This window comes from Falco punctatus (assembly GCF_963210335.1).
Source record: "Falco punctatus genome assembly, chromosome: 3".
Lineage (NCBI taxonomy): Eukaryota > Metazoa > Chordata > Aves > Falconiformes > Falconidae > Falco > Falco punctatus.
The window spans coordinates 83606046-83750224 of record NC_137582.1 but is presented as its reverse complement, the minus strand read 5'-3'; the positions used below and the strand labels follow the sequence as shown (position 1 = coordinate 83750224).

The 144179-nt window shown below is 40.8% G+C and overlaps 1 protein-coding gene across 1 annotated transcript; it reads left to right on the top strand.

The window, feature by feature from the left end:
* Positions 1 to 84172: 84172 nt before the first annotated feature.
* On the top strand, positions 84173 to 141082 carry DAP (death associated protein). The gene is made up of 4 exons (XM_080382060.1): positions 84173 to 84369; positions 91034 to 91130; positions 135675 to 135717; positions 138263 to 141082. Exons 1-4 carry the CDS (start codon positions 84315 to 84317, stop codon positions 138380 to 138382), a joined length of 315 nt encoding a protein of 104 aa, XP_080238186.1. The 5' UTR covers positions 84173 to 84314; the 3' UTR covers positions 138383 to 141082.
* The last annotated feature ends 3097 nt before the right edge of the window (positions 141083 to 144179 follow it).

The following is a 144179-nucleotide window of genomic DNA, read 5'->3' as shown; positions in this document are numbered from 1 at the left end:
TTCTCCCTTTCAGTAAAATATTTTGAGGCAATGAGAGAAATTTAGCTTATTGAATGCAAACGTTTTCAGCTTAATTTTTTTCACATGCATCTGAAGGGTGCTGAAGCTAGTGTTTCATTAGCAACCTCCCTTTTTTGTACCCACTGCTCCTATTACTGGCAACCAAGTCCTTTGCAGACTGGGCCAGCTATGTACCTGGGTCAATACACAAAGTAAGAAATGCTGCCACCAGGAACTGAAGTTAACTCAGGCTCAATGAAGTCAAACCAGTTTGACATAATGGAAGAGACTTGCAAGGCAAAGGTCCTGAGAGCATTTAAAGTGCTCTTCGGAAAGACAGCTCCCCTAATCACAGAAAGGGATGAAAGGCAGCATGCCTACAGGAGAGGCAGAGTCTGTCAGGTCTTTGCACAGCTCTGTACAGCCACCTGCTCAGCTGGACGTGCAGGTCTCTTCATGGTTTTGGTGCCTTTGCTCAGGATGGGGGGCACCAGCCACTCTTTCTGCCCTGGAGGCGACGGGACTGACAAGGGCTTTGTATCAGTTTGTCCTCTGGTGCGGTCCCAGTGAGTGGCCACATCTGGGTGGTGGCAGGACAGAAACATGTCCCATCGTGCAAGTGGGTGGCCCTGGCAGAGGCAAAAGACCTAAAGAGAGCTGTGGGGGAACCAAGGCTTCACTGAGCTCAGACACCAGGACAGAGACAGGCCAAGGTCAGCAAGGCTGACTAGGAATAATAATAATAATAATAACAACAACAACAACTGAAATTACGCATTTGTATCAATCGTAAGTTTTCAGCTTTATAACAATAACAGAATGTATTAAGTGTCAGGCCTTGTCTGGATTTGTCTGTTCTTGAACCTATTTTAGCAATATTTGCAAAAATCATCCTAGAAACTATTGTAACAGCAGCTCTGTTACCTATCTCTTCGGCCATCTTAATATTTATATGTCTTAGCTGAGGTTTTGCTTAGCCTTGCACATTCGTGTGGTGTCAGCAGTCAGCACAAGCAAAAATATTCATCCAGATATGTGATGGATAAACTATAACAAATTACACAGTTGTGGATTAAGGCATGAACACCATGTGATAAGCGAAGAAGGGAGGGCATGACCTGCCTCCAAGGCCAAGCTGACAGGCATTACAGAGCATGGATGCACCCGCAGCCCCATCAGCCTGAGGGGACTAACAGGGACTGCATGTTAACCTGGTTAACAGCAGATATGTCAGGGGGATACGGTTTTTTCCTCCACTGGAGGGATGCCCTGGACAGAAGCAGCTCCTGTCCAACATTTCTCAGGCCTGGCAAGCTCAGAGAAGGAAAATTAGCTTAGCTCTCAACGTGTGTCTGTTCCTCATATGTGTAAGATCTTGCTAAATTTATGTCAGGAATTGTCAAGTGGTTGTTGTGCAGCACAGACAGTACCCAACACCTGTAAAACAGCAGAGCATCTGTGCCCATCCCAGCATGAAACCTCACCAGAAGGGGACCTGTTTCCCCCAGTACACCGGTGGCTGTGTGCTTATAGGTAAGGACCTCAAAGATTATTTTAATAAGATATTGTTTCAGTCAGTTCTCAGCTGCCAGAGCCACAGAGCTGCTCAGCTTTGTTTTCGGCTTACTTTGCTGGAAATCAAAAATTCCTTGGGCACATCCAATAATGCAGGGTCAAACTTCATTAAAATCCAAAGCTTTCAGGAGACGAAAATGCCACAAGGCATTCCTTCATGCTGGAATATGATTGGAAAGGACTCAGCACCCTGTGGAGCAGAAGCCCTGTTGAAGGCTCTGTCTAGATGAGGGCATCTCCGCAAGACAATTGAAGGTATCGTATCTGATCAGGTGGAGATTTTGCTATATTCAGCCCTTCTTCTTGACCTTAGTCTTCTAAAAGCAGAGTAAGAGGACCCTTTGCCTATGCCTTGCTGAAGCTGACTCTGATTAGGACAGATGCTTTAAAATTTAGACAGAATTCAGTGTTGATAGATGAGACCAAATACTATTTTTCTTCTTTGTGCTCTTTATGCTGTTGTTACTGTCACCTGAAAGGATGATGAATGTTATTTTTATGTGTTTGATAACTGATTTGCATTATTTATTTACTTGATTTCCTTAATGTTGATAGAGCTAAGTAGTACGATACAAATTGTATTGACCTTTCAGGAAACAAAATATTTATCTGCATTTTCTATTAATTCACTGAAGACATTTATGCCTTACAGTGATAATCAAATAATGCATAACTGGCTTTTTATTGCTTTCGGGAAGCATCAAGGTTGAAGCATGATCAGTTCATAAAGTTCAATAAACACTGGAGCTCTGTTCTTTCTAAAACTGTCTTAATTGTCTTTATAAAAGTGAAAATGAGATCCTAACACTGGATTTACATCAGAGGGTGTTTAGAGCTCTTCATTCCTGGTTAAAGCTTGGTTCCAGTATTCACTTGCTCATCCAATCAATCACAGTCAATAAACATTTTGTGTTGCAGGGAGCATCTCTTGTTTTGAACTCCCCAGACGTGATGTGGGCTGGAAGAATAGGGTCTGAATTAGGACGAACATCCATTTTAATTGAGTGTTTCAGCTAGGTATGTGCTTTTTGAAAAGGACATGCACAAGGACTTGTTAAAGAGAGTTTGTATAAATTTCAGTAAGTCAATATTGCTCTTCAGTCCTGAAGAGAAACCACACTCAGAAAAATCTTCCTTGCCTGGCTCTGCATCTCAGAGTATGAAGATCCTGTATAGCAGTATCCTAGGTCAGGCTTCAAAGCTTACGGTCCACAATCCCTTTATAGCAATGTAAATGAAGTAAATTGTATCCACTGATTCTACCTCCTGTTAGCAAGGAAGACTTCTTTAGTCAAGGTATTTTCCAGATGGATTCCTGCAATGGGTCTATGAAGACAGGTTGTTTTACTATGTTGACTAAAGTTTGAATGTGCAATTTGTCCAACAAAGTAAGAAAGATAAGGCTGCATCATTATTTTTCAAAATTACAGTTAGTTCAGTTTCTGCATATCAACCCTCCTACTAATTTAGCTCCCAGTTTTTGTAAATATCTTCCACAAGAATTTATTTTTTTTTCATGAAGAAATGATCTTCCCCCTTATCTGTTCTAAAGAGTTAAGTAGCTTTTTCATCGCACTTAGGAACAGAACTGTAACCTTGAGTTTTTCATAAAAGCCTTTCTTTCCTTCAGGGGCATGCTGACTAAATTCATCCAATGTTGCTGCTCTGATTTGCATATTAAAGAATTGTTTCTTCTTCCAGAAAAAACATGTGAGCAAAATCCATGGCTTTTGATGATAACTGTAAGCTAGATTAATGTTAGAGAAAATAATTGCAGAAACCAAAATAATATATAACTTACTAGAGACTAACAAGGCAGTAGCTAGTCACAGGGTTAACAGCTTGAAGAGGGAGTTCTGTTTGAAAGGCTTTTATCTTCCAACAGATGTCTGTAAAAGAAAATCACCAAGAGAATACCTAACACTTAAATACCATGCTGTATCTCTAGAGCTGAGCTGGGAGGGCATAGATTACACACACACAAAACCACATCACAAAGAAATGAGCATCCCAAAGCCACTATTTGGTGGCAGTATGCAGGATGAGTCAAGGATTCCGTAAATGCTGTGGACTCCACATTTGGAAAGTCCAGCTTTTACACCCAGCTTTCAGCCCCCTTTGCCTAGCAGCAGAAGTGCTAAAGTGGACAATATGACACCCTTTACAAAGGCTTTAACATGCAGCCTGACGGAGGGTCATAATCAGATTGCTGTGGTGGTAAACTTGACCGTTGAAGGTGTTGGAACAAAGCTGTTTGGCTGCTGCCAAAGGTTGGTGTGAAAACCAAAGAGAAGCTGTACTGTCTGTCTATACATAGGCTTTGCATATGTACAGACTGTGTTTTTCCTATAAAAAAGATGAGGAAACTGAACACATCTATAATACAGGTTATTTGCCTGTGTTTGAGAAGCCAGATAATTTTCTCCTGTGTTTTGTATTCCTGAAGGGTACAGTAATTTTTTGATAATGACAGGCATTTTAGAGAAGAGGTAAAAATCATGAAAGTTCTTCTGTCATACAGTTTTCCTTAGTTGGAGTTAGCAACATTTGCAGGTTTCTTTACCATGTCTGTAGCCAGCTATCTCCTACAAATTTACTTGCAGCTAAATCCTGTCTGAAGGTGAGGGCTGTGGCCTCTCCCACAATTGTCTCTTCCACTGTTGTTTTAGGACTATCCTATTAATACAGCCCTGAGGTGCATATATGCCACCCAAAGTTCAGACTGGGTTTTTTCCTTCCTTTTGCTTTTCACTGGAACAACCTGAACAAAAGCCCCTATCCCTTCCTTTTTTTTCTTTCACAGAGCAGCCAACCATCTGATCAACTAAATAGCATCATTTTCAGAAACTGAACCATACTGATTTCACATGCTGAGACTATCTTTAAGGAATAGAGTCAATCTGAGCTGTACTTACACCTCAGTAAGTCTTACCAACCATCAGCCTAACTCATGCCCACATAAAATGTTGCCATCAATAACCTTTAGCTAATATGCCATCACAAGCTTTTGCACCTGATTAAGTAACAGCATGTTCTGTGGTAGCTGTCTGCATATTTTCTCACTTTTGAGCACCTTTATCGGCAGAGGTGGCACATACAAAGTTCTCCAAACCAACTTGCTTGTTCTCATGACATAAGCGTGTGCCTTTTCCATTTCTACAAAGGCCATTCCTGTAGCTTTGGGGGCTTTTTTCCTCTAAGTTTCCAAGAAAATACATACAGCAAGTTTTTCACTCTTTCCTACCATGAAACCGTCTAACACATCTAAACATCTGTCTCTCTACAGATGCTTCCAGTAATCTATGCCAAGGCTTCATATTCTGCAACACCATTTCACTTGGATTATTTATGCTGGTCCTAATACTTCTTCACATTTAAGCATATACTCTGCAAAGCTTTTACAACATTGGTTTAGTACTTCCTCAGACTTAGGAAAGCAATCAAACATGCCTTCCATAACAAGTCACTTCTTCAAGAGTCTTTCCTCACTTTCATATTGCTACCTGCTTTTATGACTTGCTCCTTTAAATACAGCCAATCTCATCCCAGTTGGATTTACATGATTTAATTCCTCTCTTGCATTCTCTTCATGTGGTACTCTTGCAAAATAATCACTTCAAGCACTGCTAATTAATTCAGCATTCATTTCCAATATACCTTATTCACCTCTAACATAAGCAAGTGTGTGTTCATATTCCTTATAATTTGTCTCTTGCCTGGATAAGCTTGCAAATGGGTTTTTTTTCCTGTGTCTTGAGTCTTCCCCTCCTTGAAGAGCTATAAAATTCACTGCAAACTCCACTTTTAGCTGACACTGCTTCTTTGGCTTCCTCTTTCGCTTGTCATATTTTCACTGTTCAATTGATTGTCCCTGTATTTTCAACTCAACAGACTTTTTTACTTGAGTTTTTCATAAACAAGTCTACTTTATTATCCAATTCAGCTCCTGTATTAGTATGGGGGGCTTTTTGCAGAAAACTTACATATAGTACCTAGCCTATCCCATTTACATTTAATAGATCACAGATCTCAGAGGTGGTGTTAGTATCAACTGGAAAATGAAGGTTACATCTATGCAATAGGATATGTTCTTGCCCACCCAGTGGGTTTGTCTTCATGGTTTTATTGAGGTTGTGCTGGTACTCTAGACAGCAATGAATTCCTTTACCCCAGACGTCTGTAAGCAGCAAAACACTATTACATGGATGAAGAATCAAGGCAATGCAAAGCAAAAAGGTAAACCTAACAATTATAAAATGCTTATCACTTTAAAGCTTCAAATATAATTTTCATGGGCAGATTTTTTTCTCAGATCTCATTAGCAAACATGAGTTCCTTTTTAAAAATTTGCCCCTGATCTTTTTTCATGAAATACATCTTCTACCAAGCAGCTGATGGCTGCACAGTATGTTTGTAGTAAAGCCAGAGAAACTGGGCAACATATCCTGACTCACTATATTGTGTTTTTACTACCCAAAATCCTTTGACTGTGCAACCCTTGTTTTTCTGGCTACTGTGCACAAAATTCACCAAGAAAGCAGAGGAAAAAAAATGGCTTTCTGCAGAAGAGGAAAGATTAATCATCTTTGCAATGTCTCATGTTGCAATGGAAAATAATTTCAGTGGGGCAGCAGAAAGCATGTGTGCAATGGCCACTTGCAGCCAAGAACAGAGAAACTGGATAACCTCTAACCAGGACATCTAAAGCTCTGTCATTTCACTTGAGTGTTAATTTAATTCTTTGACAAGGTTACCTTAATTAGTTGGCAGATGATAGAAAGAAACCTGACAGGTAAGCATAACCTGACAGGTCTTGAATCACTGCTGTCCCCTCTGCCTTTTCATTTTGAGGTGAAATTCAGGCTAAATTATGCATTGCCATGAGGCTAAATGTTGGCATGGATGTTCCTGCACCAGATGTTAGTTTCACTTTTAGGAGATTTTGGAGGCATCCTTAGAATATTTTAACAACAACAGAAATGCGTAAGAACTTAATTTTTAAAGGAACAAAGTCAAGGCTGACCTTTTCCAGCTTTAGTCAGCAAATAGGAACTGCCCAGGCCTTCCCAACTGAGAACACTTATTTCTCTCCAAAAGGGTGAGGTGGCCTGGTGAAATATGAAAATGAAATAGCTTTCAGGGTCAGTGAGGAAAAAATGAAAGAAGACGCATTTCAGAGAGAAAAAAAAAAAAAACAACCATGTAAATATGTTTTTATTTTTCTTATGATTTAAATATTTTTACAGTGACTAAGAGCACAATTCACTGTATAAGGACAGCAGGCTTGCTCACTTTCAGCCTGCCTTCTGGTGGTTAGAATGAGGCCTGAGAAATGGGATTATGGATGCCACATCTGAGACTGCCACTGATCACTGATCCTGCAGGTATTTCTGCCTGTGAGTACCACTGCCCACCTGAAGAGACCCATGGCCCAGTGGGACCGTTTGTAGGTGTTAAGCTGCACAGGGCTGTATGCTCTTTCTAGGTTCAGAGTCCTAACTTCTGGCTTGGCTTTTGAGATGCAAAATGTGCCTCTGTACCCTGAAGGTGAACACAGCCCACAGTTTCCTTTCCTCCATCACTTCCAGGAAAATCAGTGGAATTTCTGCTTAAAACTATTTTTTCCCCCTTAAGTTGATCTGATTATATTCACTCCCTGGAGCCCAAATGCCAGGCATGATATTTAAAGCCTCGAGAACCTTTGCATGACATTCCTGTTTCACAATGTTGTTCCAACTGCCAGCGAACATGAGGTGAGATGGCAACGGAAACCTGGCGTGGGACAACCTAGACGCTGCAGCTCAGCTGGGTGTGTGTCAGGGTGGTGGGGTTGTCCTGTGTTGCTTTTATGTTACTTCGTTTGTAATATTAGACACTGCTCAGTAAAGCAGCTTGTAATTTCTCCATGGGACTTTCATAGCTCTCAGGCCTACCAAGCAGTCCTTTCTCTGACATCCTCTTGGTGCAAGTAGTTCTCATTTGACATTTCAAGCATCTCACACATTTGACCACAGGATGAGAATATTTTATGCTGAGCTTAAGAAAATATTTCACTTCAAATTATTCACTGTGTCTAGTCTAGTCTGGGCCAAGGGACATTCCTGTTTTCTGCGTCTTACAGAGACGACCTTGCTCAGGTAAGGGTCTGCTGACTTTTCCAAGAGAGCCCACCACGCTTAGAGATCAGCACCTCTGACATAAAACATCTGATAAGGCGAGCAATGTCTTCTCATGGAGGATACTATTTCAGTATGGAAACATTGCATTGTAGACTGGTCTCCATTTCCAGCTTTTCTTTTTCTCTTTTTGATAATCAAAAGGCGTCGAGAGAGCCGTGCAATGCATCCTGCTAAGACCTCCATTTCCAGGGAAGTGGTCCCTTCTGGGTCTAGCAACTGTCACTGTTTTCAGGCTATCAGGAGAGGTCCATCTGACTGAACCTTCACTTTTTGTTCCATCACCGAGGAGATATGTTGCACCTACACACTGCCCGTCCCCATCTCCTACAGATGATGTGCTTTGCTTAGGTCTGACCTTTGGTCCACCTGTTATGAGTGACAGCCAAAATCAGAAGTACCTTCAGTTCTGAAAACACTTGCAGAGAAGTCACAGACACATTAAACAGGGACATGGTGAATGTTGCTTTTGCTGGCTAGGACAGGAAAAAAATTTCTCTCCCAACTGAAAACCAGAAAACTTGGCAACAACCTGAACCAAAGCCATAAGGAACTTGCAGGAAAGGAAACTGATTCTCCCCAGCCACCCAAAGATGGTTGTTTCCTGGTAAGATTTGGGTAAGTGTTGTATAGCACCACTCAACGTGTTCCATTACAGGAATCTCTGCCTCAGCAGAGAGGTTGTGGTCTGGTCTCTTGTGCAGCCTGAGGGTTCATTGCATCTTGACGCCTGACTGGGTGACACTTAACCATTTCAGAGTTTTATAAGGGATAAATGATGACTTAAACCTGATGCTTTTTGGTTATAATATGAACACAAACACATGAATTTCTGACTTTCAGTTATTAGGCTTTTACATTTCAAACCAATAGGCAAGTTCCTCATAATGTCAGTCCTAAACTTGGCTATACGACCAACATACAGATGTACAACTTTGTTTACTGTTCCTCACAAAAAAACCACCCCACTTTCAAATATTTAAAAGACTTATTTTCTAGTTCTGAGAACAGTTCATGCTTTCTCAAATTTTATTTCCATTTTCTATCATATCACCTTGATGTTTATTTACAGCATCTGGCTTGGAATCTGCAAATAATAACATCACTTTCAAAGCAAAGTTTTCTTTCTAATGAAAAAAAACAACCCCAAATCAAAACAGACCCAACTCTTAACATTACAACAAAGTCACAGGTTTTTTGAAATAAGCAAAGCCAAAACATTGAAAGCCAAAGCTAAAGCTGACATTCAGACATAAAGGGAAAATAAAATTAAGAATAGAACTTTTAAAAGTGCTATTACATTGTTTTAATTGTCATTCATATTGTTACATTATATGTATTCATAATTTGTGTGTGCTTGTATGCATATTGGGTACATAAATATTTATTTCAGCAGCTGGCTTAGCACGCTTCTGATGTTGTTAATGATTTAATCCAATTAGATCTTAATGCGTATTATCTACAGATTCATAATAACATCACAGACAGAAATTTGGATCATCAAGATTGCAAAGATCAATACTAGAATGAGAAAACGATTGTCACGGCACTCAGTCTAACCTGCCAACCCTGTGGTATGCCCCAGTCCAGCTCCCCAGGGTCACATCCCTGTTTAACAGCAGGAAGATGCTTCAGCATCCTGGTGCCCTTCCAAAACAAGAACCATACACAAAGGCAGGGGAAATCCACAATGAGTTGCTGAACAACCCATGTGGGGAGCAATAAGAAGAGTTGGGAAGCAAGGCACATCAGGAAATGCCTTTGCCTGACAAGGTACCCAGCCTCGGTTTCTCTTGCTCGGTTACGCTCCACAATTTAAAAATCCTGATTATGGCAAGGTATCACACTCAAACCACAGCAATTACCATCTGTAGTTTCAACCCTACACTCAAAACTGTTCAAACACTTCTTGACAGTAAATAAGTCAATGAAGTTCTGGAGAATCTGGGATCATTGTGAGAAGATAGAGCCCTCAGCTATCTTTTGTAGTTAAATATTTTTCAGCACATTGCAAAAGTCTCATATGATTTGCACAGAAATAGATCTCACTAACCCCTCCGAGTTTTGAAGAATTAACTACTATGTAAAAGAGAACAATTTGTATTTGCAGAAAAAAACAACTGTGGTTTGTAATTGACATACCCATCTGAGCTGGCTGTCAGCTTCCTGCCTTTTTTGGTACAATCATGTGGGAGAGCTGGGAGAAGTCACTTGCTGACCACCCTGAGTGAATTGCCTCTGGCCTCTTCAAATGGATGGGGTTTTTCGTTTTATCTTTGAAGGGAAGAATTTGGGCATTGCTACTGCTCCATACACAAGCCCAGATGTTGTTGGCTAAATTAAGTTCAGCAATGCAGTTGTGCTTTTCGTTATTGAGCTTGCACCTGTCAGTAGAGAAGTGGGAGGCCACAGGTTTTACAATCAATTTCTCCAAGACATATTTCTTCCACATACAACAATACATTAAATATTGTCCAAATGTTCACTAATGCTGTTGCAAAGCAGACAAAATATTTCCCTCCAAGGCATTTTCTTTATTGGAAGGAGCAGCATTGATGGGATTTCTAGCAAAGCTAATTAACTAGAAGATTATATTGCAAGTACCATGCTAATTGCACAGGTCAAAATAATGCTTTTGAGATGCTATCCTAAGGCCAATTGCCCTGTTGCAAAATATTAAATACATATTGCTACACAAGTGGCTTTATAATAGCGCCATACAGATATGACAGTGATATACTGGCAGTACAATAACTATGAGAAATCCAAGCCCTTACAAGCTATTTTTCAAATCAACTACTGAGCTTCTTGGGAATTGGAGAGTCCAAGTCTGAGGAGGGCATGATTTGAAGTCTGTGTACACATTGCTAGAAGGCAGGTCCAATTGCACCTCTCCATCATTGCTCTTAATAAATACCTAACTTAGTTTTATGAATTGACTCTGTGAGTACATCATTAACCAGCAAAGGGTCAATTCATCATGGTGCTCAAGATAAACTTAGAGAGATCCACCACAGGGAAGAGAATGTGACTAATGGAGGTGGAGAGTGGAGAAGAATTTAAAACTACAAAGCAGCTGCAGTACAGGGTGTTGAGCTGCCAGGAGTGCTGTTATTTCCAGAAGGGAAAAAAAAATAAAAAATCAGTTCAGAGGAGACAGCTGTCAGAGCCCTATGATTTTGGAGAAGGAGATGGAGACGCTTCTTTGAGAAAAACCATGAAATGGAAAATAAAGAAGAGAAATTGTGTTTTGTCTGGCAAGATAATGTGATTGGGAGAGGTTCAGATGGGAAATCGCTTGCTTATTTTCAAAACAAAAAAACCCACATGGAAATATTAGTGAAATCAGAGAAAACTCTTAAGCAGACTGTTAATTTTGAAGATCTAGAATATACATGCATATTTGTTTCTACATGCGTGTGCACACAGATACATGCATATATGCATACATATTTGTATATGTATGTGTGCATGTTTATATATGCAATATTTAGACACAAACACACACATTCATTTCCACACATAGCAGATGTCTGATTGTCATTTCCAGACCCATTGCATACTTTGAGCACCTGCTTTCAGAATAAAGTGGGATACTGAGCAGGAGATTAAGCAATATGCTCCATTAATCCAAGTAAAAGGTGAATCATGTTAAACAGGTAGTCAAGCCATGCTTATTGCCCCTTTTTATCTGCAGAGTATAACAATGAACATGGCCATAAGGCTTAATGATTTTTCCTTTTACCAAATGGTCAACAAAGTGAACCAAAGATATATAAAACAGTAATTGTAATGCATTTGTTTCAGATCCAAAATGATCTGGTTTAGAAATACCTTATCACACATGGAACATTTATGAAAATAGAAAATTGTTATTCCAGTTGCATGATAAATTTCTCAGTCTGTCAAACATTGAATATAACCCAAGGTGAAAAAGTTTTACTGTTCCTTATATTTTTATTTGGTTCCCAGGTTTTATTCTACTGAAACAATTGTGGGAACTGTAAACTGGAAAATAGTTCTAGAATGAACCACAATATACTGTCTGAAAATTTTATCAAAGAAATGCTTGAAACCAAGTAGCCCCCTACTGTATCTGTGGATCACTTTTACTATCTTTTTATCAAGACTATTTTCAGATAGAAAATCTTCTTGAAAAGCCTACCATGAGACTCAGTCTCTTTGTGTCATTATTAGTTCAAAGTCAGAAGAAAAGCCTCACCATTACCTTAGGATTACATTGTGGGCTTGGGAGACATAAAAAAAAAAATTGTGAAGGTAGCAGAAAAAGTATTACACACAAGTGTACTTTAAGTTCATTTTTCCCTTGTTTAAAATACATAACGAAATATGTAAGTATAGTAAGAAAATAGCAGGCAATGGAAAACTGAAAAGTTCTTGTTTCTGAAATGCATTTCCATTTGAAAATCCATTTTAATTTTTGGTTTTTTCTATCATTAAATCAAAATCATTAGCATTAAATACAATCAACACATAATCCTCATTATGCTATATTATCTTGAAATCCCCTTGCCAACCTTGCCTTTAAGAGCTTTAGTTAAAAACTTGCATCTTGCATAAGCATGTAAGATTTAACACAGCTATGCCTATAGGCAACACAAGATGGTTTACCAAATCTTAAATTATGTATAGCATAGGTTATTCAGTCTATGAATAAATTATTAAATCAGTAGTTCAAACTTCAGCAGCTATGCAAAGCTGTGAGTGAAGTCTGTGCCGTAGCACTGAGGGGCAAGCTGAGGATAATGGTTTCGTGAAGATTTATCAAAACCCAAACATCAAATGCACTAACACAAATATTTTTGAGAGTGTCTGGATGAAAAACTTTCTCAGTGCTGCAATGTTCTTGGTAGACTTCAGACCAAAGATGTATTTAAAAATTACATGTATTCAATGAATTATTTGCTTATATGATTGTTGCCAAATAAGTAGAGATAATATCATTGCAAATCTGAATGAATATTCATATGGTGAAAATAAACAATTAATACTCATCATGGCAAGCTGACAAAAATTATGCTAAAATTATGTTGAAATTGGTTTTGGAACAAATTCAAAATTCATAGCCTGTTGGCAAATAACTTGCTGAAAGGGAAAGAGCTACAATTGTCATAAAATCATTTGCATACTTCACTTGTTGCGCTGAGTTATTTTATTTAGCCATAAGGACTCTAAGACTTTCAAGTCTGAAATGAATTCCTATGTGAAATAAACAGGTTTTAGAAGATAAGCTGATAAATTGCCTTTGCCTCCCACCATTAACCCTCTTATCAACCCAGACGAACAAGTCTAGTCTACAGACTCTTGTATTTAAACACCATTATATATCCTTGGATATCATTACTGGAAATTAAAACATATTAATTTTGAATTCCTGTTCCCATACCGAACCCAGCTGATCTCTCATTGTCTTCCTTTCCGCATCAGCTGATGTTTAAGGTGGAAGTTAAGCAGGTGGCCATCCCTATCCTGGCCTGACTTTTCCGTGCCTTTTTGTTCAAAAGTCACTTTGATCGCTGGAGCCCATTAACACCTGGTACACCGCTCAGCCAGACTTCAACTCGCTCCACGCTTTTTTGGCTCTCCCATCAGCTGGCTTTTATTGCAAACATATCCACCTTTTCTTTTGTTCTCACTGTACCACTTCCAGCACCAGTTTATTACCTACACCATCAAAGCATTTTGCTTTAAACAGCCTATGCAGACAGCTGCATTGACAGATGCCTAATTTGCCTGGGAGGGATTTCTCTTTCAGAGATTGCACTTCTCATAGAAGCTGAAGACATTGTTTCTAAAGACCTTTAAGTCTGTGCTTTTATTAATAACACTGAATTTTATAGTTTTGAAATTCACAACTTACGTCACCTTGTCTGAATCACTACTGAATAGAATAGAGAAGGCAGATCCTTTTAAAAAAAAACACTAAAGGCAGATTTGAACTCACAAAAAGTGATAACAATATGCAAATGCATGAGTATAGCCACAGCTGGGGCCTAATAACTAAATTGATGACAGCATGTGCTTTATCATGCAAGCTCAATGGTACCTACTTGTCACCATATCCCTGGACTTCCTACTCACGATGTCACTGTGCTCCTTAAATAAGGGACTGTGCTGGACACTTGACTAGGGAAATAACTTGGAGAAAATTTTTCAAGTATCTACAGCCATCACATATTCAAAATCTGTTTCTTTTATCAAGCCAGTAATTGTGCAAATAAAAGCAAGAGGCTGAAACACTAAGCTCTATTATTATGACTTCACTCATAAGATTTCCACAAAATCAGCAAAGCTCCAACTAATTACCACAGTCTTACAATGTGGAAATGAAGGCTGCTTAGAGGAAGTTCTCTTTAGAAAGGCAGTATGGCAGGAAGGGAGGAGTTGAAAACCAGCCATGAAGCCAACATTTTGAGCTTAATTAAAACAAGAAACTTTTCTCTTAAAAAAAAAAAAAAAATTAAAAATCAACCCTACTATTGAGACATTGAGAAGTAGTTGGGGGAATATTTCCAACTCGATTTAATGACAGTTAATGAAATCTTATAGGTGCTTGAAAAAAACAACACAAATTTGTTTGAATGCTCACTGTTCCTGATGGATCTTTACTTTTCTCTACCTCCTTGGCTCCACCCTTTCTGGTGCTGCACCCCATCAGCACCTTTATGCTGTCGCCATCGACAGACGTCAGCAGTGGAGTTTTGTATTGTAATGAGCCTGGGCTTTTCTGAGTTTAAAAGCTGCTTGGGGAATTCACTGCAGGAAAAGGTCCAGGCAAATCCTCTTCACATTTGTACACCATCTGGAGCCCTGTCACATACGGTTCTGAGCATAAGGTGGGAAATGCTGAAGGGCCTTTGTCCTATTAGACTTCAATTTACATGTCCTTGCTGTCTAAGTGTCTCTGATCAGCACTGCTTCCAAGAAACATATCTGGTGGTCTCCAGCCTTTCTTCTGTGCACATTCAGCCCATCCTCCACCCCCGCCCTTGTGCTGTCATTGAAGGGTAACTAAGGAGTGCGCTAGCTCTCTTTCACAGCATTGCACTCAGATCGTGAGCATCTCCAGAACTCAGTGACCTATTCCAACTGGCTCATGACAAAACCTTCTCCTTTTGTCTCAGAAACAAATCCAGTCACAGCAGTTAAGAATAAAAAATTGTCACACTGTAAAATAAAAATCCTTACATAGTTTGCATTACCTGGAGCTGGATGACCAATCCGTGCAGTCACCTCTTGTGAACTGCATGGTCTCTGCTCTGACATCAGTGGGTCCTGGACTTCTAATTTCAAAACTGCAGCTGTTGCTAAGATCTCATCAAGGCAAAACCAGCCACCTTTGCTCCCCTTTTCTGGAATTTGGAGGTGACATTGCTTGTGACTTTGCAGAATGGATTTGTCTGACTTGACTCTCTCATCTGCATGTGGGCTGAACCCCTAACCACCTATGCTACCAGTATGATCTCTTGCTTTTCTTGGGTGATGACAGTAACTAGGATGCCAAGATAAACTTCTTTTTTTGCTGTTTGGTTTTATCGCCAACATTGCAGAATATGTTCCTCATCCTTAAGTCAGTCACAAATTATTTTGTTTTTACTGTCTTCGGTGCTCCCTGTAAACACAGACAATACCATTCACATATCTGTAGTATAGATTTGCAGTTAATGGAAAACTAGTAAAAACATCAAAATTAAAAATTTAAGGCACCTTCTATGTCATCCATGTTGGCACCTGCTGTCTGCAGACAAGGGTCTGCTTTCAGTCTCACAGGTGTCCTCCAGGCTTCTGGAGAGATCCAGCTTTCCTGGAGATTTAAAGTGCTTCTTTATGTTTTCCAGGCTGTTTCTCTAGATGGGCTTTTTGCCATGGGTTACCCCCGCCAGCTGTGCACCAGGTTCAGTAATCACTGGAGAGATTTGACAGAGAAGAGCTGTGACAGAACTGCCTGAAGTGTTTCAGTTGTACCAATTACACAGAGGAGTGACCCACCACTACCAGGGCCAGATGTGTTTAGCACTTGCTCCTGTGCTGCTGGGGCCACTACTATCACTGCTACGTAATTTTTTTTTGCTGCTGCAAATATACAGAAGGACTTGCAGGAAAGTTTCCTGTCTCTTTATTTTAAAAACATGAGATTTTTATTTAGTTTTTGTCCCTTTTTATTTCCCAGCAGGACAAACTTTTGCAGTATGTCACAAATAAAAATGCTGCACTGCTGCACCCCTCCCAGAGAAACCCCATTTGTTGCCATTTAAAAAAAAGGTGCTACAGCTGCTCTTCTCTACATTTGCAGCTACAGTCCCCTTTCTTGTCAAAGCAGATGGATTCTGTGGTAGCACGGGATCTTGAAGTGGCTGATGCCTAAAAAAGTAGAACAGCCTCTCCTCTTGACATCTGATGGAGAGAAGAGATTAAAAAAGCAGATACATTAAAATTAGACATGCTCCATGGATCTATCTGTGGGCATATTTTTCCTATCCTTCCTTTATGCTGTGTTCTTTTTTTTTTTTATGCCAGTTAATTCATTTGTCACAAGTGAGGAAGATTAGGTAGGTCATTGAGGAACTGCTGGTTTAATTTCATTTCCCCGGTTTCTGGATAGGAATGCAAACCAATGTTTTATTAGTGACTTCTGAAATTTGAACTGGGCCCTTACTCCTGTCAGCCAGGTCCTGCAAAGGGGATGCACGCTGACATGACGCCACAAAACAAGTGTTGCAGACTTAGTATATCCTGTAATCTAAAGTACCTTCATTTATAAAAAGCCAGAAGGAGGTTCAGACTGTCTTCTTCCATTATCTACATATTAACTGATACAAAACCATGTCAGATTGCCCAGGAATTTTGAGTGTTGACTATGGTAGGAAAGTAGGATTGTAACATAAAGTTCCAGTAAAACATTTCTTATCATTGTGACTTCACATGGAAGTAATACTGTAGGTGAGTTTTCAGTCATTTGTTTTTAGATATTCAGCACTAGGAGTGGCTCTTGGCAACTAAAGCCCCACATCAAGAGCCTCTCATAATATAATATCCATGTTTAATAAGAGGGTCATGGAGTGGAGGAAAATCAGAACAGCAAAACATGTCTAAATCTTCAAAACTTTATTAAACTAGAAACTGAAAGTTTAAAAGAAAAAGTCTCTTTAATGTAGTGGTTAGAAATGTCATCTTAGAACTTACTTTATCTTGTTAAATATGAGAGTAGATGCAACCTAGAATCAGAGAGGAAATAGCAATAACCCTCTATAACTTCTATTATTTTCACTGTCAAAAGCCTGGGGTTTCCTTCGGGGTAAAAAGTTGTAAAAATTAGTGTATTCATATAAAACCATGCACATTTTCACAACCTGGGGTTTCAATCATGTTTTGCAATTATAAAATGTTTTCCAACCATTAGACTGAGAACTTCTCTTGTGCCACTGGAGATTTTACTGATCATGGCTCATTTTCTCTCAGTAGCATGGAGCCCAGCTCTGGCAGTATGAGTCCTCAAGCTGCTCTAACATAAACGCAAAAGAAAACCAACTCCATACAGTGGCAGACAATAACAAGAAAGAACGAAAGTTGGCAGACATGACCATTGCCAAGATATAGATTCAAGAGAACATTTATATGAAGGAAGCTTAAAAACATACCTGCTTAATGAATTCCATCAGCTTTCTTTTGTGAGCCAAATTCTGTGTATTGAAGGAACTGAACACAGCAACTTTTCCTGAATTCATAATTGCCACAGTTAAGGAAGCAGAAGTAAATACATTTGCATTTATGGAAGTTACCTTCCACCACCTGCCCTTTAAAGTCGTTGCCCTTGTAGAAAGTGGCAGCAATACACTGTGAATTAATTCCCTTCTTCCACATGGGCAAGAGAACAACTGTGCCAGAAAACAAACAGACCAACCCAAGTCATACTGTGATTAACAAATAAAATTATACACAGAAAGAATCCCTGTCTTCAGGGATTAGCTGACAAATACTCCTCTTGATGTTACCCTAATCGGTGGATAGGCTCATGTCTGGGCTGGATGACCTTCTTAACTCCATATCATTCACAATGATTTCCATGAATTTGGAATATGCAAAACAATCTCTATTTTTTTTTAAATTTCGCTGATTATGGAATAAATAAAGTGTCCACTTGCCTATACTTTTTAGGCTGCTGGTAATGAGATGTCCCAATTACCCTTTTACTATATTTTGTATTAACGATGTATGAAATGCCTGATGGGTTCAGAATAACAGTCTACTTAGAGGTATCATGACTGCTACTGTCTGCAGCCTACCCTCCTCACACTCCTCCAGCATTTGGGACTCTGTAAGAGATCTTAGAGGGTACACAGCCTTGCATGTTCCCTTTAACACATGTGGGTGGACCTGCAGACTCTGAATTTGACTGTTCTCCTCTTCCCTTTGGACCTGCTGACAGTGTCTGCCTCCACAACATCCCACAGCAGCAAACCCCAGATGTTCACCACCCACAGCCCAGAGAGGTGCTTTCGTTTCTCTGTTTTAAACCAACATCCTACTAGTTTCTTTGAGCATCCCCAGCACCAGCACTTCATGGGATCTGGTTAACAACCCAGTTCTGCACTTGCTTCATCTGCTGCCTTTCTGATTTTGTAAACCCCAGTTGTATTCCCCATCTGTCTCCTCCTCTACTCACTGAAGAGCCACAGCCTCTTTAGTCACCCCTTATGAAGCAACCCCTGCATCCTTTTGATAGCTGCAGTTTCTCTTCTCAGTATCTTCTCTTGTATCACCATGTTCTTGAAATGTGGTGTTCCCAATGATGCCCAGAGCCTCATCGGCTTTTCTGGCTGATGTTGCACAGCAGGTCAGTTATTTTGGAAAACAGTCACCAATGGCTCCAAGATCTCTTTCCTCATGTGTAGCTGTCTGTTCTGAGTTGCAACAATATATTATGATCCCTTACCATATCTTCTGCTAATAATCTTTCCAGTAATAACCAGGTCATTTGCAGTTCCCTTCACACAGTAGCAGCTCCAGCATTCTGACCTCCTGTTGCCCTTCTCAAGCCAACTGCTTCTGTTTTACTTCTGTTCCTTTTGAAGCAAAGTAATAAAGTCTGATTGGGCTGCTCAAGGTAAGGAGAGCAAGACATGTGGCATTTCAGAAATATTTTTTATATTGCACTCTTGATTTTTCTTTGTATAGTCTAACTTCCCAATCAGAAATTTAATTTGGTACAGAAACTACGTGGTTTGACATACCAAGTATGCCTTAAGTAGCTTCTTCATTTTATAGTTCAAAATTATTCCCAGTCTTTGAAGAAACTTCAGCATATCCAGAAAAAATGGAGTATTGTATTCTTTGGGTGTTACCAAATGACATTTCTTTGTAGAGTTTGAAGTTCTTCACAAGCATTTCTAAAACATGGAACAATATACTGTACTGTCTTACTCATTTCCATTTCTCTTCCAAACAAATCAAGACCTCGACCAGGTCTCTGGGGACCAGCTGCATACATGTCCATGTATTTCTACCTTGTTCTTTGTCCAGAGAAGTGTTTTTGTACATGCTAGATCTTCTTACAAACACTGTGCCACTTATCACAGCACTTACCGTTTCAAACACTCAGGTGCTGGAACAGATGCATGAAGACTATGAGTATGTTTCAATAAATATTGCCCCAAAGAAGCTCCTGCCTGTCCCAGCTATACTGTGTATATCAAGAGAGAATAGGACTATGCAAGAGTGACTCAAAAAAATAATAAAAAGTGTGCCTAGCAACAATTTTTTATCTAAACAAGTGAGAAACATTGTGAAGGCCTAAAGAGTCACAGCCATTTTTGGAAGATCGAAGTGAAAAGGCATTACAAGAGGACAGAGAATATTGTCCGGAGAAAGGAAGAATTCATTTCAGTCTTAGCAATCATGATCTGCAGTGAACTTTAATTATTGTTTTCCAAAGAAGGTTGAAAGCACTGAAAGCACTGATAAAAGATTACCTGAAAAGCAAATCAAAGGTGTCTGGGTTTTTTGTTCTTCTGTAAAGCTTTTTAATTCCATATATATATATATATATATATAAAATCACATATGTGTATTACATATTGTATATTACATATCTACATGAATATTACTTGGCATTCATATATATAGTATTGTCTAACTATATATTAATGATATACATCTTATAAAATATTAAAAAATATATGCAAAGTTTTCTTTTCGATTACAATCTTGCAATAGGTGCTGAGCAAGAGATATTTTCCGTCTACCTCCGTAGAAAAAGCTGTGAGGAGGGCAGTTCAGCCAGGTACACAGATGAAGAGACCAAAGGCTGTTTTATTCAAGAGGATTAGGTTCATGCCCCACACATCATATTTAGCCAAATACAGTCCTGAAGATATCTGGACAATGGTCGAACTTCATCTTTTTGCAGGCTCCCTGACATCCATTTCTTGCTAATACTGAAACAGCATCCAGAATATCAACACAACTTTCTGTTTTGAGTCATCTTACAAACTCTAGTGAGGAAAAGCCTTTCTCTGATAGTGTCTCTACATCACAAGATTTTTTCCAAAACTTTATTTCCTTTTATCAGCTGCTCTTTTTCACAGATTCTCTAAGTGGAGGCAAAACTGATAGCCTTGCTCCCCCTAAACAGCAACTGCCAAAAACCAGCCCTCTAAAAATGAGTTACCAGCTTGACTTTTCTTTTGATTTGGGGCTGCTCTTTGATTAGGAGTTGGTCTTCCTTCCCCAGCTTGCCTGTGGCACCTTTAAATACCTGTTGCATTAAAGGGGTCACATCATGGAGCATACTGAGGATTGGCCTTAAGCCCCACTATTTCTTAAAGAAGAAAGGCTGCCTGCCCTATTACAGGGACAAAAGGTGTGCTCATTGATACTTTAGACGATTTTAGGAAGCTGGGGTTTTTTTGTGGTTTAATCAGTTTTCTGGGGAAGAAGCAAAACATGATCTGTATCTGAGTCAAGGACAGGCCTCCCAGCCATAGACCAAACAGACGCACAAACCAGCAGCTCTGTGGAGGCATGTAACCACATCTCTCCTATTTGCTTCCAAGGAAGTTACTCTTCTAGACTTTCATTCAGTACCATGAAAAAGCAAGGAAATGGCACTGCTGTGTCTCAGTGCTCTTCTGCACATTTATCAATTTTCATTCTTAGAGAATAAACCAAGGCATTGCATATGATGATTGTTGACAGTACAACAGCTCCTGTACCATTAGATAACAGAACCATAGAATGGTTTGGGTTGGAAAACACCTTAAAGATCATCTAGTTCCACCCCCCCTGCCATAGGCAGGGACACCTTCCACTAGACCAGGTTGCTCAAAGCCCCGTCCAGCCTGGTCTTGAACACTTCCAGGGATGGGGCATCCACAGCTTCTCTGGGCAAACTGTTTCAGTGCCTCACCACCCTCATAGTGAAAAATTTCTTCCTTGTATATAATCTAAATCTACCCTCTTTCAGATTAAAGCCCTTACCCTATTGCTACATGCCCTTGTAAAAAGTCCCTCTCCAGCTTTCTAATAGATTGCCTAGGCTAGATACTGGGCTGTGTACCTTCCATCACCTGTCTGGTAACGGCCTGGCTGTAGAGGAATGAAGGCCGTGGGTTGATCAGCACTGATAACATGCAGCTGTGGCCTTGCTGCGAAGGCAGTGGGTTGATTGACATGGATGATGTGCAGCTGTAGCTCATTCCTGCTAAGTGGTTAAATAGCCCTGAGGATTGTAGGAGAGGTGGTTGGGTGGAGTGGTGTGGTCTGACTTCTAGAGGAAGGAGAAACAGCACAGACAGCAGAATCTGGCTGATGGTAAAAGCCTTGTTGCGGCCTACTAGTTTGTTTGTGCTGCAACAATTGGTGCCCTGTGTGAGACTGGCTGAGTTGGACTCTGACTACAACAACTGGTGCCTGTTGTAGCTGAGACAAGTGGGAGAACCTGTGACCCATAATGGACACTGTGAGAGGTGAGCTGTTGCAACTAATTGATATGGGTTTATTGCAGTATTTGTTGTCCATCTTGACTCAAATTGCAACTTTTGGTACCCAATGTAGATGGGACTAATTGATATGGGTATGGAAGAAAAAAATTCCACTTTAACAATGCTTATAGATCTATTTGAAAAAAGAAGTGTAAAGTATAACAAGAAGGCAATAAGAACTTTGCTAGGATGGTGCAAAGTAAATAATGTGCTAGTTATGCTGAAAAATGTCCCCAGTGTTCAGATGTGGCAAAATGCTTGAAAATTTCTTTTTGAGGCTGCCTTGAGGGGTGATAAAATTGTAATAACATCACTAACAACATGGAGATTAGTCTTTAGACCTACTAGAACAATTAAATGTGGACAGGGAGGTAAATTCTATATTTGCAATGCTTATGGATATATTTGAAAAAAGGTGTAAAATATGACAAAATGGCAGTAAGAATTCTACTAGTGTGGTGTAAAAAGTATGATTTGCCAGTTACAGTGAAAAAGGTTTTCAGTGTTCAGACATGGCAAAGCATTGGAAAGGTACTCTTTGAGGCTGCCTCAGAGAGACAAAATTGCCACAGCTTCATTAACAGCATGGACATTGTTCTAGCAAATCTATGATCAATCAGATGTGGACAGAGAAATAAACCCTATATTAACAATGCTAATCAACCCACTGCCTTCATTCCTCTACAACTGGCTTCAAGGGAAGGCTTGCAATTTGTAAGACCTTGGACTACCACTCCACATTTTCCTGTCAGCCAAAGTAGCTGAATAACTCTGGTAAGCAGGTTTTGGATGTCACCTATGGGGAATGCAGTTGCAAGTGTTTCAGGAGGCAGAGCCCAGCCCCAGGTGTGATGGATGTCTCTGAGCACAAAATATGTTGCTGTCTCTTGAAGCACTTCTTTGCTGCACATTTGGACATATGGAGCAACAGATTGGTAGACAGGGAAACTAGTTAAGTTAGTCTGTAAGTTTACTGACATTAAGTCTAATCAGTCTTCCTGAATAGTGATTAACATATTTGCAGTTGAAAGGGTACAGCTTCAGATATACTTTCAAGTGAAGTGTCATTGTTTTGTGGTCTCTGGACAGATTGCTTATATGGGAATGTTTGTGCAGGGTACTAGTAACCTAATGTCATTACTGTTAAGAATTCTGCATGGGTGACATTTAGCATATTTTCTCTTTAAAGTTCTCTGTGGTTGCAGGCCTACTTGTTAGAAAGACATCACCTTTCTCTGCTCCTGAGAAAAACAAATGAATAAAAAATAAAAAAAGGCTTTCAGCAGTGCACATAATATTTAGCCCCGTAATGCTGTGAAGGAGACCAAAGCCAAGAACAAGATTTGGCAATGTAGATTCAAGATGTGACTAATATGGCTCTCAAGCGTATTCCCTTTTGCTTGTTAATGTTTGAGTTATGCCTATACTGTTCTTCATACTAAATCTCAGGCCTGTCTATCAAGCAGTAAACATCCAGCTATAATAGTGTCAAACATGCAGTTAAACCAAATGAATAATGCTTTCTGAATAACTTCGGTTTTGCAAGAAAATACCTATCTCTTATCACTAATGCAAAGTAGAAAAGAACAGAACACAGGTAGTCATTAAGAAAAAAAAACCAACCTAGTCCCACCCCTTGGGTTTCCTTTTATATACTTTTGGGGTTTTGGTCTTCCATATCTGCTTGTAGCATGATTATCTTGTTTGGAAATTGAATTTCAAAATTATAACCACATACTGGTCTGTAGCTTCAGTGACCAAGCAAATAACCTGGCTAGTGAGAAAGGGAAATTAGACATAATCTAGAAGATGCTGTAATGTACTGTCATGTGCATATATATCTGTGCCATGGACCCACAGTAAGTTCTGTACTGCTGTAAATGTAAAGGTTATTCCCCTTACGTCCAGGTGAGAGTCCCGTGCATCTGCAAAAGAGGACCTGTATGTCTCCCACTGCTGCTGTCAAGTGGCTCTTACATGCAGTGGCAGCAGTCAGAAGCTGTGCATGTTTATACATTTACAACTCCAGTGTCATGCTGGGCTGGTGAATGCCAAATGATGCATAGACCTTTTCTGATTAGAATGATTTACTAGGAGCTGTGTACAAACAGTACACTCGAAGTGTACTTTGAAAGGAGTAGGGAGAAAAGCAAATAAATGTTTTTATGTATTCACATATTTAAGTAACTTGGTGTGTGATTTCTGTCATGCAAGAGGGACAAGGGTATACTGTGCACCTCTACTACAGTAGACAGAATACAAATTGCCTAGTAGGTTTATAAAATTGCCCTACAGTAGGGGTTTTCTTTCATATCAAATCATGAGTCCTGACTCTTTAAAGATCAAGAATCTGGGCTCTCACTCAAAAATTAAAAGCTGTCATTCAATACAGTACATCGGAAAACAGAGCAGTGTGAGGTTACAATTTTTTCCCAACATGACTGGGTGTTTGAAGTTGTTTATGAAACACATTCGCAGATGCAGAAGATAACTGCAGGGTTTTGGAAACAATCTAATTCTTCAAAATAATGATCAAAGGAATGAGATAGACATATCTGAATAACATCCAGAGGTACAGAAATCTTTGTTACCTGGTTGATTACACTTGTATGTATGAAGTAACCTACCCAGGTCCTGGATGGATCTCCTGAGAGCTGGTAAGCAGGAGGACTTCCCTCTGAACACAGAGCAGCTCAAACATCTGAAGACTTGATTCTCTGAATACAGCCTACAAGCAGCTGACAGAGACCTTCTTAAACTGTACAGGAGAGGAAAGAAGTGCCTGGAGTCAGGATTTCTCCATTGAGCCACAAAACAGAGAATGTGGACAGCATAATATGCCACAGCAACCAGAAAATCTATTTTAATGATGAGAAACTACCTATAAGCTGCTGTTGGAATAACGTGCTTCAAATTTGAAACTGCCTGATTAGGTTAAGAATAGACCCCATGTGGCATGCCATTTGATTACTTTATATATGATTTACAAAAATGAAGGAGTTGGGCTTGGAAAGATTATGCTGCACTTTGAGTAGTTTACCTTTCAGTAGATGTTACAGAAAATTTGCGAAGCCCACAGAGACTGCATATTACCAAGTGCTTAAGACAAAGCAATGGATACCATTTAAAACATTGAAGGAAAGTGTAGAGAGCTGATCTGAAAATAACAGGAATTTATCTTGCTTTAACACTACCTATTCCAAATGGCAGAAGAGGGAAGAAGCAAAGTGAAAATTTTGAGGAATTAAATGAGTGATGTGTGAGCTGAAAAAGACTAAATGCTCTGTAAAATTAAAATCTCAGTATTACTTGTAAGCCTCTGGTGTGCTAACCTGTAGTCTTGCGTGAAGACAGAGAAGAGAGCAAATTTACGTATTAACACCACTTCAATGCCACTAGTAGTCCTGGGAAGGGAAATACATTTTGTTGGTATTAGCAGGACTGACTTCAGAGACGGGAGACACCAGAAGATGGAAAGATTCCTCTTCTCTGAGTGGGGGACAATGTGGCGTGTGGCCTGCCTGCAGGGAGCCTGTGCAGGGCTGTCCTTCCAGGTACCCTGACATCAGAGCTGTAGCACAGAGCAGTAAGACCATGGTGGCCTTTCACAGCAAGCATGGTTTTCAGATAACCTCTCTAGAGTATTTGAGAGGATTCAGGCTGACATGCCCAAGAGCCAGGTGGGAAGCATATTGAGGGTTCCTTCTTATTTTGCTGAACATCTGGGTCTTCTGCTGAGGGTCCTGGAGAAAGCTTTGTGAAAAACAATAGCCAAATGCAGCCTCTTCAGTTTTGTTCCCAGAAGTGACTGCTTTCCTCAGCAGTCAAGACACGTACATTTAAATGTACAAGCCAGGTACATTTAAAACGGATCATTGAACTCAGGGAACAAACGATGCTTTTTTGTGTCCTGCTTTTTTAGTGCTTCCTCAAGGAAGCTTCACAGGCTGCTGGCAAGTGTAGTCACTTCTAGGAACTGAGGCTGCTTCTTTGGATGTAAAGCCTAGCTTTCAGACCCAAGTTTTAATCACAAGCACTAAATCCTTCCTGGCAGCAGTTGCAATCAAATCCTTCTACATCTCCAGTGCCATTGCAAGCTGTGGCAACTAAATAAAGTGGAGGTTTTTGGGATAACCTTCACATCTGCTTTACTGGGTTTCATCATGAATTACCTAAGAGCACATAAAGAGAACTTTCTCTCTTAGATTTACCTCCTCCAGCAAAAGGCATTGATAGTTGCAGGCAACCAGTAGCCAATGACAAAGACAATTTCCAGAAAATAGGAAGTTGGTCTGGGACAGACTGGAGGATTTACCACATTGGTGTGGGGCAGCTATGTGCTTGCTGGCTTGATAGCCTTGCCTCACTTCCAGCAGCAATCCTGGCTTGAATAGTCAGTTATTGTTGTCTACATACAGAAAGGAGTTGAATATCTACTTGAAGTTACTGTCAACTTGCACTTCTACCCAAGGCTGTGGGTGAAAGAGCTAAGCTGGGACATTGAGTGGCCCCTTGCAAAGTGGTTGCAGTCTGAAAAGAACAAATGGGATATTCTGCAGCTGCATGCTGCAGTTCTGGAGAAAAATGATAGGACCACTTGGATATCAGCTATAAATAGGAAATCAGCTTGAAGAACTTTGTCCCATGCACTGAGGTGTTGACAATATAGCCATTTATGACCAAAGAATGCTAAAAAAATTCTTCAATTAAAAACCTGCCTCAAAATAGGGAAGCTTCAAGCTAAAAAATTTCTAGCCCACTGATGTTACTGGTGGTTCACTGGCAGGGCTACTCATATGTTTGTTTCTAGTTTAAAAACTACAGGCAGTTGTGCACAGAATGCATTCACAGGAAGGGTGTCATTGCAGCTGCAAGGTCGTGCCAGTCACAGCCAACAAGAGCCAGAATGCCCTGACACCTTAGCTTGTGCCACTGTGTCGACCTGTTTATCTACATGTGCATCTGCCTAGGAACCCAATTTTCCACCATGTGAGGAAATTTTATACATCATTTTACAAAAAAAGTGTCTTCTGCACTGGGCAGAAAACAACAACAAAAGTTGGTCTCCCTGGAATAGAGGAGAAGTTATGCTTATCTGATCAGAATGAAGGGAGCTTTCTGTACTGTACATGGGTTTGTTTTCTGGATCTTCATATCTGTAATCTGGGTTGTGACACCCTACCTTGAAAGCTATGCTCATGGTGCCTGCGATGGAAAGAGACAAAAAGAATTAAAAAAGGGGGCCGGGGAACAGGAGCTGTGCTAGGTTGAAACTCGGTAGATCCTCCATTCTTTAGGAAGCGGGACTGTCAGTTAACACCTTGCCATTAAAAAGCCAAAGTGAAAAGCTAGAGAGCTGTAGTAAATAGTGCTTCTGCTGTTCACATTAACAATCAGAGCATGTAGCTGCACTCCTTTCCTTGCCAGAGACTAGGCAATAAATGAAATTTCAAGGGTCTGATGAGCAAAAATTCCAAGGTCACTCAACCTGAGTAGGATAAATGGTAATAAGCTTTGCTATAAATAGCAATTCAGCGACCTGTTGTTGCAATTCTGGATGAGTTTTCAGTGACAAATTTTCAAGTATTCCCCATTAAGAATATTATGCACCACATTGAATTTCAGTCTGTGGAGGCTGCAGCTCTTTTTTCTTCCTCAGACACAAGGGTGAGACACATCCCATCAAACTGTAGCCATTTAAGAGGCATCTAGTTTAAGCTAGTTATTTAGGCTTCCTCTGTAATAGAGGGATTCATTTTAGTATTGGATTAACTGACTTCTGGAGGTGCCTATTTTCTTTTCTGTTAACTATGAAGGGAGCTGTCCTTAAAGGATCTGTCTTTTAGGCCAATAAAGTATAAATTGCTTTACTATGTTCAGTAATATCCAGTGTCAGTATAGTCGTTAATAATGACCTTCCATCTCACCCTATGGAGTTAATAAAATAAAGGACAATACTTATGCTAGATATAGACATTTAAAACCCAAAATTGCTAAATTCACATAGGAAGAAAAGGACAAATTTATGGCAAACACCTGACAAAGAAGGCATCCAAATGAGCTTGGAAAGCACCACTGAGTGGAGGCAGATGTGTGAGCTGGTTCTCCTTTCCTCCATCAGGAAGGGTCAAGAGGTTGTTTGTCTGGGTCATTGTTTATAGTGTCAGCTACAAACATGTCACACAACAGGCAACCCTTGATGTCCAGCAGTCTCCAAGACTTTTAAACTTCTCTTAAAAAAAAAAAAAAAAGGTAAAACCTCAGTATAGTCTCATGATTCCAGGAGCTGAGGCTTTAAAACTAAGATTGGGGGGGGGGGGGGGGGGAGCAAGAAAAAAACCATGACAGATGACAGTCTTAACTGCTGTGTCTCATTAACCTCATGAATGTCAAGGTCTGACCCTTCTCTCATGATAATATACATCAATGTAATTTCACTGTAGTAATCTTCTTTCTGCAAAAAAGAATGAGGGGACAGTTTACATTACCAGGTGTATGTGCCTCCTTCTGTTGATTACAAGTTTTGCACCTCAGCAGCCAAAATGAATTCAGAGTAAATATTCCAAACTTTTTTAAAGTACAAGCCAGATGAAACTAATAAACATGATCGTTTATTCTTTGTCAGTCAAAGTATTTAAGGAAGGCATATTCTCTATTGGGTTCTTGGTGGTACTGACTGAACCTGAATTTGCATTGTTTAATATCAATTTACTGCTAAACAAAGCCTCTTCTGACTACAGTGTGACTCATGAATAGCAAATTAATCAAATTTGGAGCTGTTTGTTTGGTCTTTAAAATAATTTAATCAGGCATATCTCATTTAGAAAGTAATTTAATAACAAAGGTAAAGTAACAGTTAACACTGAAAGAGTTATGCTTCAGCGTGAAGCAGATTGTTTAGATCAATTGGTTTATGAAGCCAACATGCAGTATATAAAACTGCAGACCTATCACCCTACCCTTTTTTTAGATCAAATAGCTTCAACAAGTTCCTAATAACATGTTCCGAAAAAGCATATTCTAAAAAAGCATTCAGACTGAAGTTTCTTATTTTGATTTGTGAAAATAAATGTTTGGATTCAACACACAATTTTAATACACAATGTATCAAAAAGTCAGTATGGGTCAGATTAATACTGATTTACAAAATTTGAATCACTGATGTCACCGGAGCTACTCCAGTTCATTCCCATGATGGAGTATCCCTGGACATGTGTGTGGATGCATTGTAGAATAGGAAAAGTGCAATGTGAAAATCATGCTCTATGGAGAAAAGACTTGATAAGAAAAGTTATGAATAGTAACTGCTCAGTGCCCTAACTTCAGAAGGAAAGGATTGCACTTGTTTAAGGAGCAGGTCAAAGGCATTCTGCCACAACCGTAGCATCGTCATAGGAAGAGAAAGGAGACAGATGTTAAGAAGATTTGAGTTTCCCAACAAGCATTGTCATCACCTTCTAAAATGTGTACTTTAAAAGTGCACTACAATTAGTACAGGAAAGATGAAAATAATGAAGAAAAGCCATCACCTTTATGTCCACATTGAAATGCTTTATGCTGCTATATAAAACCTAGGCTTCAGTAGGTGCAAAAGGATGACTCTGGATACAGTGTAACCTATTTTTTCAGGTTATAAATTTCATAGCTTGTTTAGAGTTTGCATTTATAGCTTCAGCTGAGAGAGGTAAACTGTTGGGTATCCAAACAGGATCTCTATGATAAGTCAATCAGGCATACATGAATGACTTTACTAAAATCTGTAGTGGATTTCCTCTTGATATGGTTACATGAGGAATCATTACCATCTCAGCAATTCCATATTCCCTATCCAGTGCTCCTGTGCTAACCTCACCCTCCTTGGCCTCTTATCACATGTTCAGCATCATATCATGCTCCTACTCCTTGCCCTGTCACAAAACGCCTTCAGCTCTGCAAACTCTCACACATCTCACTAATATTGTCCTTCTTCCTTCAGATCCACTACTAGCATTTGTTTTGTCAGACCCTCAGACAAAAGGAAGCAGAAACCAGAATTCTTCCCTGTTAAAGATGTGAGGTTTATGCGGTTGTTTTATATGTACAGAAACCCAAGAGGCACTGGCATCATGTATAGCTGACAGGACACTGGCTCTTGGCTCCATCTGTATTTAGAGAGATGTAAAGAGGACTGCCTTGGGTCACTTGCCTAGTCCCGAATCCTTAGTTCAGCAGCTGCCAAGAACAAATGTACATAGTCTATAAAGTGAGGTAACATCCAACAAGGGCAATATTCTCTTAGTTTTCTCCTCACTCTAGCCCTGTAAATACAATCTTTGGCAATAACAAGTAAAAGATCACACACTTCAGCTGTGGCAGCAATTACCTTGTGGCCACGTGCCTGTTGAACCTTTGCATGTTCTTTGCTCTGGGAGTGCCCAGAGCAGGAGGCTGGCATCTCCATGTAGTCACTGTAGGACAAACAGCCCCTCCAGGGTATGGGAGCCATACACCTCCCAAACTTTGCCTGGGAAGCAGGGAGAAAGAGGTAGGCCGTGATAAAAGGTTATATAAAAATGTCCCCAAAGAGACTCATAGCTGAGGAGAATGGGACCTCTGCCATAGTCACCACACTGCCCACAGGGAAGACCTTGGGACACCGATGACTTGTTGCCACGCCACTCCTTTTTTCACAAGGGAGACTTAGGTCCTTGACCTTAGCACTGAGAAGGACCTTGGAAGGTCCTTCAAAGCATCACAGAAAAGGAGGAGATATCAATAAATCTTGTAAAACAATTTTAACTATTACTAATGAGGTTTCTCTGTTTTGATTCAGAGTGCATGTTACTGTAAATGCAGTAGTAATTTGGATTATTAGACTGCTAAAACATTAATAGGGCTCCTGCTAAATTCTGTTCCCTTTTGCCAATAACAAGATTCTGAGTGTAAATAGCTTCCAGTAAATTGCCATCCCTCTAGGGACTTCCTGAACCAGAACTGGTATCTCTATAGCTAGTAGCTGTGAACAGGCTGTTTCTACCATGATTTCGTCCAGTCACTTTTGAAACCCCCCCTAGATCACTCCTCTTGCAAGGTTAGGCATACATTGTATGTTATCTCACAGGAATTAATGAGCTCAACAAGGGCTTTGGGGCACATGCATTTTATAAACCTGCTCTGCTTCACATTACAGAAAAACAGAAATTCCCATACTCTCATTAAGCTTTCCAGAAACTTCTCTGTAACTCTGAAGATGTGAGAACATATGATTCTGCATATTATTACAGTATCCACACCAACATCTTCCTACTTTCCAAAAAGCTTTGGCTATGCTGTTTTCCAGCTGTGTGGAATGGTTGGTTTTGTTTTTGTAATGTACCTGCTACTGGTAGCTGAAGTGCACTTACTTAAGTGCCTTGTAGGCAGCACTTCATCTTGATATGCAGAAGCAGAGGTGGGCTTTGAACAGAATCTGGAATTCCTAAAGAAGGAAATAATATTTGAGATGTCTTGCCTTGGTGTTCACCCTTGGCTTACAGAAACTACAGAACAGCACAAGAAAAATCTGTCAGATCAGCCAAACCCAAGAAACAAACCAGCTCAGGACTCACTGGGGACTCTTTCCTGAGTTTGTACACTTGCAAGCCATAGCTTTACATCCATAAGTTTGTTTGCTGGTGATATTGTTTCTCCCTCCCTTATGAATGAGTCAGGCATGACTCTGCTGTTAGAATACACAAACATGAATTGTGACTTCAGTAACTTGCCACTGAGTTGTGCCTCTGCCTTGGGCAATATGTATATACTCTCAAAGTCAGTGAATGAAATAAAATTATCACAAAAACTTGCCTCCAGTTTTTTCTGAAACAATCTGTTAGAACTTCTCTGCCTGTGCAGCAAGCAGCAGGGGCAGACACCCAGGATACTTCATCAAAAGCATTATGAAAGTGTCTGTTTTCCCTAGGAGCCTGAAGAATATGATTTTTCTGAAAACTCCACTCTATTCATTATTGGGAGAAAAAAACCCCACCATTTTTAACAGTTATTTTGTGGTAGTACTGAGCTAGACCTTAGGAGAATAGCATTTATTTAATGGCTCATCTTTCCCCATCCTAAGCAATGTTTGGTGAATCACAACACATCTCCCTATCTGTTTTCCCCTATATATACTCCCTTTCTTCTATTCTTTGGCTGCCCACTCATTACAGCAATGACTCACTCTTACTATGGGTAGCAACAGATACAGTAGTGAAAGATGTTTTTTTTGGCACTGCTGAATGTTATCATTATGCAAAAAAAAACCAGTGTTTAGGCAATCTTGTTCAATATAACAACAATCCTCAGGAGGCCTATATTAACTTTTCTGTTTGGGGAATGCAGAAATGTTGCTGTGTACATACTTATTTCAGGAAAGTACCCTTATTTTGGAGATCCTGTGCCTAAAGCACATAAAGTAGAAGGTAAAATTGAAAAGTTAACTGCTTGAGCTGTTCCTCATCAGGAAAAATGTAATACAGTTCTTCTGGGAAATTAATATTGTCATTATAGCTCATGTGGTTAGATGATCTGGAATGGCTTTGTGATTGCTGATGGTACCAAAACTCTCATTAGTACTGCAAGCTTGTGAGCAGATTAAAGAATCATAGTCATGCTGGTGGGAAATGACCACTAAAGGCTATCTAGTCCAACAAGCCACTCAAAGAAAAAGTATCACCAGTACAATATCAGGTCAGCCACAGCTTTGGCAGGCCAGTTCTTGAAAACCTTCAACATTTTCCATGTTCCCAGGTAAGCTGCTCCTGTGCTGCACCGACCTCTTAATAAAGAAGCTTTTCCTCAAGTCCCACCTGAACCTCCCAAGACACAGCTGGTGTCCTTTGCACATCACTGTATCATCTGCAAATGTTATGCACAGTTTGGCTCCTCTGCCTTCGTGACTTCCCCTGAAGTTGGCAGATATTGCATGACCCCTCACTTTCCTCCCTTCCAGACTACATAAGCCCAACTCACTCTAACTGAAGGCCCCTGACCATCCTGGATAGTGAAAGGCTGTCAGCACCACGGCTTTATTTGATTCTCCTAAATTAATGAAAAGACTTCCTAGTGAAACCTAAGTAGGAAAAACTAAACAAACCCAACCAACCAGAAAACAACTTGAGTGATTTCTTTTTAGCTTTTGTGGAATAATCTCTTCTACACAAAATCAGGATTATTTTTTTTCATATGAAAGCCACATTATGTTGAATTTTAACCTTTTTAGCAAACTGCACAATCAAGCACTTTCACAGTACTGTCTCCTGTAATAACTGAAACCACAGTTTGCATTTTAATGGTTTTTGGTAGTATTAAACAGTGCACCCATTGCTATTTGCATGTTAATTGCAACAAGCAAATATCTGCCTAGCACAGCAGTACAATTATGCATTATACAGGATTCAGGATCTACATAGCATGTATCAAAAGACATATTTGCATGCAGGCAACCAACCACATAATATAGGTTAAAAAAGTGAAAAACTCCAAAAGTACTGTGGGATAATGGATTCAAATACATACAGAAATGACTGAGTCAATTCCAACATTAGTTTAGTGATCTGGAGCCACCCTGACATACCTTAACAGTACACCTCCTTCCATCTGTAGCAGCCTAGTCCTGCTCAGCACAAGCACATCTACTGCAGTAACTTCATGTACTCCAGGTTGGACTCTGCAGCAAATCTGAGCACAGCATCTGCTGTTTCCGCAGTATTTCCAGGGGTTTTTGCCAGACGTTGCAGTAAATGAAGATGTACTGCAGTTGTAAAACTATTTTTTGGGTGTGTTTTAGATTTGCTGTCTTTCAGCTCCACATGTATTACCTTTGCAAATTTTCACAGGTTGCCCTCTGACCTGTGTTTGCCGCTGTTTTTATTCCAAGATATTCTTGTCACATGGCATCTACTCTGTTTCCAGACAGGCACATGATGATCAGTTCCCTGAAAAAATCTGCGCTGTGTTCTTTTGACTGACTGATCTTTGCCTGGGGTGGCCAAAGGTATTCAATTAGGTAGACCATTTGGGTTAGATCTTTAACACCATGGGGTCAATGTGCCATTTTTCTTCCCTAAAGAGAAGCATGCAGAGTGCAAGCTGCTCCAAGGCAGTACATAAGTAATGCATACCTTCATGCTTCAGAAAGCTCTTTGTCATCAACTGCAAGTATATAATTTCAAACATCCTGATCCAGTCACAGGAACTGCAGGCCCCAGTGTGCACCGCACAGATGGTGAAGCCAGACTGAGGGCACATCCTTGTCACCAGCTTGTATTATACCCGGGAGAAATGAAGGAGTGGAGTCCTTGGAAGCTGTCTACCCAGGAAAGATGAGCTATTAGATAAATGCTATTCTCCTAAGGTCTAGCTCAGTACTACCACAAACGACAGTACAGCACCCGAGGTCACCGTGTCCATCCCCTGTTTTTCTCTTCACGTTGGCACATAGAAGCACTGCACTCTTATCCAGTACCAATCCTGCAATACTGCACAGCTTCCCATCTTTAAATAGCTAGGTATGCAGGGTCGCTCGCTTTAGCTACCCTTGCAAGAATATTGTGCCTGATGGACTGTTATTTCAAATGTATTCCTCCATGAACAGTCTTCTCAATAAAAACCTGATTAAATGAAAAGTAGTGTGCTGGGGGATTTCAAAAGCTGCTTTTTCTAGCTATGGCAATGATCCTTGAGTAGCTTGGTTTCCTCCAGTTGTGAAACATGGTTCTCCGTTTCTGAGAAGGATGGAAAACTAGCTTTCTTTTTAAGGATTGCTAAATTTGTATAAAGTAAACACAACCATCACTAAGACAACAAGAAAGAAGAAAAAACAGTGTTAGGTAGTCTTTCTGTTAATGAAGACACTGTTGAAACCAAGATACATTTTGTTCTCCTGTCTGTCCAGTTTCTGACATGGAGGAAATACCCTGGGACATCTAACAAATGATTTCCAGTGCTTTCATCTTTTTTCAAAAATTCCCACTGAAAAAGTGGAGGAAGACTGAGAGCTGAGATTTCATGATCCCTGTGTCAGAAAATCTTATGAAGCAGTGTATTTTCGCTAGCAGGGAAAAGAAAGGGGAGAGAACCTGTTAAATGAAGTGAAAGCAGGAGGGTAGATTTGTATTGTAAGACTTCTTAATTTTGTTTTCAAATGCAGAACTTTATCTACAGTTCAAAAGAAGAAAACAATTTCCTCTGGTCTTGGAGAAATCCAGAAATGATGCCAACCTGCTGCCTGCTGCTGCTTTACTTCAATAGTAGCTTCTAACAGCAACTCCCTTTCAGGAAAGCTGTCTTTAATCTCTGAGGCAGGGGAGAAAATAAGCTCATTAGCACATCTTTGTACACTAAGAATGCTCTACTGTGTCAGTCCAGGATGTGAAGAGAGGCACTGTATGGTTACTGGGACTTCAGGGTTGTCCAGTTTCATTTTTCCTTCCCTTGTGATTAGGAAGTAGTCTTAAAAGTGACGATACAACGGGCCAAGAAGGGCAGAATGACAGAAGCTCTGTGTTCAGCTTCTGACAGCGTTATTGCATACAAGATTTGGAGACTATTTGTTTGCTATTAGTTTGACCTTTTTACTTTGCTTTGCTTGTGGTCATGACTTTCTCTTCAGCCTGACAGATCTTGATGTCCATTACCAGGATCTTTTTCTCTGAATTTTGCTACCAAGGTAAACAACCTGTACTGAAAAAGTATACTCATGTTAATGATCATACAGCTAGAAAACATTCCCTAAAGGCAAAAAAAGGCATGAGGAACAGGGCTTCATAAAACCTGTATTTTTTATGTATACATTTTTTCCTGATAGTGAAAAAAAGTTGGCTTATAGTAACATTCTCCCACTCTCAATAACCTTAGCAGGTCTGGACTCGTGACTTCTTGAAATTGGTGTCACAGTCATCTTACCCCTTTCCTTGGCAATAAAGCACCAGAGTGCTTGGTTCCTTTTCTCATGGAAGGATTTGCTGGGGCCTCTTTCTAACTCCATAAAGTTCCTCTAGTCTCTCTGTAATTTAATGAATTATTGGTGAGGGGAAAATTATTGAAGCTCATCATGACAACACTGTTCATCACATTAAACAGTGTTGCTGAGGAGGGGAAAAGTTTTACTTCCAAGACAATGCACCTGCAGAGAATTAGCTGATCAATGAGTAGCAGACATGTGCCTGAAAACATTAATGGGGAAACATATTTTTAAGAGCTTGGGGTTTTTTGCAATAAACTCTAAATGTCTCCTCTGTGTGATCTCAGCAGTTAAAATATTTGGCAGTCCAAAGATGCAACACTACACTTTGTACCATGGGAAGCAAATTGCTCAGACATTTTTCCCTCTTGCATGCTGTTTGATTGTTCTCATCCCTGTCATTTTGCCACTGACAATAGCATTGCACAAATAAATCATCATGGTTGGTGATTCTCTTCTGTTCCCACAGAAAAAGTGGGAGCATGTAACTACCTGTGCAAAAGGGGCTACCATCTCTGTGCTATTTATATAGATTCTTGCTTCAAGAGTTAACTGTACTCTGCCAGTTTATGGTTATTATTTTGTATTCATACTACCGTAGCAGTAAAAGATAACAGCATGTTACTGCCAGACCCTCAGAAGTATTATTTGGCTGTCCAGCTCCTAATTGCTATGCAGTGCCCAAAGCAAGAGGAGAAGGTGGTGTGTAGGTGGGATGCATCAAACTGCACTGTTTCCTATAGTATCCTTGATTCCCCTGTTGAAGCTTTTGGGAAGTATGGGATGAGTAAAGACAGAGCCTGCAGGAATAAAAAGAAGGGATGAGCCAGTGGAACAATGCCATGGAGAAACGTACTTTATCCCCTAACTTCCTGCTGGAGAATTCCTATATGATGCTCATTATTAAACTTCCCAGAGTAATTAGTATATTGGTACTAAAATCTAAGTACAGGAAAAGCTGGGTTTGCCAAAGTGTTGATCTCTGAGAACAGTGACTGAGTAATCTTGGGGCTGTGCAGCGAACTGCTGTGAGAAAACAAGGAAGAAGATGCCAGTTGGTTTCACGGTCATTTCCTGAACACAGAACCATGCAGAGAACTTTGTGGAAGTGTCTGGAAAGCAGTGTGGTCTGGAAACATCTGGAAGGCAATAAATCTTTCTAACCATCTTTCTGTCTATACCCTAGACTTCTAAAGGGGTCCAACTAGGACTGGATCTTCCAGGACAGGTCCTCTCTTTCTCACCCCCATCCTCACCTTTTTATCTTCCAGGTGCGTCCTTACTTTCCTGTCACCACTTTAATTTATTCCCCACTGCTTCCTCTTACCTACTGCCTCCTACTTCTTCTCTTTAATCTTTCTTCTGCAATGTCATTTACACTGTACTCCAAAACCTTTTGGCTCTCCACATCACAACTTGTATTATTTCCTCCATTTCTTTCATTCCCTGGCATCATTAGAGTAGCATCAAATTCAGTAATTGTCAGGAAAGTTTTGATCATTCCCTGAGTCCCCATTATGTGCAGTCCCCTTGCTGAGATAAATCACCCTCAATTGACTTAAATTTTCTTCTTTCTGTGGGAACATGTAGTATGTCTGATATCCAGATGTCTAACCTGAATCTTTCCTCCTGACTTTAAACCTATTACTTTATCCCCTGCCTATTACGGACACAGAGAAGAGCTTATTCACTTGCTTTTAGAAGCGACATCTTTACACATCTGAAGACTGTTATTACACCTCTCCTTGACATTTTCCTCTCTAGATTAAATAACCTCAACTGACTTAACTTTTCCCTGTAGGTGGTGTTTTATAGTGCTCTCATTGTTTTGTTTGCAATGCTTTTTTGCACACCCTTTTTAAAACATGTCACCAAAAGTGGGCATACTCCTCCTGCTGAGACCCTGGCAATGCTGACTGCAGTGGAATTTAGTCTTTTAAGCTATAATCCCTTATTTCTCTACCTATATATAGATATATATAAAATAGAAAATATCTTTCAGTATAGTGGCTTTAGTGCTATTTTTTTTTTTTTTTTTTTTTTTTTTTTAGCAATAACATGACACTGCTGAGTTAGGTTCTTCACTACAAAATCTAACTTTTTTCCCTGCAGAATGTTTTCTTGCTGCTCATCTCTTTACATAAAGGACTGTTCCTGCCTAAGTGTGTTACTCATCATTACTGATTGGTAATCTGTCTTTTTTCCAAATTATTCCTTCAATTCATCAAAAGTATCTGGAATCCTAAGCTTGCTCTCTGAAGTCCTTCCCAGTTTGACACTTACCTGCAGAATCAGTAGTCATACTTTCTCTTCCATTGCTTCCACTGTCCCGCTTTCTGTTCCCAAACTTCCTGATCCAGATTATTCATTAAAATGTTATAAAAACACCGTATGCAGATCACCCCTTAGTGGGTTGCTGCTTGACATATCTCCCATTTTAACAGCGAATTGTTGTTACAACAGTGTCTCATTTTCTAGTCAGTGTTTCCCCTATATCAAATCAATTCATATAGCAGTCCATGTTTCTTTAACTTTCTTAGAGACTGTAAAGGAAGGCAATGTCTTTCTAAAGTCAAGGTATATGAAATTTGATGCTTTCTACATGTACACAAGACCAGTAAATCTGGCAAAAACAGATTGGGAAGTCCATGTTGGATGTGCCACCTCACCTCAGTATCTTCTAGGTGCTCATGTACAGTTTGCTTGTTTATTTGTTACACGATTGTTCTGTGAGTGAAGTCTCCATAGCTTTTTTTTGTAGAACCAGTATTTCTAACAGACACTGTGATTATTAATGTGTGCTGTTTCTTGCACACAGACCCACAAAAACAATGGAGAGATGACAACTGAAAGAAGTAAGTAGCTTTGGCAGTTGACTCCTGCTGTGTTTGTGGTTTACTATGTAACGCAGATTATCTTATCCCACAGCTTTGTCCCAGCTGTGCAATCTTGAGTTAGGAGAAACCTGTGGATGGAGCAGAAGACTGTTTTCCCTGGGAGCCACTAAGCGAGGCCAAGGGAAGCATCAGTGATCAGGATGGGCCCAGTTGAAGGGAGGCAGGGAGCAGGCAGCAAGGAGCCTGCAGAACAGCCAAGGAAACTGCTGAGAAAAGCAAGCAGCAGGTGGACAGGTAACAGCAAGAGGATGTTTGCTACAGAGCCAGAGGAGATGGCATTGGTCTTGTTACAACTAGAAGTTAGCAAGTAGTAAGCCTGTAAGAAGGGACTTGCCATGCAACAGCATGGTGGTATAACAAAAATTTGTTAAAAAGTCCTTTTAGTTCTGTTCATTCTCATCCTGAATTTTCGATGTTTGGTCTTTTAGTTTATGGTACAACCTGACTTCAGCTTTTAACTGTCCTTTTGATGTCCTGACCACAAGGAGAGGTCCAACAGTGCCATCTCTGTGCTCTGTGTGATATAAGGTGTCATTGTAGTAGTCATGACACCTCAACTCCTATATTTTCATCACCCCATACCAACCAATCCCCTTTAAGTATTTTGGGCAACACTCTACTTTCCAATGTCCCCTGTCTGATTTCTCCATTTCACAACGCTACTGCTGGTGATGGCTGGCATATGAGTATGAATTGCAGGGAGGTTGGTTGATGAAGCTCTGGAAGGCTCACAACCCTCAGCAAGCTGAAGTTCCCTCCAGAAAACTCTGATCATGAGGATATACACCTCTGTAGTTGAAGGGGATTATGGCATGCACCACAGGTGACATAAATTTCCTTTGAGCTTGTTTCAGGCAATCTGAAATACTTCATAGAGAAGCATTACTTGATCTGTATAGCTGATATTTTATTTATGAATTAGATATCTTCTGAATTCTAAATGATCTGTATCATCACGCTCCAGCTGTGACGTGCATAAGCAAAGCTGGCTCAAGGCACAGGAAATTTATGCAAAATCAAAATTTTCTCACCCAAGGATGACAGACCAACACCAATCCCTTGTCATTAAAAAAAAAAAAGTCCTGCAGAGCTGAACTTGCTACTCATAGGGCTGCCTGGGAGCGGGAAGCAGGGATGTTGCAACCACGACTGCTGGGAGGAGCCAGGGTCCCCATCTCATGGAGAGCCTGCTATCCCTGGCATGGCAGCAGCAACCAGCATGGCATTTTAGGGCTAAGCATAGGCAAAATAGGCAGCCTTCTCCTCCCCTCCCAGTCCAGTGACCGTTCTGCTTCCCCACAGCTTCAACCAGAAGGCAGATGACTGCCTAGGGCCATACACACCATGGGACTTTATCTAATTAAGGCTGATTTTACAGCATCTTTACGGAACCTGTCATACCCCAAAAGGGTGTGTTAGGAACATGGGTGCGATATACTTGCATATCTTCTGTGCTGTTGATTTTTGAGAAGTTAGGAGAAGAGAGGGGTTAGGAAGATGGAAAACCACATGTAAATCTTTTTTTGTGCTTGACAGCTTGACACACACACAAAAAGGGGGAGGTGGGAGTTTAGTCGCAGAAGAGTTTTTAAAATTTCCTTTGTTTTCACAGGGTTTTTCTAATTTCATGATCCTCACATTCTCTTAGGTTTATTTATTTTTTTACTTTTAAGCTACTTTGAGATCTTTAGCTATGGATGTATACTAAATAAAGCCGTAGCCACAAGGACATGAAGTCACTGTTAAATTGCAACAAGACAGCTTTTTGCTGGGCAGGGTTTTTCTCCAAGAGGACTCCCAGGAGCCTGTGAGCAAAGATTTGTGCAGCAAGGCAAAATCCAGGCAGCTCAGTGATTGTCTAAAAATGTGGCCCCTAAGCAATGAGCACAAGATTAAAACTTCAGTACCTTAGCACAGCACACCAGATCTTTCTGATACTATTTGCACAGCTGTTCAAATCTTTCCCTTCAGTGGTAGCTCAGAAAAGCTTCAGTCCTGCAGACTGATATGCTTAGAAGACCCTGTGCTGTGCACAGCCTCCTCAGATACTGCAGTTTCTGCAACAGCAAGACAAATCTTCAATTATGATCAGGTAGAATTTACTCTTTAAGAAGACATTTTTAAATGGGAATTTCCATTTTGAAACCTCTGAAAACTACAGCAAATAGACCAACAAACTCAATGGCAAATTATTTCTTTCTAAGCCTTACATTTAAGAAGACCTGCTCACTGGTACCCTTGAATATATTACTTTTTAGGGTCATAGAATCTGAGGCCATCTGTCACTATCACTTACAGCCGTGATGATTACTGCATTATAGAGGCTTTAGAGTTTCAAAAGGGAGGATTTAATTCTTTCAAGAGGAAACATGGATAATACCCCTCCAAGCAGAAAGTTCAGCAAGTCACTAAGTTCTCATTACAGGGATTTTCTGTAGGAGAGAATTTTGCACATTGGCCTGAAGCTGCCTCAGATGTGCACTTCTGGTCCCTGGCACTCTCTATCAGAAACAGGGCAGCTGAGAGCGAAGATGATGATCACATTCTGGTTGCAGATTAGCTTGAAACAAGATTTCACTAAGTCATGGGTGCTAGAGGGTTTCTCTGGGTTATTGTAGTCACGACTTGTGTGTGTGCTGCAGGATGGAGATTGTTCTACACAGGCTCCCAGGCATTAGTGAGGCTATGGAAAGTAATCTTTTTGGCAGCAGCAGCAGCCTTTGTTGATTGCAAAAATTTTAAATGCCAGGGGCTACTCCAGCCAAATAACATCTTTCGTCCTTTGGAGTCCTGAGAGCACAGGCAGGCTTGGTCAGGCCTCAGTGACTTATTTCATCTCAAATAAGGCAAGCAGAGTCAGCACCAGTGCTGTTGAACTGGCCGTTATCTCCTATGTCAAACTATTGACACAGAAGAATTCTTACCAGAAAAGTTTGTCACTATAAAATAATACTCTTTTAAGGTATGACTTTAGGTATAAAATAAATTCCTCTAGATTACAGAGCACTTCAACTTCACCCTTTTATGATTTTGATGCATGGGAATGATTCTGGAAACTTTTAATATCTGATTTCTTCTTCTGGTGTAAATGTGTCTTTGCCTTCAACCTCATGCATGTACGCTGTATTAAATATCTAAACTAATGATATGTCACAAAATAATATAATTTACGTATTAATGAATTAAAAAACATCTACTTAGATTTTCTTAATAATCAAGCAGGGCTGAAAACAAAAAAAACATTTAGATGCTGGGGACAAAACTTTTTAGTAATTATTCTGTAGTTCCTTCTCTGGTAAGACACTTTTTGGGTGGTTTTTTTGCACTAGTCATGGATGTTACTAGGACGTTGTGTATTTAGTGTAAGGATTTAGTTATATCATGTGCATTGCTACCCTATGTAAACCACACCAGTCTATGCTATTATTTTTGGTTTTCAGGCCTAGCCTGAGACTACTATGTCTAGTAAACAAGGAAATAATAGATGCTTCAAACTCATGGAATGCTTTAGCAGATTTGTTTAACACATTAACACATTGAGCTTTCTCCCTACATTTCACAAACTGCAGTTTATATTAATAGAATAATTACTGATTAACTAAAAATATGCCATCATACTAGCTCTGCCAAATGGCTAATGGAACAGACTGGGAAGTCATTACCTGTCATTAGATCAATGGAGGAAAAGAAGGATTTCACAACTGTTCTGTTCCATTCACTCACCTTTCATCTGCTCTTTCTTAGCCTGGCTAATTCAGGAGCCTGTTTCATGGATTGAGCCTTCAGCACAAATGGAGCTGTTCCTTGAAATCACACACTCGCTCAGAGAGAAGAGTAGGACAGAAGGTCAAATCACTGCAAACCCAGAATAATTATTTCCCAGTCCTTGCAGCATTAATAAGTGGGATGTCATTAGTGTGTCAGCCTTTGCACGTCAGGGGAAATCACACTACACTACTGGCAGCCTACACCTGTCACGGGACAGAAGTGAATTGACTTCCCAGATATAAAAACCAGATCATGCAGCAAGGACTAAGACCCGAGTACAATCATATGCAGAAGGTGAGGGAGATTCTGAGGGAGCTGTCACTTTACAAAATACTTGTTGAAGTCTACTGAGTGACCACATACACCTTCCACTGCTAAGATGATCAGCATTTGGCAGGTCCATCTCAAAAGGGTCTACTTACCCGGGAGCGTCTGTCTCAGTCTGTGTATTCGTACCCCGTTTACCTTCATGGCAGAAATTGGCACACTTCAAAAGCCATTAACTGTATCATAAATAAACTAAAAGTTAAACTTGCTTCTTTTTAGAAGCCTGGATTTGTTGTTAGATCTGACATCAGTGAATCTAATGATGGCATGTGGTAATTATACAAACAGTAGAACAGCTCTCAAATTCACCAGCTTGACTTGGACAGTAAAACCAGAATTAATTCTGCTCTTATTTATCATCTTCTCTGTTCTTTACTACATATATACACAGCAGCCTTTAAGTTGAAATTTCACCCATATTAAAAGATTTTATATTTTTGTTCATCAGATTGCCTCATTTAAACACCTCTGACACTGTTGGGTTTTGTACAACTAGCTTTATCCTAAGTGAGAACTGGAAATTCAAATCAAATTGCTTGGCGCTCCCTTGCCCAAGACATTCAGATTGACTTAGAATACTGGGAACACTTCCCTATAACAAGGACTTCAAACCTTAAGAATTTAGGGTATCTGTATTTTGAAATCTAGCTGGGACATCTTGTCTGAAAGAGAGGCTGTGACTTTCAAATAATTCCCCCAAACCTTTTTCAAAGCCTGATTCATAGTTCTTTCCTCTTTTTTCTTTGTGTGCCTAAAAGCTGCCAGGCCTCCACACTGTATCATTCTGTGCTTCTCTTCTGTACCCCTTTATCATCCTCTGATTTCAGCACTGAAAGATAAGCTTTACTGAGACTTGCATGCCTGGAGTTAAGTCTTTAAATAAGAAGCTTGATTTTCAAAGGCACTGGATGCTTCCCAGTTCCACTGGAGTCGGTGGAGTTGCTTGGGAATTAACTTCACCGGCGTTTTGTGAGAAGAGTGTGGTGGCATGCACCCGGAACGCCAACTTTACCATGGTGGAAAGTAAAAGATCAAATCAGCTCAAATGTTGGTGACATACAGCAGAATGATCTTACCTGCTAATGATTCTACATGATGATTCAAAAAAAGAAAAAGAAAAAAGAAAAAACACCTCTTGATTTCAGTTTATTAGCACAAATACACTGCTTGGATTGGAATTATGTGTTATTTCACAACAAAATAAGGAATAGGGCAAAATCAGTCTGGTCCTGCGACTGTGATGGGAGTATTTAACATGGGTCTACATCCTGTAAAAGATTCTGGGAAACAACGGTTGAATTTCTGTGGGACAGGCCAAGTTTTGAACAAAGTTAACTTGAGCCTCAGCTAATCTCAGGCTGATGCTCAGGCAAATCCTGGCTGATGCAGAAATTCTTTTCATGGCACAGAAGACTCAGCAAGGGCTCTCTCTCTTTCTGCAGACAATACCAAGCATGTCCTTCCATTTCTTTGGGAAGTCTTCACTCCTGTTGGCCCAAAGCAGCGACCTAGACTGCTTGGGAAAAGCTCCCTGAACCTACATGGGGTCTTTCCCCACATGAGAAAAGGTTAAACCCCCAGACATGACCTGCTTAATGAAACACCTATCGGTTTCTGGCAAGATGCAACAAACATCTGGATGGTCAGAGAGCAAAACAGCAACAGAGAGGAAGATTCAGGAGAGAGTTCCTCAAATGTGACAGGAGAATAAGGGACAGAATATAAAATTACCTGTAAATCTTCTTTGCTTCACTATCTCACAGCTCACTAACTCCAGCTCTTGCTCAGTTTGCAAAGCTTATAGAGTCTCCTCCTGTTTGGAGGAACCTGCAGGTCCAGGGTTAAACTGGCCATGAGCAAGTTCTGCATGCAAGATCTGCAACATCTTCCCTCACAAAACAGTGTTTAGTGTCTTGTGTTCAGGATCACCTCTAACACAGTGCAGCAACAAAACCTTGCATTATTCATCTATGAAAACAGCTATGCTGTGAGAAGCCTTGTCTGGAGCCTGCACCCTGTGCTCAGGACCTGTATTTCAGTTTAGGCCCTTGCTCCTTGCCTGAGCTACACGGTAGGTGTGCCTGTGCCCAGCTATGTATCCTGCTGATCCTGATCTTACCTTGCTGATGTGACCTCAGATTTGCTTCACCACTGCCAACATTTGATGATCACTGTCAGCTAAGCCTGGTTACTGCTCTGCTCTTCTTGCTCAGGTGCATTGCTCTACCCCCCTGATCCTTGAGGATGCTTCCCCTGCTTGCCCCACCATCATCCTCAGCCCTCACTCACCTTCCCTTGTGGAGCAGCCTGCTCTTGCTGCTCCCTGACAGGAAATCTAATTCAGATTAAATTTAGCCTCATCCCCTGGCCCAAGTGCTTTTAATATATATGTTGTTCAAAACTTTGTAAAGAAAAAATGTTATGCTGGAAAATTGGATGCATCCCACCCAGTAGTTCAGAACTTAATGCCCCATTTAAATGTTAAAGTGATTTTTGAAGAAGAGTTTTGAGAAGAGTTTGAGTTTTCTTCAAGTAGATATAGTTTCTATACATACTGAGAAATTACCAAAAGCTGATAAATGGAAATGGGATTTGCTTCAAAATTGCACCAAACCGTTCTCTTAGTCAGCCTTTGTGATCCAAAATGCAGGGGTTAAACACATTGACTAAGAAAGATGTTGATTTCCACATGAGGCTCCACAAAGGAGAAAGGTTTCCTTCCAGTGTCCTGTGAGCCTTTTCCTGAATACTTCAAGATTTTAATGAGATAAAAAATGCCTACTTTCCCCCCAAAATACTAGAACCTAATTTATTGTAACTCTGTCATTAGTGCATAGAAATAAGGCACATATGTCTGACCATAGCAAAAAAAGGTTACTACAGATTTGGCAATTAAGCAACAGTGCACAAGAGGAGCCAGACATGAGGCTGTGCTCTGAAATGCTGAAGTAAAATTTTGTGTTGTACATTTGTGAAGCCTCAATTGTAATAACACTAAGAACATCAACTCATGGGAAAACAAAATTCAAATTAGGCAATGTTCTCCTTTTCCTAGAAACCACTTGTAAAACCCATGCCCAGTTCTAATTCAGAGAGTTGTCTGTGTAAAGGTGCAGACTGAAGGGTACACTTGCAGCTACAAACAGCCAATGTGCTAAAAGAATCCAACGTTCGGAAGATGGGCTTATCCGTAAGGACAAAATTGGAACATCCAGTGGTTTTAAGCATGTTTATGACAGTAAGAATCAAACACATGTGAAATATGACATAATAAAATCCTTTGTGTTTAATTTGTGATGCAGTCTTGCACATCTCGGCATAACAAATTACTTCCTGTTTGTGTTTGTATGTAGCCAGGCCTTTATTACTTTTGCCTGCAGCTTGGCTGTTCACTGGTATTTTTTCAGTCGAATCCTAAAAACTGGGAGGGAAAATAATCTATTAATTAACTCCAGCCCTTGTAGAGTAGTGTCAGTCTCTGAACGCAGTCTAGATGAGGGGCAGTGGTTGGAAAGAGGTTACATCAGGTCAGTCATTTGGGCTTTTTGCTCAAAGTGTTGGGCTAAACAGCTGTTCATGGGATTACTCACAAACAAGACTGTAAAAAGAAGACATTCAAAAGGTAATCTGCATACTATTTTAGGAACAAAACTAAATCCCCCAATTTTGAATAATCTGTAGCACTCATGCTGCCTTTGCTCTGGCAACAGTCTCAAAGTTAATTACCTTTTTTTATTTCAGTTTTTCACACATCATTTAAACTACAGTTTTAGTAATTTTACCTTTGATGCTCTTTTCAGCTGCTCACCAGTTCCAGTAGCCATCTTCTGGGAATTCTGAGATCTAGCTGCAAATTACAATGCTACAGGCAGGCTACTCAGAAAGCAAGCATGGTCAAGGAGTGCAGCATAGATTATATTCTTGACAGGGGTTTTTCAATAGGTTTTGACTTAGATTGAGCTAAACATTTCACTTTCTTTCCTTGACTGCAGACAACATTCTTATGATTAGATGCCTTAAGGAACTGTGCTACACTGGGGGGGGGGGGGGGGGGGGGGGGGAAGCAGCATGGTTCTTTGATGCACAGAATAAAAAGAAAAAACTGTCATGTTGGCTGAGACTCATTAACAGTTCTAGTTTTCAATTTTTTATAACTTTGCTGTGTGTTTTGGGAAAATGGGACATGAGGAAAAAAGCATCAAGGCAAAGCTAGTGGCACTGTCTTCAGTGTCTGCTTTTTAGACTAACAAGTTTGTTGTGACAAAACAATGAAAAGCTTATACTGAGATCAGAAGATCTTGGCCTTTAGTCATCTGAACTCTGGTGCGCTAAAAATCATGCATTGAATTTACAGGGTATGTATATATGTATGAAAGTATAAGATAGTTTGTAAAAGAGAATGAAGATGTGTTCTGTACAACATCAACTGGACTGCAAGGTTTCTAGCTAGATTTATGTAAGCAAGAACCTCCATTAAACCAAAGTAGTCTTACAGGATCTCTACCATCAGCATCCAGAAATTTTTAAACTAGCCTACACTCTTTGACAACTGACGACTTTCCAGTAGAGCATGAAGCAATTTGACTAACATCTGTCACAACTTTGTTTCCTCATACTCTTAATTTGGTGTCATGAAGTCACCAATGAAGTAGAATACAGAAGTTTCTTCAGGCTTAGGTTCTCCGTATAATCCATGGAGACAGAGGGATACATGCCTAAGGGATCCACACAAGCCAGCTGGCTGACTCTGCCAGGCAGCTAGCTTACCTAACCAAAAAGGAAAAAATAGCTGAGATGTCTGTCTTACATTTTGCCCTCTTTAGAGCCTGGATGCCTTACCCTAATGAAAAGGAAGGTGCCTGGCTCCCTTCAGGCTCCTGCATCCTCTCCCAGGGTCAGGTGTCAAAGGCAGCATCTCACAGAAAAAAAGAGGACTGACATATATTGCATGTGACAGCTCAGTTACTGAAGTGGGAGCTTCTGGTTCAGCTCTCTCTTGATACAACTCCTACGAAGGAAAATGTTTTGACCATCTGGCTCCAGAAATCCCAAAAGTGCAAGCCTTACCAAAGCAAAGTGTGTTGTATTGCATTGGAGATGAAGTCTCTGTAAAAGGATATATTTTGCTACAGCAACCTTTTCCCACCTTGTTCTTGGGAAGAAGCTGGAGCATTCATATATTGGGGATTGCAATAATTTGGAAGACACCAGGCTGCAGCATTCTGGTGTAAAGGACTCTGGGGCACACTCCATTTCTTCTCTTACTTCCACTTCATGTGAAACTATGACAGAGAGAATAAACATGCCTCTAACCTACTGATTTTGCTACCTGCTTGGGTAGAGAGAAACTGCAGGTCAATATCCACATGTCAATGGGGATGCACTTGAAGCCGAGTCTTTTGAATCCTGGTTGAGTGCTCCAGTGAATACCTCTCCTATGTGTCCTGTAATTTAAATAGTTCTTCCCGCCTGGTATCATATCCTGCACCTGATGATTTTTAGGCAACATCCACACTCTTTTTCCTAAAAAGGCTCTTTGAATAGTCTTCTGTATGTTAACCTCTCTTTGTCATTTTAATAGACCTGCTTTCCAGCATCAGTTCCAGCTTGAATTCATTTTTCTCTAACATAGGTAAGCAGAATTGAGGCATTATCAACACAGTCTTCTTCTCCTGCTGGAATTGTTCTGGGTTTATTTTATTTTGGGTTTTTTAACAATTGAGAATCTGGACGTCGTTTATTTCAAGCTAGACTACATCAAGTAATGGAGCATGCTGCATTTATTGAATTGGACGTTGTTTAGCTGGGGCATCTCCAACGTTGTCTGTTTTGCAAAATGTCTCCTGAAAGAGTAAAGCTTCAGTGTGCTTGTGATTTTCTTCGTGTGTCTGTCAAGACCCTAGAAACTAAAAGTATGAATTATGTTAGAGGAAGGCCAAGTATTTGTAGCAACTTTTGATGAAACCCATAACAGAAATATGCCTTCCATTAGTAATTTTTTATTTCTGCTAGTTGTAACATTTTCCATAGGTTTCATCTGGTACTTTTCAATTAAACTAAAACAAAAAAGCAACCATCTCACTTCTCACAGATGTTTTCTCTTACCGCATGCTTATATTTTTGTACTGCCTGTCTTCCCCAATCTCTATTGATCTTTATGCTTATTCTTGGCTCTTACCTTAGTTTGGTTCGGTCCTTCAAGCACTCCATGTGCTTGACATTAGGACCCTGTCAAGTAGAAACATAAATCCCAATGTGGCTGGAGCATTGGGCTAGAAATATTTTTAGTATATAGGATGTACTTCTGCTTCATAAGCCTTCCCACAAAGTAAAGCCTCACTCTAACCTGAGTGCCTGCATGTGATTGAAAAATAAATGATTTTATAAATAACCTCAAAAGAAGAAAAAAATCTTGCCTGCTTTTTAATGTAGGAACTTCTTTTCCAGTTACCAAGCAGAGTGCCTGGTAAAAGTAGCTGGTTCTTGTCATGTTGAATAGGCAGAGCAAGAAATTTCACAAAGTTTCAGACTAGCTCTAAAACCAGTTGTATGCAGATGTATTGGAATTAAGGAATGGGTTTTGAACTTTATTGTTTATATAAACAACAAATAATTACTGGAAAACATTAAAATGGATTTAAAGAAAAATAAAAAATATATGCAGCCTTCAGCAAATGTAAAGGTCACATTATAAGAAAACCAAATGTGTTTGTTGTTTCAAAACAGTAAGGAAGACATTTATTCAGAGAGATGCATCAAACTTATCCTTAACCTGAACACTACACTTTAGTGCAAAACTAACCCAATGGGAGGTATGGATTACTATTTTCATTTGTCTACAGTTAAAAGCACTTGGAATAGTAGTAGCAATAGCAACAGTAGTATTCCCGTGTCCTGTAGTTAGTGAAATGCACGACTTGTTGGAGTGCTTTTGTGCAAAGTTTACACATGAACTGTAAGAAAAAAAAATTAAAGACCCCTTGGAATTGTACTTTGATTTCTCTCCATCCTTTACAGGCTGGGAAATTATCTAGACAGACTGTGGAGTTTCACTCTTAAGAAAATTCACTGCTGAGGTTCACTCAGTACTGTTAAATATAGGGCACAATTTCAAACACTAAAGCAATTCTCTGTCCTTTCTGCCAGGCACACACCTGCCCCTGAGCCTTTTTTCTGTCCATGCTGTGTGCTGAAATAGAAAGATATTTGCATGCTGTTGAAAAAAAAGAGGTTAAAAAAAAAAAAGAAGAGGAATTTTCTGCTGTGAGAAGCGATGAAGATCACGTAAATGTATATTGGGGGCTAGCTTCTGCCTTTAAAATCAGAGTCCATTTACACTGTGATAAAAAGGGTGCTGCAGTGAAGTTAGGCCTCTGGGAAATATTTCAGCTGTCTATAAATAAACACTTTGTGGTCTTTTTAGTACCCTTCAGTATCTTGTATGCAGTCTATCTCTGTGACACCTCTATGTAAGGTAATGAAGAATAATGACCATTTTGCAAATAAATCCTTTCTATACTTTTATTTTATTTTCCCTTAGTCAAGCATAAACCTTCACTTGAAGCTGTCAGATGTGATTACTGATCTGGGTCAGACAGCATAACTCTAGCCAAACAGTCCAGGAATAACTATAAAGTTGAGTCTTTCCTTTTTCTTGTTTTTAATTTAAAATTGATTTGAAAGAAAACTAGCAAAAAATGGAGAAAAATGTAGCAAACTACTGAGGTTAAATCATATTATCAAGGCAGAATCATGTTTTCATGGCTCAGAAGCCTGGGAGCCCTCCTGGAAGAGCAGTGTACATGTGGCTATAGACCTCTTCACACCTGGAGTGTTTGACATAGTGTGCTGATTGTGTAAAGACAAAAAGACAAAAGACAGCAAAACTGGAGCAAAATTGGAGCGCTGCCAATTCTGAATGAACTCTGGCAGGAGCATCTTTCACCATGGTCTGGTGACTCGCCCTGCATATTGGAGGAGGCTGATGGCCCTTTCCTATCTTCTCTACTTTTGTCAATTCTTGCACAATCAAAATTGTGTGTTCTGAAAGTTTTATTCGTAAAGTTTTGTACCCTGGCTTAGTGTCAGGTTGTAGTCTTGTTTTGACATATGGCCTTCTGCATTAGAGAAAATATTTCTGCAAGTTTAATATAATGAGGAAAGACTCATCTTTTTTGAAAGCACTGTGGATGTCCTGGAGGCTTATTTATTAACCAATATTTTTATTGCAACTATTTCAAGCTCAAAAGCTTTTACTCCATTGATTTCTGAGGGAATTTGCTTGAGTAAGATGAAACTTGAGTAAAGATATAATATGAATCCCACATTTCTACCCTGAGACAGAGCTAGCTCAAGGCTTTGCAGAAGAATCATAGAATCATTTAGATTGGAAAAGACTTTTAAGTTCATCAAGTTCAACTGTTAACCTAGCACTTCCAAGTCCACCAGTAAACCATGTCCCTAAGTGCTACATCTACTTGTCTTTTAAATACCTCCAGGGACAGTGACAACCACCTCCCTGGGCAGCCTGTTCCAAAGCTTGACAACCCTTTCAGTGAAGAAGTTTCTTCTAATATCCAATCTAAATCACCCCTAGCACAGCTGGAGGCCCTTTCCTCTTGTCCTATCCTTGTTACTTGGGAGAAGAGACCAACACCCACCTCACTACAACCTCACCTCCTTTCAGGTAGTTGCAGAGTGCAATATGGTCCCCCCTGAGCCTCCTCTTCTCCAGGCTAAACAACCCCAGTTCCCTCAGCTGCTCCTCATAAGACTTGCTCTCTAGACCCTTCACCAGCTTCATTGCCCTTCCCTGGACACACTCCAGAACCTCAATGTCCCTCTTGTAGTGAGGGTCCCAAAACCAAACACAGTATTTGAGGTGCGGCCTCAGCAGTGCCAAGCGCAGGGGGACAATCTCTTCTCTAGTCCTCCTTGCCGCGCTATTTCTGATACAAGCCAGGACACTGTTGGCCTTCTTGGCCACCTGGGCACACTGCTGGCTCATGTTCAGCCCGCTGTCAGCCAGCACCCCCAGGGCCTTTGCCTCCAGGCAGCTTTCCAGCCTCCCTTCCCCAGGCCTGTAGCATTGCATGGGGTTGTTGTGACCCAGGGGCAGGACCCGGCACTTCTCCTTGTTGAACCTCATACAATTTGTTCTCAGCCCATCGGTACAGCCTGTCCAGATCCCTCTGCAGAGCCTCCTGCCCTCAAGCAGTCAACACTCCCACCAACTCAGTGTCATCTGAAAACTTACTGAGGGTGCAGTCACTCCATCCCCTCATCCAGATCATCGATAAAGATATTAAACAGAGTGAGCCCCAGTTCTGAGCCCTGGGGAACACCACTTGTGACCGGCTGCCAGCTGCATGTATCTCCATTCACCACCACTCTTTGGGCTTGGCTGTCCAACCAGCTTCTTACCCAGTGAAGAATACACCTGTCCAAGCCATGAGCAACCAGTTTCTCCAGGAGAATGTTGTGGGAGATGGTGTCAAAGGCTTTACTAAGGTCCAGGTAGACAACTTCCACAGCCTTTCCCTCATCCACTAGGTGGGTCATCTTGCCACAGAAGGAGATCAGGTTCATCAAGCAGGACTTGCCTTTCATAAACCCATGCTGGCTGAGCTTGATCACCTGGTTGTCCTGCACATGCCACATGACAGTGCTCGGGATGATCTGCTCCATACCCTTCCCTGGCACCAGGGTCAGGCTGACAGGCCTGTAGTTCCCTGGATCCTCCTTCCTGCCCTTCTTGTAGATGGGCGTCACATTTGCTGACCTCCAGCCAACTGGGACCTCCTAGGTTAGCCAGGACTGCTGATATATGATGGAGAGTGGCTTGACAAGCTCTTCCACCAGCTCCCTCAGTACCCTTGGGTGGATCCCATCTAGGCCCATAGACTTGTGTCCTATGGTCGCTAATCATTTCCCTTGGATTATGGGGGCTTAAATCTAGTAGCACAGGCATCTCTGAACTTTTCTGTCCAAAGAGGAAGTGAAAACTTATTTTGTTTTCATTCTGAGACAACAAAATAATTATTCCACAGAAAAATTACTCTGGAAGTGACCTGTAGAACAACTGTTGGCTATGGATGGAGGAACAGAAAGATCCAGTGTGAATTTTGGAAATCTAATTCCCCTTCATGACCCCTTCCCTCAGCTAATCAGCCCTAAACAGAAGAAGCCTTGCATTGGCACATGAGCAGTTGTACTAGGTTGATCCCAAAGTCCAACAATCGGTAACATTTTTGTGACAATGACCAAAACTAGGAAAAACTGACCAAAACTTAGGAAGAAGAGAAAACAGGGCAAACACATTGCAGCCCAGTAAATTGCCATCAGTGGCACAAGGCCAGAGGCTTGGTGGGCAGCTGGCAGCGCAGGCTCTCAGGACATGTCTGGCTCTGACTTGGCAGGAGCTGGTTTTAGACATGGCAACAATCGCCTGGTGGCCACATGCTTGTGGCCTCCCCCTCACACTGGCTTCACTCTGGGAGTGCCTGGGTCAAGGGGCTGGCACCCTTACATAGCCACTGCTAAAAAAAACCCCACCCAGCCCTGCAGGGAGGACGCACTGCCGGAGGGCAGTGTGCAGCTCTCAAACTTGGCTTGGGAAGCAGGAAGAAGGAGGCAGGCTGCGATAGGAACACTTATGAAAATAGCCAGAGCAGACCCAAAGACTGAGGAGAGATGGGCACGCCCAACACGGACATTGCACTGTGCCCAGCTGAGACCTGAGGATGCTGATGACTTGTTCTGACTCCCACCATTCATCTCGATGAAGACTCAAGTCTTTGTTTTGGCACCCAGAGGGACATCAGAATGGTGAACACAACACCAGAGAACAGGGGTAGGTATCAGTAAGTTTTCTTGTAGAACAATTTTAACTCCATTATTAATGAGGCTTTCTCATATTAACTACATAATTTTTACAAGTAGACTGTTAAAACATTAACTAGGCTAACAATAAATTCTTGGTTCCACATATACGCCTATTACAAATGATTGCAACAATGTGCTCTGTTTCCCCAAATTCTCTCCCAGCATTCCACAGCTTATGACTCAAGGACCACCTGAGCCAGATGTGGTGACTTATACTCAATAACTTTCAGTTAATTATTTTTTTCCCCCCAGAATTGTCCCATTGACCCATAACTCACAGAAGCTTCCAGCATTCACACCATCTGAAGCAAAGGTGCTTGGAAGGTGAGCTATATGATGTATGAGAAATTGCCTCCATGTGTTTCTTATGAACTTGCCACCAGACCACTTTGTCTGATGACCTCCCAGTCAGCAAGCAGCAACCATTACGCTAGTACTGGTTCCTTCTTTGTCTGCCACCAGCTGACCTCCTTTCCTTTGTCTCCAGGGGCTTTTGGTTTATACCACATCTCTCCCCTACAGGTCTCTTTCAGGGCCTTCTCCTTCCTCATGCTTTGCACATTCCTCTTGGCTTCCATTCCCATTCTTCCATAGAAGATGCAGGAAGGCTTGCTCTGAATGTATCTGTACCTCCTGCAGCTCGTCTGTTATTAAGAAGCTGCCTTGCAAAAACGACTGGCACATCTGGAATCCCTGTTGTTATTTTTAGCTGGGAGCTCAAGGCTTGAAATGTCAAGGGAAATGGCCTTCCCAAGAAAAAACGCATTTGTAGATTAGCATAGTAAAGTGGGAATAATTCCTGCTTTCGGGGAACTTGTTTGGATGACAGAAGCCTCAGGGTTTCTGGATACATGCAATAACAAACTTAGCAAGTCATAAAATCTGTTAAAAAATTGCCATTTTCCAAGATGAAGGGCTCAATTATTCAATCAATTACTAGACATTTTTTGAGAAGCTTTAAATACAGAAAAGGTACAAATTGTATAATGCATGTCTTGCCAAAGCTGGATTATAATAAAAACCAGCTTCTGCAAAGCAAAAGCAGGGACTTAAATTTATATTGCCTGAGCTAGCGCACTGGCCATAGAGCCGCTGAGGAGAAGCAAGTGGAAACGGAGGAGAAGGGCAGCCACCACCGCCCTCCAAGCAGATAACCAGTCTTAAATGCACTTAGTGCCTTGCTGACAGGATCCTTCTGGAAAATACGTGGCCAAGTACCTGTCTAATGGCTGCTAATGGGGCTTATGCACGAACAGATTCCAAAAGGCTTTGCCCTCTCAAGACTGAGACACCTCTAAGTTTGCTCACAAGCAGAAGTACATGTGTAATAGCAGTATTAAAAAACAAAAACAAAAAAACAAAATCTTTGAGGGAATTTGGCATGAGCAGAGCACAGGTTTTTGAGGACTGCAACGTTGCTCATAGATACCTAAACCCTGTCCAAGTAGTTATGTGGGTCTGCTTGTAAACATATTTTTCCAGCTCTCTAGAGTGGTAGGAGAAAGGATAAATCATACTTCTGTGTAATAATGAGGACTAATTATGTATTTCTTATAGAAGTGAAGAAAGAAGAGCCACTTCTTAAAGACACAAAGATTTCAGGAAGCACATTGTGACAATTAAATTTAGTAGTACCATTAGGAAATAAAACTGTATTATTCTATTATCAGTCACTTTTGTAGCCATTAGTTCCCCTGGATACTTGTCGTAGCCTTAGAGTACAGCTGTCACGGCAAAAACTGCAGAAAAAGAATACATTAAAAACAATTTGCAACTGACCTTTAAATGTTATTTTAATCAATGAAGATAACAATGTGGAAGATTTTTCAGAATATGCTTGACTAAAATTGTATAGTATTTTGTTGGTGTTGTGTTTTACCTGGTATACCTACATACATATATATATATATTTTACCTGATATGTGTACATATATTGTATGTATATATTACATTAGATATTTCTTCTACCAGCAGTAGGTTTCCAAAGACCCACTTTGGACAAAATCAGTACATAAATGTTAGGAACATGGGCATTCATGTCTCTTGTTCCAGGTCTAATAATGATCTTAGCAAAAGTGAAGATTAAATTTCTCCCCTACATGTTTAGATTTTGGTTTGTTTGCTGCCCTCCTCTGATGTGCCAAGTGGTGGCCACTGCCAGAAGTAGGATTTCAGACTTGAATTGAAATATATTTCATACAGTCTTGCAACTGCTTCATTCCTATACAGCAAAACCACAGTAATGGGAGACTGAATAATTTAATCTGAGGCTTGCTATGCTCAAATACTTGAGAGTTTCATGCATAGAGGAAAGACTGGCTCCCAGGTGCATTACCTGGGATGCACACAGGACATACAAAACGTAAATATGTTTTTATACAAGATAAACGTAATTCACAACTTTTTTTTCTACTTCAGCCAGCAAATTAAGAGGCTAGATATTTTTCAGGTATTGACTGTATATAAAATTGGTTTGTACATGATTTTAAAGACTAGTATAACACTACAGCAGGAAACATTCAACAAGAATTGCTGTTTTATAATCCTAAGGAGTTTCAGTATTGTAAAGAAATCTGTACTATGCTTATATCTGTTCTTCTTTTTCTACTTTTACTCATGACTTCTCCTTTCCACACCTGTCCTGTTTCTGTGGGTAGTATCAGAAAAAAATGCACATAACTTTTCTAATTATATCTTCACAGAAACACTAAGAAGAGAGGTTTGGTGCTTAGTACTTTAGTATAATAATCTGAATTGCCTGGTAGACCCTTTTTCCAGCTTCGGTTCAAAATGCAGCCACGACTTGCCAGTCAAACAGAGCAAAACAAAAGCTTCTAACACTCTCTCTCAAATACAGAACAGTGATTGCATTTTTTATAGTGTCATCATTTGCTATTGATTATTCCCAGGGAACATCAGTCTAATAAACAGAGTGACAGTCTTCTAACCTCTGTATGTGTGTGGCTTAGAGATATATAAATACATGCTACAAGGGGAATACACTGTGGGGAACACTGCAATGAATGCAGGTTCCTCAACTCTAATGATAAAAGCAACAGAGTATTTTACAATTCATGTTTCAAAAATATCTAGCAAAACGTAATAAAAGAAGTTAGGATAATAAAACTGTAGGCACATGATGTTACCAATTTAATGACGTTCATTCCTTTATTAGTTGCAATCCCACAGATGCCTGAGGAAGCACAGTTGCCTTTGTTAAAACAAATCCATTTAGAAACAGCTCTGACATCCATCATTAAAGCATTTTATGTGAGTAGTCTTTCTCACTGTATTATTAAACCATTCATTAACATGATAGATAAAAACTCCATTCCACTGAGAATCTGCCACAGCATTAAAGAAATGTATGCTCCTTGGCAATAATGAAATATGCCATGACAGGAAAACAACAACACAACGTAACTTAACATTAGTTTTTTCAAATTATGGAATATTTCTATTGTGTTGCTTAGAATATACACCAAAGTCTCTTTCATCTTACAATAATTAATCAAATAACTGAATAAATAAATAAATTCCATTTGTGTGAGAATTTAATCTTGCCAGTGCAGTCTATGAAATGATTGCTAAAACATGACAGACAACAAGGATAGAAAACTTAGTATGGCACTCACTGCACTGACTCCATGTCATTTGAAGTTCCTGATACAGTTCTTAAATGTGCCTGGACAGCCTGAACTGTATCTCTGTTACTGAGCAAATAGCAAATGACTGTACTTAAAACACCTGAAACTGCACAGGGTTCAGTGAGCAATGTATTCAGGCATGAAGGAGGACATCACCAGCCTCCTCTTTCTTCAACATACCACAGGGAAAACTATATTTTCAAAACTAGGGTTTACAGGTAATTTCTCATACTATTGGTGTGTTTAAGCACCTCATAGCCTTCATCATCTTTTGTAGTGTCCCTGTGAGATAGAAAAACACACCTTGGAAACAGATAAAGCAGAACCACAGAATCAGATAATAACCGAGTCTGGAAGGACCTCTGAAGATTGCTTAGTCCAAATTCCCTGCTCAAAACAGAGTCACCTAGAGTAAGTTGCTCAGGGTCATGTCCAGTCAGTTTTTGGTAGCTCCATGGATGGAGACTCCACAACCTCTCTGGACTACCTGCTCCAGTGCTCACTCAACCTCAAAGTAAAGAAGTGTTTTTCTTAGGTTTAAGTAGAATTTCCTGCATGTTGGTTTGGGCTCATTGCATCTTGCCCTGTCACTGAGCACTACGGAGAAAAGTTTGGCTCCATCTTGTCTACATCCTCCTTTCAGGTATCTTATAGACATTGATGAGATTCCCCCTTGAGCCTTCTCTTCTTTAGGTTGAACAGTACTCTCACCCTCTCCTCATATGAGAGATGCCCCAGTCCCTTAGTCATCTCTGTGGCTTTTCACTCTTGCCCCAGTAAGTTTGTGTCTTTCTTGTACTGGGGAGCCCAAAAGTGCACCCAGCACCCCAGATGTAGCCTCACCAGTGCTGAGCAGAGGGAAAGGATCACCTCCATCAACCTGCTGGCAATGTTCTTCCAAATGCAGCCCAAGGTTCTATTGGATTTTTTTTTTTTTTTTTTTTTTTTTTTTTGCTTCAAAGGAACACTGCTGGTTTGTGTTCAACTTCTTGTCCACCAGGACACCCAGGTCCTTCCCTGCCAAGCCTCTTTCCAGATGGTTGGCCCCTAGTCTGTACTAGTGCATGAGATTATCCCTCCCCAGGTGTAGGACATGAGATTTTCCTTTGCTGGACTCCATAAGATTTGTCTCTTCCTATTTTTGTAGCCTGACAAGGTGCTTCTAAATGGCAGTACAGGCCTCTGCAATATTAACCATGCATCCCAATTTTATGTTATCTGCAAACTTACCAAGTGTGCCCTCAGTCCCATCATCCAGGTCAGTAATGAAGAGGTTAAACAGTACTGACCTCTGGGACACACCACTAGTGCCTGGCCTCCTGCAGGACTTTGTGCCACTGATCACAACCCTTTCAGCTCAGGAGTTCAGTCAGTTTTCGATCCACCTCACTGTCTACTCACCTGATTTGTACTTCATGAGCTTGTCTATAAGGATATTGGGGGATACATTACCAAAAGCCTTACTAAGGCTGAGGTAAACCAAGCTGGTCATCTCATCACAGAAGGCTATCTGGTTGTTTAAGCTTCTTGTCCTACACGCATCCAGAAATATTTTGGGGAATTAGTTGTTCTATTATCTTCCTAGGGATTGAGGTGAGGCTGAAAGGTCTGTAGTTCCCTGGATCAAAAGTCTTACCCTTCCTGAAGACAGCAGAGACATTTACTTTCTTCCAGTCCTTAGGAACCTCTTCTTATCATCATGACCTTTCAAAGAAAATCAAAAGTGGCCTCCCTATGGTATTGTCCATCTCCCTCAGCCTTCACAGTTGCATTCTATCAGGTCCCATGGACTTACGTAAGTCCAGTTTGCTTAAATGTTTCCTAACCTGATCTTCCTCCACTGAACGTAAGTCTTTCTTGCTCCAGATTTTCCCATGGGTCTCAGGCGCCTGGGATTTCTGAAAAGAAATCTTACCAGTAAAGTCTGAAGCAAAGATGGCATTGAGTACCTTGGACTCTTACATGCCCTCTGTCACTAGATCACCAGCCCTGTTCAGCAGCAGACCTACATTTTCCCTAGTCTGTCTATTGCATCTGTGGACCTCCTGTTATTTTTGCTTGATTTCCTACTCATCAAAGCAAATCATTCTTGAGCTTGGAGGAGGTGATACTTGAACACTGATCAACAGTCTTGGACACCTCCCTGGGGCTGTAATCCATGAGATTCTTCTGAAGTCTGCTCTTCTGAAGCCCAGGGCTGTAATCTGCCTTTCAGCCTTGCTCCTGCTTCACAAGATCCTGAACTACTCCTTCGCTTGTCACTGCAACCAAGGCTGCCCTTTACCTTCATATCCTCTACAAATCCTTCCTTTTTTATAAGTATCAGGACCAGCAGAGTGTCTCTTCTTGTTGATTCCTCAATATTCCGTGTCAGGAAGTTGTCACCGACGAAGTCCAAAAACCTCCTGAAATGCTTGTGGCCTGCTGGGTTGTCCCTCCAGCAGAAATCAGAGTGGTTAAAGACCCCAAGAGGGCAAAGGCCTGTGAATGCAAGGCTTCTTCCAGTTGTTTGAAGAAAGACTCATCATCTTATTCTTCATGATCAGGTAGTCCACAGGAGACACCCACAGTAATGTCACCCATGTTGGTCTGCCCACTAACCCTTACCCATAAGCTGTCACTGGCTTATCACCCAGCCATTGGCATAGCTCCAGCTGCCCTTTCACATAAAGTGAAGCTCTTCCTTCTTGCCTTCCCACCCAGTCCTTCCTGAAGAGTCTTTATCAGTCCATCACAACACAAGACTAACAAGCTGTATCTGAGCAGCTGTGTGAGTTCTCATCCACAGAAACTTACACACCATGAGAACTTCAAGAAACTTCCAGGCCTGAGGAACTGATATAGTTCCATGAACAGGAGACAGATTAGCAGTTTTGAGAATGTCAGTGTTTGGCTTGGCACCTTACTGCCTGCTGCCATGCCAGCTGCAACGAAGCATATACTAGCAGGGTGTTGTGCCCAGGCTAGTTGGAGTTGCTTGTCACCTGAAGCTGTCCTATAGCAGAAGGCAAGACTTCCCATTATATTACAACAAAATACTGGAGAAAAACCAACTTGTAGTTTCAGTGTGTTCTCTAAAATAGTAAAAACTAGGTGTAAAATTAGGCTACATTGTGTATATATGATGATGACTTTACATGGAGAGGACATACATGAAAACCAGAAGTAGTATAGAGCAGTACTTTGAAAACTTCTGATACAAATCTTGGACAGGTTCAACTGAGATAAAACATCAGTTCTTTACTGGCTTTTGCAGTTCTTCAACAATTTTAACAAGCTGAAGCTCTGGTCCTCCTTATCTAGCAAAAATAAGCCAAAGTGTAAAAGCTAAGCTTATTTCAAAGGACTTCTAAAAGCAGAAACATGATTTAGTACTACCTGATGAATACAAAATCAAGAGTCTGCAAGTTTTGTCAACTTCTGTCAAACGCTGCTAACTATTTCATAAAGATTCAGCCTTTAATTACAAAAAGATTCTGTAGGATCTAGTATTTGTGATACTGTAGCAGGTAAACCTATAATAATTTTAAAATTTAAACAATCCACAGTGTTTATTTAAAAAGATTTTTTATCTGAATTACTGTTTGCAAAATCCTTAGGACAACATCTTGTGTTTTCATTGAGAAGACTGAAAATAACATCCACACATAACAGCCATCAAATTTACCACCATTAGGGGATAATTCTTGCAATAATTATAAGAGGATTGATGAGCTAATCACCAGATAGATTCAAAACAAAAAGGTAACATGCATATATTAGACTGCATAGAATTGTAGAGAACAACACATTATCTTTTATATTTTCATTTGTATAGTGGTGCTAAGTTTACCAAGTGTCATTATAGCATTTTTTTCTCACTGTTTACAAAACGTAGGACACGTACAGTAGTAAAAACCTCTTGTCACTCTGGTAGAATTTTGCTTCTGGCAAGACTGTAACTCCATTTAATATTCTTAAGTTAGCACTGTATGTTTGCTATTCAGCTTTCTCCAGATTAAAAAGATCTTCAGGTCAACTTATTAAAAACTTTAAACTCATCATCTGAAATAGGCATAGACATTATAACACCAATACATTATTGTGATTCACATACCCTATTATCATTCTGATAATATTACCTGCAAAAATAAAGATATTTACATGCTTATATTTTACTTGGATTTCCTGAAGTGGTCTAGAATAATGATATATAAAACATAAAATACTACTAATTAAAAATATAAATTTTCATTAAATACATAAGGAATTTCCTCCATGATGCCAAAACTGCCTCTGAACTGTAAAAGCCATGTCACCCAGTTTAAGGGTAGAAAAGTAGGAACTGGTACAGTTCCTGTAGTAGAACTGTTAATCTTTAATCTCAGAGAAAAAACTACTATGGAATCTTTTCTTCTTATTTTCAAAGGGATTTTTTTTGTGCAGTGAGGGACTGAAAACATGATAAAATTGCCTCTGAGTACAAAGAAGGTTTGCTCACATTTGAAAAAAAGCAATAAAAATGAACTCAGTGTTGGATAGCTTTGATTTCTGATAGACGTAGTCTGCTGACACCTGACCATTGGTTACCTAACCACAGCTGCCTAACCCATACTCTGAGGCCACAACCAGACTTTGTGGTCTATTAAAGCATAGATTAGAAATCTAGCAGAGGGCATTTAAACTGCAAAGCTGCCAAGTTTTACAATGGGAGCAGAATGAAAAATGTATCAGCTGATGATCAACCAACCAATGCTAAACAATTTACAGTCCAGATCTCTCTGCTGGAGTAATAATAGTGTCAAAAATTCCCTTCACAAAGACAGTCATGTCGCCAAACAACTCCCATTTGCAGAAACTCTGTCCAGAGTTGCTATACAGAAACTTTTTCTTTTAAACTAGAAAGCCAATCTGAAGCTAGTCCGTCAACTTCAGGAGAGGTGGCAAATCAGAGCATTAAAAAGTTAACCTCAGAAATGACTGCTGTTGAAGCTCAGTTTGAAGGTGACAGCTTTCAAGACGGTAAGCCAGTCTGTAACTGCAACATATTTTCCTACTGCTACAGATCTCCTGGTGTCCTTGCTCCCTGCTACATGTTGGATCATGTCCTGGGGCTGCATTAGATGGACACAGAGATTGTGAGGGGTTGTGGGACAAACAGCAGGGAGGCTGGCTCCTTGAAGCATGATTTGGGCTAGAAGGCACTCTCCCCTGCTGCAAGACCATTCCCTGCCTGGAAATCAACTGGTAAGGTCCCTTTCAACTCTTGTCTTATACCTGGTGGCCAGAAGTAAGACCAGATCTCGAGATGAAGGATAGACATACCCCCCACTACAGTGTCAGCATGCTGTCCACTGAAGTGCAGTAATGACTCTCTCATTCCTGAATCTCAGCATCACCTAAATCCCCTCTGCTCTGGCCCTGAGGGCAAATGTCATGGCACAACTGGTACACATACAACTGAACATTTCCTTCCCAAAACAGTGTGTCCTGACCCATAATGCCACTTAAGAACAGTTCCTGACCCTGACCCTTGCTAACTCTGAACTGTGTCCCAGCAGCATCTCAGGGAATACCAGCCAGCATGGGCCAAGGCTGGGTGGGGGAACATGCTAGCAATTCAACAGTCCAGATAGCCACCAGGCAGTGACCTGTGACCCTCTGTTCTTCCCCTGTTTTGTTTACCAGCAGGGGTGCCATCCCACTTTCCACGGATCCCAGTGGGCTCACTCCCCAAGGAGCTCTGGGTGGTGGCAGTGGTAGGCTTCCAGCAGGGCTGTCTTTGCAGCATTTCTCCATGAAGCTGACCTGAACTAGCCAAAGGGATGTTCCACACCACAGAACATCATGCTCAGTATATAAACTGGGGGAAGCTGGCCAGGAGCTGCTGATTGCTGCTTGGGAACTGACTGGGCATTGGTCAATGGGTGATGAGCGATTGTATTGTGCATCACTTGTCTCTCTTGTGTTTTATTCCTTTCTCTCTTTTTCCCTTTCATTATTATTATTGTTGTTGTTGTTATAATCATTATTATAATTTAATTCAATTATTAAACTGTTCTTATCTCAGCCCACAGGTTTTACCTTTTTCCAACTCTCCTCCCCATACCACTGTGGGGGAAGAGGGGAGTGAGCAAATGGCTGTGTGGTACTGAAATGATGGCTGGGGTTGAGCCACAACAACAGATTGCTCTACAATGAACCTCCAGTTTCAGGAGTGGTTCCACTTCATAGTGTTGTCCTGTAGCTAATAGTGTGAAGCCCACCTGGGACCTCAGTGCACCTCAGAGGTTAACATGACGTACTGTGAGGACTTTGTTGAGTAATGTGGGAGATTTGGATGAAAGGAGGGAAGGCAAAGATAATTACATATATCAATTTTTTGTATCATCATGAACAGACATATCAGAGGAACGAGGTTTAAGCACATACTACTGCTTCAGTGACCATCCAAATGGCTACTCAGTTATCTGCAATTGGAAAATCTCAACACAATACTATGGTCAATTTACAATACTGCAGTTAATTGTAGTTGACAGAGCTGAGATAGTCTACAACACTGAAGAGTATTACTGCAGTCAAACTGCATTACTGTTCTCATGGTCAAACCACCCAAAGTCCTTGTTTGGCTCTTACTATCCTTTTATTTGAATCCTGTAAATCGTTATGTTATTCATCCTCACAACACTGAGTAGAGGGGCATGTGATTACCCTCAGTGCTGATAAGCTGAGACAGAGGAAGGCCAGAAATCAATTTAAGCACCTAATTCTTAAAAGCTCCTTTCTACTCCAATGAGCACTTTTGTTTCCAGCAGTCAAGGTACTTACATGCTTGAAGTTTTGTACGTGGAATGATTCTTTTTTTGGCTATGCTTGTGCACCTTACTAGAACAGGATGTAGAGGCATCTTCAAGCACTCTGTGGCTGCCTTATTCTGTTCTTACTGCCTGATTGTTAGCATGCTCCCTAGCATGGGTTTTCCCACACCTGCCCACAGGCTCTGAGACAGCTGAGCCGAAGACCAGCAACACTAGGCAGCACACACAAGACTCTACCACATTTGTCTGGCCTGCACTGTCCTTCTGTGCAATTGCAGGTGATTGTGCAATCTCAAACATTTTTGCATGCTGTTGTGCCACACCATGTTACAGCACTCTCATTGTTTTGGACGCTACAAGCTAAAAGATAGGCAGAAACAATATTTTTATCCTGGAGCCACAGAAGCACCCCATGGAGGAGACTTAAGGCTAGTTGCTATGTCGTGGATGCACTCAGGCCAAGCCAGGCCAGGTCTACAAAGTTCAGGGCCACAGAATACTCTTGTGCCCTGTTTAGTGTATCGGTAGAGATGTCACAGCTGAGCAATTGTCTCTAAATATAATATGGATCCTTAAGTGTGCTCCAGCTGGTACAGCCAAGAGACATGTCCCGGAAGGAATGGTCTCTCCCACTCCCTTCTGTTAGGATAATGAGCTGTTCAGTGTTGGGAATATTCTCCTAGAAAACCACTGACATGGATTTCAATCTTCCTCAAGCACTGGACGAAGTGGGATCTTTGATTTCTGTTGCCTAGTGAGAGCTCCCACTCAGGTGACTGTGTACCTCTAATGTGAGAGCTATGGCATTAGGCAATATGGCACATAACTGATTCTCTCTAAATAACTTTTCTTAAGTGACTTGCTTAAGTCCACCTCAGATATCATGGTGCTGAGAACTAAACTAGACTCATAGGCACATACGCCATCCACCCAGCTGCTCTTCTTTCTAACCTGCTGGAATTTGTCAAGCAGTGCGTATCAAAGTAACACTCAGCTTCTAGCCAGTTCTATTCCTCATTCATTAATTTTCCATAAAGTATGAAGAGATCGTCTTACTAAAAGGTGGTGCTTTACTATAGAAATAATGGTTTCAGGACCACCTCCTAAAACCTGTCACCCTTGAAATTCTCTTTTTAACCAGTTGTTTGTATTGCCTAAGGACTGGTGTCATGAAAAACTAAGCCATGCCACTTGAAGCTTCTTCTCAATTTACCAGACATACAACCCAAGTATCAGGACATAAATATACATAGTAGAAAATGTCATGAAAGCAGGAAAAATGTTTGACAAGATGTGAAGATTAAGACAGTATCTATCACATCCTGAAATCAGGTAGGGCAATTACTATAAAGAATTTTCTGAAATAAAATGTACTAACTAAACTACTTTGCTAGATAATAACTACTCAGCAGAGTAATTTGAAAGCAAAAGGCCTATTTATATTTTCACAATTTAAATTAATTGGGTATTTAATTAAATACTGTGATACTGTGGTACTGTGTTAAAAAGTGCAGCTGGTCAATGCTTTCTCTGAAGACAGAAAAGTCCCTGAAGATCTGTAAATGTTAGTTATCAAGGGGTGATTAAGCACAACAATGAAATACTCAGGTACAGAAACTCTAAATAAATCAAATGTCAAAGGCATAATGAGAAAAGATGCAAATTATTTGCAAATTTACTGCAAAGAGTGAATTTTTAGTAAATACCACAAACCAATGAAGCTATGTGCAGCAGGGAGGCCTGACCACAAGCTACCATTTATCATGACTGCCAGAAGCCATCAGCAGCATGCCTCCACATTCAAATAAACTTTTGGACGTAGGCAAGAATACACCATCAGGCTTGTACTTCATCTGCTGGGATGAAACTTAAAGCTGCTATCATGTCAAGCCTCTGGGCAGCTTCTGCCCGGATGTTATTTCAGTCACACAGTGCATCCTGCTGCTCTGGATTTCCAATGACATCCCCCAACCAATAAACTTAACTAATGAAAAGATTGCATGGTACCCAAGGGAATGGTTCACTCATTGAAAGATTCAGAGCCTTGAACAGCAGTTTGGTTTGCTCTGAACACATACACCGCATGTGGTGGAAAAAACATCAGAGAATCAACCATTAAATACCGTGAGGGAGAAGAATGACTGTTTGCCACAACTCTGGCCACCACGGGTCAGCAGTGAGGCTGTAAGGACACCATCACCATGCTAGCAGAGATACCAGGAGAGCAGAGCTGGGCCTCCTAGCTCAGACAAGCAGTCACTCCCAGTCCTTCACAGAGGGGCTTTAAGCCAGATAATGAACCCATGGGTGCCACCATTCAAGCCCGATCACCAGCAGAGGAGCTTCAGCACCTTCTGAAGGAAACAGGCAGTCCCAGCCCAGCCAGCAGCTGGTAACTTTGGGCTGTGCATTGATGGGGCGTAGAAAAGGCAGTAACTAACCTACACACAAGGGAAGAGCCAGGTGTTCACTTGGGATATGGCCAACCAACACAACACCAAATTGTTCAGGGCAAAAAAGACACAACAAATAATAGTCAGATAACTACAGTAAAGTGAAACAGATAAGAGGTTCCTGTAAATGTGCAAACTTGACAGCAAGGACTTTAGATAAATGATAAAACACCAGGTAAGATTATAGCAGTAATGGTGACTGCTTGTGCAACATTTCTGTAACATGTTTTTCTTGTATTCTGCTCTGCCGAGCAACATCCACCTTCCCGCCAGCCTGCTGGGAAGCTTGGCTCTCTCTTGGCCAGACAAGCCATGGTTTTAGTGACATGGTTAGAAACATAGCCTGGTTTAGGCATCCCTGCTTAGTCTGTGTAGGCTTAGATGGGAGAATGCACAAAGGCCTCCAGGGCTGGGAGTCCATAGGCTACACATCAGTGAATACTAATTAGAGCCTCTTTGCAGCCACAACCCAATGTTTGGGCAACGGCTTTGTCATACCAGCTTAGGCACCTGGTTTTCAGACATGGCTGACAGATGCTTAGATACTATATCTCAGGTAATTGCTTTTTGGGTCCTTTCCTCGCAAAGCCTACTACCAAAATCCTCGCACGTCTTCAATGCGCTTACGGATTTTCTCTGACTTAGAAAAGAACGGTTGCATTTAAATTGATTTAAATATTTAATATCTGTCTTTCACAGAGAGAATAATAATGCTTTCCAAACTTTCTTCGTTATGTACCTGCAGAAGTGCTTTTGCAGTCTGTCTCCCCTGTTGCTGTCAGCCAAATGTGAGAAACATGGATCATAGGTAGCAAGTGTGAGAGCTTTTCCCTGTGATTTGTGAAGCCTCAGACACAATTCTTTGGTGTATACTGCTCCGGCTGACCTCCTCTTTCTTCTAAATGATATTGAAACCGCTACCACTGGCTCTGTCTCCCCCTCCCTATTTTTCCTTTCTTCCCAAGCCCTTTTTTCCCAACAATTCGATCTTCTGAGTTTCTGAGGTATAATTTTAATCTTTCCTGTGGTTTTCTAGAATTTTGTTCAAAGGTGATAAGGTCCTTTCTTACAAGTTTTTCCTGCTGCAATACAAAGAGTTCCCCAGGCTTATCTAATTAAAGTGTCTTGCCTAAGTTTGTAGCAATTTAGCCAAAATGAATGAAAATTTGTTTTAAATTACCAGAGCTTGAGGGCCTGCACTTCTGACTTTTTATGTGGGTAACTGACAGAGCCTAAGGAAGTACCATAAATGCCTCAGTGTTCCTCACCACGCAGCAGTATTTTAACCTTCAGACTTAAATCTACCCACAAAATGTCTTTTGCATTTTCTTTCTGCTTTTATCCAGAAGCCTCAAAGCATTTGGAAAAAAAAACAAATAGACAAACAAACAAACAAAAAAAAAAACCCAAAACCCAAACAAGTTTTGTGTCAGGGTGTTTCTAAGAGACAAATAAACAGAAAAGTGAATGCAGTAAAGCTAATTTACCTGCGGTGCAGAGATGGCAAGTGAAGTAGCTCTCTAATACTCTCACACTAAATGCCACAGTCACCCTGCTCAGAGGAACGCACTGCCAAGTGCATCTTATGATTTCCTAATGAAGGGTAACATGCATCCTTCTTCAGCTGTGGAGAATGATGTGCGAGCCATCTGGCCCAAAGGCTGCCCAGTGTCTCTGACTGGTAAATCTATTTGAACTGTGGGAAATGATGGACACTAACTGGTAAGGAAGATTTCCTCTCTGGCATGTATCAGCCATCTCATACTATTTTGAGAACTACATAGGACTTCACTGTGGTGTTTATCCAGCTGGAGATAGAATTTTTATGCTTCCCCTCTGACCAATACCAGATTTTCTGGGACCGAATGTAACTTTCCAGGAACCATGTAATAAAACCAGAGCAATCATGAATAACAGCTGTGAGCCCATTTCCACTAGGTGTACTAGCAGTATATGCAAACCAGATACAAAAGACTTGTCTGGGCTTTTCTTTTTCTCCCTTTTAATCTGGAATGTATTCAGATCTCTAAGGAATTGTTAACTTTGATATCAGCTGTTTCCCCAGTTGTTTCTACTTGAAAAAACTTGTAAAATCTGGACCATGCCTTTGAAGGCATCCCAGTAAGAACCTGCAGTACCACAGCAGTGGAGAAAATGCAAAATACTCATTGAGCCAATGAAGTTCTGCAACCAGCTCTAACAGATTTTCACAAAACTAAGTTCTGTTTCAAGCAAGGAAGTGTACATTACTTCAGTCAGTGGCAGACTAAGAAAACCTATCTCACTGGCTAAGATCTGCCTCCTCCTTCTTTTCCCCAATCACTCTCCTACATCTCTTTTGATGGAAAAAAATCAGTAAAAAATAATTAAAAGAGCTGCTAAAGCAGAAAAGAATATTTTAGACATATGATCTTCTGAGTTCTCTCCAACAACATCATCTTAGGTAATGGCTTATCACGTAACATTTGCTTTATTTTCTCTTTAACAGTAGGGTATTTCCAAACTTGTGCATCCCATCTGTATCCGTTTTCACAATGACTGAACAAATGCAATTAGTCTGCAGTCAGCCATGTAATGGTCTCCTACTACTACCACTAGGTATTTTAAGTTCATGGATTCTCTCATTTCTCAGATAAGCCTTCTTTCTTCTCCTAGCTTACATTTATTATCACAGTTGCTTTTTTCCCTTCACTGCCATTCTGTGTTACTGAAAGAATCCTATATGCTTTACCTTTTCATGTTTATCTCATGATCACCTAATTATAACATACAGATGGTTGAAAAATGATGAAATTTTTCAGTTAAATTATTGCAAAATTTGCCCTTTATTTCTTCTCAAATTCTGTACTTTTCATTATTTCCTAGATCTGTACAGTCTGCCTTCTACCCAGACTCTCTCCTACTGATCTACTACGTTTTTACAAAGATATATGAACTGCTGGAGAAGAGAAAATCTCCATGTCAATGTATTAAGAAAGGAGTTCTGTTTCCTTCTCCCACAACAGATTTTCAGTTGATCCACCCACCTCACAGCAGAATGTGACACTGATTTTTTGAAGTCCACATTGCAGTTCTCTTACGTGCTGAACCAAGCAGGGATGAACATGCCTCTGTGTGTGCTCTTCTTTGCCTACAACTCTCAAAGCCAGCAGCCTTTCTGACTTTGCTTTAGTCCGTTAAAAACAAAGACATGTCACTGAATCTCCCTTAGTCTTTCAGTGTTAAATATGATATGCTTTAAATTCTCTGAATTTGTCAGCAGGTTTATTCACCAAGCTAAATGCAATGTTTCTTTGCCTGTATCAATGATCTTGGCTTTGCTTAATGCTGCTTGTTGATCAGGCCTTTCTGGCTTTCAATGTCTTTAATTCCTGATTTTGTGGTCTGACTTCATTCTGTGTATGTGTATTTTCCTGTTTGTGGTGTGGTTTGGGTTTTTTTCTATAGGCAGTCAACTTTTCTTAATTCTAGCTTCTTTCTCAAAGTACTTCTATGAAAACCAGTGAATCCTCAGTTGTGCTCCCTCAGCAGTGAAATACTTTCCACGGGTTTGTCTCTAATGTGGACAGTGCACATGCTGAAAGCCTTCTTCACAACAGAAAGATGCACCAATTTAATTTAGACTAAGTTTTAAACCAATCTAGTTTAACTAAAGTAAATTCTTGTGTACACCTTCTTACTTGGTATAGCATACACAATTTTTCATTGTCCTGAAATAAAAATGAAAGAAATTGGTTTAAGCTTAAATAAGAATGTCTGTCATATTTATTTAAAACTGCGTGCCTCAACAGACTGGTTCAACTTTCTCATGAAGAAAAGGCTTTAAACTATACACGGTAAGACAAGAAAAAGGTATATACAGTTCCCTAGAGTATTTTTTACTCTATACTGTCAGTTCCTCATCTTTTCCACACTTCTCTATCCGATTGCAAGCACAGGTTTTTAGTTGTTTCCCAAAACAGAAACTTGCATAAATTTCAATGCAGCTTCTGGGGACCTCAAGGATCTCCAAAAATATACTTGTGCTTGCTTACATGTCTTACTCACCAGTTCCTGTTTCCCTTCTTACCCTGCTTTTTCCATACTGTCTTCCGTAGATTGTACTGGCTCTAGGGCAATTTAGAACATTGAGACTACAGCATCTCCCTTCAAAAATGTAACTAAGCTTCAAGAAATATCTTCAGAATATATAATTTTGTTTCCTCAACACATTCTTACATTTTAATAGAGAAAGAACCATTCAAAAGAAATATTCTGGCAGTAAATAGAAAATTAAATGGATTTCTACCTCTAGATTTGCCAAACTTATATTCAGAGGCAGGATATACTGAAGAAATTACAAAAATACAACAAGCCTGAATCTTTCATTACCTTAGAGAATAGCCAAGCTTAGCAGCAGTGATTTCATCTCTAAGTCCAAAATCTCCAGCTGGAAATACTTTCTTTGCTTCCTTTGGAGCAGGCTCAGAAATCTTTTCCACCTTTATCTCACTTCTCTTTGCAGCAAAAAGAAATTATTCTGGTTTCTCAATCAGCCTATTTTCACTAGGCATTTCAGTTTGTACCCTCAGCTCAGTTTCATCTGTGTGAACCACTTAAGCAGACCTGATAGGATGCTACTATTGTCTTTTTTCCCCTTATGCATAAGCATATTTGCTATTACATTTCCTTCCCTTTGATATCAGATTAGTGAGGCTACATTAATTATTCAGTCCTCTAGGTGACAAATGCTCTGTGTTCAATAGTTGATTGACCTGGTTCTTTAAGCTCAATAGAGATGTTAGTTTTAGCTATGCCAGGGAGGATGTCGGAGAAAAGATATCTCAGCAAGAGTTCAAATATTTATAACAGATCATTTTCCTGCTGCTTCTTACGGTGCTGCATGCCTTTCACTTTATGAAACTCGATATTTAAAAATCCTTTCATTCAGTGTTAGGAAATACTTTGACACCCAAACTGGCAGAATTCTTGAGTTAAGCATTCTCCTCCACTATTCTGCTGCTTCCCTGACTAGAACAAGTCACCAGAAAATGCTTCTTCAACTTAAAAGTCCTATCTGACAAGCTCCAGAAAGGAAAAAAAATATGCACTGGGATGCTGGGCATTGCAAGAATATTCCAGTAAACTGGGTCTAAGGCTAGCTGCACCTATAGGATTAAGTTATTAGCTACTTACCATGAAATCATCCTAAACTGAAGCCAGCCTAAAGTAAAAAGGAAGAAAAATGTTTGCTTACAGAATTTAAGATAGGTGGTTGCTAATTTTTCTAAAGTCAGAGTGCCAAAAGGAAACAGAAAATGCGTGCAGATCTTTGGTCATTATTTATGTTGGCACTAAAGTTTCTTCTCACCCATTATGAGGCAGCGGAGAGACTGTTTGAAATTCACATTCTCTTGGCTGAAGAGCCAGCCTTGAAATAACTACATTCTCAGGCTGGGGTCATGGAAAGGGATCTTGGTTCAGGGAAGAATGTTACTTTTCATAACACGTTCCTTTAAACACATTTTAAGGGTATGTTCAAAATCAAATTTCTCTTCCCACAACATTTTGAACCTTTGCTTCTTAAGTGAAAGTTGATGTTTCACTTTGGATCTTTTTCTTTACTATTAATTGCCATTGTTTCTTTGAAAATGCTGCTTTCTTTTTGGTAAACCAAACATAGTCAGCTCCTTGGCTTGAGTATTAACAAACTGCTAATCAGTTTATCACCAACTGATACACTTCTCTTCCCACCTGATAAAACCCAAAAGTATTTCTGAAAGTCAGTGTGTATTACCTCTTTAATTTGAAGGGTTTATTTCATGTAAGGCTTCACTCATGTTTTATACAAACATAACAATGGAGTATGCCACATCTGTCTATCAGATATGATCACTGGACTAGATGCAATTCAACTCTACCCTGTAGGGTAAGTTAGGCATGGGATGTCTGAAGAGTATCCCCAGCTGACAGCTACAGTTGTAGCATGGGGTTTGATTGACTTCTGGTCCATGATGCAGCTAACTGGGATCAGTGCAGCATGCAGGCTCTCACATAGCACTTCTCAGACACTGCAGCGCACCCCAAGGCCACTGCAACAAACGAGTCCTCAAGGCTACCTTTGCTGGAGTCCCAGCATTTGCTCAGCAGAGGTCCAGGATAAAGCCCCTCATAGCTGAGGAGACAGCAGAGATGTGGTACAAGGAGTGTGGGAGACAGACCATGAAACCCACTCCAATGGATGAAGTGGAAGCACTTGAGCATCATGTGAGGTTTTTCCTTTGGGATTTTTCATTTCTTTTTTACCCTATGGACTTGGGAGTCATGAGATAGAAGTGCCCACGAGACTAAAAAGCAGCTAGGTTGTTCTCATACATACTTTCATCTGCTGAGGGTGAGTCTGATGCAGCTGAACTTTATGCCGGGGTGGTCTCCAAAGGACAAAAATGACCATGTGAACAGAAAGCAGGCAAAACAACAGGTACTTAACTGACGTATGGGACTGAGCAGAGCAAAGAAACAAGGCATTCCTTCCTGCCCAATCTGGTGGTGGAAGGATTTCCATCAGGTGTTCAGGGTTGGTAGCAATACAGAGGACTGGCTAATCTTCTGGAAAGACATTTGGAACAGGACCATATGGAGCTATTTTCATTGTCACATTGGGAAAAGATAGCAATAGAGCAGAGAAAGGAGAAGCCAGAGCTAGCAACAAGCATAACAGAAGCATAGGCAGCCCATACAGAGTTTTTTGAAGGATGCACTTTTAACCTGTGATTGAATTTAGGCAAGAATTAACTGATGGACAGAGGACAGTGGAGTGAAGCATAACTTGTGGCTGTGGGTAATGACAGCAAAAGTGCAGTTCAGTTTCAATGCGGAGCGCTGTCTTTTAGGCAGCTTATAAATTTACACACTGCTGTGCCAGATGCAGGTTTTGAAACTAAGATTAAGTTTGTGCCATGGAAAAGGGCAAGTAGGATGATAAGGAGGGGATGAAAAGGGCAAGGAAGGAGCACTAATACTTGAGCAGAAGGATGAGGCAGTTTGGGGAGCCAGAACTTTCCCAGTTAATCTGTATGAATTTGAGGCTCTGTTTCAGGGTGACCATAAGAGTCAATATTTCTAGCAGAGTTGTCCTTGAGGAGGAACCAGGAGCACTGTAGCAGCCAAGAATTTAAAATCAGCAAAGGGTTGGAAAGAAATGGCCTATAAAAAAATTATAAATGAGGTGGCTGCAAAGAGGATTATGGGTCCTTTACTCCTCTAGGACAGATATTGACAAAAGGATGTGATGAATTCACAGTGATCCATTCAGCCCCTCTCTTATACTCGCAGACTGTCCACAAATGATGGTGGTGACCCTCGATTAGTTCTTTGATGCACATTTTCCTTAACCTAGCAGTATCAGTCATTTTTCCCCCTGGCCTTGTAACATGGCTTGCAAATTGTAACACCAAATTGGTATTTCAGCTATTACCAGCTCACCATCACAATTTCAATTTTCTGGGATTCAAGATCCAGGGACAGTATTTCTTCAAGAAAGCAATGTCAATAGGTTGCTTGGTGGCCGGTACAGCCTCTGGTAATTCATCAAAATGCAGTACAGGCAGTGAAATGGGAAGTGGAAAGCCGCTGGTAACTTACTGTCCTGAGGACTTTGCTGGAAAAGGAGGGAAGAGAGTAGTACACAACAATGTGGTAGCGGACTGTGATAGCAGGGAGGTAAAAAAACCCTACGGCCACATAACACGACAGAGGGCTTCTGCACAGAAGCTGCCTTGGGAAGGCAAACAAGCCAGACACCTACACAGGACCAACCCTTGCTGCCACACAAGGAGCAGATAGAAATTAGGAGAACAAGGATGCCAAGAAGGATCCTTCAAACCATTGCAGGTGTCGCTGAGGGACACTGAGATATTGTACGGCATAGTGGTAGTGATTGCACAAAGGCACGGTGCATTAACCACTGCAAAATTCAATGGTCATGTACAAAAGGGGTTTATCTGTTAATGAGCAACATGATTCACCATAACATAAGCATGTAAGGTGCCTGTGGTACAGTGCTGATGGCATTGTGCCTTATTCCACGTAAGGACAGAGGAGGCCTGAGTAAATGTACCTGTCTGAGACAATTCACTTCCATTTCAGGTTTGCTTGGGAAACTAGCTCCTCAGCCAGCAGATTGCTCAAGGCAATGCCTTTGTGCCTATGGCTCCTGAGGAAGGGTCAAGTCAAGGGATGCAGGCCTATTTTGCACCAAAGATATGGAAGGTCTATAAAAGCACATTCTGAGGAGTTTTTGAGGTTCTCAGGGAAGGTAAATCTGGAAGAAAATTACCTCCTCAATGCATATGTAGCACAATGTGGACTTCCTCATTGAGCAGGGTCTGGCAATATCCACTACAGAATGTCAGTCCACAGCCTTTGCTCTGAGTACAGGGCTGATGGATTCTATGGAATGGTGTAGGAGTCCCAGCTCACAGGTTAGGACTGAGAGATGGCCAGACCTGGATTTCTTGGAAACAAGTGGAGAGAATACAAGACTCACACTTATGGGCAGTTACAGAGCTTCAGTCTTGAAGCTAGACAGACCTTTGCCTTCACACATGGCATATTAGCATATGACGCATACTAAAGTGTGTATTACTGTTCTTTTGGAATTTTGAGAAGAAACTAAAGTGATTCCTGATATGACAGTCTGACTGGTCTATCCGTACCTGCTATAAACGCAACAAATAAACTTATATGTAATTTTTTTTTAATATAAAAACCTGTTTACACACAGTTGGGTCACATATCCACTCTGCATTTAGCTCTTCACCTTGTATAGTACTTCTGTTGCATTTTACTAGATACAGCTGCATATGTGTATATACATACTATCTAATTGCATCTTTATACACTATAATATATTATATTATGTGTGGAGATGGAGTTAGTGAAGCTAAAATTTAGTTGGATGACAAACTAGCATGGCTAAGAAGGTCTGTTAAGAAGGACTTCCGTAAGTACATTGCCATCAAAAAGTAGGCTAGGGAGAACTTAGATCTGCTGTATGTCTCCTACGTAGGGGATCTAGTGACAAAGGGTATGGAGAAGGTGAGATACTTGGTGCTTTTTTTGCCTCAGTTTTTACTGGTATGTTCTTCCCTCAGGTGTACCAAGGACCTAGTAACAGTCAGTGGAACTGAAGTGCTACTCATGGTAGAGGGTAACCAGCAGAGTTAGGGATCACTTAGACCAGCTGGACATATGAGTCTGGTGGGGTGCATCCAACAGTCTGGGATGGCTGGCTCCTGTCATTGCAAGATCTCTATCACTTTTCAATGTTCATGGTAATCACAAGGTTTCTGAAGACTGGGGAAGGCAATTGTCACACCCCTCTTCAAGAGGGGCAAGAAGGAAAACCTGGAGAAATACAGGCCAGGCAACCACGCATGGAAAGGTCAGGGAATTAAATTTTCTTGGAAGCCATTTAGGACTATAGGGTTGACTATTACAGGTGCTAAACAGCTGCCATTAACACAAGCTCATTGTAGATCAGCACCTAGAACCTGCAGGGTGGCTGTCCCAGAACTTAGGCACAAGCAGCCACTCTTAACATGAGTGAAGCTGGTTCTCAGCTTCCCATAGTACGGCATTGTGGTGCGTCCGCCTAGGCCAACAGCCAAAGCAGCCACACAGCTGCTCCCTCCCTCCCTTTCTCCCACTTACTGGGGGAGCACAGAGTGGGAAAAAGAGAAAGCCTTGATGCTGTGCAAGCACTGCTCAGCAACAGCCAGAACACTGCTGTGTTATCAACACTGGTTTGGTCACAAATCCAAACCACAGCACCATAAGGGCTGCTGTGATGAGAATTGCCTCCATCCCAGCCAGACCCAGCACAAGCATGAAAAAACTTCTAATGATATTTTGATAAACACTTAACACAGTATAACTGTTGAACATAAAACTAGACTTCTGGGAAAAGTATAGAAATCATACTACTAGCAACTAAAATAAATTAATGTAAATTATGTAGTCTGGACAAGTGGAAAAAAATGAAAATTGGTAAGAAAACTGGATCTTTGTGCAAAGAAAAAAATGTAGTGCATACTTTAAAAATGTCTTATAACCTTTAGCTCTCAACTAGCAAGTATTTTGAACATATATTCATTAAAACTGACATAATTCTGGAACACAACTGAAAAGGAAAATAACCCTTCCACCATTGTTCAAACGCTGCATTTTCCTAAGGAGAGGTCATAAGACTTCCCAACCCTAAAGAATGCTGATATTTTGCATTCTTTTCATGTAAGAAGAAAGAGGACTGGAGAGATAACAGGAGAAAGAATGTGTTAGCCTTATACCCTTGAGCCGTGATGAAATACCAGTCTACTTACATTTAATTATGTTCAGTTTATAACAAAGCATTCAGCAGAAAACATCAATAAGAGTGTTGACACAGTCAGACTCCTTCTAATAAGAATAAAGAAGAATTATAGTTGGAAATCTGGCATCTAGAATTCAACTGAAAAGGGATTTTTACTGTTTAGCAATTAGTTCTCTCTGTAATGTAAAGTAGTGTTTCTACAGGAAAATTATTGGGTAGATTTACAACTGAGCTATGTGTTAAGATCAGTTCAAAGATTAAAAAACGACTACATTACTCTAGACAAAGACACATTTGGACTAAATATACACCACAATATATAATTTCTTGTTGTCTGTTACTTAATGTTCTCTGGAAGGAACATAAATACATAATGCACAGGGTAAAGACCTGAACTTTGCAACTGATACATTTGCAGCAAAGTTAACAGAAATCTTAGTTCAACTACCAAAGATCTGAAACTATGGCAACTTGCTGTTTCAGGAGAAAACGTGTTTTTTAGAATAGGTGTGAGTATCTCTTAGAAAGTTAAAGTAGGTCAGGTAAAGCGTATGTCAGGTACTGTTACTGTGGGAAGCTCTGAGTACCAACTTTATTTGTGTCAGGAATGGCTCCTTGTGCCTAAGCTCCAAGACAGTCACCCTGTCTAGCACTGAAAGGTGCTTGCCTATGATGAGTTGGTGTTAATGGAAGCTGTTTAGCATCTGTAACAACCAACCCTACAGTCTTAAAAGGTTATTTCCTAGAAACCAGGGCCAATTGTCCATACTTGAGGACATGCAAAACTCACTTTGAAGCCAGGAAGAATTTCTATGAAAGAAAAGGAAGAATCTGAAGATACTGAAATCAATGAAGTTTGGTGGTGTTTTTCATGGATGTGGTATGTGACCCTAAATATGAAATATGGACACTAAGCAACCATCAGTTCTGTAAAGAGAGCGCTTGCAAGGCTTGCAGTCAGCCAGGTTCTCAGTTCCCATCACAGCCACAAAACCCCCCACATTCTGATGTTAACTGATTTTAGAAATAAAATGGGGAAACCCCTCCCCATCAAATCCAATGTGCTTGGAAACACTAAAAATTTAAATTAGCTTGACTTTTTTTCATTTTCACTTTTGAATTAATGCACATTAATTCTTTGCTTTGTTGAAATGGCACAGCTTTCACAGGTCCAAATCAGTTGCCATCTCAAAGACAGAATGGGATGAGCAAGAGAGGCACAGAGAAGCCGAAGTACAACACTAAATTTTCTCGAGGCTCATTTGGAAGCCATACCAGTAGCTCTGAGGAGCAATCGCAGTCCCCATTCCCACTGACAATGAAGCTGCCGTGTTGCTCAAAAAATCCAAGAGGCTGTGCATGCTCACAGTCCTGTGGAGGGAAGCCTTGTCATCTACAGAGCTAGAAGAACAAGACCCTTGCTAATTGGGCAGCAGTAGTATGCCCATTGTCTATAATGATAAACCATGCAATTTCTTTAGTAAGTCCCAGGCTAATGGGTCAACAGAGGGGTAACTGTGCCTCAAGAGGCCTGGCTTCTGTTTTCATCTCTGCTGCTAGTTTGCCTTTGGTAATTTATTTTTAGCTCTTTGTGCTCCCATTTACCCATCATAAGGCAGGGGATAATGAAAACGATGGCCCTTATGCAGAATGTTGAGATCTTTGGATGAAAAAACTCCAAAGGATAGCTTCTACTTTCCCTGTTGCACTAGACATCTTCCTTCTTCCTTCTCTCCCTCCCTTCCTACTTTCCTTCTTTCTTTCTCTTTTCCTCTCTCTTCTTCCTTCTGTCTTCCTCCCACCTTGCTCCCTCCTTTGACTCTATAAATTGCTTTATTAATCTTCCATATCAGAATACTTCTGTAGTATCACCACTGTGAGTCCTAAGGCAGAACTAAATTGCCCTGAATTAGAAGAAGAATGAACCACAATATTTTGTGGAGCAAGGTCTCTGGAAACTCACAGGGCTTTATTTACTTTATTTTGCTTTATTTTCCTTTTAGTATATAGTGGTAGAGACATTTATAAAGATTTTAATGAAAAGCACTAAATTTTAGCTTAACGTGAGGCTGTATTGTGATAGCGTTTTCCATTTGGGTTTTCCTTAAAGGCAGAATTCTCCCATGAAATCAATATAAATTTCTGCTTCAGCTGCATGGCAAATAACAACCCGTAACTGTTCTTGAAAGAAAAGAAACCTACTACAAATTATGTCACTCTAGCTTGCACCATACCTAAAACTTAACAGCTAAAATAATACGGTAAGCAACAGTGGGGAGAAGCAAATGTAAAAAGCAGTAACTGCATCTAAGATAGCTAAAAACAGAAAAAAAGAATGCTTGTGTGAAAAAGGGCTACAGAACAACTTCTTAATTTACTACAAACCTCCTGAATCTGATTCACATCTCAGCAGTAATCCCTCATACTGAGATATTGCTGTTTGTGCTGATTTAATGTTTGATAGCAGCTCAGAAGTCTGGACTTCATGACAATATAACGTAAAAGTGTCAATGTAAGGTTGCAACATTTCTTTGTGAAAAGATCATTCTACCTTTCTGATGAGATAGACCTGTTGCACACTTTTTACCAGAAATGTTCCCAAGGAAATTTAATAAATTAAAGCGCCTGAGTATTACAATTACATTATGATTAAATTCAGTAACTTTTAACACTCAACAGATTTATGTGTTTGCCCCAGTGGGAACTTGTTCTAATTCTAAAGGGGAAAAAAATGAATTATATAGGCTTTCCTGGAAAACTGAATTAGTAAATCTAGTGAACAAATAAATTTGCGTTCCTTCTCAGAGTAACAGTGCAGTTCAGAATAACAACATGAAATCAATCAGATCATCCAGATAAGGAGAAACCAGCAAACATTGGCAACCCAAGTGACTTTAATTAGGCAATGCAAGAAGTTGGTAAGGGAAGGGTGAAAAATTGCTGCTGAAGCACCTTGCTCCTTGCCCCAGATGACTTTGCTTGTTTTCTTACCTGTACTGTTTTCTTAGATCTGCACATTGCAACAAAATCACCTTTTTGGATAGCAGACCACACAATCTCTGAAGATTTCCAAGCAAACCACAGTCTTAAAAACGGCACCCTTTTCTTAACCCAGAGTAGCAGTGGACAGAAATTAAACAACTATTAAGTGGCTTTTGCTAAAAGCTTTACATATTTCCATGGAAGTAGAAAAGCAGGTAACTTTCCTACCTTGTGACTGTATCAGACTGCAAGTCTGCTACATTAATTAGTGGGTAACAACATACACAAGTAAAAAGTCTGCAAACTCAAAAAGTCAAAGTGAAAGTTCAAATTCCAAAGAAAACCCTTTGGTTTGTTTACAATTTCTCAGAAACTATCATGCTACCCTAAAAATGTCACAAAGTATTAGAACAATGTGAAGAAATGATATTTTTATTAATTGGCTGGGGGGCATGGGAGGGGTGCAGAAAGAGAAAAATAATTTCGTTTCTCAGTGGGTTTTAATCTTTAAAAACAGCAAAATATTAAAATATGTTGTTGAAACAAAATAGTCCAACTGTTACAACAACTGATTGTTTTTAGGTGAAACTATTTCAGATGCATGATCAAAATCAGCTGGTCGTTTTCATTGACAAAGTTTATCTATAAATTTGGCAAAAACCTATTCACTGAGGGAGTTCTGCCTACCTTATAGCTAAATACAGAGCACTTTATTGTGCTTCCCCGGATTTACATCATGCATGTGCATATGTGCGCTGGAAATGACAGCAGAAGTTGAGTGGTGAAACAATTAGCAGCCTTTTAAGCATTGAGTAACCCTAGGTTGCACTATTATAATTTCCCCCTGACTTGAGCCCAGAAATGGCTTTCTGTGTGCTTCAGTATTTTCAGAAAGAACACAAACCTTTGCTGCAGGCCCTGAGTGAAAACACCAAAATTACAGCCATCTGTTAAGTACTGTGGAGTTTCTTTCAAAATAGACATAAATGGTGTCCTAATCATAGTTCAACAGACTGCCTATTTTTAAAATAGACTGCTTACTGAACAGACTTTGGGCTATAAAGCACAAAAATAAGAACCTAGTATTACTGTCAAAAGTGCTGTGAAGGGCCAACTGCCAGTGAAAATAGGTTTTATATGCATACTTTTGCATACTTTCCTATCTAAGCTCTTCACATGTTTGTTTTTTTTAAACTTAGCCTTTAGGATCTGTAAAGGGCTTTTTTCCTATTTTTGGTTGAGGGTTTTTTTTTTGATTGTGGGAGCTGGGTTTTTGCCTGCACCGTCACCACCAAGGATGTAGCTTCTTTCTGCTTGCTATTTTAGTTAAAATTAGTAGTAGCTGGAAAATACTCTTTCTTGGTTGTGCTGGATAATGTCGCAGATACTTGAGATACCTATTATGAGCTCTTACCTACTAATGGAAGGGGTATGCTGTGGAATCCTTCACAAAAATGCTCTTATTCTGAAACATGCACTGGTCTTCAAAACATATTAAAACACAAAATAAAAATATTCTACGCAACCTGATTTATTCACTTTTCCCTCACAGCACTGCTACATTTCAGTGCCATGTTGTGATGCTGTCATTCACTAGTTTTCCAGTAAAGACTTGCATTTGCTACCATCTCTGGGAAAGGGGTGTCAGCACCAGGCGTGGTTGATTTGGCAAAGGAAGTGACTCCACAGCCAACTTCTTGTAAAAACTCTGCCTGTTTTCCATCGAAGTTTCCCACAGTTGCTCCTATTCGTTCATGCTGGTGCACAAACAACCGGACTGCTGGCAACAACAAACCAACCAACACCACCTGGCATTTTAATGCCTGTCATTAATAAAGAATAAAGGGCATCACTACTAATACTATGTCACTGCTGCTAGCTGGAGAAATGTATGTTGCCTTAGATCCACCAAAGAAACAATCACTCTATTTCACAAAAAGTGAAATCTCACAACCTTTACGGCATCTCCTTATTTAGGCATTTGACTTTACAAATCTTGATTTTTACACCGGGGTGTGTGTGTGTGTGTGATTCTTGTCTTTTTGCTTGTCTTCCAACATGTTAACAACAATAACTGAATGATGACTGAAAATTAAATCCTATGGTATCATACCAATGTCTATATAATTCCTCTAAAAGCACAGAAACCTGGTATTTGCACAGGCCCTGTGCTTGAGGACATGAGTAATTACGTGTACTGACAAGTATGGGAGGTCTGAGAACCTCCAGGCTCTGCAAAGTGGCGAAGATCTTTCCCTCTCCTTACAGCATGCCTGATCCTCCGCATGCTGGCTCCTGCCTGACCTACCTTCAGTCTTTCCTCCCACCCCCAGGGCTTCTCATCCTCGTCTCACCCAACCAGTCCTGGCTTCCACTTCATTGCTTGAGGAAAGATGATTCTTGTCTGGCACCATGACACCTGCTCTGCTTCCACAATTCTCATGCCACCTCTCCACCTGAATTACTGCTCAACTTTTTGTCCTCGTCTCCTTGTCCACTCGGGCCAAGACCTCCTGCGCCTTGCTTCTTCCTTTCTCCATCCCTCTTCCTCTCTTCCACTCCATGCTCCTTCTGCACTAGAATCCTTTCCCTTGGGATCCCAGCTTCAAACCTGAGGTACCACTGCATTGCAGAAAACACCCTGTTTCAGCTTGGTGCTTCTGAGATGTACTCAGGATGGATGCCCTATTTTAGCCATGAAGCCACAGCAAGCCTTCATACAAGGCCTTGTGTTAATGGCAACATGCAAAGTCTCGTAACGTCCAGAAACGTTTGCAAGAACAGCCAAAGCACACGTTTGATGTAATTATCCCTCCCATACCAAATTTTTGCGCTGAAATATGAAATTATTACTGATTCTTAGAGAAAGCCATTAACTTGCGGGGGTTTTAATGTCATAAAGGACATTTTCTTTAATTTCAATTCTATAACAGCTGGTTTAGATTAAACCTGCAGCAGCAAAAATTCATACCAACTCTGGTAGCCAGCACAGGGAAATCCAAATGAAACATACCTGGGAAAAAGAAGAATAACTGAAAATACAGTATTTTGAGTCCAGAGGACAGTAGACAAAGAAGCATTAAAATCTCCATTTAGGAGACAATTCTGCCTTAGAAAAAATTATAATCTGAACAGACTTTGACAGAGACTGGAAAGGGAATTGGCATCATTTGTGTTAGGCTACACAGAAGGTGACAGAGCTGAAAATATAATCTGAGACTCTGAAGTGCTGTGTGTGTAAAAAATTGAAATTACCCAGCAGCAAAATGCAAGAACTTAGTTACAGCATTTTTATAACATTTGTTCACGCAGGCTGCAAAAGATACTATGATGCTATTATATTTTGGACTGTTGCAAAAAAAGTCCTGTATGTTTACCCATCGGTTCTATTTCGACCATGGTAATGTCATTGCAACACAGAGTGATAGCAAAACCCTGAAATATTACAACATTAATTTCCCTGTAACATTCCTGGGATGCGGTATCACTACAGCACTTTGGGGGGGTTCAGCTTCCAACCATCACACGCTCGCCTTTCGGGGGACTCGCTTTCTTATGTCAAATTATAAATAACAAACAAGAACAGCCCGTATAGCCTCCACTTTGCTGCTAATATAATTCGTTCAGGTATCATGCTCTTCCCGCACCACTTGGGAAATGCACCTGAAGCGGCTGAGAGGTTTTGTGAACGGGCGGGATTCGGCGCGGTGATTGCAACGGGAAAGGTACCGGGACCCGCGGCGCGGGCGGCGCTCGGCAACGCAAAGTGCGGCAGATGATGCGAGCTGCCCATTCGTCGCTAATTGGAAGCGTTATTTGAAGTGCAGAGGCACATAATTCAGAACCACATTAACTGCCTGTGCGCTTCCTCGCAGCAATTCGACAAAACGGCGTGTCGCCCTCCCGGATTGCCTGTGCTACCGGAACGGGGTGAAAGGCAGCCGGCTGCGGGAGCCGGTCCCACCCGGTGAGATGAAGCCCTGTTGCTGGGGGGGGACCCAAGCGGCAAGGCCGGCTGCAGCGGGGCGGCGGTTCCGCAACGCTGACTTCACACCGAGCAGTGGTAAAACGGATAACGAGAAATTAAAGAAACCCGAAGCGCCGGGTGAACAAACCGAGAGACGGCGACAGACCGAGGCAGCACGCCGCCGGCGCCGCGCCAGGAACGGGCGGCGCCAACCCGCCCCGGCTGCCAGCTGCCGTCTGACCCAAGCGGGGCGGCCCCCCCGCCGCAGCCCGGCCCCGCCCGGCCCCGCCCCGCTCCCCCCGCCGGCGGCGGCACGTCCGCGCAGGGGCGGTGGCTGCAGCGCCGCGGGCGGGCCCGGGCGCCGCCCCTCGGTGGGCGCGTCCTGGCGGCGGCGGCGAGCGGCCACGTTGACAGGGCGGGAGCGGGCCCGCGCCGCGCAGGGCAGGCTGGGCGCTGGCCGGGGCGCGGTGTCGGGCGCGGGTGCCCGGTGCGGGGCCGCTGCCACAGTAACAATGTCTTCGCCTCCCAAAGAGAAAGCAGAGACGCGGGCCGGACACCCTCCTGCTGGTACGGCCGCCGGTTCCCGTGCCTCCGCTCTTTCTCTTCCCACCCCTGGGGCCGGGGGGGCCGGGGCGGCCTGGGCAGCCGAGCGTCTCCGGGAGAGCCCGGCCGGGCGCCGGTTCCCCGCGAAGGTCCGGCGGGCGGCTGCCCGGCGCTGAGGAGGGTGGTCTCGGGCGGGTCCCGCCGCCGCTGCCGGCGGGTGTGTGACCCCGGGTGGCTCCCCTGTGCTCTCTGCTCGGGCGCCGCCGCCCCCAGCTGCGCCCGGTTCGGCTTTCTGGCGCCGGGAGGTTGCCGCCGTCCCCCCATCCCTGCCAGCCGCTCGCCCTCCCCCGGCTTCCACCGCCGGCTGGTCGCCTTGGCCGGCAGCGGGGGCCACGCTCCGCTTGCGTGCTCGTCGTGTCCGTGCGGTTCGGCATCTCCAGCCTGCGCCCCGGGAGGCAGCGCTGTCCCCGCCGGTGCCCCTCCGTGCGAGGCCACCCCGTCCTCGACAGGAGGGGGTGGGGGCCGACGGAGCCACCGCCTGGGGCTGGTGAAAGCGGGCGGGCGACGGAGCCCCCCAGGCTGTGGGCAGCGCGGGGCCGGCGGGCAGACGCTCGCTGTTGCTGCGGGCGTTGCGGTGCGAGCGTGGCACAGCGCTGTGTGCGCCCGCCGGCTGGCGGGGCGGGGGGCGAGGCTGGCGGGGCGGGGGGGTCCAGCCGCTCGCTGGCAGCCCAGCAGCGCAGCTCCGCCGCCCTCCGCCCGCTGCTGCCTTGCCCGGGGTAGGAGCTGCGTGTCGCCCTCGGTGGGGCACTGACCTGCCACCCTCCGGTGACCGCAGCTCTTCTGATGGGGTTCGGTTACCCGCAGTGTCCAAGTTGTTTTGTTCCTTCACGTCCTGTTAGTTTTTTCTCCTTTACTACCGCTTTCCTAAAAAAGGGAACTTTGGTCCCTGCACCAGCAACTTTTCATGTGTCTCCTAGTGTTTCCTAGTGGAATAGTTTTTCATTTGTTTTTTTTTTTTAAGTGTTACAGTCAAAAAATGCTGAAATTCTTAAATCACAGGGTGGTGAGTTTTATATTCAAATCAGCTGATATGATTTAAAGCTAAAGTTGAAAACAGTTTTTGAACTCTAATTGAATTCTGCTTTTTTTTTTATAACAAGGACCTGAAATTCTTGTAAATAGGTAACAGAAGTGAGAAATACTGGCTTGGCTAGGCTTTGCGCAGCAAGTACAGGTCAGCAGTACAGTTAAGCCAGTCTCTAGGCTGAGCAGAGTCACCCCCAGTTCTGCAGCCCCCCTTGTCATGGCATTAGTTCTTACCTGACCTCTCAGTGAGCTGGTTCAGGACCCAAACCAAAGCACCTTTCCCATTGTCCACAGCCTTTGCGGCCATAGCCCCTCAAGCTGGCTCACCCTGAGGTCAGGTAAACGTTGGCTTCAGTGTAAGCGGGATGGTTAAGACCTTAGGCTGGTTTAGCTGTGTCTTCCTGCTGTTAACATCGATGGAAAAGGAATGAAAGGTAAATGGTGGATATTTTCATTTAGCTGCTTTGTGACTATTTTCTGATGTTGCATGATTGAGAGTTGTGCTTCAAAATCTGTCTTTTGAAACGGGTGGAAATTTTTAAAGACTGAAATGAGCTTCTCAGCCATGTGAGAAGCTAGTGATGCACAGTGCAAAAGCATAACTCTAGTACAGTTCAGGTTTCCCTTGCTCTCGAGAGTATTTTAGTATTACTGTTTTTTTCTTTGTAAAACATGCATCCGCATATGAACTGAAGAACTTTTTTCCCATATGTGCCTTTTAAGATCATTAGCATCCCTGAGTGGATTTTTGTGAGTATTTACCAGTTCAGCTTTTGAAGGAAAGCGATCACCAAGTCTGTCATTGAGGCCAGAAAAAAACTAATGCTTTACAGTATCTTAAGGTCAGTTCTGGAAGAAGCTGGTTCTTAGCTGGTTTGCAGAGGAAAGTGGTCCTGTGGTCTTTGAATGCTTGGAAAATGCATAACAAATGTGCTGACTAGTTGATATTCACTCTAGGGGCTGAAGCTAGGTTTTAATCTTCCATCTCAAGCCAGTTTAGGTACTTGAATAATAATATAATACAATAGGGCAGTTTGAAAACAAGCGTTAAGAATTTTTACTTCTATTTTATTACACACACGCACACACCCCAACTATATAAATACAGATGGAATTGTGTCCATAAATAACAAGGCAAGTTCCTAGCAAGGCAAAGACGTGAATAGGGGATCCTTTTTGCCTAGTGGTTTAAAAGCTCTGGTTTTGCTGCATACAGTTATATAAAGAGCCTTCCCTGTAATTATGGATGTGTCTTACCCCACTGAGTATGAATTAAACATGTGAAAGCTAGGAAGGATTTGGATCATCGAATTAAAGCAGAACTGACAAATTTGTTGTTTTTCATATGCACTGTTAGCCCTTGCTTACCGACTGTGTGCGGTCTGTTAGCTTCCTCTCCCCATTGATCTTTCACATGGGGGGGGGGGGGGGGAAGAAAAGCACTTAAAAAGGCAAAGGATAATGAAAGGGAAAGAAACCTCAAGACCTCAGGCTGGTAAAAGGGTGTACGAAGTGACTTTGAACTCCTTTGTGAAACTTAAGAGGGCCCCCACTCAAGCTTTATTAAATACCCATCTGTCAGTGAGATCAATGCGCCTATAATACACTGCTGAGTAGGTTTGTACAGTTTGCAGTTTCCCTCAAAAGAGGTCTCCAGAGTTATGCTTTTTTGTTTCTTCTAGTAGATACTATGGAGGAATAAAGCAAGGTGATTGTGTTAATAGTTTGTTTATGAAGCTTTGCAGTAGGTTCATGAAAATAGCCACATGCTTTTCCTGCATTATAAAAATAACAGCTCTGAGCCAAGATTTGTGCGAAATGGAGGTATACAATAACTCTTACTTCTGTTCTTTTGTCAGACATTGTTGCTGCTTTAAGTTTGCAGAACAGCTTGTTTTGTGTTTCCCTCGGTCCTGGCTTTTCATATGTCTTACCGATATAATGGAACCTGTTACTATATGGTACATAAATATTAACATAAAACGTATTTCTTAATACCATACTCGAGGAAAATGGGAAGCTGCTAAAGCTGTTGATCATACTTCAGGTTTCTAAAAGTTCCTGTCCCATTGCTGTGACCAGCAGGCAATTTGGGTTGATATGGAAGGTTTCCCAGGAAGGATTGCCTCGGGTCTGCAACCTGAGTGAGATGACGTTGCTGAGCTGTGGTGCTTTGCTAGGTACTGGGTGCTTGCTGCAACACGGTGGGGTTTGCTTCAGAACTCAGTCTCAGAAACTGGGAGGAATCTGAAAGAAGGGTGGCAGAGCCGGGGGGAGGGTAGGTAAATAGACTGAGAATGTTTCCCGACTCCAGGTCATCTTGAGTAGTAATTAACACAGTTGTTTAATGCATCTCCAGAAGGAGTGGTCACTTGTACCCCTAAGAATACCACAGGCTGGTGTTCACAGGGCAAACAAGACAGCCCCGTCTGCCGCTCGAGAGTAAAACATGATGGATAATAATTAAAATCCCAAACTTGACTCTTACCTGGCAGTGGGGCAAACAGACTTGTGCTGTTGCTGCTCTTGGAGCATGCTGGCAGGTGATCCCATCTTTATTTCATGCTTCAGAAGCTAGTGGCCTGTTGGCCATCACCATCACGGGAGCCGTTCCCAGTCTCCCAGTCCCTTCCTGCCTTAGCACAGGTCCCCCCTGGCCTCTACAGAGCAGCTGCAGCCGGAGCTCCCTCTCGGGCATGGGGACCGCTTCCTTCCTAGTCCTGGCATGGAGTCCTTGACACAGTCCTCTTCTGGGCACTGGTTTCTCGCAGTTTTCTGAAAGGTGGTTTATCAGTTACTTAAATCCACTCTCTGCTCTGTGCAGGATTTACTATAAGGAAATCTGAGCCCTTAGTCTTTTAAGAATGACTTTTAAATGACAAAATCACAGTGGTAAGCATCTGTCAAATTACGTATTGAATGCTAGGCAAGTAAGAAACAGATGAATCCTTGTTAAGTCCCAAGAAAATCTCACAAATGGATTTTTTTCTATAGCTTGATGGATGTAATCACCATTTCTTCTCGCTAACCCTCAGGTTGTGGAGCTTGATTGAAACCTTTTGAAAAGGAAGGTGAATTATGTCACAAGGGTGTTACTCTTCTTAAGCTAAATCTTGTGAAACTAGATTGGGTATGATCATGCTGTGTCATGGGTGGCAGAGATGTACACCACCTATATATACAGGATGCTGATCTAATTATTTAATGTTTGGTCTCAGAAATATGTTATCACTGCAGTTGTTCGCTGGATTGTTCTTTTCGTTTCCCAGATCTGCACAGTAACCCTGAATTACTGAAGGCTTTTGTGCACCAATGTACTTTTAACTGTCTGTGCTATGCCTGTTGATATTAGTGCAAAAAATCAGATTATAAAAATTACTAAATTACTGCATTTAATACCTTTTAATTATCTTGGGTTTTGCTTTTTAATCCCTGTTAATTCTCCCTGGAGACAGATTTGAATGTGTTAGCTGTGTATCTTTGCCAGTGATAAAGAGAAAACAAGTGGCTGGTGGCCTCATGATATACAAGGAGGAGAGAGATTTTAGACCACCTAAATTTGCACTAAATCTTTGGGTATTGTTTTCTTTAGGTTTTTATTAGATGGTTGAAGAACGTGGAAGCGTGCACATATTGTGCAGAAGTGCTGTTTGTAACTTGGCAGATTGCTGTGGAGACAGCAACAAAAAGTAATTTGAATGGGAACCAGTAAGAACTGATTGTGCAATGATGTTAAATTTATAAATTTAATGTAAATAAAACATACCAATCACTTTGAGGTGTTAGGAGAACACAAAATTCAAGAGTGTTGTTTGCTTTTGCAAACAAGCTTGCATCTCTAAGGCGTTTGCATCAAGAAAATGAATAAGAATTTCAATTTTTGTTTCATTTTTAAAACTACTTTTCTTTATTGCCTAACCCTTCTATCTTTTCTTGTCCCATGTGAATAATTTCTCATCAGCTCAAGTATTGTAAGTTTTATGCTGGAGAAAGAACACAAAATGGTTAGTGTTTTGTTTGGCTTTTTTAAATACGTGATATGGGGACATAGTTTTGATGGGTTTGAAAAGATAATTCTTTGATTTTGTCCGTTGATTGTCTGTCTTTATTGACTCAGAAGTTTATCTTTCAAATACCACACAAAGCTTAAAATCTGTTTAAAAAATCGCAGGGCCAAAGAGCTGGCACTGCCTGCTAGGGCAGCCACTTTCTCTTTACTGCTTCCTTTCACTCGAGCTGTAAAATTTATGCACAGGGGTATCCATTCTGTTGCTGTCCGGGTTAAGAGCAGAGAACTAAACCTGTTTCTAGGTTTCAGGGATTAGCAGTGAGGTGCTGTGGGGCACCTCTTGCCCTCGGTGACGGGACACGGGAGGGCTGTCAGAAGTGCAGCTTCCCCCAGCCATGCTGACAAGCTGCTTTTTCTGCTCCTTCCCTGTGCTGCCCTGGCATCCTGCTCGCTCCGGCTGTGACATCTCTGCCAAGGCTGCCCACAGCTTCACTGTGTTGCTGCAACGTGAAACACAAACCAGCGCGTCTGTAGGTGGTTTTATTGAGTGCTGACTGCTATAATGGTTTTCTGATGTGGTTGCTGATGACAATGTAACCCATCCAATTAGCTAATGAGATGCATCCTCTTAGCCTGTGCTGTCCTGTAAGCATGTATAGCAGTTGAAGCAAAAAGAAGAAAAGAAAAAGCAAAACAAAACCAAACGGTACAACATTAAAACAGAAAGTAGATCAAAAGCAGCCTGCCTCTTGCTCTGCTTAGTAGCTGCAGTGTTAGTTAGGCCTGGCTTAGTTCCTATTTTATATTTTGCTTTGATGGGGATAAATGATGAAAGTAAGTGGATTAGCTTTCACTTCTTGTTTTGTGTTTCAAAGGGATGCTTTCACGTTTGTGTCATTTCTAAAACTAAATCAAGTATTTGAAATGTGGTAAATGGAAATACCTGCTTGTGGTAAATTTGAAATATAAGGACAAGTATTTGAAATGTAGTAAATGCTTATGGTTTGCAAAACAAAAAGCTCTATTCTAAATGCAAGTTTACAGTCCTCCTAAACATTGCTTTTTGTTATACTGTTCGTGAGGAACTATTTTGTATAAATCTTATTATTATAGCTGTAGGTTTTAAGTTGAAATGACAGGAAAGGTTCTTCAGCCCTTCCTGTTTTGTGGGAGTATTTAACATTCATGTTTGTGGCTTTTTGTGTAGTGTTATGCAAGCCATCGCCTCCCTTTCTTCTTCTGATGGCTGCAAGTTAGTAGGGGTGGGGGGAAAGTTAAAACAGAGTTGAGTTTTCTAAAATGGTATTGGAAGCAGGTGGTAAAAAGAGCTGCAGCTTCTCATGATGAGCAAAGATGGCATGATGTGAAAGAGAAGGGCAGATGCAATCCTGAAGTAGCTGTTCCTCAGAGTTGCCACTTTTAAAAACTTTGGGCCCTTTTTTCAAACTGATTACTATTAAACTACTATGCAAAATATTGGGGGGGGGAGGAGGGGGGGGGAGGAGGGGGGGGGAACGGGCCCCTCATCCTTAAGAAGTTCTTCACTTATGCTGATTTGACTGAGATTTGTCATGTCTCTTATTTCCATTCCAGTGAAAGCTGGTGGGATGCGGATTGTGCAGAAACACCCACACAATTCTGATGCCAAAGAAGAAAAAGATAAGGATGACCAAGACTGGGAAACCAGCAGGTGAGTCCTTTGATTTGATGCATGTGCTACGGCAAATTTCCATGACCTTGAACCTTATCATGTTTGTTTTGCCTTGTGGATAACAAAGCAAAGATACAGTTGGTTTTGTATCATAAAACTGATTTAAAGCAGTAGCAAGTTACATGCTCCTTCAGGAGAACTGGGGAATATGGCAGGTTTTAGCTTGCTGACCCTCCTCTAAATGGTCCTGTTAGGTAAGAGAAGGTTAAAGAAAACCAGTACGGTTAAAGTAAAACATCAGCCTTCCTAAGATCTCGAAACATTATTTCAGAATCTGCAGAAGAATAGAGGCTAGACACATTTGGATGCAAACATTAGGTTGTCGGTCTGTGTATGAGGTGGTCTTGCTGTGTGCTTGGTCCATATTCCTTTCTCTGTGACATATTTGACAACATGGTGCTTTTTAAAAGACAAGTAAAAATAAATGCAGTTAATATTATCTGCTTTTTTTTTAGGTGGGAATCTAGCAGTTTCAGTGGTGGAGGATACAAAGACAGCAGTTACTTAGCAGGTTTAACTAGATTTATCAGGTAACTGCTATGTAGAAATGAAAGCAGGGAGGTTCAGTGGACTGTTGCTGTATTTCTGTTCATACAAAAGCCAACTGGTTTTGTGCTGCTTTCCTTGGCTAGTTGTTTTTCTTTGTCACCAAGACATTTACCTGAAATCTTTATGTACTAGCTTGCTGCATGTTCTTGCTATTTGCTCAAGGCAAAAAAAACCCAGAGCCATTCTTGTGCTTTGGCAAGCAGACTGGCTTATATGATGTTTATTTTATGTGCAAAACAATAGTAATAAGAATTGTGAAAATGTCTGCATAAATAAGAACAAGTGTGTTTATTAAATCACAACTTGAATAGGAGATACTTATGAGAAGGCAAAAGTAATTTTAATTAATATGTTCAAGAAAAAGGTAGGAAAATTGAACTTTATGCATTTCTGTATTAACAAAGTCAGTCATCTTGTATTTCTGTTCAGCGGCACATAAGCAGGAACAGAGTCTGTACTGGAGTCAAGTTTTGTCCAAAGGAACGAATCTTGTCTTGTGGTTAATTTCAACTTTGCCTGGGAATACATCCTTTTATTTGAGGTGGGTTCGTGGTGGGTTGACCTTGGCTCTTTGCCAGTTGCCCACCAAGCCGCTATATCACTCTACTCCTCAGCAGGACAGGAGGGAGAAAATAAGATGGAAAAACCTTCTGGGTCAAGATAAAGGCAGTTTAATAAAGCAGTAGCAAAAGCTACGTGCAGTAGCAAAGGAAAACAAAAGATTTAGTCTCTATTTCCCATCAGCAGGTGATGTCTAGTAACTTCCCAAGAAGCAGGGCTTCAGTACGTGTAGCGGTTGCTCTGGAAGACAAAACGCCTTAATAATGAATGCCCTCTCTTCTCCTTTCCCTTAGCTTCTATTGCTGAGCAGATGTCATATGGTGTGGAATACCCCTTTGGTCACTTTGGGTCAGCTGTCCTGGCTGTGTCCCCTCCCGAGATCTTGTCCACCCCCAGCCTACTGATGAGGTGGGGGAATGTTGGAGAGACAGCCCTGGTGCTGTGAGCGCTGCTCAGCAGTAGCCATTACACTGGTGTGTTACCAGCGCCTTTCTAGCTACCAGTACAAAGCACAGCACTATGAGGAAAATTAACTCCATCTCAGCCAGGCCCAGTACGGTGTTATATACCTTCTTATTCTTACATTTCCTTGGCATGCCAACCTCCTGGCAAGGGAATCCTAGGATCCAAATGAGAAGACTTCTTATGCCTGCTCACCAATCTAAACCTCTGTTAAAATACAGCTATCTGCTTTATCAAATTTTCCCCTCTCACTCAAGTAGCGTAGGGAGAAGTTAAAATTTAACCTGGTATTTGTGGCTGTGTCTGCTTTAGCCAGTGCTGTGGCACAGTGGAAGCAGATCTGCAGGGGGAAACAGTTGGTGCTGAGGACTTCATGTTCACAGGGCATGTGTTTTGGAGATTACTTAATGTGGTGTTCTGGACTGAAGGACCAGTCCTAGCTGGCATGTGTTAGGTGTCGCCTTGAACTGCATGTTCAGTTCAGCGTCATCTGAGGGAATCCAGGTCAGGTGCCCTGAAACCAATCTGCGATGCAAAACAAAGCCTGGCCAGCAGAATGATCGGGAGGGGAAAGGCATGCCTGATCTTAAGATGCTAACAAGTGGGCACTGTATATTAATGTTTTAAAGCAGGTCCATGAGCAATTTTTATGCTTTAAAGTCAGAGAAGAAAGTTTAATGACCTCTAGAGCTACCTTATTAACTGGGAAATAGTTGGATATTGCACCTCTTAAAATCCATTGCCTCGGCCACCTGATCAGTTTATTTCAAAATATGGACTTAGAGACTGCTCCTCACTTTGGCTTTCTTGTAGAGGATACGTTGTCAGTCTGTATTAGGCACTTGAGCATACAGTTATTTGCAAGCCTGTATATTAATACAAAAAGCATTGATCTGAACTTTTTGTTTCTTTGATTTAATCCTCTTAGAATCATAGAATCATTTAGATTGATGATCTTAAAGGTCTTTTCCAAGGCCAGCTGTAAAACAAACACTGCCAAGTGTACCACTAAACCATGCCCCTAAGTGCCACATCTACCCATCTTTTTAGATACCTCCGGGATGGCAACTCGATCACTTCCCTGGGTGGCATGCTCCAATGCTTAACAACCCTTTTGATTAAGAAATTTTTCCTGATATCCAATCTAAATCCCCCCGGCACAATCTGAGGCCATTTCTTCTTGTTCTGTTTCTTGGGAGAAGACTGACCCCTACCTCGGTACAACCTTCTTTCAGGTAGCTGTAGAGTGTGGTAAGTTCTTCCCTGAGCCTCTTTTTCTTGAGAAAGAGGCAGGAGGGACATGAGGAGCATAGATGGGAACTAGAATGAATTATAAAACAAAACTGTAAGATGGTTTACAAGGCTGGGAGAAGTTGTTTTCCTGGTAGAACTGGGAAACCTTTGTGTCTGTGAGGAAAAGGGTTTAGTGTGCCTTTTGTAGGCTCCTGTGGGAATACTTGTGGTGTATATAGCTCCGGTGGCTGTACAAGCTTTAGATGTGAGCAAAAAGTTATTTAGCCATAACAGAATAAACAAACTCCACAGGCCACAGTATATAAAGTTGTTGTTTGTCAGAATTAAATTTTGTTTGCAGCATGTCAGCTGCTTTTGTGCTGGAAGGTGCAGTCCCCTGGAGTTCCTGTCTGCTCCTGTGATTCACAGTGTCCTTCTAAACCACTTGGATTTCTGACGCTTGCAGAGGGAGGTTTATCAGGAGATGTTTATGAGGAGGGGGGAGAAGAGGCCACTAGCATTCTGTTTGCTTTTTCTGACACCAATATATATGTACTTTTTGGGTTTTGCTAGCTGGTATTTTATGTTCCTTTGCTAAGCAGAGGCATCTGTGTTTTTAACTTCCACGTTTTTAGTCTTTGCCATTTTAAGGTAGTATCACTGATATGATGCAATCTCTAGTCCCTATTGCATCTCAAAGTCAAAAGAAGCAAACAGCCCTTCAGGCAGTTTGTATCAGGTGATAGGGGAAGCTGAGAATGAGGTGAGAGAAAATAATAAAACAGGGAAGAGTAATTTGTGTGTCAGTGTGTGAAGAGGGAGGCCAGGATAATTGAGTGATTATTTTAATCTCATTGCAGTTGAGGACAGATTAGTGGAATTGGTAGTAAATTGAGGCAGAAGATTTGGAGCTTTCTGGAGTTCCCTGGGTGCTTTGAGGGGAACTTGGTGCTCCAAGAGCATTTCCTCCTCACGATGGCACAAATTTGAGCAGCTGCTCTGCAAGTAAGCTTTCAGCTGGAATTCGTAGAAGTGTTTGTGGTTTGGAGACAGCTGGCATTGGTTTTGCAGCCTGCTTGTAGAAAAAGACAGTGGGTCAGTGTTTCTAGTCTTAACGTAAACAAAGCTGATGCAGGTAGACACCCCTGAAGTAGCCAGCTGTGCTGTTGTAAAGGTGATTCACCAGGTATATCTTCTTTGACGTTTGTCTCTGTTGTTCAGCAACTTGCAATCCAGTTACTGTAATTTACTCTGCAAAGTACTTTATTCAGTTCTGTTTCCTAAAATAAAACTGTAATGACAACCTACCGTTTCATGAAATGGTAGGCTGACATGTCATGATGGTGATTTGTGATCCCTTAAAACAATGTGTGGTAAGATGATTTTACACAAATTCAAACTTTTCCTACAAAGCAGTTCTCAGCTTTGAGTGGTAATGGAAAGAATTTTGTATGTCTGATATAAATACAGTTTTACTTAGAGGAATGGCTGAATATAATTATATGGAGAAGACTAAGTGAAGGGAGGGAGGGGTTGCACCATTTGGTTTAGGTGAACTAAAAAACAAGAGTGGCACCACTGGGGTCAAGATGTCAACAGTAAACTTGATTATAAGGTGGGGTCCTCAGCCCTCATGTTCTTCAAGACAACTGGTTGTGATCAGCCTGGTTGGAGATAGGATACTAGCTGGATGAGCTTCTGGTCTGATCTGTTATTGGTTTTTTTATGTTTCTGTAATTGCTTAAGACTTGTGTTGATTCGGTTTTTAGATATGGTTGCAGTTTTGATTGATAGGCAGTCATACTGATTGCTGCCAGAAAGTGGGGGGTTTTTTTTGTGATGCTAGATGAAGGTGAAACAGAATTAGAAGTAGGCTTATGAATAGAAACCATCATTTTTCAGGGCTGTATGTTATCACAGAAAATGTTTGGAATAAATAGTTCTGGGTTTTATTAGAAGCCCATTAATGCATGTTTAACTGAGATGTGCAGTATCGTGTGCGCTCCTCTGCCAGCATCTGACTCTAGCCATAATAAATACTCCTGAAAGACAGATAATTTGATGTGAGAGCTGCTTGCTCAGTTTTGCACAAGAGCTTCATTAATTGTCACTCAGGGACCTCAAGAAGCAGAAACTGTAATCGCATATCAGCATCTGGATTTAAAAAAAAAATATTTAAAGCAGATATATGGCTCACTTTAACAGGGTAAACTGCAGAGGCTTTCATGTCTAAAGACTTTTGTTCTCTTCTGTTATATTTCTGAAACAAAGTGGGTAATTACAGTGACTTAATTACTGAATATAAATGTAGTAGAGTGGTTTCTCAGTATATGTATGTAAATTGTGTTTTGTACCTTAAACTTACCTGGAGATTGTGAAGCTGGCATTATGTCTGACTTCCCTGTTAGCTCTGGAAAGAATAAATTATGCAACCTGGATTTTAATTCAGTCTAGGATGTGGATATTGGCCTTAGCATTGGGCAAAAGAAAAAAATATTAAGAGGATAGTTTAGAGTGTTGTGACTCAAAAGCAAAATGATGCTAATGAAACATGAGTGTCCATACGTCAAAGAGCTGGTCTCGGTACTTACTCAGTTACATGCTGAGAGAGTTGTTGTTGAAGGCCCTTGTTACCCTTCAGGTATCTCCCCCCATGTTACTTGTTAAGTGTGAGTATGCTAGTTAAGCTGCCCCTGCTTTTTTTCTTTTACAAGTGTGGTGGAAATCTCAAAAATTTAGGCTGCAGATACATACTTTAGTTCAAGAGTAAATTTGTTTTTGCTTTCCCTCACTTTGCTCTGTTGCAACTGACAAGAAATAAGTGACAGGCATTATTTGTTTTTCATTTGCCACTGAAGGTTCTGCTGTCACTGAAATGTATTTAATTTTTGCCTTTTAATGACCCTTGTTGTCTGAACTTCTGACAGAATTTCAAAAATATAAAGTAGATTATACTACTAAGCCATTAGAGCAGGTTTGTATGTTTGTTTACACCCTACATATGGAAGTGTTTTGAAACTATTTCTATTCCTTATGTTTCACATTGTTGTTCTGGTTATTTAGCCAGGGCAGAAACTGTAGGGTTCAGATCCTGATCCTTTAACTTTCAGAACAGCTGCCACCTGGGAAATGATGTCTGATGTTTGGCTCGCTGGCACGCAGGTGCTGTAGGAGGAGGTAGTTCTGTCATGGATGAAAATGTTTCAGTTAGTTCTAATGTCTGTTGTAGGGTTAACAGGTGTTTGAAAAAGGGCAATCTTGGAAGTTCTAAGCAAAAAAAAAAAAAAAAAAAAAAAAAAACAAAAAACACCACACACCCAAAACTTTACAGCTTGTTAAACAGGAAAACCAAACCCGCATGAACAGGTAGCATTGTACTTCGTAAGTACTCAGTATGACTAGCCCATCAGTGTTTCTTCTATGTAGCTCACCAACACAAAGCTGAAAAAAGACCTCTTTATTTGTGTTCATCATCTATAAACCCAAAGTATTGGCAAAATAAGCAGTTGTTGACTTGGCATGGTGAATATTTAAGGTAAAAAGAAAGAGACGGGTCAGGACAGGTAGGCTGCGACATCGTCTGCTTAAGTTTTTTTAGAAAGGGAGCGTGCAGCTTTGGTGGTTGAAGGTCTGGCTGAGTCTCTCTTTCTGGCAGCAGAGCCACCTGATCGTTGGCTTCAAAGGTCGCTTGGGCTATTGTGCCAGTGGAGGCAGCTCTGTAGGAGGGAGCTGATAGAAGTGTCTATCATAAGCACCCAGATGTTCTTCTTTGACAGAATTCACATTTCTGCCATCACTTCTCTATGTCTTTTTTTCCCTCTTTTGGGGGCCTCATTCTGTGAGCTGATGTGTCTTTACGCAAAGATTATGTTCACAGACCATATATTGCCATTTTATGCTTGACAACTCTGTTAAATGTATGGATATAACTGATACAATTCTTGAGGGATTTGATTCATGTCTTTGGCCTTTGAGCTCTTATTACTCGGATGTGGAGCTTTGGAGGTAGTTGGCTTTAGAGGATGAAATGTCTGGGGGAAGTGCAATGAAAAAGCAACCTGGCTGTGAATACCATGCTTGCAGTTTCTGGGAAAGATGCAAACTGCAGCACGTATTGGCCATTATCCCTCTGTTGCACTACAGTGTTGTGTAACTGTAACTTCTTCTTTACTTGGTTAAATATTCCAAAGGCTAAAAGGATGTTCTGCTGGCAAAAGACCTGTGAAAAAAATTAACAACTGTAATTTTGTAATATTATTAAGCAGAATGCAGAGCATAGTGCAATGAGGGGAATAGCTTCCTACCTTCTTCAAAATATCTTTAATTTCCAAAAAGATTCTGTGCTTGCTGCCTTTTTTTTTTTCTTCTTGTCTTTGTTATTTTGGACTTAAATTCACTTCACAGGTAGGGGAATAGCTTAACAGTGTCACAGTAGTCGTCTTTATATAAGTAATATTGCCTCCTATGCATTTTCCCACCTCGTTATTAACCTTCGTGTCTTAATCTTTTGTGTAGTTTTTACTATTAGTAGATGTTTGTTTATGCATAATTTAATTATATAACACACACACACACACCACCCCCAGTACTGGCAATTTTAATTTGATTTTTCAGGACAATATCTTCTGCATATGACCAGTTACTTGGAGAAGCAGCAAAGTAATTGCTGACCTGTGTTGAACCATATCAAATGCATATGCAGTTATAGATGTAACTAGAATTACAGAGAACAGAATATATAATAGTGATTCTTAAATGCAGAACTACTGTAAGGCAAGGAAAGAGGCTGTGAATATATCCATTTAAGAAGTGAAAATATCTGTGAATGCAGGGAATGGAGGAAAAACCTAGACAGGATTATGAATGAAGCATTCTCATACAGGAAGATGTAAGTCTTCTGAAAGATTGTTTCATGCTTCCAGTATTTCCTGATGATTGAAGCAGTAAGTTGATAAATCCCTCACTGTAAGTGCCAGTTATGAAATGGTACAGATAGCTCTTTTCATATTCCTGAAATACTGTGTGCATGTGTGAAAGAACTAAAAAAGGTCTGATATTTCTGCGCCCACCCTCCCCACCCCCCAAATGAGTAGAAGATAACACCATCCAGCTCAGCAAGAGCTGGGTTTCGTCCCAGGAAACATATGCTGTCTTATGAAATTAGCTGGGAAGCTGAGTTGAATTGTCAGCCAAGCTGGTGTAAGAGTAAGATTTTAAAAGAATGGAAGTCTTGTATTCTGTGTGATGAGGAAAGTGTGAAAAGCTTAGTCATACACAAAGAGGAAAGTGGATACGAAGTAGTATCTCGTGAGTGGCACAGCTTAGCATGGTGTTCTGCAACTGTATGGAACAGTAAAATATCATAAGCTAATATCTTAAATGGTGACATTTTGCTTTGTGCTTTTCCCTTGGTGCCTTTCTGAAATACTGGAATGCATGGTTACCATGCCAGTTTGAAGGCACAGACAGTATTGAAACAGGTATTACATAGCCATTATAAAGCACAAAAATTTCCAAACTCAAAAGTAAAATCAAATCCTTTTCATTATGCCAGCAAAGCCCAAATCTCTATTATTCAAATGTTCACCAACATTGTGAGCGTTTCTAAAGCTAAAGGTATGAATTTCTACTAGAAAAAGCTGCCGGAGGACCAGATGCTACTCGTTTATTTAGAATAAAACCCCCTATGTTTGAAGTGAAGTCACCATGAGCTGAAAATGAGTAGGAGGTGTGTGAGATTGACACCATGTGTGCCAAGGATGAGCATCTAGTTTTTTTAAGTAGCACCTTCCTCTCCTTTAAGTTTCTTCTGCCTCAGCTGCATCAGGCACTGAACTTTGAAGCAGTTTAATATTAAAATAAACTTAGAATTCTCATTTGTTAACTGTCAGTGGGCCAGATAGAAGGGAATTTCACTCAGCTGTGCCCAGGACATTGGTACTAGAAGCAGGAGATAAACAAGAGGTAATTAAAGACAACACTGTAAACTTTTATCATATCATCACCGTTCTGTTTAGTCTGCTGTAGCAGTTGATAGAGCTGTTCATTGTAGCACATTACTTGATGCGAAAGTGTTTGTTGCAGTAGGCTTGCTGTCTTCTGATTTAATTGTAGCATTTCAATAATTGCATCTTGGTCACAGTCATCCTGTTAAATAAATGGCGATTAGTAAAAAATACTTTAGCAATGTTCACACAAATCTTAGTTCTGATGAGTTTCAGTTTCTCTGGGACTCGTTCCTTAGAATATATATAACATGGTGAGCCTGGGGCTGTGAATGTGTTCAAAGAGGAGCTGGTTTTGAATCGCATTTCTGTGATTCTTTTTTTATTTCTGGGATCATGCTAACTTGTGATTCTATGGGGAAAGTGTATATAGCTATGTGTATGCTGTTTTATATCAACAGTGACACTAATAACATTACCATGGATTCTTCCACATAAGGCTATTTAGAAGGCATTTGACTAAATGAAATTTAAAATTCTTATTTATTGTTTCGAAAACTGCTGTAGAACTAATTTCCTGTTTTGAGACATTACAGAGTTCTGTTTCTGCTGGTGTGTTTGAAAGATACTATTCTTGTTCCAGTTTACAATGGGGAAAGAAAATGCCAGAACCTCAAAAGCTTCTGAGGAGTGGAGCTTTGTGTTCTGCCGTTTTCTCCAAACATAGGCATTCGGGCTGGTAACAGTAGCTGTTCTGGTTCTTTCCCTGTATTGGGATGTTTTCAATGACCTCTACATGGCTTTGGAGCTAATACTACATTTTTTCCTTCATCTCTTGTTACAAGTTACAGAAAACTTGTAGTCCTGCTGATATTTTTTTTTTTTTTATTCCTGTTGCCGTGCTTTGGAGCATCCCCCTTTATGACACCTTGTTTCCCAGTCTTCATGTTTTTATTTCATGCTGTGTCTTACCCTTGAAGTTATTTCTGTATTAGTTAGTGGTTGCCAGTTGTCCTCTTCCTGTTATATTTTCCTGAAGTCACCTCTTATTTTCTGAAAAGAGTTCAAATACTGACCTCAACCTCTGTGTATGGTTTCCTTCTATGCAGAGCTGACTAACAGCTTAGCCGGTCTGATGGTTGGGAATTGGCTCTTCCGTATTTTCTGTGGCGGACTGAGAAATAAACACAAATGGTGTTTAGGAGCTGTGTAGTTCTAACAGAAATAGGTACGTTATAGTAATCATATATGTTTTAAAGCAGTGATGTGTCATTTTTGTCTGGCTATTCCAGTTTCTGATTGTCAAGAGTGTCTCCTGCTGTATCCCATGATAATTCAGTTTAATGAGGGGCTTGTTGCCATTTTTTTGAAATCTGTGCATACCAAATAGGCTAGAAGATATTTTTTTTTTTTTTTGGGGGGGGGGGGGGGGAGGGGATTGTTTTACTGCTTTGAAAATTCTTTCAGGTCTTAGTACCTTTTACTGGGAAGAGGAAATTCACTAAGTTGATGCACACTGTTCTTCCCCACCAACAGGAGGAGGAAAGGGAAGACAGCTGCTCGCAGTTAATGCACCAGATTTTTGTCTTCCTTTCCAGCATGTTTTTAAAATTACTAAGGTTTATTAGCTAACAGCTTTTTAAGACGCTGTATAGTTCATACTTCTCCCTGCCTGTTGCCATGTCTTCTGAAACAATAAAGAACTATTAATACAATGAAGGAAAAGGGGGAGTTATAACATCATTATAATCTCTTCCTTCCTCTACTGCTTTAAAGAGTACGGATGGCTGTGCTGGGCCTGCCGCGCAGCCCTCCCCACAGCCTGGTGCCTCGGGGCAGTGTACAAGAAGGGCCTGTGTAGAGTGAGGCCAATGAACTCTCCCAGCATCTCGCAATCAAAATTAGTGCTTAGGAACTTGCTGATCATAATAAATCATTGCCATTGGACCCAGCCTCTATTTCGCTAACCCTCTCTGAGCATATGTATGTTTCTCATCTTGATAATTGTCTTCCTGTGGAGGTAGCACTGCAGTCGAAGTAGTGTATGGTGTATGCTGCAGAAAGTGTTTTCTTTTTGCTTGCCTGGTAACTTTTTCCTGTGATTTCAAAGTCTCATATACTAAGAAATAGTGAATAACTTACTTGTTTTACCTTCTCTCTACTGTATATTTTTCCTTGAGTTCTCTCTTACCTTTTCATTTGTTTTTGGTGGTGTGATAACCAGAATTGTAGTGGTAATGTAGAGGGTAAAAGCATACCACGGACTTGCACACTGGCATGGTTCTATTTTTCTGCTTGTTTCTTTCTTTAAATTGTTCCTGTGTTCCAGTTGTCTTTTTAACTGCCTTTGGGGTATTAAGCTGCTGATTTCAAAAATCTTTTCACAGTAACTTCACCGTTTTTGAGTTTCGTAAACTGTTCTAGAGCCCATCGTTATGTATATACAGTTAGGATTGTTTTTACCAGTGTGTATATTCTACATTTATCAAGGTGCCATCTTTCTCTTTTACCTTATTGTTCCATTGTTCCTCTGAGATCCCTTGTAACTGTATACTTTCATGGGTTTTATACCCTGAATAATTCACTAACATTAGCATACATTGTCCTGTTGCTATTTAGACCTCTTTTACTGAGATTCTTGCAAGATCCCACTGTTAACCTCCATCATTATGATATTTGATTTATTCCTATGCTTTATTTCCAGTTTCTGATACTTGAGAGTGTGTTCTGCCATATCTCATGGTAACTCAGTTTATTTAATGAGAGGACTTGTTTACATTTTGTGGAATTCTGCACATACCAAGTAGACTGAAGGGTTTTTTTCTTCACTTCATCATTCAGTTTTGAAAGTAAGTTGTATTGAATATTTAGCCACACATATAATCTCTATTTTGGAGTAACTTTACCTTGAACCTCACTCATTTTCTCTAGAAAATCCTGAGCTGAAGTTTTCTAACACTGTTCCACTCACTTGGTGGCGTACCAAAATATGCAAACAAAGGAATAAAGTAATAGATTCATATGCTGAATCCAATTCTGGATGCACATTGCTGAAACAAATTAACTCTTTATTTACTTGTTTTAATATTTCCTTTTCTAAGTTAATTTCTTTGTATGTGTTTAAGAGAGAAACTTTGGCAAGTAAATAGCTTCTTTGAGATAAGTGGCATTCATTTGTTTGTTTGAACTTAATTGTGTTACTACAAAATGTGGTGAAAAAGAAGAATATCAAATTGGACAAAGTGTCTGTACAAAGAATCTAACAGGAAAAGTATATCAGAAATCATCTCAGGTTTTCACAGCCTTTATAATAATGTTTGCTAACATTGGAGTTACTGAATTTTCAGTTCTAGTCCGCTATAATTTCAGTGAGTGTTTACTGCCATGGGATTCCATAGCTGTCCTGGTTTAACCCCAGCTGGCAATTAAGTACCACGCAGCCGCTCGCTCGCTACCCCCCTGCAGCAGGATGGGGAGGCAAACTGGGAAAAAGGTAAAATGTATGGGTTGAGATAAGAACAGTTTAATAATTGAAATAAAATGTAATAATAACAACAACTGTAATGAAAAGGAGAGAGAGGGAGAAAGGAATAAAACCCAAAAGGGAAAACCCAACTGATGCACAATACAATTGGTCACCCCTTGCTGACCGATGCCCAGCCAGTCCCCAAGCAGCAATTGGCAGCCCCGGCAAACGATTTTTGGTTTATATACTGAGCATGATGTTCTGTGGTGTGGAACATCCCTTTGGCTAGTTCAGGTCACCTGCCCTGGCTCTGCTCACTCCCAGCTTCTTGTGCCCCTCCTCACTGGCAGAGCATGGGAAGCATGAAAAGCCCTTGACGTAGGGTAGGCATGACAGCAAAATCTAAAGCATCAGTGTGTTGCCAATGTTGTTCTCATACTAAATCAAAACTACAGCACTGCACCAGCTACTAAGAAAAAAATTAACTCTATCCCAGCCAAAATGAGGACAATAGCCCATCTTACATTTCGGTAGAGAGGGCAGTGTTGGGTGAAGCTTCTGGGCAAATATTTACGCACTAGGATTTGAATGAATGAGCAACAGTTATATTTATGGAAACAGTAGACATATGACTTCATATATGCAAACAGTGAAAGCACTGATTGTTGTCAGTGACCTTAACAAGGAAGTAAACAGTGGAATCTTCAAGTCTGCAGGTGATACAGAGCTGTTTAGCTCAATTAAATGCCCTACCAATGGTGAGGAACTCCAGAAGGATTTCTGCAAGGAACTCTGCAAGAAGTTTTGGATTACAAAAGCCACTGGAAAATTCATGGGAAATAGTTTGTTGAGGGCTACTAAATACAGGGATATAGCCTCTGGCTTGGGAAGTTTCTGAGCAGCAGATCTCTGCAGAGTGCTCTCAGGAGCACTCTTCTGCATGCTCCATCCTCATCTCCTTCCCCACGTGTTCGCTGCTGCCTGCTGAGAGTCAGCAAGGTGGTATGTAGTCTAACACAGTGTGGTTAATTGTAGACTGACTTACATTAAGATCAGTTGTCGTTTTGATAGAGACATATGTGTGTTGGGAGGAATGGTGATCTGATTAAAGTTTTATGTATTGAGACTGAGTAAGAGGAGTACTTGGGAATATAGCTTCTCTGTGATGGTGGCGGCATGAGCCGATTATGAAGACAATCCAGTAGCACTGCTGCAGTGGTCTGCAAAATGTTTGCAATATGATTTTTAGAGACCTGAAAAATTGGAAGCCTGCATCAGAGCACCTTCTATAGGCATTTTGAAACTGAATTCTAAATTATTCTAACAATTTGCTGCTTTTCTTAACCCTGTTGTACATAACATAAGTAGGCTAGACTCTCAGTTGGTATCAACAGGCATGCCTCCATAGCCTTAGATGCGGATCTGGTCTCTGTATCCTATGCCTGTTTAGTCTGTAGCAGATCTGTAGGCTCTATAGCAAATTCAGGGTGCAACTGAAATGCAGTCTTACTCTCTGGATTCACTGCTGTTGCACATGATACTATTAATACCTTTAATCTTGCAAGATTCCCTAGGCAAAAAGGGCCAGAGAAAGTGTAAATCTAATTGCTTGGACATGACCCTGATATTGTTTACAGTATCTCAGGAAATCTCTCCTGGCTTGATTCTGAGAATTATTAGGGGGAAGAAGGGAATTCAAGACATACATATGTTTGTTTTGTTTGTTTTTTTGATTGCCAAGGAATGCTTCCAGGAGTTCAGTTTTGGCACAGCAGTGTATGAGTTAGCACCTTAACTCTCCTAGGCTTTCCTTAGATTTGTATCCATTATCTTTAATACATGGCATAAATTGAATGTGATTCATTCTTTCCTGGTTTCTTCAGACTATAGTCATGGGCATAAATACAGACTGAGCTTTCCTAGCAGATACAAATGCTACAAAAAAGAATGAAAACCAAAGAGAGAAGAGCCTCGATTCATACATTTTTCAGTTTGATTTCCTCTTTCTTAAGATGAAGGGAGATAAGAGTTGCAGTGTTAGTTGATGATTCATGATCTGCCAAAGCCAATTTGACTAAAAGGGCGGGGTGGGGGGAGCCCACCTAAAAAATGTTTTGGTTTTTGAAATACAGAAAAGGAAGAAAATGTAAGAGTTGTCTGAAAAAAGAATTTTACTGCAACCTTGGCAGAGATTTTGTGAAGAAATGTCTGTGTTTTTCCAGTTGAGAACTGAGAAAACAACCTGGTAAATACAGATGAAAAATTTAAGTACCATATGTTAGTCTAACTACCATAGTCTCTGCAAATAAATTCCAGTGAGACTAGTCAATCTTTGGATAGATGTCAAGATATGAATGGTTTTGATGTAAAAGTTTAATTTGGTTCTGTACATCCGTCAGTTGCTTTTACTTCCCTGAAGTAAACTGTTGGAAGAGATAAAATACCACTGTATGGGAAGATGCCATAAAAAATATCTTTATGCGGGGTAGAGTTGCTTTAATTTGGTGTGTAGTTCTTTATGTTCATGACTTTTTGTACTCAGTAATGAGTACCCTTCTCCCCCTCCCCTGCCCCCTGCAGTCCTGGTGTGATAATTTTCATGTAGGATGCAAGTCTGCTGTCCATCTGCTGCTAGGTGTCTTGAAGCCATTTGGAAGCGATGTTGTTTTGGAGACAATGTCCTGGAAGAGTCACATTTAGGGGGAGTAGTATTGGCAGCATAAACCCCAACTTCCGTGATAGCATTCATCAGCTGGTAATTATAGACACTCCTGAAACAATCAGAAGTGATGTCTGTCACGTACCCACACAGTAGTTGGGACCAGAGACGCTTCTTCAGCTGTGTTAAAAAGTAAATTTCTTTAAGCTACAGCAACATCAGCGTTTCCAGAGGCAAGAAGATTCTTCTGAAAACATGCAGCCTTTTGTGTCATTGTATTTAGTAGCTCTCAACTAAGTATTTCCCAGGGGCTCCTGTAACCTGAAACTTATTTTTGCAGAGTTTGGTGATGTCCTTCTGAGTTCCTCACCATTGGTAGGGCATGTAACTAGGGGGGTATCAGTAAGGCTGGTGAGCACTGAGGGTTGGTGCTTGGGCTGTGGGTGGTACTGTGTTCTGAGAACAAGGTCACAGCCACCCAGCTCAAAGTGCAAACCGACCTGAAGCTGGCAGGTAGGTCTGACCTCAGACAGGTCCTCTCTGCTCACTTCAGACTCTGCGCCACCCAAGTTCAGAGCCCACCCCTGTAAGGGTGTGCAGGAAGTGGGAACTGACAATAATTTGGTTTTCTTAATCTCCCCCAGTCTTAACAAATCCAGGAGTTCATGGCCAGTGGAGGGAGAGGCAAAACTGGTGGTTACTGTAGCAACATAAAGTAAGCATGACAGAGAAGTGAGCCTTATTTCTGTTAATCCATGTGGGAATTTACTTTTTTTTTTAACATAACAGTTGGTAAGTTTTCAGGGGGATAAATTGATTATTCTCTTAAAGCTTTCTGGAGAAGGATAGCATGTTGTCAAAAGCAAGAGATCTTTTGGACTGGACATAAACTGGGAACCAGCTAAGGTAATTAAAGCCATTGCAGGGAATCCAACAATTTCTTTAATCAAAAAATACTGGTGACACCTTTATGTTAGCCATACACTATTCAAGTGAAAGATACTGCAAGTGAAGTAGCAAGTGTGGCAGGAGCTGCTGCTGGAGAGGATGTGCAGCCCCACAGCACCCCATCAGGGACGGGTGGTCCCCAGGGTGGCTGCCATCACCCAAGCAGGCGAGCCAGCAGGGCAGGGCTAGAGCCCACCTGGGGAAGAGGGTTCATTGAGCTGGGATAGCAGGGGACAAGGCTAGGCACAGGTACACCAGTGGTAAAATGACATGAAAGAGTAGCTTAAGAAAGCAAAAGTCAACCCATTCTTGCCTGCTGGGGTATGTTACCACTTTAGTGAAACAGGTTAGTCAAAGCAACTGGTGCCTTCTGGTGTTTTCTTACCAGTTGGGGTTTATGCAACTGGTACTGGTGTTTTCAAAATGCATTTGAAACAGGCAAGGAGAAGCAAGCCCTTTTAGGGAACATGATCACCAAGTTATCTGGTAACTAAACTCCTTAATGAGCAGATCTAGAGAAGATGGAGGTGGACTTTTCCCAGAAGATGACAATGAAAGGGTAAGAGTCAACAGCAAGGGAAATTCTGTCTAGATGTAAGGAGGAAAAAACCAACCACACTGATGTTGGTAGTCAACCACTGGAAAAGGCACATGGAGAGTTTTGAATCCTCATCCTTGGAGATACTTAAAAGTTGACAGGTCAAGGCACAGCAAGATTGCCCACTTTGAGCAGGAGGCTGGACTGATCACTTCAAGTCCTTCCAATTTAGATTATTCCATAGTACTACGAAGTAAGAAGAATCTAATAGAAGTGTCGAGTTAAATCATGTAGAGAGGTGGTGTGGGATGCTTTTATTTACCCTCTTCCATAACACGAGACTGGAATATCCAGTGAAAATACAGGGTAATAAAAGAAAATACTTATGTGGCTTTTCTCAGATGAGCTACAAAGATACCACTAAAGTGCTGTTGGACGTCTTCTAGCAAACTGGCTGGTTCGTGTGTATGTCGAGTATTTTGTTACAATCAAATACCACAGCAACATGAAAAACTGATGAAGATTCCTTCAGTTGCACTGTAGTTTCTGCCTTGCCTCGCACATTGAAACAATTATGAACAGCTGGCAGTCTGGTTACTGTCTGAAATATTCATGTGGTAACTTACTGTCTTAACTGGATTCCTGTCTCTGGCATGGTAGTGGGAAGAGAAAGGAGGGTGGAGGTAGGCACAGTGTGCTGTCAATGGAGTCAGGCAGCTAGTAAAACAGTTACATCTCTCCTCTGTAGCGGTAGCTCTGCCTCTGTTGCAAGCTTCACCTTGCAGCCCTGGCCGTGGGCTAACACGGTTTGTGCTGGTTAGCAGATAAAATGACTGAAGGCTAGGCTGCAGCCAGAATGTGATTAAACTCCTTTACCCATTTCCACCAGCTAGGAGGAATTTGTTGTCTGAGATTATTGACAAGCAACAGTTTTTTGAGCTCTGTTTTTACTCTCCAGGCCAGCCAGGAACCAGCTTGTAGTGCTTTTGGATTTACACAGACTATACTGCTAACCCTCTTAACTCCATCTTGAGGTACCTTCTTGAGGAGAAAAGAATTAAGAGCCTTGTGGGAGGGCAAAGCAGACTTCTTTTTCTCCCTACAAGTTTCTGTAGAGGTGAATAATTCTGTTTATATGAGCCCAACTGTGAGTTAGAAACTACAACTGTGTTAATTTATGACCTAGTCATAGTAAACAAAAGCAGCATAAATAAGCATCCTCTGAAAAAAAACTGGTTGTGAAATACTGTTGGATTGTGTTCCCACCTGTCTGTGATCATCTAAGAGGAATTGCAGGCGATTGTTCTTTGCTTCAGGGGCTAGTTTAGATTTTATCCCAAGTATCTGCAGTGTCTCCTGCTCTGAGTAGTATTGAATTAATTCTTCAGGGACTGGAGTATGTTTTAAGGGCAGCAAGCTGGCTTCAACTCAGGCCAGGGGAGATGAAGTATTATTGAGGAGCCCTGCAGCGACCCTTGGGTGGCTGTTACACTCATAGGGTAAGCAGAGGTGTGAACACTTCTTTTTCCCCTCTATATCTCCCTTTCAAAGGCCCTTTGCTCCCTAGTGCAGCGATACCTGCACTGAGCTACCCATGTCCTGTTGCTGCTGTGTGCTCCATCGGGGCCAACTGAGAAGCTGTATCCAGTGCACAGTTCCACAACTTAATTAAGAAGTAAACTTAATGCATCTGAAGTTTAACTGTGCCAGTGCTCTGTAGAGATCTCTGGCGGTTCTTACTGAAGTTCATGAACCGAATGTGGACTTTGGGTTTTAATCTGTAAATCCTGAATTGTTTTGTTCTTCACTACCTGGCATGCAGTATAAGTTAACTGCTGAACTTGAGATTCCTCAATAAAACATGCTGCAAGAGTGCATTGAGGAGCTTGTGAAAATCAGTCCAACGTGCTCGAAGTATGCTAAAAAGATCAGCTTTGCCAGAGGCTTTGGCAATTCCTTCCTCAGAGAGCACAACGACTGAGCTGAGGTTGATCGGCAGGCTTGGCAGGCTGGAGAAGTGGGCCAGGGTGAACCTCACGAAACGTAACATGGCCCGGTTCAAGGTCCTGCACCAGGGTCGGGGCAGTTGCCAGTATCAGTACAGACTGGGTAATGAATGGGTTGAGAGCGGCCCTGCAGAGAAGGAGCTGGGGGAACTGGTGGGTGAAGAGCTGCACGTGAGCTGACAGTGTGCGCTCGCAGCCCAGGCGGCCAGCCCTCGCTGGGGCTGCACCACAAGGAGCGTGGCCAGCAGGTCCAGGGAGGTGGTTCTGCCCCTCGGCTCGGCTCTGCTGAGACACCACCTGGAATGCTGCATCCAGGTCTGGGGCCCCCAGCATAAGAAGGACATGGACCTGTTGGAGTGGGGCCAGAGGAGGGCCAGATGATCAGAGAGATTGCACACTTCTACAAAGAAAGGCTGAGAGAGTTGGGGTTGCTCAGCGTGGGTATGAGAAGGCTCCCGGGAGACCTTATTGCAGCCTTTCAGTATATAAAGGGAGCTTATAACAAAGATGAGGACAGACTTTTTAACAGGACCTGTAGTGACAGGACAAGATTTTACAGTTTTAAGCTCAAAGAGGGTAGATTCAGACTAGATATAGGGAAGAAACAGGGTGGTGAAACACTGGAACAGGTTGCCACCCAGAGAAGATGTAGATGCCCCATCCCTGGAAACATTCAAGGTCAGATTGGATGGGGCTCTGAGCAACCTGATCTAGTTGAAGATGTCCCTGCTCATTGCAGGAGGCTTGGGCTGGATGGTCTCCGGAGGTCCCTTCCAACCCAAACCATTCTGTGCTTCTGTGTCTACAGGTAATAGCAGTACTTGTGTAGTTTTGTGTTTTGTGGGGTGAAATTTCAGACCACTGGATAGTTTATAACTGTTTTTTTTAAAGCCCAAGCCAAAAAAGAATGTTTAGCTGAAGCATGTTTGACCTAGAACATGTTTGACCTGACTCGGTATCATTGCAAACAAGAGCTTTGGAGGGTTTAAAAAGAAAGACTTACAGTAGCAGTGTTTATAGGTTATACGTATTTGAGACTATCTTCCTCAAAAAATGCCAGCCTCCATATCGTATAGTTGGAAGAAATTTCCTTATAATCAGATTCTTGAGTAGTTTTACTTATTGTTGTGTCTGACACCTCTCCCTGAGGCAAGATGAGCCTGTGAACAAGAGGTAACACTGGCTGATAACAGAATTAACAATACCAAGTCTCCAAGGCTAATTTTGCTGGCATTTCTTTGAGTGTTTCTTTTCACTTGGATATGGGAAGACAGCTGTTCTTCAGTGTCCTTGGTTTATGGCAGCTAAACATGGAGTGTCCTCACTGCGTACTCTGGTGGTTGTTACTTGATCCAGGAGCCGCTTTGTGGACCTCAGTTGCAAAAGGGTAACAGCACGGATGGATATGAAGAATGTTGTCTGAGGATAGGCAATGAAGTATAGAGGGCACTGTGCTTATTAAGTGTCGGTTCCTCAGGGGGTGTTTTCATCCTCATTTAATAACCCAATGTAGGAGAAGTTCCCTCTCCCAGTTTGTTTTTATACTTTATTATCTGCTGTGCTCGTGAGTGACAGGAACACCTAAGTCCAGATTTCATGTCTGCTTCTTTAGGGAGGGGGGAAAATCTTCATTTGTGTACCACCCGAGAGTACGTTAGAAGTTTGCTGTGTCCACAGTAAGAATTTGTGGGATGACAGAAAAAGCAGGAAAAAAAAGAGTATTGCAAAAACTTGATGGAGGAGGCATTTTGAAAGAGAAAGGGTATGTGTTTTAGTTAAATTAACACATGTTCTTTCACCGAGGGACTGCCTGTCAAGTTCAATTTGAAATGAAACTAATTTTTAGACTGACAGCTTGATGTGCTGGGAAACGCGATAAAATGATTTTGGTACCAATGTATTTCAGCTCTATTATCTAACTGTTGTTTGACTTAATGAGAAAGAAAGAGCTGAAATATGCATGTTTTTAGGAACAGCTGCTTATAAATTTTGCTTATGTAGAAATAATGCAAGTTTTTGTGCTCTTTTCATCAAATGCTTTAAAACCCTGTTGTACTTTTGTTTCATAATCTTTGCTAATTAACATAGGCATAAAAATTTTGCTAGTTTTGGCAACATGTTAGTATGTTTATCCCGATGTTTTTGGTCCTGTTAATATTTCCTTCACTACTCTAGTGTATCTGGGACAGAGAAAAATCCGAATTCCCTAAACTATCAAGATGTAGAGCTAAAGCATTAATTTGCATTTTTGGTCATAAGAGATTTCATTAGAATCACTTGAACTTTAAAGAACTAATTGCAAGCTCATTTTACAGTTGGTATTAAAAGGACAGCAAGGTCACTTTCTCTGATCAAAGAGAAGACTGAAAAGAAGAGCTTGGCAACTGGCATAGATAAACTCAGAGCCAATTGTATGAATCATCAAAGTTTTATTGTTATCGCTTCAGACTTGTGTAATTAGGCATTACCTTTTAGGCAGTCACAGAATGCTGAGGTTTCTCTCCAAAATTAAAAGAAGCTTGCCAAACACTGCTGTGAGATTGGCTTTGAAATGGCAAAAACAATGGTTTCTCAGGAAGGTAAGACTTCAGGCACCAATCTCGATTAAGTGCTGTTTTTGTAGGCAGCTGTCTTTACTGTTGCCACCAGCTTCTTATCTTTGCTTGGTTCCAGCAGTTGTTTGGATTTTCTGAAGAAGCAACATAACTATCAGCTCTTGCCTTGTGACAGTGGCCAAAATTGCACAACAGTACCAGAAAGATTTTTTTAGCACAACTTTCAAGTTGACACTTAAATATATGTTGGCATTTGTTTCTTTCCTGAGGAACTGCTTTTTTTTTTTTTCTCTCTGGCTTTGCAACCTGCTGTCAGCTCTTGAGTGGCGCTGGGTGGCAGCAGCAGGGAAATGTTCTGCTTCCTGAAGTTCCTTTTTGATCCTGCAACAAGAAGTAAATCAGCAGAGGATCCTGACTGTAGAAATATCCAGGGACCAACGTCTCCAAGCAGTAATTTATCAGAGCTAGATAATACAGGGAAGAATTAAAGATCCTGAGGGGATGAGTATCTTTCTAGGACAAGGAAGGGAGATTCAGAGAGTAGGAGGAGGCTCTTGGAAGAAAAGATTGTAATTGTCTGAAAAGATAATGAGAAGGTGGAGTTGTGTAAGTGTGAGAGAAGAGACCTGGACTGCACTTAGATAGGGCAGAAAACTCAGTGAGCAGCCTGCTGAGATTAATAAGGAGCTAACTAGAAACAGGGAGAGGAAGGAGGAGAACAAAATCAAGATTCAAAGTGGATTGGCAGAAGGGATTATACTTGAGAAACAGAAGGGAGTGCAGAAAAGCATATTTAGCTTCTAATGCTGCTGCTCCTTTGTGACCAGGAACTAGACACAAGGTATTAGCAGTGTCCTTACCTCATGCAGTGCTGGCCAGCGCAGAGGATGACAGCTCATTACCACTATTGTTTACCCTTCTGACTTAACTAATATTCTCAGTGAATATAACAATCTACAAATCTTCATCAGTGTGGTGGTCAGTATGATGCCATGTGATTAAATCAGTTTTCCCACTTTGTTTTTTAAAAACAAACTTGCAGAAGATGTCATCCTGTGTAGGCTTACCATCTAATGAGCTATGTGCAGCCCTGCACCCCTTGTGAAAGCGACCTTCAGAAGAACAGAAAAAGCTATCTTCCTTTTCCTTATCCTGCTGCAGGAAAGATATCAGATACCCTAAATAATACTACTAGGTTAAAGGAAGTTTGGAAAAAAATAAAAATATTCTACTTAACTGTCATTGAGCTTTGGTGGTTTGGTCATTTCTTCTAAAAGCATCAGGAGTGGCATAAGACCTGTCCTTTCAGACATGTTTATGATTTTAATAAAACTGGTTCAGACTTGACTTCTCTTATTAGACCATCAGACTAAAATGATAGCAATTAGATGCTTCATATATGCAAAAATTGTCTTAAAGTAGCAGTAAGAATTTAAATAAGCAACCAAATCCACCCACCTACCCCAGACTAAGAATTAGTGTTAGATCTGTTCCCATCTATAAATTCACTGACAGACTTCAGCTGCATGATCAGCTCTTTAAGTTTTCTTCAGAACTTGCTTTATTTCACAGAATTTATGCAATTAAGCAGCTACTCACTCAACCTTTTATAATCCCCATTGAATTTCCTATGGCTCTAGTTGCTATTTATTACACTGAAAAAATCTTTTTTCACAGCAGTCGCTGAATAATTTCCTTGTGGGTTTTTTCCATGGTGCTTAAGTGGTGCTTCCAGCATCAGTTTATTTTAAAAACATTCTTAAGGTATGAAGAAGCTGAGTTTTATGTTAAGGTGCAGAGAACATAGTTAATTAGCTGGCCAGCCCCAATCACATTAGAATACTTAGCCTACATGTAGTGTTTTGTATTTTCCAACCATAGTTCCTGTTGCCTTTGTGTTGGCCATTCTTTCTTTGAATTGAGGATCTCAGGTTGGACACCATTAAAAAAAAAAAAAAAAGGTGTAGTCTGTGGAAAGTTTGGTTATGTGATTTACTAAGTATAGCTTTGGCACTTTCTCCGGGAAATCACTGGACTCCCTTAGCCTTCGCTGTTTTTTCTCTTGACCATTCCCTAGTTTATTTGCTAAACCCTTTCCAGCCATCACAGCAAGGGGATCTCCTTCTGCATGTTCCTCACTTATCACCAGAGGTCTATTCTGTTTGCTGAAGACAGAAGGTGTATGTCTGTCTTATATGAAAGTGTAGAAGAAATGAGTTGAGCATTCAATGTAATTTGTGAATTCTGTTTATTAGATGTTTAATAGTAGACAAACTGAGTAGAATCATCTAAAATCCATTAAGTAGCAACCAGTTCATATGCACCTTAATCCTACTCTCCTATCAGTTTCACAGCCTCTTTCATTTTAAATAATGTACATACTATTAGCAGGATTTTTTTTTTCTACCTGGATACACGTTACAGGGGAGTGTAAAATAATTTTGGAGCTTATTTCGGATGTATGCTGACAGCAAAGGCAATGGTGAGACTTCAGATCTCCCAACTGATTGCCAAGCTGGATAAGAACAGATGAATAGAGCTGTTGATGAGAAGAATAGCAGGGAAGTGATCGCCGTATACTTTCTATAGTCATCAGGACTTCTGCTAAAGGTTTGCTATTGGTCACTATTAGAAACTGCCAGGTGCAGATTGCCTGGTTTATAGTAGTATACTTCTAAGCTGCTTATAAACCTTAGCATCTTATGAACACAGTCGAGGCTCTGGATCATGGGATAATTCCGGTTGGAGAGAACCTCAAGAGATCTCTAGTCTAGGCTCAAAGCAGCGGTAACTATTAAGTCAGATCAGAATGAATACTCAAGGCTTTATTCAGCCAGGTCTTGAAAACCTCCTAGGATGGAGCTACACAATCGCTCTGAGCAAGCTGTTCAACTGTCCTCATAGTAAGTTTCTCCTCACAGCTGATCTGAACCTCCCTTGTTTCAGCTTAGCCCCATTGTATGTTGCCCTACAGCCATGCACCACTGTTTAGAGACTGTCCCTGTCTTCTTGACAGCCTCCTTGTAGGCATTGGCAGGCTGCTGTTAGATTTCCCCAAAGCCTTTGTTCCTGCAGGCTGAGCAGATGCAGTTCCCTGAGCCTTTCCTCACTGGGTTGGTGGTCCAGCACCCTGAGCATCCTGATGGCCCTCACTGAGCTCACTCTGCTTTATTGATGTTTTACGCTGGTGGCCCAGAACTGGATGCAGTATTCCACGTGTGGTCTAGTGAGCGCTCAGCAGTGGGCAATAAATCTCCAGCACAAAATACGCTGCCAGGGAAGGCTACTGGCCCATGTTTAGCTTGCTGTTCACCAGGGCTCCAGGAGAGAAGTGAGGTGTATTAGCTGTAAAACTTAGTCTGATCTCTTCAGCCTCATCGTCTATAGCCTATGTTTCATCACTTAGCACTTTGTGTTAGGTTTCTTTCCACTTTAGCTTCAGGTGTCTTTACCTCTCTCTCACAAATCCCAATCTTTTGCCTTTTTTTGCCTTCATCTGTTCCTGCCTGGCCTGTGAAGCTCATATTTTCTGCACTCGTATCTCCTGGGATTTTCCTCTGTAACAGTGTATAGTAGGGACAATGCATAGAAGCAATGATGATAAAGTGTGGCTGGTGTCTTATGTGTTGTGTTGGGGGATATTGCTGTCTGCTGAAATTGTAGGGCCGTCTCTTTTGGCCCATGAAGCTTTGAGGAATCTTGTACAGGGTGAGCTGTATTTGCTGTGCTATACACATGCGTAGCTGATACACGTAAGCACAAATACTTTTATCTACAAGCACAGATGGTGTATCGCATTAGACCTCTTAACATAGCTGGGAATTTAGATGAGCTTTTGGTCTTGTGGACCTTTATATATTTGAAATATTCAGACTTCTGTTTCTCACCTGAAGACGCATACATAGCTTGCCTTGCCTGTGTCCTTAGGCCATTGCGAGAACAATGCTATCACCTCAAGACATTGTTTTTATGCCACACTCACAAATGCCAGAGGATGTTCTTGACAAAGAAGTGGCAGTTGAGAGTCTCATATAAGCTGCAGGAATGCTATTGCCTCTTAAAGTTGCTTCCACTCTCAGCATGGCAGAAGGACTTACCTTCCCGTGAAGCTAGTTATTCAAACAGCTGGGCTACATCCCTGTTTTCCAGGGGATCAGCAATTTCTGTGGTAGAGATCTCTTCTACCTGCAGAGGGTACGCAACCGCATTGCTGTAGAGGAAGCCAAGTGCTGGTGGGAACTATCTTGGTTCAGCTGTCAGTCACGTATGAATATTTCAAGAAGTATCAGGATGGTTTTTTTAAAAGGTAAGAAGTAATATGCTCTGACTGCTGTATAGCTAGAGGTGTTCAAGTAATGTTGTATGAGTCCTACCCTGTGACTTCTGTTATACATCTCTTCAAGGTCTTTATGTTATTTGCATTTATTTTCCCTTGGCTGATAAATTCCAGGAACCATCTGGTCCCCAAAACCAACCCTTAGCTAATCTGTCCACTGTTCTTAAGGTACCTGGAAGAAACAGAGGTAATTTTTCTTGGTTTTTTTGAAATTCAGAGAATAGTAATACAGAACATGTGAGATTATCATCCATCAATTGCAGCAGAAACAGTTCAGCATCTTGGAGAGAACTTCTTGCCATGGATAAGGGATTCATACTTATAGAGGCAGACATTATCTTGGATGAAGCCCTCCTAGTTAGAGGAAGTCATCTGCGGTGCATGAACTGATGCTAACAAAGTACAGCACAGGACTGGCTGTCCAGCTATGTATTGGTTTTATTTATTTTTTTGCATTGGAATAGTAGATCTGAGCACACAGAAGAGTAGAAGGCATGAAGTTACCTTAGTTTGGTTTTTTTCCCCCTTCAGATAATGAGGTCTAAAGATCTGGACTGTTGTGTAAACATAAGGATAACTTCCATGAACAGAAATTGTAATTCAAAACTTTTTGTTTTCAATAGAAAAAAGTTGGCCCTGTGTCTTCCAGTAAGAGAAACTTTTTTTTATTTAAAGTGTTGATATGGTTTAATTTAGGAAATGTGCGTTTTTTCCTGGCTATGGAAATCATCTCAGCTGGAGTGAGCTTTGATCTGAAGGGTATTATCTATTCCTTTTTAAGGCGATGCTGCGGGTTCCTGTGTCCAAGCTATGAACAGGATGATGTCTTTCAGACCCACTAAAATAAAAGGCAGTTCCTAGGCACTAATTCAGTTTCTTTGCCTGTATTTATTGCACTTTTAGAATTATTTTTATGGTTTTGCTTTTATCAGTGGTTCCCTATTCTCTGCTTTAAAACTGGATTTTTAAAGTCTTCATATTTGTAATTTACTGTGGTAACTCTGACAGAGACTTCGCTTCCTCTGTTACGACCCTGATCTCCCAAGGAGTGGGATTAAACAGCAACCAGCCAGCCTTTGCACAGCTGTGTACTATTTATTTTAGGGTGAAAGCACTAATAAAAAAAAAATGAAAAAAAACAGTTTACAAGTTAGTTTTCATGGGACTTGATTAAGATGCTGCTGAGTCACAAGTTCACCAGTCTTCTGTGAAGTTTTTGATGTCTCTTAACCCACACGGTTTCTGTGAAGATGAAGTGTTGCCTGTAGAGGCCCACGCTTTCCACTTTATCCACCTTGCAGGGAATTTACATGAATCTTCCTCAGGCAGCTTCAGGAGGTCAGGGTTTACCTAGACCTTGTATCACCGATACAGTAGTGGTGTGGTTTGGTTTGGGGGGGGGGGGGGGGGGGAGTGTGGTTTAAGTGTTAAATGTACCACTTCAGTTATGTCTCCATATAATAATTCCTGACGTTTCCATATCCTAGAAGTCTCTTATCTTAGAGGAGGGTATTAGAATGATTGAATTGTTTTAAACAGAAATTGAGTTCATAAATTTAAGGAAGGAGGGAATCAAATTCTATTGTGCAAATAGCATTGTGTAAAATTTTTGTCGATAATAACTTTTAAGTCCTTAACTGTATCAAAAGTTTCTCTAGTACAGCTGCTAAAATTTGCTATTCTGCTGCTTTTCATAGAGGAATATATGCTTACATAGTTAATTCTAAACCATAAAAAATGAAATGTGTATATCATAATCACTTCATGAGTTCATAGTTCTTTAATTATCTTTGGTATTTATTGCAGAATGACTGCATAATCTGATGTATATGTCTCAACTTAAAAAGTCTTGATTGCTCTGTGTGGAACTGTATTTGACACTTAAAAGAGTTAAGTTAAAAGCTAAATGAAAATAAAATACTTTGAAGAAGAAAATACCTTATTCATAACTTTTACATTTCGGTGCCACCCTTACCTAGCATTTTTGTTTTCTGGAAGCACCTAAGAGAATTTTTAGAGTAAGAATTGTATTTTTTTCAACAAAAAAAAAAGAAGAAAATTCTCAATGTTTATAAGCACTTCAAAAACGGCAGTCAGGAGGAGCCAGGGAACTGCAGGCTGGTCAGCCTCACCTCAGTCCCTGGGAAGATGACAGAGCAGCTAATCCTGGAAACCATTTCCAGGTGCTAGAAGAACGAGAGGATGGTAGGAATGGTCACCATGGGTTCACCAAAGGGAAGTTATGCTTGACAAACTTGATAAACTTCTGTGATGAAAATACTGGCTTGGTAGACAAGGGGAGAACCTTGGGTATTGTCTACCTAGACTTCAGCAAGGCTTTCAATGCTGTCTACCATAAGATCTTCATAGAGAAGATGATATGAGGTATGAGCTGGATGAGCAGACAGCAAAGTTGGTTGAAAACTGGCTGATTGGATGGGCCCGGGGAGTGGTGGGCAGTGGCATAAAGTCTGATTGGAGGCCAGTAATTAGCAGTGTACCCCTGGGGTCAGTACTGGGTTCAGTCCTGTTCAACATCTTCACTAATGATCTGGGTGATGGGGCAGAGTGTACCCACAGCAAGTTTGCAGATGACACCAAACTGGGAGGAGTGGCTGATATGCCAGAGGACAGTGTCCGGCTCTGGGCCTCTCAGTACAGGAGAGAGCTGGAACTACCGGAGAGATTCCAGTCAGTGAAGGGCCACAAAGATGATGAAGACTGGAGTATCACTCCTGTGAAGAGAGGTTGAAAGAGCCGTGTCTGCTTAGTTTGGAGAAGGCTGAGGGAGAGCTTATCAATATGTATAAATAACTGAAAGAAGGGTGAAAGGAAGAGGGAGCCAGGATGTTTTCAGTGGTGTCCAGTGACAGCACCAGAGGCAGTGAGCACAAATTGAAACACAAGAGATTCCCTCTGGACATCAGGAAATGTGGTTTTTTGGTTTGTTTGTTTTTATTGTGGCAGTGGTGGAACACAAATTGCCCAGAGAGGTTGTGGAGCCTCAGTCCTTGGAGATACTCCAAAGCTGCCTGGGCATAGTCTTGGCTAACGTGCTCTGTGTGGCCCAGCTTGAGCAGGGCCTTGGACCAGATGACCCCCAGAGGCCCCTGCCAGCCTCAACCATTCCGTGGTTCTGTTGTGGGCTGCTGTGTAATTACAGTTCTGTAATCTGTTTTATTAGTTCTTTCAGTGTTGTTTGTCTTTTAGCCATGGCTCTTCTAGTTCTCAAAAATAAGCAGAATCATTGAAAATGGTTTTATGAACTCTGTAAATGGTATGTCCGGGGAATAGGTTAGGAATGAGTGTTTGCAATACTCTGAGCAGACTTAAGAGGCTTAGATTAAAGGAATGATACAATAAAGACGCAATTTTAAATCAATCTGAAGTGTAGTGTCAGACCTTTAGTAAGAGTCATCTTAGAGGAGGCCCTTGTTCTTTGTGCCACTGTCCAGGAGGAGTCCCAAGCAGCATGTAATAGAGATGGGATGATCTATCCCGGAGAGCCACTTAGATGCCTTATGCAAGCATCCCCAGATGTTACAGATTGGGTTGATGGGACAATGGGGAACCATCTCTTGGTTATCTCTACAGCCTTGCTGGTCCAAACTGTCTGATCTGGGTTCTGATCAACAGACTGCCAGTGTCAGATGAGTGTGTTTTGTGTGCAAAAAGTGTATATGCACCATTAACATGCTTCACAAAGGAAGAAAAAGCTGGTGATCTTCAGAGTGAGACAACTGCTCTGGGTGTTTGAAGCTCCAGAGGTAGCCTGCCGTGAGCACTGAACCAGTGCATCGCCATGGTGGTGTTACTGGTGGCCTGGTGCCTGTTTATGGCCACTGCTAACAGAGCCTAAGCTGCAGTCAGATAAACCACTAGGGAAGGTACTGAAGTGCAGGTCCAGGGACAAGGTCACATTAGCAGTGGTGTTTGAGTTGGCCTCTGCTTGCATTGCCTTTTCTGTACTTAAAAGGACTATGATCTTTTGGGCTGTCGAGTCCACATTTTGCACAATATTGTATTTCCTTACAATTACAGCCAAATTTATAGAAAAATATTGGTTACCTTCTGAAAACCAGACTGTATAGACTAAAAACCAAGGTAATGTGTGAGGTGGCGGGCACCAGTTCTTTTGCTCTATACAATCTTTACATTCATGCACAAATTCTTTCCATATTTTTCCCAGTGATTGTATCCGATGTTCCCCTTTTGCTTGAAGTGGTCCTGTAGGCTCACTTACACATTCTACTGAAAATTCAGAAGCGGTTTCTCAAGTGCAAGCACCCTACTTGATACTCTTCACTCCATTTTCAGAGTTACAGTGTTCCTGTTTAAATCAAGTGAAATTGTGAATGCCTGACCCCTTTGGAAATTATGGCAAGGTATATCAATGAAAATACACAGACTTCAAGTTTACAGGCTGCTTTTGAAACTGTTGCGTTATGTACACAATAGCTGAGATACCAAATAGATTTTCCTTAGATTTTTCCAAAGATGTAAGCACCACCAAATAACACCTTCACGTTGCTACATTAATATTTTGATCTGATCCAAAATCTGACCTACCTGAAATAATTACAAGCCTTCCTGAAGTTTTAAATATGCATTTCCATTAAAAAACCACCACTGAATAGTCACACCTGTCAGCCTGGTTTAAGTTTGTAATTAATTTGTTCCTCAAGATTACCATACCTAAAAGAAATGATAACAGCTGATCAAATTGTTTCATATGCTAAGAGTGACAGTGAGATAACACTAAGTGAAACCAAAATGAGACTTCCTGAATATTGATGCGTTGATGAGAAAGTCATGAGAGGCTGCTTTCCAGTCTGTGCGACCTAGAGAAAGGCAGATGGGAATTACTACAGAGTGGACTTTCTTGATAGTGAATTGGTTTAGCTCATGCTTCCTGTAGTGTTTCCATTCTGCGTTAACACCCTGCTGTTACTTGGAACTCTGCAAAGCGAATGTGGACTAAAATCAGCATGACTTCTGTTACATCCATGGATAATCATAGCTCCCCCTTTGACGCAATGCTAAGTTTATCGTTTCTATCACACGTCATGATTGTACCATGCCAAGCACAAAGCAGATACAGAGTGAGCAATTTCTCATGTGTTTTTCTTCTGCTGTGGACAGTTGTGAGCTTCCTATTTCAAATAGTCAAGTCATAACCTTTTGAGTCAGAAAAGACTGAGGAGTTCCAGTGGTCTGTATGAAAACTAGGGTTCTGGAAATAGCAGAGGTACCAGGAGTCATATGTAGATTACCACTGATGGTGTATCAAATCTGTCTTTCAGTGCTGTCTTTCAAGAGAATGAGGGTGGTCCTTGTCTCTGCATAAGCTACAAAACACTTGGATCGTTTCTCCATGTGACATCAATAAAATATGGGGGGGGGGGGGGGGGAGGAGTTGCATACATGTGGCTGTAGTTAGCCCACCTATGCGGAAAAGGGGGAGGAGAAAGAATATTTGTGCACTAGCGTTGTCTCCCTTTGTATCCTTAACAAGGTCATAGCTGAGCTCTTTGGATGAGGTGGTGAGCCCATGGCAACATGCCCATTGCTGATACTCTGAGGTACTTACATCAAAGTACTTCATGGGCAAGTCAATAGTATTTTTTTGCATTGTTTTTTCATGCGCTTCCTCTAGTATTACTGTTGTCTGCAAAACGAGATACCTGTTTATTGTAACTGAAGTGTGTCCCTGGATGTTTCTTCTGCCCTGTCATCTAGGCCTGTTACAGGAGCTTGCACTTCCACTGTGGTTTAGGAAATTTGTCTTGGTACGTCCTCAGCAGTACTGCCAAAGGAGAGGATACTCCTTTTCCTTCCTTTTTTCCCCTCTTCTTTCTCCATCCTTTCCCTCCCCTTGCCTGTATGCTTTCCTCTCCTACTGTACTTCTGCCCAGTATTCTTGAACTGTCTGTCCTTGGAAAGAATGGGCCCTTCTCTTACTTCCACTCACAAATCAAGTAGCATAATTGCACGGGGTTTTTTCTGAACTGTGGATTGTGCTATTATCCTCTCCATGTTGCATCAGGAAACGCTACTGTTCTTCACAGCAGAGCTTCATAACAAAGCTTGGTTTTGTCACTTAAAGCTCCTGTATGCTTTTTTACTTTCTACTTCTCTTGATGTGTTACAGTTATGAATGAGATTCACTGCTATAAAATCTGTGGAAATTTCTTTCTTTGCAACTGGAAGTAGCTAGAAGAGATCCCTCTGATAGAAAAAAAAAAAGAAATTAAACTGCAGTTTGCAGCTGGCCATTATGTTGCAGCAATAGCATTGCTGTCATCTGGGTGCCTAGGGTATGTCCCCATGGACTACTTCTATGTAAAGATTTTAAATAAATATGACAGGAGCCCAGTACCCTTCTGTCAGTTTTTGTGTCGTAGTGGCAAGTATTCAGAGCAAGTATACACAAGAGGTCTGTCTTCTCCCTTGAAAGCATAGGTTAATAAAAGGAATGCCACATTGGTTAATGCAAAGGTTTGCCATAAATATAGAGGATGAAAATTAGAAAATGGTTTGGCCTTTTGATAAATTAAGGACGTTCTCTTTACACCTGTTCTTTTTGCTTTTTTCGTGGTGATAAACTCAGAATGAATAGGTAGGTATTTGACATGAGAAGAGTCAAAATGTGATCACAGGAAATAATGTGAAAGGAGGATTATAAGTTCATACAAATACAAGCCGTAAACGTGTTGGGCATTAACTTGGCTTCTTGAGTTTTTAAGCGTAACTATCTGGTTGTGACCAAAAACCTGTAGTAATCCATGTGATTGGGTTTTTTTCATCCTCCATCAGAGATTACATACTTATCGGACCACAGCTTTGTGTGTCAGGGAGCAGCCTCAACTGTAGTCCAGCCTCACCACTTGATTTACACCTACTATGTGGTAGGTGCTTTGGGAATCGCTGTGGGACTGAAGAGAAGTGACCACAGATAGACACCATTTCCCAAAATTCATTATCGTTACATCTAGTTTTGTTGCTTTCCATTGACCTTTGCTATTTTCTGTTTCAGAATTTTCTTAACTGAATAAAAAATTCAAATAATACCTCCTCTAATTTTCAGTTAAATGGAAACCTGGATTTATTTTATTTTTGTGCCCAATTTACAAGATTTATCTGTATTGTAAGTTATCAAACCAGAATTTAGAGCCTTAATGGAGTCTGAGACCTTTCTCAGATACATGTATTTCTATCAGTATGATTTCTACTCTGTGTCACTGTTCACACTCTTTCGTGGTATGTTTTCCTGATGTGAGTAGATTTGAATCCTTTCTCAGTGTTCTTTGACTTAGTAATCTCAGGCTGGTATGTCTTTAATTTTCTCCCTAGAGTCTTTGATAAAAAAAGAAGAAAGTTAAGATCCAGAATGGTGTGGTTCCTCTAAAGTATTTTTAAGACTTCTTGTCGCAGAGGCTTTCAGCTGCTTCTAAGATCATGTGAATTGAGGAGAGTTCAGCTGAATCAGGCAGTGCATCATCTTCCAGTACAGACTGAGCAAAATTTGGTTGCTACAAGTTCCAAATCTTCTCTGTTTACATGTGAAGTGATTATGCTGTAACTTGCAGATATGTTTTCTCAGGAAAGTACCAAGATTGGAGATTTGCTGTCCAAAGTCATCACTTCTGAGAAAAGAAGCTGTTTGGCGATTAACTTGGCATTGTGCACAGTTAACATATTGCATAAATAGTACAAATAACATATTGTTATTAAAAAAAACCAAAAATCTTTTGGTTTGGGAACTAGCCTGGGTGGACTAAGAGGCAGTAGAAGAGGAGGAGATGGAGAGGACAGGATCATTATCTCCTCTGTACCCTCTGGTTCCTGCTCCTGCAGATCTTGAGCTCCCTCTAACCACATGTTTTTGTACTGAAAACTAAATGTTTTTATCCATACTCAGTTTTATACTGAATTCTTAAAATAGTCAGCATTACACAGATGTTTAGCTCTGTGTCCCAGCAGATTGTGGCATCTTAAAGGTGGGAAGGGAAATAAGAAAATGAGATGGGACTGAGAGATGAATAATGGGAAATACATTTTTGTAGTGGAAGCGTCTCATATTTACAAAACGTTTCTTCAAAATGTGAAAATTAGAAAAGAATCAACTGTCAGTAAGTCATACCATGTTATGAAAAGTCATGCAGTATAGTGCTTATAAATGTGCACGCCTGGTTTGTGTGAAAGAAGGTGCACTTACTGCGACAACTACTATTTCCACTTTTTAATTGTTTGAAAATCTGATAGCAGTGTCCTAGATTTCCATTAATTTTCACACTGACGTGCTTGGGACTCCATTACTCTGTTGATCTACAGAGTAAAAATTGGTGCCTTAATCAGGAGAGATTTTAATGGTAGTAGGCTTGTGCAAAAGGTATGTCCTGGTTCATTAGCAAATAAAAAGCTATTAATTGAAATGTTTATATGTCCAAATACAAACAGGATGACAGCAATAGCTTTTTGAAGCATCCAGAGGAATCGAGGAATCTTTCAAAAAATGTAGAGACTTTTTTTTTCCTAATGTAGATTGATACTTAGATAGGTACACTTTATTTACTTATAAACTTATCACATCCCTGATTTCAAAGGTAGGCTAATGATACCTTAATTCAGCTCCCATTATTATATTGTCACTTGTTATAACATCCAGAGTGGCCAGAGGTGCTACCACTAGGGAGCTGTTTTAGAAAAACTGTGTCCTTGCTGAGGACACCCTTCAGCTAGAACTACAGAAACGTAACTTTAGACAGCACTCTAGCCAGAGCTGGCCCACCAGGTAGTGGATAAAGTAAAATGAGTAGGTTGTAGTGTCTTTTTTTTTTTCTTTCTTTTCTGTTGTGCCCTGTACAGAAATGACAAGTATAAAATAATAGTACAAACTACTAGTATGAAGCATCAACAGTATTGCTGCCATTTAGTAAATGTAAACTCAGCTGAGGCTGTGCGTGCTTGTTTCATTTTTATTCCTCAGAGAGACTGTTCTATTTGTCCTTCAGAAGCAGGGTGAAGAAGCAAAGCTATGTGTGCATCACAGAAAAAATGTAATCTCACCCTGTTTGGGAGAAGGTAATGTGGCCAAGCAGTTAGCTACCACCTTGCAGGTGCTATAGTACTTCTTTAAGGAAATAGAATCATAGACTTGTTCAGGTTGGAAAAGATCTTTAAGATCATCACATCCAACCATTAACCTAACACTGGCAAGTCCACCACTAAACCATGTCCCTAAGCACCATATCTACACGTCTTTTAAATACCTCCAGGAGCAGTGACTCAACCACTTCCCTGGGCAGCCTGTTCCAGTGCTTGACAACCCTTTTGGTGAAGAAATTTTTCCTGATACACAATCTAAGCCTCCCCTGGTGCAACTTGAGGCCATTTGCTCTTGTCGTATCACTTGTTACTTGGGAGAAGAGACTGACACCCACTTCACTACAGCCTCCTTTCAGGTAGTTTTAGAGAGCTGTAAGGTCTCCCCTGAGCCTCCTTTAGCTATTATTAAAGCAATTAAAAGCCATTCAAACAAACGGAGCACCAGGAGGTGACAGATCTAACAGAATGAACTAGAGAATTAGCAGTCTTTTTTGTTAGGTTAACAGAAAAATCACTAGCAGTATTGACATTCAGGAGTTTGTAGTTCCTTTAAGATTTCTACATCCCATTGAAATGAAAGGGTGCTACTGCAGAACTATATTCAGATTTAACAACACATTGATCTGTTACCCATTTGCATTGCTGTGGTTTTTATTATCACTTAGAAAAGCTAGACATTTATTTCACATTAAGTGAAAGCTTACATCTAAGGACTCCTCTTGAAATCCTTCAGATCATAATGCTTTGAATCCCATTGCTGTTGATTTCTTCAAGGTCATTTTCTGTGTATTTTCTTGGTACAGAGTTCCACTCCCATTGACAGTGGAAGTTTTGCAGATGATTGCAGTAGTATCCGATGTTGACTTTCTAGATTAAAACATTAAGATAAATATGGAAGGAAGAAACAGCCTGTTCTGATTGTGTTAGGTGACTGGATGTTTCTATAATATGGAAAACAAAGATGTTGCCTTTCCAACTGCCACAGCTCCGCAGCAGGTGAAAGGTAGCAGAGGAATGAAGTGGGTGCTTCCTCTCAGATCAACAGAGGTCAGTTCCTCAGTGGATAAATCAAATTTCTCCAAGTTCATTTAAACAAAGATGCCCCCTTGTCTGAATCCTTTTTGAGCAACTCTGTTCCTTGGTTTTTGTCACATTAAACACCTAGCTGGACTAGGTTTATTAGATGTTAGGGGGTTTCTTACTATTAAAAGTAAGCTGCTAAGTTGAAAATGTTTTTTCATTATGTCTTCTGCTGCTCCTTTATGAGCTCTAAATATAAGATTGCATACTTCAAGACTTTTCTTTGTTTTCTATGTCTGAAATAAGAGGAATTCCAGGTTCTGGGATTTACTGGTCTCTTATTCCTATGACAAGATACATGTCACTAGAAAATACGGAGAATTGTGTTGATAACTTCGGCAGGGTTTGAACTGAAGCAAGTTCCTGGCCAACAGAGCCAGCTCACACAGTCTCCACCACAGGATCTGATACACTCATACAGTGTCTTCATGATCTTGCACAGCACCATTCATTGTGTTCAGAGCTTTCCCAGGGATGGCATATTGGAATCGGCAAGAACTTCATCTTTGTCTGGGGGTGGAGCCGTGAACAGCCACAGAACTGAAAAAAATGCTTATTTTAGTTTGCATTTTCTTTGGAGAGCTTCACATAACAATGGGGTGCAACTGCAGAATGTATGGTGTAAAACTGGGTTGAAAAGACCTCTCACAGTAGTGCTGTGGAAGATGATGTATGCATGCACGTTTGTGTCTACAGCGTAGTTCAGGGTAGTAAGAAACAATATTGCAATTGTGCAAAGCAGTAGGAGAGTGAAAGGTGCACATCTACTGAACAATTAATGGCTTGAGATAACAGTATCTAAGATTCAGATACAAACTCCTAACAGGAAAGGTTGGGAAGTTCTTGGCCACTGCTGTGTGTCTGTGAGGCAAACGCAGATTCACCTGGGCAAGACTCAGAAGATTTTCACTTTCTCATTGGCTTCTACCTTCTGTGTCTCCTTCACTGCACTGACATCGTGTATTCCTAGTACAGTGTCACACCATTTTTCCAGTTCCACTTCATCTTTCAACCGCTGGGAGATGGAGGAGCTACAGTTGTGCCACGACTGCCTAATGTGTCTCTGTAGCTGGCACACTGCAGTGCAGGCCCACGGTCATAATATTCTCGGTATGGAAATGTGTTATTGCCATGGGTACATGCACAGGGACGCACTTCAGCACTTGGCTAATAGGTGGAAGGCTTGGTCCTTTCTCCCCTTTGCACCCCTCTGCACCATCGTCTTTGCTGTCTATTTTGTGCTTAAAGGCTACTCTACTTGGTTCCTTACTTTAGAGTTTCCTTTGAGTTGTGTCACCATTTAAATACTGCTTGCTTTATGTCAGTTTTAATAGCTCTAATTTTTCCAGAGCTAAGTGCCTACAGATACTAAGTGGGCTAATGCTGCAGTCACTGCCTGTGGGAAGTTTGTCAGTAATGTTCACTAAGAACTAATGTAGATACTGTGGTAACAGGGTTGAACCCTAATAAATTAACCACCAGTTGGAGAATAACAGACTATTTCTCAATCCTTTGAGTCTATGGAAAAGGTGAAATACTTAAATCTTCATTTTGTGATCAGAAGATGACACGAAAGAGAAATCTACTTTCTGATAGCAATGTCATGTACAACAAGGTAGATAAGAGATGGTGGATATCTTAAATAATTTTCTTTTATGGCTAACACATGCACTAAAAACAAAGATGAATGAGAGACTGGTAAGATTAATCAGGCCATATGCTGCAATATGTTGACAGTAAATGTAAGAACAATGAATGTCAATCAGTTGCTATTAAATATAATGGCCAGTGATTTACCACCTCATTAAAAGATCAGGACACCCAATTTGCTTGTACGTGAATAGCAAAACAAATAGTCATTAAAATTTCCTGATAGGGCATTGAGTTCTTCCTTCAAACTTGCATTAATTTTGCCTGCATAGGGAGAGAAACAATTCAGCAGAGTGGAAGCTGTCTCATGGGGTGTATCAGGGCACAGACTAATTCCATGGGGACAATAAAATTTTTTCCAAAAGTGGCGTCTGTAGGTATGTGTATGAATGTGTGTGTGTGTGTGTATATATATACTGCGTTTCATCAGGATTTGGCATCAAGGGGAAGCATTGCTTTTTGGTTTAGTATTTGCCGCAGCACCTGGATTTCTTTGAGGTTGTTCCCTACTTACTGAACACGATACTCGGAGGTTCAACAGTGCCATCCTGTGGGTGGTCTTAAAGGTTTGAAAGCTATGTCAGATAAATAAATGACCTCAACAGGATAATTATCACAGAACATCAGGTACTGTATGTCCCCATGCAATCAGCTTGAATATTTTCCTCTGGTAACTCAGTCAGACTAATTATTACTTTTCTGTCCAGAAAATTAATAACCTAAATGTGTTATAACCAATGGGAATGTATTTCAGGCAAGCTGATGAGTAGTGTGCGTCTTAGTTTTACTCTTCCTGAGAAATCTGTTTTTAATCATCTCAGTGTGTTTTTAATCATCTTGGAATTTATTTTTGCATACAATGCCAGAATCAAAGGCAACTATGTAAATTCAAATAAGCACCCCTGTACAGAAGTATCTGGACATCTTTAAAGAGGTATTAGATTGATACTAAGACTAGTTAGCTTTCATGTTTCATAAGCAGAAAATATGAATTCCCAAGCAACCTTGAAGATTAAGCTGGATGGTTTGAACAACTGGCCAAAATGCTTCTAATTCCAGAAAGATAAGGGCAGGATTAAAGTCTGGAGTTTTGTTGACTGAAGATGAAAATCTGCTCAGAAAATTTGGAGAACTTCCTGTCCATGGAGTGAATATTATGCCAGGACAAGGTAGAAAATAGCAAAACTTGCTCTAATTAGGGGACAGTTGAGGGATCAGTGGGTAACTGAAGATCATACTATTTCATATGTATTTTCCATTTTGCTTGTCTGAGCAACTTGTAGCAAGAGTGAATGGTATGTTTCTTTGGAAATGAGCAAGGAATTAAAGGGCAGGCTGCTCAGAGGAAGGTTCTACTCAGTTTTCAAGTCCCTGCTGTTTCGGGGTGCTGAAGGAGCGAGGTGCAGGCTGTCTGCAAGCTGCCTTTGGTGGTTTGGGGACTTGGGCATGGCTCCAGGTTCTGTGTAGGTGCCTCTTCAGTTTGCAGCCTGTTGCGGGAATTTCTCCTTTGCTTTCCACAGCTAGAGGCCAGCTATGTGTCGTAGTACATGCTACTGGATGATTGATTAATGGAAGGAAATGCCAGATTGCAAACTCCACCATTACTCTTTGGTAGTTAAAAATTATGACATGATTTGTGGTTCTTAAGTCTCTGAAAAACACGTCATGCTGTTATTTATATATTTCATAGGTTTGTTTGCCAGGCCCACTTAAACAGCAAAAGGTGATCACCCGTGATAAGACATATAATTAGTTCTTACAAATATGAAAAGGCAAATATGAATCATTCCTATTTGGAAGATTCGTTTAATGTAATTTTAATGTATTCAACTTGTTTTTACCTATTTTGACAAATAATCTTCTAGCCTAACAAAAGCCTTTCATCTGTTTAGTTCTGTCCATTTTAAAGTAGGCTAGCCTGTTTTAAATGTTGGCATAATGGGAATCTTGAGACTGTGCTTGTACCTTGATTTACAGTACATAGATGAATTTTGGATGAATCAGATGTATTGGGAAAACAGTCTCTTACGATATTTAATTGAAGGCAGAAAGGGTAATGGCATATTAAAGTTTAGCTTCTGCACAGAAGAGTTTTCTTTGTAGTCCTGATCAGTTATAAGGATAACTTGAGCCCTGGAGCATCAGCATTCATATAATTTTTACACATTTCTATCCTAACTGATGTGTGAATGGTTTTGTATCATATAAATGTCTAATTCTGGTTTTGAATTTCACTAAACTCTTGCTCTTGATGCTGCCTTATTTTCAGGAGGCTCCACATTTAATTTTGTGGTATTTTATCCACTATTATTAGTTTTAAATGTATGTCTTCTGCTTTAAGTACACTTATACTATAAAGAAGGTAAATGGGAATAGTATTCTGCAGTCTTTCGTATACTGTACGCAAATAGTTGTTAGCTTTTTCCTCATGTAGGAGGTTCTTCATGCTCTCAGCTATTTTGTTCATCTTTATTTTTGCTGTCAGTCTTTATTTCTGATGTTCCTGTGCTGAATACAGTACTTTAAATGAGGTATATTGTGAGGTACTATTTATACCATTGCTTTTTTTCGTTCTTTATTTGTCTTAGCACCAGTGAACATGGATCACTAGCCTTCTACACTGGCTGCAGTAAAACCCATTTCCCATTTCAGGAGCTTTTATAGTTCATGTGGAAAGGGATGATGCGTATGCTTCGTTCTGTTTCCTTGTTTGTCAACTTTAAACATAGGCTTTTGTTTTGGATCACACTGTGAGTGGTGTTCATAGTCCCTCCTCCAGACTGGATCTGCCATTCAAACTGCCGCTGGAAACCAGCAGCAGATTCAGATCCATCCATCAGGTAGTGGTGTGGTAGGAAATTCGGACGCTGTGAACAGGAGAGTGGCTGCAGGTGTTCATCCCCCACTTGGCAGTGGGGATGTGCGGTGCTCTTTCCTGCATTTTGGGACCACTCTTAAATGGCTGTGAATCTGTGTGATCTGTGTAATCTATATATGTATATATCCACAGCCTTCGCGCATGCGTGTGCACATACGCTGCTATATATCGATAGAGTTAAAAACTATAAAATTCTCTATTCACTTAGAAAATTAATTTATTCAGTTTCTCTATTTTAAATGAAGTTGGATAAATACTAATTTGCCTTATGGATGTTCTGTGGCCTGTAGGAGATTTCACAGTAATTCCAATGTCATTGTGTTTGCCTTTACAGTATGTCTGTCAGACTTCAGTTCAACCAATCCCTCTAAGGTGAAGGCGTAAGATTTTAGTGTTATTAATGCCTCACTTCATCTAGTTAATGATGTTTTCAAGTATTCTATCATTTTATGATTTCCTTTCAATGTCAGCTAAAGATCTTATTTAAGCTAAGTATTATGAAATAATAGAAATCTTTTATTTTATTTGAATACAATCAGGGTAAATGAATCCAGTAAAGAATTTGATGCTAAACAGGTGCACTACTTAGCAGCATCGCACGTGTAAAATCAGGGTAAGTTCTTTGAACACTCAGATTTTAACAGATGTGTTCTTTTTCTCCATATTATAATAAAACAAGGATTTGCTCTGAAAGTATCGACACACTAAGCAGTCTTGGCAAACACACCATTGCATTCCTTACACAGTATTGGCTGTGGCTATTATTTAACTTTAAATAAATGTGCACATTAAATGGCTGTAAAGCACATATATGTATAAACAAGATCAGTTTTTGTCAGAAAGTAATATTTTTTTGCTTTCTTGTTTACTGATGCCTAGACAAAGGAATGCTGCATCTTCAAAACAACATCTGTCAAACCGATTTTCATCAGATTAAGTATATCCTCAAAGCAACCATCACAGCTTACAAAATACTGGAAATGTAGGTTGTGCTTTGCATAAAACACCAGTAGAATTTTAAGCATTTAGAAGTGTTTTACAAATGTAGCAATGATAGCCCGTGCATATTCTCCATTTTTCTTTTTATTTTCGGTTGGTTCTTGGGAAAGGTGATGAGTGATGTTGCAACACTGCAATGCCAGTAGATGTCCAGAGTGCAATTACAGAGTTACAGTCCTGCCAGCTAATCTGGGTCCACAAAAGCCAATGGTTTGAGAATCTGGCAGTAAAGATTGGATTTATTGCAAAGTTCATCTGTGGAAAGATTTCCCTCATTAAGAACAAAATTAAAGCATGAATCAGTGACTGATTATCCAGGCCTTTCTCTGATCTGTTGAATTTTTTATTAGTATAGATGTGTCATTATATGTACTCTGGCTTGATTCTGGTTCTATACATCATCATATTAAGTTTCTGAAGATCTTTTCTGGGACGATGTAACCTGATAAAAATGAGGGGAAGGCCAGCGGCTTTAACATAGAACATGAAAACAGGCACAATAATTTGCATTTCTGGCCAGCTTTCTGACTTTTCCCCTGCTAGGGAGTAATTAATACATTAAAATGAACTTCCTAATAGGCTGGTGTGTCTTCCATAGGAGTGAAGCATTTTACCTTTGTAATCAGTTAAGTAGAGAGGTGAAGTGCCTGCAGCTGAGTGTGGGCACTCAGGTCAGCCAGAAATCAATGCCAGGATTTCTGTGAAAGATCTTTGTCAATGGAGGGTGAAGGCGCTTGAGCTGGAAACCAGGTCAGCATTCCCATTAATTCTTCTGTTTAAAAGTTGGAAATCTAGCATAAAGCGAGAAGAGTCCAGTCAAAAATCCATGGAGAGGATAGACAAGGGTGAAAGTCAAGGACAAATCAGTTCCAGCTGCATCTGAGTGTAGATACAATTTTTGCAGCTCTAATTTCCCATTAGGTTGTTCCCTCCGAGTCAGCATATTGCCCTGTGCTATCCTAAAACGTTCCACGTGGACCCTGAGCAAGTTAGGGTGAGGTGCTTTGGTGCCTACCACGCACTCATGGGATAGCCCTAATGAGTGTCTTGTTCCTACGGCAGTGCAACTAAAGACAATCACAGAAGCAGCCACGCAGAAACAAGGCTAACTGTTATTTGATGATAGAGTTCAGTATAAATGCTTTGTATCTGAGGGATATAGTTTTTACCAGGAAAATGATATTGCTGATTTTTTTGTCGTCTTTATAAAGGTACGCTAGCTAATTCTGTTGTACTACCTGAAACATAAACCTCAGTCTGGATTTTAGCTTAACTCAATATGAAGATGATCTTTATAGGATCTTCAGCCTATTTCCTTAGACAAAAGAACATGTAACTAAGTAAAAGTAAGTAAGGAAATGTGCCAGATATTGTAACTCTGTTCAGCTCTATTGTGTACCCAGGGAACTTAGCACTTGCAGGCTTGGGTCTTTTGAATATTAATAGCATGGCATTTCCAACAGGAGACAAGGGTTTCTGAGAAGAGTTTTGCAACTTGCAGTGGGAAAAGCTGTGTTTGAAACAACCTTTATTCAAGAGATTCCTTCCGGTTGTCATTTGGCCAAAACCATGGAGCATTTAATCTGTTTTTAAAGCAAGAAGTATGAAACACACAGCAGATAGTACAGAGTGATGGTGGGCAGACTAGCATATTCAGCAAATAGAGGCTTTTTTGGGGAAGTACTGATTTGATTTTCATGCATCATCCAAGCATAGTGAACACTGAAATGTCATGGTAAGACTGTAAGAAAAAAATCCATCTAGCTTGAATTTCTCACTATTGAATATTGTTAATAATGCAATGTCAAACAAAAAACTTTTTCTGAGTGTGACTAAAGCCAGATTCCATGTATAGTTGAAGAATAACTTGCCACACTTTTTCTTTCCATTTACTGTTCATATCCTTTATAATGTCATGGTGTTGGTTTATGAATCATACCTTGAGCCACTGCAGTATATCTGTGTTTTCTCGAAGTTAAATTTGAGTTTGTTACTTAGCATTCAGGAAATCTCATGCAGACTGTAACATGCTAATTGGCTCAGTTCAATTAGGAAAAAATGAAAGTGTTTTGCTATTGATCTTTGCTTGTTATTAGTTTATACTAACAGAAACTTAGATTGAAGAATTAATGTTGCTATCAAAATATTCTTTCTTACTGCAGGAAATATCACTGGTACTCTTAAAGGGGGGCATTTTAGAGCAGAACGTCCTTCCTTTCTGCCTTTTTCTGATCCTGCCTTTCTCTTTCTGACTTTTCAGATATTTCTGGAAGGGATGATGAGTCTTGTTAAATAACTAGGGTGTTCAGAAACTGTGTAGCAATACTGTGACTTAAACAGGGCTCAGGCAATATTTATTAGATCATTATATCAAGATTTAATACTCTGCTGCTTGGTACCTTAACTTCACATAACATCATATTAATAAATCTTTACAAGCTGTGTAGTTGTAAAGTGCATCATAAGAGTCAGTATCGTTCCTCTAATAAGTCATTTAATTTGTGTTTGCTTTGTGTTGTTCCAACCTTGTCAGCCATAACATCACAGGGTAGGGACCCTTCTCATGGTCCAGGTTAATGAACCACCTGCTCTTGAGTCCTCGGTTATGGAGAAGCTCAGGGGGAGGCCCAACTGCACCTCCACCTTCCCCTTCCCTTTGCAATGCCTCAGGTTACATTGTTCTTTTACAAAAGTATTACCTCTGTTGTGGAGATTTCCTGGAGCTCCTGGTCTCGATCCCTCTGCAGAGCCCATGCAGACGCATGGTTTTACTTGCCCAGGAGACCACTGAAGTTTCTGAGTGTTTATAATTTACACACTGTGGCAACTGCTGTCCCAGGGTGAACAGACGTGGCTGCACTTTGGCCTCCATGTAGAGGTGGTCAGTTCAGTAGACCAGTGGCCCAGGGGAACTGATTGCTTGTGCTGACCGAGCTTCAAGTCAAATTCTGCCTGTGGAGTCTGTTCCTATTGCCATGGATGGAGGTCTGCAAATGAAACAGTAGAGCAGACTTTGCTTTCTGTTTTTTTAACATTTGTTTTATTGCAGACAACATTGTCCTTCTTTGTAATAGAGTAGGTAAGTGTTTTATCTGAGACTCAGAATCTTAATCCATTTGATGGACAGATATAAAATTGAATTTTGTTTTATTCTCCATCACAGCAGTAAGTTTAGTCCAACTACAGTTTTCATTGTTGAAATACAAATATACTAAGCCTAAAGTACTGCTGGCAGCTCATATATAAAATTTGAGGATTAAGAAACCAATGCAAACAAACAAAGACTCTCAGCTTTTAGTAAGGAACTGTGTTTTGTTGGACTAGCCTTGTACTGATGTCACAATTAAGGTGAAGTAATACAGCAGCCAAAACCTGCAGGTCTGCAGTAAGTAGTAGTAAGGCAGTAGTCAGCTGAAGAGGAAATATGTCTTGCCTATTCAAAACATTCATTAATTGCCAAAAAGCCACTTTTTTTGCATTTGATGTGTGATGTACTTTCCATTTTTACCTTACAAATAATTGGTACAAATAATCCCTCCTTTTTTTTCAGCCCACCTAAACCAACGGTGTTCATCTCTGGTGTCATTGCTAGGGTAAGATTATCATTAAATGTCTTTCAATCATAGAAAAATTGTTGTAGGCTTTTCAGAACTATCACTGATCAGAGCAAAATTAATCTTTTTCATTCCTCTTCCTCTTTTATGAGAAGAGGCTTTATGTTTTGTGTATTTATGTAAGCCACTTTGAATGTTCTTTTTGGTTTTGTGTGAAATTGAAATTATTTATTGAAATTACTTCCACTGTTTCACTTTGAATTTTAGCACTTTAAGTTTATTGGATCTTCTTTTCATATCTAAGCTAGATATTACTGCATTCATTTCCTTTGAAAGTGGTTGCATGTTAAGTCTGCTGCTATAGCTTGATCTGTGATGAAGAGCGACAATCCTGCCTGTAAGGATACGTGTTTGAAGATACACGTTTCAGCTGCCGTATGTGCATTGAGGTATTTGGGATTCAAGGCATTATTCCCTGGATTTTAACAACAGGCAGGACCTGGAAATCCATAAGCTAAATCATTAGTATTAACTAGCCATTAATTGTATGGTTGGTAATTCATGCCTTGTATGTTGTGATGGGATTTTATTGTGGCTTTATCATGATAGCCTTACATCACTGGGATGTGTAATGTGTTTTACTGTAAGATGCTGTGGTTGTGTCAGGTCATATAGGTGGAAAGAGCGAGCTGATGCCATTTTCCATATCCCATAAGGATAGTAGAACATAAGTGCTGTATTTCCTGGACCTCTGTCTGCACCAAGGTGGATATCTATTTAGGCATTTAGATCCCTAATTACTTCTAAGCCAGCCGCGTGCAAAAAAGCAAGAAAGCCAACAGCATCCTGGGCTGCATTAGCAGAAACATAGCTGGTAGATCGAAGGAAGGGATTATCGCCCTCTGCTCAGCACACTTTAGACCACATATGGAATAGTTCATCTAGTTTTGCACATCCCAGTGTATGAAAGATGTTGATAAACCAGAGTGAGTTCACTGGAGGGGCATCAGGGTGGTGGAGCACATGCCCTCAGAGGAGGCTGGGGGAACGGGCCTTGTTTAGCATGAAGAAGAGGTGGTTTTGGGAGGACCTAACAGCAGCCTTCCCACATATACAAGGAAGTTAGCAAGAAGATGGAGAGATGCATGGCAGGCAGACGAGAGACAACAGACACAAATTCAAAAGGAAGGGCCTGACTAGACCAAAGAAACAGACTTGTTCGCTCTGAGGACATGCAGGCAGTGCAGCAGGTTGCCTGGTGGGGCTATTCAGCCTCTGTCCTTAGAGGTTTTCAAGACCAGACTGTATAACAACCTTGAGGAAGTTGGTCTGATCTCACAGCTAGCTCTGCTTTGAGCAGGAGGTTGGGCTGGAAACATCCTGAGGTCCCTTCCAGCCTGAAGTATTCTGTAACGCTTTGATTCTAAGATGGGCATTTCCTGCTAACATTTACAGACTGACTCTGTCACCTGCGCAACCATTACAGTACCCACGAGTCACAGAAGAGCTGCATTCACATTACCCGTTTCAGACACCTGTTTTTGTCAGGAGTTGGAGAGGTATGGAAAAGGCAAACGGTGGCACCAGGGGAAAGGCAGGCAGGAAGCGGCAAGTCTGAGAAGAGGAGATCTTTGAAAATTGGAAGCAACTTGGAGGAGAGAAAAAGATGTAAAAAGTTAACCTAGTGATCAAGATTTAAAAAAAGCCACATTATGTCAGAACAGAAAGGAAGAATTTGGAGTAGACCGAAGTGGGTCAGGTGTGAAACAAGCCACCTGAGATGTCAGCTTTGTACAAAATACCTCTGTGTCAGGTTGCCACCCCGTGAGCCACGGGAATCCAGGCAGTTTCTGGTTTATATGTTTGTCCCAGTTTCTAAAGAGGGAAGCTATGGTGCTATCTTCCTCCCCCTGTCACTGGTAGTAGTTGTTTCCCTTTGCTTTTTGAAAAGCCCGTGGGGACTGACCCTAGACATGACCCGTGTACATAGGTGCTGTAAGGGTTACAGGTGAACTGAGCTGCCAACAGCAGCACGTGAGAACTAACGCTAGCAGAACTGGTTAAAAGAGCATGTTAAACTTAAAAGCCAGTCACCCCTAAGATTTGAGTCAAAAGTCATTTTAGATCCCGCCTTTCCTCCTACAGAACTACACTAGGTTTTCTTGTGCAGGTAGTTTTTCACACTGCCTTACCTTATTTGTGGAATAGTCTCCTCTTTATGGTTGCTCTATGAAAACCAAACAGGTCAAGGAGATCTGACCATACAGAGCCAGGGAAGGTCACTGAGCATGAGCAGCTATTAAGCACTGAAGACTGGAATGTTTCTTTTTGTTGTTCCCTTGGGTCGCTTTAAGATACTGTGGTTTTGGATGGTGTGTGGAATTGGAAGAAGTGAAACTTGCGTAAGAGAAATTTTGAAGTTCCCTAAAAGAATGGCAAGATAGGATGTGTACAGGGGATTTCAGAGTAACATGCAACACTGTTTTCCATCTGCTTTTCACATTTTTAAAAATGTCCATCCACTTGAACTGGAAAGTACTCTTTTAATATTTCTTATATTCTTTCTGGTGTGTTCTTTGAACAGGGTGATAAGGACTTCCCTCCAGCTGCGGCTCAGGTGGCTCATCAGAAACCACATCCTTCTGTGGAAAAGTTTCCTCACCCTCAACATGTCAAACAGCACATCCACCAGCCTCGCAAGTGAGCTCTCCATCAAAATCACAGCCAAACTGCCATCAGTGAATAATTTTTTGAGAGAAGACAAAAATCCTTTAGGATTCACACTGTCAAATCAGTAAAATTGACCTCTAAAATAATATACTTTTTCTTATATTTTAATTCTCAAGGGTTAATAAGAATGAAGACATTGTTCAGTTGTTATCCCAGATGGAAAATTCTCTATTGCTGATCAGGGGTGGGTTTTTTAGAAGATTTTCTTTTTGCCAAGATAAAACTTCAGTGTGAATAATATGATTAATGAGCTTAAAACTTGTACTTTTAGTTGTGGCATTGCAATAGCAGATAATTAATGTAGTTTTTATGCTAAGCTGGTAAGGAAGAATAGCCCTTTTGTACTGGAACCTTTACTATCTGGAGGGAGTTTGATGTGTGTGTTGAGACAGAAATGGGTGGCTGTCTTGATGACATAGAACCCTTGCAGTCTTCAGTATCCTGCAGTGTTACACCCTAATGACTGTGCCCTCTGATTTCAACTAGTGAGGTGGTAAAAGGGCCCAAAAACATTCTCAAGTGGGCAGAAATCCAGCTGAATCTGCTTTATACCCCTTTGCACTCGCACAGTCTTGCTGAGGTTCTTCCATTTGGAGGTCTGTGGGTATGAAGAGGGGAGAGAAATCAGTTACAAGAAGACTGATTTGTGATCTCATGGCTCTCACTGGGGGCTGTATTTTTGAGGTGATGATTTCTCAGTTCCAATAACAAGCTGAAGGAGCTCAGGACCCTCCAGAATTGAACTTAAAATAAACTGGTGAAAAACCTGTTTTCTTTTTTAACTTACAATTTGAGATCACATTTGAAATTAAGAGTTACCATTAGTATAAGTGTTTAGTTTTATGACCTAGCCTCTGTTGCGCGTCCCATTTTTTCCTAGTCTTCTTATTGTGAATAAAGACAGTAGTGATCTGAGGGAATAAAAAAGAAACTTTTCAAACAGAGCAGTCAGATTAGTTCTGGCCACATAAGTAAATCTTTTGATTGCACAGTTCAAAATCACTTAGCTCTATCATTTTCCTTCTGCAATTCATCTCAGTAAAACCCAAGAAATTTATTTTTTAAACATTCCACCTGCATTTTTGAAGTGTGCCTCTGTTTTTAACTGACTCTAAATATACCGTACAATCTCTAGTACCCTCTAAGTTTATAAAACTTCTAGTAACATCAAAAAAGAGGGTACAGCTAGTGCTGCAAACATTCACCTGGCAAATCAGAGAAGGTTTGGGGTTGCTTGGGGCTTTACTTATTCATTTACGTTTAAAATCAAGTAGTATTGAAAACCAGTGAGGAGAGTTTAAAAAATGTTATTTTAAAAAAATTCTGCAGACTAAATAATTATTCCTGGAGTAGCTGATTTAAAACAACAGCAGTAGCACAATTGTGAAAGATGGCCCATTTCGTAAGTGGAATAACTCACTTCATGTGGGTGGGAGGGACCTGACATTTCCATCTCTTCATAGTCTTGAAATGGAAATGATGTTTTGCAAAGAGTGTGCATGGATATATGTATTCTACACCCAAGGAAGGATGTACAATCTGTATATGCAGTCCTTATTACCATTTTAATTAGATAACTGTACTTGCCTTAAGGAATGAGTGTTGTTTTTAAGAATTATTCTGTATTAGAGTATGCATGGTTTTGAAAATAACGCTTTCTGTTTCTGATGTTGGCACATCTGAGGCCTTCTTTGTAGCTGCTCATGAGTGTACAAGCGATTCACACATGAGCAACTCTTTCTTAAGGGTGGCACTGTTGAGCCTTGTGGAATATCTGCACGAGGTAATTTGCTGGCAGGAATGGTTGCAGATTCAGGACAGAAAGTGGTGGCATCTCACTGATGGTGCAACCAGTAGCTGTCAGTGTGCTGCATCAGCAACAAAACAAGCAGATGAGTGCAGTTGCTTGGTACTGGTAGCTGCTGGCTGGATGAGACTGAGCTCTCATCATCTTGTGCCTGCATCTGAAGTAGTGTCTAGACTCCAGCTATAGTCAATGGTGGTGTAGTCAAGACAGTCGGTGAGTTTACATATGGTGTCTTTGACCAAATGGAAGTGTCTTTCAAGATGAGCTGGATCACTCTCGACTCCATTGACTGCAGTGGAAACCTAAACATACCTCAGTGCAGAAGCACACAATTAGGTGGGGCTGGGTACCTCTGTCTACCCTGTGTCTAGTAAAAGCTGGAAGAAATGCTTCTGAAAGCAGCACCACATTTTCATTCCAATACTAGAAGTTAGGAACATGGATGATGTTGAATTACGAAGTACTGCAATATATACAGCATATATAGCATACCTGAATTTTGTCTTTGATTACTTAGATGGATATGTAAGACTGTACAGTGGAGTATGGCTCTCATTATAGCTTTACCGGCTTTTAGAGTGCAGGAATTCCTACATGGTTAGAAAATGTCTCTGTATGAAATTGTATTATATATTGTTGAGAGGTATCCATGTTTATAGGTGTCCTTACCAAAGCATTGCCTGGCCCAAAATAAAAATCGTAACTGGTGGTTTGGATTGCCTACTGATGGTTATTCACCCTTTTAAAATATGTTGCATTAACGTACAAGCACGTGAGATGTTCAGATGTTACCTCGAAATGATTGTAAAAGAAATTTTCTGTAATCGTCAATGTGGCAATAATGCAACAATAAAGCATGAAGTTGTATATTGGGCTTTTTCTAAGTACAGTGTAAATCAGCAGTGTGTGGTTTTGTGGGGTTTATGGGATTTTATTACAGAATGCTGCGTGACTAATGAACATTTTATAGATGGTGAAATTTATTAGGAAGTTTTATGATACAGTGGATGAGCTGTTTTGGATAGTCCAGTCTAATTTAAAATAAAAACTAGAATGGTAGTTGTTTTCCGCTATGAAATTGGAGATCCTCACTTGATCCTGGTGAAGCTATAGAATCTAAGCCTGGTAATAAATTGGTACGGTAAAGGAAATCAAATGTAATATTTTCCATTGCTTTTCAAGTTCTAGTCTTCTTTCAGAAAGAAGTATTGTATCAGAAGAGGTGGCAAGTTTCTTACAAAACTGCAGTTAACATTTACATAGTGCATTTCAAAACACAAGTGATTCACAGAAGAGTTTGGAGAAATGGGCACAGTGTTTCTAGAAGCTTTCCAATACTTCGGGCACCCTATATTTAGTATATGTGTAGTGTGTATATAATAGAACAAATATATATGGTACAGTGCAGATACGATAGATACACTGCACTGGGACTGTTGCAGTGTTACATCGTTAGACTCTGCACTCACATTATCATAGAACCATGGAATCGTTTACGTTGGAAAAGGTCTTTAAGATTAAGTCCAACCGTTAACCTAGCACTGCCAAGCCTACCACTAAACCATGTCCCTGAGTGACGTGTCTTTTAAATACCTCCAGGAACAGTGACTCAACCACTTCCCTGGGCAGCCCGTTCCAGTGCTTGACAACCCTTTCAGTGAAAAAAAAATTCCTAATAACCAATCCAAACCTCCCCTGGTACAACTTGAGGCTGTTTCCTCTTGTCCTTCTATCACTTGTTACCTGGGAGAAAAGACCGACCCCCACCTTGCTGCAACCTCCTTTCAGGTCGTCATAGAGAGCAGTAAGGTCTCCTGAGCCTACTTTTCATGCTGTGTTATTAAAAAAAATGTCGTCTTTCATTACAATTTGGGGAAAATAAATGAGGTCTAGCATAACGTTGATCGAGTCATGACACATTCCATGTCCCTGCTATCAGCAGTATTGCAAATGCTATTAGTAATTGGAAATTATTTACTTCTAGTTTCAACAGTATGATTTACTCTTTTGTCATCAATGTCTTGAAACGTACATCTTGTACTTTGATCCATGGTGGTATGCTCATCACATGTTCCTGTCTGTTTAATTAAAACATTCACAGCAATCTGTTTCATACAAAGCTGAAGGGAATAAGTTTTTGTCCCTTTGGAGTAACTTTATTCTGAATACTCACCATCTTCATGGAGGAGGAGGGTGTGGGTTTTTATAAAACACTTTTCATATCCCCTTCAGATTTGGGTATTTCAAGTTTAAAATGAGATTTAAGTCTAGGCCATTGCCTTTAGCTACAGGATTAAGGTATGTTAATTGCACTTGAGAAAACTGAGGCTATCGGTAAGGGATTGTTTACAGCAGGCAGAGATGTTCCTGGTCAGACACTGCAATAATGTAAAGCATTAAGATGACAAATCTCAGTTTTAGTTGTATTTCTTTGTACATAGACCTGCTCCCTCACACGATAAAGACGCTTGAATGTAACTGGTTACAGCTGATGCTCTTTCCTGTCAGTAAAAGAGGAATGCAGGTCATAGTAACTCGAGGACCCTCAACGAGAAGAAACAAAGTCTACAGCAGTAAATCTTCATCAGATTTCTTCAACAGATGGGTAAAGTACATCTGCATTGTAGCTGTAGCCTTTGATAAGCACGGTGCATGATTGTATTCTGTAAAATTAGTAATGGTACTAAGTACCTGACTTGCTTTCCTAAAGAATTATTTTTTCCTCAGAATTTTTCTATCAGACCTGTAGTGTGCACTCTTTTTTCTTAGGAAGGTGAAGGCTTGTATTTTGTTTGTCACTGTGTTCTTGGGTTTTCTTTAAGAACATGTATTTGTTGGTTTTCTTCATCCCCCATCAGAGCAGAGACTGCATCTAGTGTATACTGGTTTTTGAGTCTTCCCATGAAATGGTAGCACTAGTGTTTAGATAGGGAGCCTGAGAGGAGAGGTGGAATGGGTTGTTGCTGCATGAAGCGCTCCATGAATGAAGAAGTCAGTTCTGTTGCAGACTGTTTCCCTTCCCTTCAGGATGCTGATCAGAGGCAAGAAAAAAAAATACAATAGCCTTTTTTGAGAATGTAATTTATTACTTCTTGGAGCTGATGAGCATGCATGGATGCTGACAGTTTTTTGCCACTCACAACGCTGCCAGGGACAAAACTGAAACACAGATACTAAAGCCATTGCAAGCATAGATTTTGCAAGTGACCTTGAAAGAAGCCCTGTAATATAATCTCAGCTGCCCAGCTTGCATTGGAGATATTTTTAGAAAACTTGAGTGGCTGGTGTTCTGTAGGTCACTCGCGGCTTTAGAAAAAGAAAAGCATTTGTAATCCACAGTGGTTTTAAGGATTATGAAAATTGTTTAGCTGTTAACAAGCTGTGAGGTCTCTATAACTGACAGTAAGGACACGTGTATTACCATTGATATATTCTCACATTGTTGTGACTAAAGCCGGTCCAGCAACATGGTTTTTTATCCTTTCTGGCTGACAAACAAGTGGCAGGTTATGAAGATATATAAAGTAACTTCTTACAAGACGTTTCTGCTGGGCTCTCAGGTGTCAATGGGTATCCGATACCCTGTTAAGGAGGATAATGAGACATCACTTTGTTACATCCAGAGGATGTAAGAACTGCACTGGAGAGCACAGCAACTACCCTGGCTTCCCTCTTAAACCAGAAGTTTCTCTTGAAATACAGAACAGCAGATTTAGTTAAAATGAAAAGCGAAAGTTACCTACGAATGTCTGCATGCTGCCAGCAGTTAAAATAACTGGTATCTCATCATGTTTCAGACATGACTGAACCCACAGATATGTTTAATGCTGTTCTGAGTAAAACTGCACTATCACAGATGGAGTTTTGCACTTCACTTGTAAGAGAGAAGCAACAACGTACTTCATTGATATAAAACAGTGAGTTAACAAAGGTCAGTGTTAAATGTGACAGTGGTCTAACAGGA

Coding starts and splice junctions, on each gene's coding strand:
- DAP (XM_080382060.1), top strand. CDS start 84,315: ATGTCTTCGCCTCCCAAAGAGAAAGCAGAGACGCGGGCCGGACACCCT. Junction 84,370..91,033: donor GGCCGGACACCCTCCTGCTG/GTACGGCCGCCG, acceptor TTTCCATTCCAG/TGAAAGCTGGTGGGATGCGG. Junction 91,131..135,674: donor CAAGACTGGGAAACCAGCAG/GTGAGTCCTTTG, acceptor CTTTTTTTTCAG/CCCACCTAAACCAACGGTGT.